This window comes from Mus caroli, unplaced genomic scaffold (genome assembly GCF_978045245.1).
Source record: "Mus caroli unplaced genomic scaffold, Mus_caroli_1 scaffold_15, whole genome shotgun sequence".
NCBI classification, from domain to species: domain Eukaryota; kingdom Metazoa; phylum Chordata; class Mammalia; order Rodentia; family Muridae; genus Mus; species Mus caroli.
Genome location: NW_028227270.1, coordinates 116,932,840 through 117,065,638, shown reverse-complemented (window position 1 = coordinate 117,065,638; position 132,799 = coordinate 116,932,840). Strand labels below are relative to the sequence as shown.

General features: G+C 41.3%; 2 protein-coding genes, 1 long non-coding RNA gene and 2 pseudogenes across 11 annotated transcripts in view; 4 read left to right on the top strand and 1 right to left on the bottom strand.

Moving 5' to 3' along the window:
• LOC147001084 (uncharacterized) overlaps nucleotides 1–3,372 on the top strand; it is a 12,493-nt gene extending 9,121 nt beyond the window's left edge. The window contains exon 2 of the long non-coding RNA XR_015045487.1: nucleotides 572–3,372. This is a non-coding gene — a long non-coding RNA (uncharacterized LOC147001084). The remainder of the gene's footprint in view (nucleotides 1–571) is intronic.
• Nucleotides 3,373–38,334: 34,962 nt separating this feature from the next.
• Nucleotides 38,335–61,664, top strand: Gdi2 (GDP dissociation inhibitor 2). Its single transcript, XM_021180244.3, has 11 exons — nucleotides 38,335–38,585; nucleotides 49,144–49,251; nucleotides 51,254–51,353; nucleotides 52,886–53,020; nucleotides 54,421–54,619; nucleotides 55,017–55,148; nucleotides 56,451–56,550; nucleotides 58,341–58,512; nucleotides 60,373–60,517; nucleotides 60,694–60,748; nucleotides 60,831–61,664. Exons 1-11 carry the CDS (start codon nucleotides 38,541–38,543, stop codon nucleotides 60,975–60,977), a joined length of 1,338 nt encoding a protein of 445 aa, XP_021035903.1. The 5' UTR covers nucleotides 38,335–38,540; the 3' UTR covers nucleotides 60,978–61,664.
• Nucleotides 61,264–105,156, bottom strand: Tasor2 (transcription activation suppressor family member 2). Of its 9 annotated transcripts, none has more exons than XM_021180237.2 (20): nucleotides 104,766–105,156; nucleotides 93,970–94,108; nucleotides 93,717–93,840; nucleotides 93,615–93,634; nucleotides 93,431–93,530; nucleotides 90,193–90,293; nucleotides 88,522–88,625; nucleotides 87,310–87,382; nucleotides 86,974–87,036; nucleotides 82,756–83,466; nucleotides 81,132–81,368; nucleotides 77,776–78,649; nucleotides 75,575–76,016; nucleotides 67,352–71,044; nucleotides 66,522–66,647; nucleotides 65,378–65,531; nucleotides 64,633–64,738; nucleotides 63,163–63,344; nucleotides 62,644–62,758; nucleotides 61,264–62,396 (listed from the first exon to the last, which is right to left on the bottom strand). In XM_021180237.2, exons 3-20 carry the CDS (start codon nucleotides 93,740–93,742, stop codon nucleotides 62,393–62,395), a joined length of 7,131 nt encoding a protein of 2,376 aa, XP_021035896.1. In that variant the 5' UTR covers nucleotides 93,743–93,840; nucleotides 93,970–94,108; nucleotides 104,766–105,156; the 3' UTR covers nucleotides 61,264–62,392. The 9 variants fall into 9 exon arrangements, with proteins under 9 accessions (XP_021035896.1, XP_021035902.1, XP_021035897.1 ...); XM_021180243.2 differs by having other exon boundaries at nucleotides 75,905–76,016; XM_021180238.3 differs by lacking the exon at nucleotides 104,766–105,156 and adding an exon at nucleotides 104,174–104,382.
• LOC147001083 (signal recognition particle RNA) lies at nucleotides 89,563–89,930 on the top strand (annotated as a pseudogene).
• A 1,511-nt stretch (nucleotides 105,157–106,667) lies between the features above and the next one.
• LOC110308606 (transcription initiation factor IIA subunit 2 pseudogene) lies at nucleotides 106,668–107,205 on the top strand (annotated as a pseudogene).
• The last annotated feature ends 25,594 nt before the right edge of the window (nucleotides 107,206–132,799 follow it).

Genomic DNA, 132,799 nt, shown 5'->3' with positions numbered 1-132,799 from the left:
TGGCTCTGTAATATTGTATAAAATACAACTGTGTTTAAAAACATGATTTTGTACCAATTTATACACTGCTGAATACATGAATGTTTGGATGTGGTGCGTGCGTGCGCGTGCACACGCACACACACACACACACACACAGGAGCTCGAGCGCTCATATGCACACCCCAGAGAAGGAAAGGGAAAGCTGAAATACAGGATGTGAGTAGTGGAGGAGCAAGGAAAGTGTTGCTTCCTGTGTTCTGTGTGTGCATATGCATGTCTGTGGGCACATGTACATGCATGAGCATACATTTAAATAGGGGCCAGAGGTCATCATTCTTAGGAGTCATCTTTCTTTATTTTTATATAGGGTCTCATGCTAAGACCTCAAGCTCACCAATGAGGCTAGAATAGCTGGCCAGAGAGTCCCACAGATCACTTGGTCCTGATATTTCAAGCATATGCCACTATACCTGGCATTTCATATAGGTTCTTGGGAATTGAAGTCAGGCCCTCTTGCATGTGTGGCTAGCACTTTACTGACTGAGCCATCTAACCAGCTCCTGTTTCACTTTTTTCTTCATTCTTCTAGAACAGCCCAGTGATGGCTATTCTTGGCCGTAAACTTCACTACATATGGAATTACTAAAACCCAATCCATTGGGGTTCTAGATTCCAAACCCATGAAGGGATCATTCTTGATTGGATCATTCAAGATGGAAAGACCCACCTTAAATCTGGATCATTTGACCTGGATCAGAAGATCCACTCTAAATATGGGCCACACCTTCTGGAGACAATGTATATAAAAGAACAGAGAAGAAGAAAGCCCTTGTTTTTGCCTGCTTGCCTTCACTCTCACTGACAAGTTCACCCATCCTGCTGCTGAGGCATTCCTTCACTGGTATTAGAAGCCACTTCTTCAGGATTCCAATGTAGACTGAAGACCAGCTGAGACATCCAGCCTCATGGATCAAATAACTATTGGATTCTTGGACTTTCTATTGTATCAGACTAGACAGACTATAGACTTTAAGCCTTTTTAATAAAGTGTACATACAGAGATAGATAGATAGATAGATAGATAGATAGATAGATAGATAGAGTGTGCATGTGCGTGTGCGTGCGTGTGCGTGTGTGTGTGTGTGTGTGTGTGTGTGTGTGTGTGTGTATGTTGTCATTGCTGTTATTACCCAGGACTTGATGGTAAAATGGTAAGACACTATTGCTGAAAACAGCACATACACAGACATGGAGAAACAAATTGGTTCTTGCCTAAAATTTTCATCCCTACTGGCTAGTTTTCATGGTGCTAAAGAATAATAGGAACCAGGCTTACCCAGTTGCATTAGCAACAGTCTAGCAATACATACCCACCAATGTAATGATGGCATTAATGTCATGGCAGTGACCAACAAGTTTCTGTTTAGACTTAAAGCCTGCTCCCCGCCAGAGCTTGTGTCTCTAGTTGCATACGTAGCAGAGGATGGCCTAGTAGGACATCAATGGGAGGAGAGGCCCTTGGTCTTGTGAAGATCATATGCCCCAGTACAGGAGAAGGCCAGGGCCAGGAAGCAGGAGTAGGTGGATTGGGGAGCACGGTGGGGGGACAGTATAGGGGACTTTCAGGATAGCATTTGAAATGTAAATGAAGAAAATATCTACTAAAAAAAGTACCTAGCAGAACCCCAGGACCACTCAATGAAGCTGAAAGAGTTTTTTGTTTTTTGTTTTTAGTTTTTTCCAACAGTTAAAAGTACTCTACATGCTTTCAAAGTAAGTCATTGTATTTTGCCATTTTTAAATGCCAGCTTTGCTACTAAGTTATGGACAAGGTTGTTGTTCTTATTCTTTTTTTTTCTTATCAGAAATCAATCTATATTTCTATTTCTCACAGAATCCCTAAGTACTGTAGAATACAGTTTGGAAACATGATCTTCCCCCCAGTGTTTCTAGACCTTGCTGTCTATGAAGCTCTCAAATCCCACCTTATAGTGTCTACTCGATAATGAAGGGCTTCATCATCATCATCGTTATTGTTGTTCCACCTCCAAGGCGAGAATTTTCTTCTACCACTGAAGGTCTCAATACCTGCTCCACACCCTCTTCTTATGACATAAAGCCTTCACTGTTACTACTATGTAGTTCAAGGCTTCATTCCTCCACTGAGCTAAAGTACAAATAAGCATGTTCCCCTTTAATTTCCTACATGGTAGAAATATTTGCCTGAGGGTGCTGAGTTAAGCTTGAGGCTGTCCTTTCAGAGTATACAAAGGTGGATCCCTAAACCACACCACAGCAATTCCGGTCCCTGCCCTCTCAAACCTTCTTCAAGACTACACTGACATTGTTCCTCTCCCTGTTTACCTCCCACTGGCACTTAACCATGTCCAAAATCACTCCTGTCTGAAATACCCCTTCCCTTCATCTGCCACGTCCCCCTCCATCTCCATTTGGAGACAACAAATGCTACATTGTGTTCTCATCTCCCTTTCACTTGTCAGTCTGCTCCAACTTGACCGCTGTCCCCTGTCCTTCACCTAAATGTTCAAGTGGATAGCCAGCCAGGCTGGCACTCCTCCTTTGGGTTTAGAAATAATTTATACTTTGTAAAAGTATCGAAGCTTTGAGAACTCTAAAAATGGTTCAGAGATAAAGCTCTTGCCATGCAAGTGTTAGAAGAGGGGTTCGGATTCCTGGAACCATGCCAACGTCAGACACATTAGCACACTTCGAAAATGACTCGTACCGTGTTAGCATCTGTTGGCAATACAGCCATTGTCTGATAAACAAGCCCTTACAATTCCCAAGGCATGATTCAAATCTAAATAAAGTCTCCAGCTCCCTGCGAGTGCTGTAGATTTACAGCAGGAGAAAGCCCCTAGACTTTAGGAGATAGCCCCTAAACTTGCAGCTTTTATATGGTTTGGTAGCACTTGGCAGCTCCTTGTAAAATTCTCACTCAAAGGATTAGATGTTCAAAATCCCACTGGGCTGTTTTTACTGTGGTGAATTTGGAAGGTTTGAGAGAGGATAGATCAGCCATGGGGTTTTCAGAATGCCAAGTTATTAAGGTCTGAACATGGGCTGTGGCAGTGCGAAAGAAATGATTTCCAAACCATCAACAGCCATGAGAAATGGCATCTGATGTGTTCGTCATTTCTTTGCCTTGGCTTCCCTGAGTCTCCTGAATCATCAGGAGAAAGTCTGCCATCAGAATAAAGTACGAGAAAGCCTCTTTCTCACTCTGGTGTTTTTGTTTGTTTGTTTGTTGTTGTTTTTTTCCCCTTTAAAAATATCTTTGCCATGAGAGTTTTTCACTCCTGAGAAGATCCAAATCGATCCCATAAAAAACGCTTAAGCTGAGAAAAAAAAAAAAAAAAAAAAGCTTAAGCTGGGCTTCTCCGAAGATGCTCCCTCATGCACACGACATTGGCCCCGGTTTTGTAACCATGTTTATGATTGATTTATGGAACTTCTACTTGGCAGGTCCCGCTGTTACTGTTAACTACTTACTATAGATCTTTCAACATATCACTCTGGCATGCTGCATTAAAAATAACTTTCCAAGACTGTACAGAACACATAGAGCAATGGGAGTACAGTCAGCCTCGGAGTCCAGGGTCTGCCCTGGAGCCTGTTGTTCACAGGGGCTAGGCAATGAGGAGGAAGAAAGTCGATGCCTTAGAAAACATCCAGATTTGGTGTGTATCTTCAAAGTTTTCTCAAAGAGGAAGTTTCCAGAGAGCAACGAATTTCTTAAAATAAAGAAAATTGAAGGGATGGAATGTGTGTGCGTGTTTGTGTGTGTGTGTGTATGTGTGTGTGTGTGCCCGCCCTCCCGCCCACATGTGTGTGCATATGTAATACTTTCTCCTTTTCTGATAGTGTCAATGCCTTTGGTCCAAGGCCACTAAGATTGGAGCTGCTTGTATTACTCACTGCAGTGCTAAATAGCATTCACTCTGGGGCAACTATGGGGTGCATCAATAGGAAGATGCTAGGAGAGGGCTGATAATGGGCTCAGATATTGGCTGTTTGATTTGAGAACACTCAAAGTCCATTGAGTAATGTCTAAAAGGATAAATCTATGATTAGGTTTCTTAATAAACCTAGTATATGGGAAGATCAGACTAGAGTGCGGATAACGCCCAAACTGTCAGGAAACCATAGTCCATTACAGTGGCAGCAAGTCACAGTGTGTCTGCTCATTCATGCTTACAGGGTCTTCCTCCAACATAGAGTAGGCTTGTCAAGGGGGGATGTTTTGTGAGATAGTTCATATCTCAAGCTGTGTGTGCCAGGCCAGATGGCAGCAAGGATGCCAAGCTGATTAAGAGGACATGAAGGAGATGCCAGGCTCTGCTGTTCTTCCCAACTGTCCCTAAAGTGATGCAGAAGTGGTAGGCCAAATGGAGACAGTTCAGCAACTCCCCTGATAAAACCTCTGGGATAGTAGTTCTCAAGGTTCCCCACCTGTGGGCTGTGACCCCAATCGGGGTCACAGATCAGATATTTACATCATCATTCACAACAGTAGCAAAATTATAGCTATGAAGTAACCATGAACTAATCTTATGGTTGGGGGTCAGCACAACATGAGGACGTGTATTAAACAGTTTCAGCATCAGGAAGATTGAGGACCAATGATGCAGGGACTTAGTAGAACAGCACAGAGTTTTAACAGACTCATCACAGTTCCCCATGGTCGAATACCGAGTTGAAGTCAACCCACAGGGTACTGTCCTCATTTCTATCTGGTCAGTTTGCTTACTATTGAAAGCATGAGACTTGTGAAGGGATATCAGTTATCATTTTCATGAGTAGCATAGACCCTGATAAGCAGTACATGCACAGTAAGTAATTTCCACTCCATGCTCATGCAAAAAAAAAATCCTTATTAAAGTCAATAGGAACCAGAGAGAGGCAGGGAGAGAGATAAAAACAGAGAGTTGGGATCAGAGAGAATAATGGGAGTAAAATGATCAAAACTCAGTATACGCAGGTATGAACTTGTCAAAGAATCAAGAATACTAAACAGATCATAAATACATTAGGTGGTGAATTCTGTCCTTTAAAACCTAAGGCATTAATGATGGCCTGATTCAAATGGGATGATTTTTAATAGAAACTAAAAGGAAGTCCTAAATCTGGACTTGAAAAACATAAGTCCACAAGGACAGGATGGGAAAAACCTGTTTGAAAAGCAACAGGAAGGATATACTTAGCCGGTGGTCTAATTACAGCTAGTAGTGACCATGGAAAAGTTGACGTTCATTTGGAGTATAATAATGGAAATAAGCACCGGGTGGTGGTGGCACATGCCTTTAATCCCAGCACTTGGGAGGCAGAGGCAGGCGGGTTTCTGAGTTCGAGGCCAGCCTGGTCTACAAAGTGAGTTCCAGTACAGCCAGAGCTATACAGAGAAACCCTGCCTCGAAAACTAAAAAAAAAAAAAAAAAAAATGGAAATAAGGAATTTTCAATAAGAAGATAAACATTCCTAATCTTTTTGCACTTGTCTAACAATACATGGCGCCCTGCATTCAGATCTAGATAACTAACAAGCACATTTTAAACATGTTCATTGGCATATAAACGTACATATCTTTGGGGTACAGGATGGTAATTCAATATGTGTAGGTAACGTACAATGATCAAAGCAAAACTGTCAGTCCCACGTCCTGAAGCGTGTAATGCTTCTTGTGTCGGGACGCTTCAGCTCCTCTCCTCTGGATCTTTATGACCACGCCAGGAAGCACTGGGTCTGCAGTCACTGCCAACCTGCAGGATAACACAGCTCGTTCCTCTGGGAACTGCCCTGCAGTGTCTGCATACAGCCACCCTCGACCTGTCTGCCTGGTCTTTGCAACCTCTAGTGACTGTTGTTCCACAATGTGTGGTGAAGGTAAGGTTTTGTGTCCTTGTATGAGTGAGAATATCGTGTCTGTCTTCTTGTGACTTATTCTTTGATCTGATGTGCCTTGATCAGAGAAAAAAGTGGCTGAGAGTCTCCTTCCTCCCTTTAGAAGCCTGAAATGGTTTGCACCAAAACACAAACACAAACCACTGGGAGAGTGATTAGTGGAGTGGTGGACATTTACATGGGCAAAGGTGAGTAAATATAAAATCTGCCTTCAAGTATTTTTGCATCAGCGAACCGAAGTATAACTTTAAGCCAGCTTTTGTGTGTGTGTGGTTAAAAGGTCAATGATGAAAATGGCACATAATGCTTTTATTTACTATTGATTTTTGTCTTCAGTTGTTGTTGTTGTTGTTGCTGTTGTTATTGTTGTGGGGGTGGGGGTGGTGTGGGGGGAGTGGTTTTTCCAAGACAGGGTTTCCCTGTGTAGCCCTGGTTGTCCTGGAACTCTTTTTAGACCAGGCTAGCCTGAACTCAGATATCTGCCTGCCTCTGTCTCCTGAGTACCAGGATTAAAGGCGGCGTGCACCAGCACTGGCCAGCTTACTTACTGATCCCAGACACAGAGAGATTCGTGTATCCCAGGCAGACCTCTTCTCACTTGCTATGTAGCAGTAAAAGGCCTTACATTTAGGTTCCTCCTGTCTCTCCCTCCCAAGTTCTGGGATGACAGGCATATATCACCTAACCCAGAATATGTGGTACTGAGGATGGAACCCAGGGTGTTGTGCATGCTAGACAAGTACTCTACCAACTGAAGTATGACCCCAACTCCAACTCCAGAGACTGCTTTTAACACACACACACACACACACACACACACACACACACGTCGGGCAGGGAAGGTGAGTCACACAGTTACACGGTCACACTCAATTTTCAAGTGAGAGAGCAAATACACCGGAGCTGAAATTCTTCAGGAAAAAGATTTTATCCACAGATAAAATCACTGCAGGCGAGATTCAGATAACGAGGCTGGATAAGTGACTCCTTCAGTGTGGCTTGCAGGTAGTAAAGGTCTATATCATGACATGCTTCTGATATTGTCCCAGATTCTGAATCTGCCCGATGTTTCCAGTTGAATGTTTCCTCTAGATTTTATAGAACAGCGTCAAGATCCATGAACCTTAACTTTGTTCTCAAACAATTCAATTATTTTAGACTTGGCGAATTGATTTAACTTTATGTCTACTACCTACTTATACCTACTTGTATCTTAAATTATTTGCTTGGACATACATATTAAATATTCAACATTATAAACTTGTTTCAATGTCTAGATGAGTTTGTGCCAACCTCTAATTTTGTGTCAAGATTAGATGTACCTTTACAATATACCTCTAGTTTGATAGAGTTACAAGTGTGTGTGTGTGTGTGTGTGTGTGTGTGTGAGAGAGAGAGAGAGAGAGAGAGAGAGAGAGAGAGAGAGAGAGAGAGAGAGAATGTGTGGTTTTGTGGTATATGTCTGTAATTTATGCACCTATGTGTGTGCAGGTGCATGCCCCTGTGTATGTGCATGGAGGCCAGAGGAGGGTATTAGACATCTTGCCTCATTGTCCTCTACCTCATTCATTTGATAAAGGTTGACTTATTGAACCAAGCCCCAATGATCCTCTTTTCTCTGCCCCCAAAGCTCCATAGCACTAGGGTTCGTGGCTATACCCAACTTCCTTATGTGCTCTGAGGGCTTACAGAGCAATCTCTTCTACCTGCTGAGCCCTCTTTCCAATGCCAGCTTCTGCATTCTTACTTTGCTCTCAAAGCCCCCGAAATTCTGCATCCTCCTCTAACTTGTCGATGGAAAGCTGGCCAAGCATCCTTTCTGACAGCGCATGATTATCTCCTCATTCTAAGCACTTTAACCTCTGTTCTTCCATTCCCCTAATGTAAATCTTGAAGGCAACTGGCATTCTTAAACCTCATGTAAACATGTATAACATTTAATAGAAAGCTTTCCTTTCCTCTGGGTTCCCTGAGAAGCAGACCCTGGAACATGGGTTAAGTGTGGATGTTTTTATTTGCAAACACAATCCTAGGTCAGCAAGAAAGAAGGAGGAAGAAAAAGAAATGGTAAAAATGGGATTCTTCCTAAGGTGGAATATTGCACACAGGCCATGGATGACAGAGCCTTGAGGAGGTATCAGGGGAAAGATGCAGGAGAAGGAGTGTGTCTGCTCAGCCCCATCCTCGGCCCACATTTCCATTAGTCAGGGCTTGGCAGCTGTGTTGTTTCCTCATCCTAGGTAGCTGCGCTCAGTCCCTTTGGCACCCATTGGGAAGGCTGAATTCCACACCACACTCTGCAGTATTTATTCAATCCCATTAGTGGTAGAAGAAGCTACATACCCACACCTTCCTGCTCTCTAAGGTAGCACCAAGACTGGCCCACTCTGACTGTCTCTGGAGCACTTGGAACACAGCACTGAAGCTGCCTTCACTGAAGAGTCACTGGAACCTCGCATGCTCTAGGCTGGCTGCTCTGACCATGTCTCTCCTAGGCTCCCAGGTGGGGCTCTGTGACTGGCTCTAGACAGTCTATGAAGTTATATATGTGCTTTTAGATTAAGCACTAAAGGAAGGGTGTGAGTTGTCACATTTTCCCCTTGTGGCAAACCCTAGACACCAGTCTGTAGGAGTAGACGCCCAAAATGAAGGCAGGTGAAGTTGCTGAGACAGGAGGAAAGAGGAGCTGTGTTTACATTTCCTCAGACTGGCTTCACAGCTGCAAAGCAGCAGAGAAAAGGTATCAAGTGGAGGCTGGAGAATCATCTCAAAAGAGGAAATGCAAGGGACTCAACAATAAGAAATGAGAGCCCAGAGTAAGTGCTAGGAACTATGTTCTGCTGGCTATACTGTCTAGGTCCATGTAAATCTTACTGCCATAAAGGAGTCTTAAACATGGCTTTGGGTTACTGTTGTCAGGATAACATTTCTCTCTCTGATGGCAGCCATGACCTCTGCCCACCTTGTTAATGCATTCTGTACCTAAAAGAAAGGCAAGAAAAAAGTGCCTCTCCACTCTACTGTGGTCTCATCAGAAGCATGTACTGGGGGACCTGTCCTCAAATACAACAGAGTCTGAATGCTAAACACAGAATAAAGCCAACTATCCCTGCAGCTGTAACCCAGCTCATACGAGAGCTTAGCCCTGCTCCATTTCTTTCCTATAGCTAGTCAGAGGACAAGTGTTCCTGACTGATGAAGACCTGAGTACTCCATGTCTCACTTTGCAGCGCATAAATGGGAATGACAGAAGTCTCAATGGGCTTTTCCTGACAAACACAAATCAGGATAGATAAAAGGGATGAAAATTAGAAGCAGGGAGCAGCCATTCTTTTTTTTTTTTTTTTTTTTTTTTTGGTTTTTCGAGACAGGGTTTCTCTGTATAGCCCTGGCTGTCCTGGAACTCACTTTGTAGACCAGGCTGGCCTCGAACTCAGAAATCCGCCTGCCTCTGCCTCCCGAGTGCTGGGATTAAAGGCGTGCGCCACCACGCCCGGCTGGCCAGCCATTCTTGCTCATAGGCTTCACCATCTGTTTTATTTGCAGGCAGGACCCTCCTTGCTTCCCTCTGAAGCTCCCTTTTCTAGAAAGGTCAGAGCCATTCCTTCCCATTCATGTGTGGAAATAAACACATGATTCAGTTATCATCCTTCCTCAAACCCCTCCAGCTTACATGCTTTGGGTAACTGATTTTGATCTCTGTGAAGAGTTTGAGATTAAACTGGGAGGAGAGGGCTATCATTTTGACACAGTGTATCATTATCTATTTCAAGAAACAAAGAAAGAAAAGAAACAAAGAAATGAAGAACTTCTAGGTGTGTAAGTGGAAGGTCATCAAGAGTTTGCTGGAGGGAAGGCTATTATTCTCTTTTTCAAATGTTCTTTACCATAGAAACAAAATACTCCTAAGGATGGACCCAAACTTTCATTACATTGGCACATCTATATTTTATGTTCTCAAAAGTTGGAATTCGGAATTTGAAGAGGATTGCCGAGGCCATTTATAAGGAAGGAGCTGAGGCAAAGTGATAAAGACCCACGTGCAGCGGTCTTTATCAGAAATCCCAGCTCCTGGGTTGAAGAAAGCGACAGTGTGCTCATATACATAAGCTAAATATTAAAAGAAATAAAGAAAACTACCATTGTAGGTTCTATACGTCAACCACAGGTATTTAACAGATACTGCCTAGTTAATGTGTCTGTAGAATCTTTACAGATGAGATGATAAAGCTCAGGGGTTGCTCTATAATTTTTCCAAGATCATACAGCGTAGAAATAAACTCAGCATGCCTGGTTTCAAAATGCATCCTCTACCTACTGAGGACAGTTTCTCTAAATAAATAGGCTGTTATCCATAATGCTAAGATCTGAAATCAACCTAGCATCCACCAATGGAAGAAGAGATACTGAAATATAAAACATGGTGTGTACATACAATGTAACTGATTTCATGTCATGTATAGACAGTGGAACACCCTCTGATCTTTGAAAGGAGGAAATTCTATTAATTGTAGCAATATGGAAGAACATGGAGGACAATACTGAGTGAAATACACCAGATGCAGAAAGACAAATGCCATTTTTACTTATGTATGAAATCTTAAAAGGACTCAGTTTTCTTTAAGAGGCTGGGCACTGTAGTATGACCATGTAACAGTGAGCAGGTGGGTGACATACACTGGACGTGGACTTAATTGGGGGTGGTATTTTCTTGTCTTCCTCTTCTCCTTCCTCCTCTTCCTCTTCTTCTTCCTCTTCCTCTTCTACCTCCTTTTCCTTCCTCCTCCATTTCTCCTTCCTCCTCTTCTTTTTTCTCTTCTGCTCCTTTCCCTTCCCCCCTTCCCCTCCCTCTCCTCCTTCTCCTTCTCCTTCTCCTTCTCCTTCTCCTTCTCCTTCTCCTTCTCCTTCTCCTTCTCCTTCTCCTTCTCCTTCTCCTTCTCCTTCTCCTTCTCCTTCTCCTTCTCCTTCTTAGGAGAAGGTCTCAAAATTAGGGGCTGGACCCAGAAGGACTGGGAAATGAATGTGAAGGAGAACATAATGTGAAATTCACAAATAATCAATACAAATATTGTGTTGAAAGAGCACAATGCACAGAAGTAGAAAATCGGGTGCTGGTTATCAAAGGCTGGAGAGAGAAGGGTATCGACAAGGGAAAGTCCATGATGTTGTCAAGAAAGAAGTATGTTCAAGACTTACTGCTCCATGAGCTGACTCAAGTGTGTTGGAGTGCAACATTAGGTTGTACATTTCAAAACTGCTGGGTTTTTAAGTACTCTTACCACAGAATCAATGAGTGTGAGCCAATGGGTATCCTAACTACCTTGATATAACCATTCAATGGGATACATTACTAAAAAGTATAATATTGTAAACTATAGATATGCAGAATTATTTGTCACTTAAAAATACAAACTTGGCTGAGCTCAAAGCACAGGTCTGTAAGCCTAGCTCTCAGGAGGCTTCGGTAGGAGCATCAAGAGTTCAAGGTCATACTCGGTCACATCATGATTTGAAGTCAGACTGGACTCCCTAAGATCCTGCTTCAGCAATCAACAAAAGGTAAAAATTAAAACTGAAGATTTAAGCTAAAAAATAAACATGCTGAGAGGTTATTTATCACGCCACTTTTAAAATACAACAAAACATCACGTGCACAGACTATTAGAATGATGTTTCCGCTGGTGGACAGCTAATGTACCAACAACAATGCAAAAAGTGTTGTCTTAGGGTTTCTGTTGCTACAGTGAAGCACCAGGACCAAAAGGCAAGTTGGAGAGGAAAAGGTTTATTCCATTTACACTTCCATATTGCTGTTATCACCAAAGGAAGTCAGGACAGGAACTCAAGCAGGGCAGGATCCTGGAGGCAGGAGTTGATGCAGAAGCCATGGAGGAATGCTGCTTGCTATCTTGCTCCTCATGGATTGCTCAGCCTGCTTTCTTATAGAACCCAGGACCACCAGCCAGGGATGGTACCACCCACCATGGGCTGGGCCCTCTCTCATTGATCACTAATTGAGAAAAATGCCTCTATGAGATCCAACTGTATGTCATTTTTCTGAACTGAGGCTCCTTCCTGTCTGATGACTCTAACTTGTGTCAAGTTGACACACAAAGCCAGACAGTACAAACATGTTCATGGTATTTTTATAAGACAAATACAAGGATGTTTTGTCAAGGGTACTAGGAAAGTCTGATTATAGTTCTGGGACAACCAGGATATCAATCCTAACCTCACGTTGGTTCCTCGTTCTTTAGCATTATCTTTACCACGTTGTTGCTCATCTACTCAGTGGCTCTGCCCCCTTGGACAAGGAAGCTAACTTATCTGAACCTGTTTCCATGTAGGACATGACGCTGCTGAAATCTGACTCTGGGAGTATAAGGAATGCAGCACAGACCCCCTCATTGTACTACTGCCTGGCAGGCGTGTGGTAACTTCCACACTTCAGTGACTGCTGAAGGGCTAATGCACCTACCTGCCTTTACTGTTTGTCTTAATCTCTTCTTCCTTTCAAGGGTGTTGCACCGAGGAAACAGCCCGTTTACTACAGAGGGTTTCCATCCATGTTCTGATAGTCGACAGCTTCCCTCCCTCCAGCCTCACCAGCCCCTCCCTCCCTGCCAGCTCTTCCCCAGCTAAGCTCCTTCCCACTCTGCTGATTGTCTTCATCAGAAGCTAAGCTCCCCAGGGCGGGAAACCTGTCCTTCTACATATTTGTCAAGTACTGGGTGCATTTAGAGAGCTAAATAAAAAGCAAACAACCACACAGTTGGAGTGAGCTTGTTCAATAAAATGCCTCAGATATTATCTGGAGGCCCCTAATTATTCCAGATCTACAGACAGGACAAACATAAACAGACGACTGCCTCCAAAATAATGGAATGACATCTCTGGCTTCTCTGTTTTGGAAACAGGCAGCCAAGGTGGATGGAGAGCAGAGATGTTTCCTGTCTTCAGCTTTTTGAGAGGTGAGTGGCTCATGCCACTGATCAGAGTTAAAGGGCCAGCTCTGTGCTGAGGACTAGTGTAACTTTGCCTTTCCCGAGAAATAACAACCACAGTCAACCCACTGAAGCCTCTCAGGAAATTCCTCTGGAATGTGCAGATGGAGTGTCACAACTCCTTATCCACGCTGTGTAGCTATGTGGGAGCCTAAACTCTAGGCTCTTAGAATGCACCAGGAGGAAGAGGAGGAAGAGCAGGAGGAGGAAGGATCTTGTTAGACCCAAGTGACCAAAAAGAATGAAAGAATTAGTGAGAGATTTTGAAACATCCAGGAGGTGGAACGTTTTTCTTCTCCTAGCTTTTCAGAAAAGTTGACATGATTGACAACTGACCTGCCATACACATTAGGATACGCAATGTGATGTTTTTAAATACATGTGCATTGTGAAGTGTCTGCCACAGTGAAGCTCACTGGAACTTACTGGCGCAGGGTTACCATTTCTGTGCAGGTTGAGTGGTAACACTTGAAATCATCTGACTTAGGGAATTTCAAGTGTACAGTGTGTCTTTAAATGTGTACTTCTATTTTTACGTGCCTGGGTGTTTTCTTCAATGTATGTCTGTGCAGAGTGCATGCTGTGCCCTCAGAGGCCAGAAGAGGGAGCCAGAGCCCAGAAACTGAAGTTACCCAATTGTTAACTGTCATGTGGGTGCTGGAATCAAAGCCGGGTCTTCTGGAAGAGCAGCCAGTGCTCTGTGTCATCTCTCCAGCCCTTCGATGTATTTTTAACAGTAGTGACCCTTAGAAGTTCAGGAGGTAATTGTCTTATACCTTATAACATCCCTCGATTTTGTCCAATTATGCCTTGAGAACTGGCTGGCTCTCTGCTTTCTCAAGTTCACCTTTGTTACATCCCATATGTAAGGTCATTTGATGCTTTTTCTTCTTCTTCTTCTGAACCTGTTCTAACTCACATAGCATAAGGTCTGCAAGGTCCATCCAAGCATTTGCAAATGTGATTTCCTCCTTTCCTTTCCTTTCCTTTCTTTTCCTTTCCTTTCTTTTGTTTCCTTCTCCTTTCTTTATTTTCTTAGTTTGCATATGTGAGGGGGTAGTGTGCAAGATTATTTGTTTGTGTGCATACATTTAGAAGCTACACATCAATATAAGGCATCTTTCTGATTCTCTAGCTCATTGATTGAGGCAGCATCTCTCACAGCCTAAAGCCTAGCAATTCAGCTTCTCTGGCTTGTCAGCAAGGCTCCAGGACTCTCCTTTCTCGATGTCCCTGGTGTTGGGAATACAGGCCTACGCAGCTATACTTGGCTTCTCAAATGGACACCAGAAAACCCAGACCTTGGTGTTTGTTCAGTAAGCATTCACTGACTTAATTGTCTCCCTGGTCCCAGACTCTCTCCTTTCTCAAGGCTGAATAGTATTCTACTGTGTACAGCTGTAGACTTTACCCTTTCTCAATCCTCTATTAGACAACAGACAACTGGTTTCTACTTCTGTATTACGTTTCTATTGCTGTGATAAAACACTGTGCAACTTATAGGGTTTGTTTGGGGCTTGTGTTGCCAAAAGGATAAGAGCCCATCACCATCAAGACAGTAAGATGGCAGCAGGCAGGCATAGTACTGGAGCAGGCACAGAGAGCTCACGACTTCATCTACAAAGAGAAGGAGGAGTTAACTGGAAAGGAAGCAAGGCTTTTGAAACCTCAAAGCCTGCTGCAGTGACATACTTCCTCCAGCAAGGCCACACCTCCTCACCCTCCCTAAACAGCTACAACTGGGAATCAAGTACCTGTGACCTACAGAGGACATCTCTTTGAAGCCACCCAGCATCCTTCTTGGCTATTGTGAATAATGTTACAATGAACACAGTTCAGCTGCCTATTCAATACATGGATTTAATTTCTTTGGGGTATATAGATGTAGCTTCATTTCTTTTGCATATAGGTACTCTATCCATACATTGTACTAATTCTGGATAATATGGTAGTTTCATTTTTTCACTCCTGTAGGACTCTCCATGGGCTTTCTATTATACATAGACCAATTTGCATTCCCATCCACAGTGAATAAAGATTCCTTTAATTTTACACCCTTTCCAATACTTGTTTTCTTTTAACTTGATGTTAGCTACTCGAAGAGTTGTGAGGTATATCTTGTCATGGTTTTAATTTACATTTCTATGAATATTAATAATACTGAGACTCTTTTCAAATACCTATTGAACAGTGAACTTTTTTGTTGGCGAATTGTAATTGATTCTCTCTGCAGCTGAGTTGTATGAGCTCAGTACGTATTTTGCATGTAACGCCCCCGCACCCCAGGAAAGGTCTGTAAATACTGCCTCCCGCCCTTGTCTCCTCATTCTGAAGATAGCTCTCTGTGCTGTGCAGAAGCCGGTTCAGCTTGCACATTCCTCGTGCCTCATTTTTATTTTACTCTGTCTTGATTTTGTATCCAAAAACGTACTTCCAAGATCAATGTGGAGAAGTTCTTCTCGTGTTTTCTTCTTTAGAGTTTTAGGGTGTACACTGGGATACTTAGGTGCTTTACATAGTCTGTGTTATTATGGAGATTTGAGGGATTCCACTGTTGTGCCTCCTCCTCTCTCTCACATTCTCAACACCATGAACTGTGTCCTTTCCGGTTGGCTATTGTCTTATTCTTTCTTTTTGCTGGTGTCAAAGATCTCTGGCGTATACGTGTAAGTTCATCTCTGGGCTCGCTGTTGTGCACTGCAAGTCTAACTGCTTGTTCTTATACCAGTTCCGTATTACCTTAATTGCTATGGTTTTGCAATGTAGGTTGAAATGAGAAAATATGACACCACCAGCTTCTATCTTTTGCTCAAGATTGTTATAATTATTCCAGTGTTCTTGTAATTCTGTACAGCTATTAGGATTTATTTTTCTATTTCTTTTTTTTTTTTCTTAATGTGCATTACGACAAATCCATGGGTCACAGGTTAACACTAACACTTCTGGGGACCTATGAACATGGTATATTTTTCAATTTGTGTTTCTTTGGTTTTCTGACCTCTCATCTGTATCTAAACTCTTCCAGTTTAAAGATCTTTAGTGTGAACCGGGCGTGGTGGCCACGCCTTTAATCCCAACACTTTGGAGGCAGAGGCAGGCTGATTTCTGAGTTCGAGGCCAGCCTGGTCTACAAAGTGAGTTCCAGGACAGACAGGGCTACACAGAGAAACCTTGTCTCCAAAAAACAAAACCCGAAAGAAAAAAAAAAGGAAAAGATCTTTATTGTGCTTAGTTAAACTTATTTTGAAGCACTTTCTTCCTTTTGATATTATTATCAACTGGGTCATTTGATTGTTTTTAAGTGGGGGTGGGATGCACACAAGCCATGTGTGTGGAGCTGACAGGAAACTTTCTGAAGTCTCCTTCCACACTGCTGATCAGGGTCTCTGCTGTTGTTTCTGTGGCTCTACATAACCTAGGACAGCTGGCCTCCAGACAATTCTATTTTTACATGAGTTTCAGGGACTGAAGCTAGATTGTTACAGTGAGTTGTAGCACTCACTGAGTCACCTCACTGGCCCAAAGGGGCATTTTAAATTTCTTCTTTGACTAGTTTGAGCCATTAGTGTATAAAAATGCGTTTGGTATGCTGATTTTCTGTGTGTGGCGTCGGAGGTATGGGTTCCTGTGGCTGTGCATGCTAGTGCAGGTGTAGGGGGTTTATATATGAGGTGTGTGTGTGTGTGTGTGTGTGTGTGTGTGTGTGTGTACATCACAGGTGTATTTCCCAGAAGCCAGTCACGTTGGCTTTTGATATAAAGTCCTGTCGTTAGGCTAGATCTCACCGAGTAGGCTAAGCTGGCTACCAAGAATCCCTAAGGATCCCCATGCCCACCTCTCCAGCAGCAGGGTTCCAAGTGCACACCACAGAACTCAGCTTTTCTTTGTTGATTTTACTATTCTTCAATTTACTGAATTTGTTTTCCAATTCTAACATGTTTTGGTAAAGTCTTTAAGGGAAGTGCATGTATATGTGTATGTATGTAAGCATATACGTGTGTGTGTGTGTGTGTGTATTTGTGTTAGCTTTCCGTTTTGTAACAAAATGCTGGGGGGGTGCGGCAGTTAAAAGAGATAAAGATTTACTTTGGCTCCCATTTTCAGGGCAATCCCACTTCAATCCCATGGGCCTTTGATGACATAGGATATCACAGCAAGGAGACAATGACAAGAAAAGCCATTCTACTCCTGGTATTTAGAAGGTAGAAGAAGCTCTTCTGGGGAAAGCTGTGGCCCCCAGGACACATTCCCTAGTACTCACTTCCTGCAGCTAGGGCCTCCTCACAAGCTCCTATCATCTCCTAGGGGGTCCATCAAGTTTACCTGATAAGGTCAGAAGCCTCACCCCGCTCCACTCCCCACCCTCCAAATCTGCACACTGCTCCAAGGAGGGATCAACACCTTCAGAACATGAGTCTTTGCAGACAATCCAGATCCGAACCATAAGAATATTGCTGTCATCGAGAGCAACATTTTTTATTAATTTATTTAATTATAACCCCGTGTGAGTACATCCCACAGGTATGGATGAGGAGGTTTGGAGCTTGAGGCAGCAGCATTGTGAGCTTCCTGATGTGGATAAGTGAGAATCAAACTCTGGTCTTCCAGAAGACAGTATGCACGCGTAACCACGGAGATATCTCTCCACAGAAGACAGTATGCACGCGTAACCACGGAGATATCTCTCCACAGAAGACAGTATGCACGCGTAACCACGGAGATATCTCTCCACAGAAGACAGTATGCACGCGTAACCACGGAGATATCCCTCCACAGAAGACAGTATGCACGCGTAACCACGGAGATATCTCTCCACAGAAGACAGTATGCACGCGTAACCACGGAGATATCTCTCCACAGAAGACAGTATGCACGCTTAACCACGGAGATATCTCTCCAGCTCCCTGGAAACAAAGCGTTTCTTTTTTCCTAATTGACATACCTTTTATTTCTTTTTCATGTGTGGTTATTTTGGCTAGAACTGACAGCCAACATCATACTAAATGTTAAAAAAAAAAAGAAACAAAAAAACAAAAGCCTCAAAACATAAGCATCACTTTGTGGCTATAAAACTTCAAGAATTTTTCTGAGTGGGAAACAAAACTCTTTACATTCAACCCAGCAGAGGCTCTGGATCTGCTTCTGCAGAACACAAGGACGCACACCATTATGAAGTGTTGTCAACAGAAGGGTGCATAAGAGGGGAGTCGGTGAGGGGAGAGTGCAACAGACAGCAAGGGCTTCTAGGGTTGTGTAAGGACAAACTCCCGTTCTTTTCAAAAGCGAGCATGGTAAGAGAGAAAGCAGCAATAAGTGGTGTTGTACAGTAAAGCAGAGATACAGAAATGCAGGCTCAGAAAAAGAAATTGGCATTTTTTCTAACCCCACAAACCAGTCGCTGATAGGTTAGACTCTGCATCTCTGTTGTTCATTTCTTCCAGTCATTTTCAGGAGCCATCACACACACACACACACACACACACACTCCACCTAAGCCCCACTTGACACACACTCCTTTTCCCACACCAGTACACCAGTAGGAACTTAATGGTGTGCAAGGTCTAGAAAGTCGGCTACCCTCATATAATAAACGTGAGAATCAGGGCTCTAAAAGACTCACTAACCAGCGCAAGTTCACAGTCTTGAAAATGGTACAGAGAAGACTGGAGCCCTGGTTTTCCCTGTTTTCAGATCCTGGGTTCAAAAGTGATAATTATCTTACAATGTTTCCGTCTTGGACTCATGAATAGGGTTTTTGTGTTTGTTTGTTTGTTTGTTTGTTTGTTTTTCGTTTGGTTTTGCCAGGATTCCGTTCATTTTTGGCTTTTTGGACTCCTCATTAGTTGGGCACTGGTTCATCTTCTGCCCTACCTCTTCCCACTACATCTCTCTCTCTCTCTCTCTCTCTCTCTCTCTCTCTCACACACACACACACACACACACACTACCACTTCTGTACATACAGAATCTGGAGGGCTGCCCATTTCATCCTCACCTCTGTGTCTTTATTCAGACCGTTGTCCTCCCTTAGAGAACCTCCCCTGTCACCACCCAGGTGTACAGTCTGTGACTGCTTTGAGGCAGACCCTGAATTGATATACTGAGTGCTTCATTATAAAAGAGTACTCTATTATGATTCTCTTCAGTTGCCCTCAGATCATTAACCCACACAACAAAATACAAAGTAAACCTCTGCTACAGTTGTTCGTTTTGTTTTCTTGCCAACTACTTCTTGATATAAAGAGAATTTCCTGGTATCCTTGGACGACATTAAGTGTACTGCAGGCCCTCCATGACATCTTGATTACCGACAAAATACCAAAGAACCAGAATATGAAGTACAAAATGTGAAGACTTGGAGGTTAAGATAAAATTAGTAGTCAAAATAAAAGTCTATCCGATGTGATAGAAATTTAAGCAGCAAAGCTGCCAGGCAAACTGGATTGAAAAGGCAGAAACAGACCAGAAGCAGATTAGCTCCCCAACTTGGAGTGCAGAGCTTCTACGGAGCCTCTGGCTCTCTACAAAATGGGTAAATTACTTCTTACAACTTCCACACAGGCTCCTCAAGAAATGCTTGGTAGTGTCTGCGAATGGAACCTTACTTGGAGTTTTTGTGGAAGAATATGGTTCAGGATTCTGTTCATATTCTGTTTTCTAGACTTAATGAGCATCTCGTCAGAACAGAAGGTTGTAGTAACTGTGGCTGGGAAATAACAGAGGTCGGGAGCTCTGCTCTTGGAGAGTTCAGGTGTGTGCAGCTGGGGGAAAGTGGTGTGCTTCCATGGGTCACTCCCAGAGCAAAAGGTAAAGACAGCAAGTTCATGCAGAGGTGATGCAGATCTCAGAGAATAAAAAGAATGAAGTAAAAGGTTTTCCGAACTGAGTTAGCAGAAGAGCTGAACTTAATGTCATGGGGAGAAAGGCACAAATGACTCAGTGTGTGCAAGATGGCAGGGACAAAAGAAAGAGCCGTCTCCCTACATAAGGAGGCTGTGTCACTATGACGAGTGGCCTGAACAGTCCTAGATGAATGACTGGACACAGAAAGTCATTGCCCCGAGCCCAAGAATGGGTTTGTGGTTGGACAAAAAGAACAATGTTTTGAGAATTGTTTATTCCATAAAACAAGAAAGCTTTCAGTGTGTCCAGTTGCTCTTGAACAATTAGTAGAAATAAAAAAAAAATACTCGTAAAAGGTATCACATTGTAAAAAACCAACAAAAACAAAACAAACAACAACAATAAACAAAACAAGGTAGCTTCTTACTCCCCTACTGAAGGACATCAGAGAAACCATTTTTCAAAAAGAAGGAAGGAAAATCCTAGGTGCTCATGAGGAAAACTGTAGGCTCTCAGATCGCAGCTCAGTTTCACATCACTACCTGAATTCAGAGATTAGGGGGTGTATTTCCTGTGTGCTACATTTTGGGGTACACAGAACTTGCCATTATGTATGGTCTACTTAAGAAGACCCTGAGGCTTTTCAGCGGTGAGCCCTGAGTCTAATCATACATATGCATTGTAGATGTAGATGTACAAGATGTTTGAATACATGAATTATACCTTATCCAGTGGAGTATCACCCCATACAGTATTGATTTCTACAACCTTCAGCTATTGAGATCAGCATCACTTACCCAAGACAAAACCAAAACAAAACCAAAACAAAACTCCTGGATTCATCAGAATACTTGTTCCCAAAACCTACAGAGCCATAAAACGAAAACACCCAGATCAGTGGAGTAAGTATTTTCTAATAGTATTTAATTTCCCTCAGACCGCTGCTAGGGGCCTAGCACGCTGCTCTATAGTATGGACCTTTGTTAGGGTTGTATTTCCCACCTGTGTGTGTGTGTGTGTGTTTTCTAGCAACAATCGGCCTCTGTGCCAATGAAAGATCCTGACAGAATGTAAAAGGTCACAGAAGCCCTGAAATTGGCAAGATAGATGTCACTGTTAGCAGAACTAGCTTCACTGATTTAGAAAAATAGAGGTGCACAATGCTCTGGCCACTCCTTGAACCCGTGTGTCTGCCAATGTTTTGGCTGTTCCTTGAACCCAGGTGTGTGCCCACTGCTGCACCTCACTGCCAGGTGTTTGTGATATTGGGTGCTGAGAAAGAATCGGAAAATCTCCCCAGCAACCACAGCCCGGCCAATCCTGAGTTGCTACACCTGCACCAGACTCTTTCCTTGTACCCCTCCCATACCCATTTCTTGAGAATAGACATTGTTTAGGTCTATTCTCCTTTCCCCCCTGAGGGCGTATAAAAACTGAGACCCCTGCGTGGGATATGAGTCGTCCCCAGAGCTCTGGCTTTCCCCGAATAAAGCCTCACACACTCGTTTCTGTACACTTGGGCTGTATCATACCTTTATGGGAAGTTGTAATTTAATGTCCATTTTCTCAAGTTTTTTCAGGTACTTTGCCCTTGGTGTGTTCTAGAATGCCTCTTTTTAAGTCATATACACAAAACACTTTTCCTCTTTAAAAAAAAATTTATCAAAGTTAAAAAAAAATACAGGTTGTAAGTAACATTTTTCCAATTGAACTTTTCCAAAGCAGTTTATAACCGCTAAGCCAGGTGCATCCAGAAACGCCGTTTTTAACGTTCCATAGACTGACACCCACACATTTCACTTGAGAACGGCACAGCGTTAAAATTAAGTGATTTATATTAACAATATGTATTCGTTTTGTCAGGATCAGTTTCTGAGTTTGCAGAATCAATTGGCTTAGGTAACTGACCGAGGCAATTAGACACATGTATTGCCATGTAGGCATACACTCGTGTGGCCTTTAAAAATAACATGTCACTCTTCACCGACTGAACAAATGAATGCATATCATGAGGGAGATAGCAGCCTTCGCTGCTGCTGCCTCTGTCTTGTCAAGATGCGCCCTCTATGGCTTCAGGAGCTCATCCCCCGCCCCTTAAGATTGCTTTACAATATCAAGTGCATAGTGGTGAGCCTTGTATGAGTTTATACATGTCACATACATGTATGCAGGAGTCCACTGGGCACCAGATCCTCTGGGAATGGAGTTATAGGCAGTTTTTGTTAGTATTCTAACTAAGCTCCACCCCACAGTTACCTGACAATAGCCAGGTAGGCCTGACCCACTATAAAAGGGGATGCTTCCCACCACCACCACCCCCCTTCTCTTCTTGCTCTTCTCTTGCTCCCTTGTTCTTCCCTTCCCTGCTCTATCCCCATTTCCTTCCCCTTCCCCCACATCCTCTCCTCTCTCTCTCTCTCTCTCTCTCTCTCTCTCTCTCTCTCTCTCTCTCTCTCTCTCCCTCCCTCCCTCCCTCTTTTTTTCTCTCCCTTAGTTCTAGGAATTAAAATCAGCACCAGGCAAATGTTTTACCACTGAGTTGCCCTAGCTTCTATTTTTTTTTTTTTTTAACTATAAAGCTATCTTAAATATATCTCTCTGGAAATTTCCTCTAAATTACTCAGGAGTCAGGGTACACATGTTGGCATTGAAAACCCAATATCTGTGATTAAGGAAATGTAACTGACACCTACTAGAATATTGGCCACTCCTCTCTTCTGGTAAATGGCTAGTCCTCCCACAGGTGTGGACTGCTGGCAGCCAGATCTCTACCATGGGATCCTATCCCCTTACAGTTAGCTGGTCAAAGTGGACAATCAAATTACTCTAGATAGCCTAGTTCTCATCCCAGGTTACTTTTGCCCCCTAGGAACACTGGCAGTATCTGGCAGATTCTTTGTTAAGTCAGTGGGGTCAGAGGAGTGACTAGTAGCAGTATCTGTAGATACTTGGTTAAAAGTCAGTGGGGTCAGAGGGGTGGCTGGAAGCAGTATCTGTAGATACTTGGTTAAAAGTCAGTGGGGTCAGAGGGGTGGCTGGTAGAGACATCCAGTGACTATAAGTCAAGGATGCTGCTAAATACTCTATAATGCACAGCATAGCCCCACAGCAAACAATGATCTGACCTAACACATCACAAAGTTTCAGTAATGCAAATCCAGTTGATGAGAATGTCTGGCCCTCATCACACATGCAGGAGAAACGGGCAAAGCCACCTACAGAGAAGATGTGGAGAGAGGAGCTGAAGTTAGAGACAGTTTTCTGATTCCTCCTCTCTTCCTCTACCCAGCCCTTAAGAAGTACAGAAGATTCAGTCTAGGGCCTCAAGCATATGAGAGCCACACTCTATCACTGAGCTGCTGCCCCAGGTTTCCTAAGTCCCAATTTCAGCTCTTTCGGCATGTTTGTTTTTCCTTCCTTTCAACAAAGAGTAATGCAGCATTCTGCTCTTTAAAGGTACACAACCTAGAAACAATTCAGAGCAGAAAACACCCAGTTAGAAGACAGGGTGGGGGCTGGTGAGATGGCTAAGCGGGTAAGAGCACACTGACTGCTCTTCCAGAGGTCCTGAGTTCAAATCCCAGCAACCACATGGTGGCTCACAACCATCCGTAGTGAGATATGACGCCCTCTTCTGGTGTCTAAAGACAACTCCAATGTACTTACATATAGTAAATAAAATCTTTAAAAAAAAAAAAGAAGAAGAAGACAGGGTGGACCAGTCCTAGCACTCAGAACGTAGAGGTAGGAGGATCAGGAGTTCAAGGCCAGTCTCAGCTACAGAGAAAGTTTGAGGGCAGTTTAGGATACATGAGAGATCCTGTGAGAGAAAAACAAAAAGGAAGAAAGGAAGGAAGGAAGGAAGGAAGGAAGAAAAGACAATAATAATCCAAACAAAGCCAGGCTGCTAAGTACTAAGAGACAGGTAATAACAGGGTGTTTTGAGACCCCAGAATATTAGAATTTCACTGAGCTAGGAGAGGTAAGGAGAGAGTCCTATAAGGTGTGACATCTACACCGAGAACTCAAGCAAACAGGGAGAAAGCATGGCTAAGTAGGAAGACAAATGTGTTGTTTTTTAAAAAGACCCCAACCATTCAATTTTACCAAAGGAAGACTCAAGAGTGAGACACTAGGGTAAAAGCCTGCTAGGTCAGAGAGGCGGCGAGAGCACCCAACCTCCAAGTGATGTCCCAGGAGGGAAAGGTCCTCCTCCTTCTCCACGGGGTCTTAAAAACTCTTCACCTCAAAGCCCCTCCTTTCTGTTTACTTATGCTCACCCCCTGTTAGCTGGTCATTTGCTCCACCTCTTGACTTATGGTTGACTTTATTTAGCTCTTGGATTAAAGGTGTGTGCTAGGGCTGAGCCACAGCACAAGTAGTTGTTTACAGTCAACAGGAAGCTCTTGGGTTAAAGTGAGTGTGAGTGTGTGTGTGTGTGTGTGTGTGTGTGTATGTATGTATGTGTCTGGATGTGTGTTTGTATGTGTGTCTGGGTGTGTATCTGTGTATGTGTGTGTGTATGTGTCTGGGTGTGCATCTGTGTGTGTGTGTGCCATGTTCCTCCACATTTCCACTAGTGGCAGCAGCGGCAGCCATTGAATGAGTCCTCCTGGGTTCACCAGCAGCCATGAGGCACGCTACATCAGCTTCATTGGCAGTGGTGGTGATAATAACAAAGGATACCTTTGCACTCCACTCAGCAGCACAGCACTCACAGTCAGAACTGTTTGCCAAGGCTGACAAGCATCATTTTTACACTTCTCCAGCCTAGCTGTATGCAGCTCTAAGTCTCTGGGGAAACATATTTTTAACACTCCCAGTTATCATATTGTCTGTGTTTTAAATATCTTCTGACTGGACCCTGAAATAGCAACTGAGTCAGAAAGTAAGATGGGGTAGAACAGGGTTATGGTAAGACATTTGGTTCAATAGGCAACTCGGCCGCAGACAGTGCAAGCTTGCATTAAGAAATGAAGAGCAGTGGAGTCCCCAGAAGACTTAAAGACATATGAAAGATTGAACACAGAGTCTTCCGCACACACGTGCTGGACCACCAAACTACATCCTCAGTGCAAGGGGTTTTTTTTTTTGTTTTGTTTTTTGGGGTTTTGTTTTGTTTTGTTTTTGTTGTTTTCAAGACAGGGTTTCTCTGTGTAGCCCTGGCTGTCCTGGAGCTCACTCTGTAGACCAGGCTGGCCTCGAACTCAGAAATCTGCCTGCCTCTGCCTCTCAAGAGCTGGGATTAAAGGCGTGCACCACCACCGCCCAGCCTCAGTGCAAGGTTTTAAGTAGATGTATACTTTATAAATCCCTATCTCCATGATCGTGTGAAATGGTAGTTTTAGAATCCTTGTTTAGAAAACAAAACAAAAAATAAAACCCCACTTTTCAAAACATCCAGAAGAGCTGGTACTAAATCCTTGTCTTTTCTTTTTGTTTCTAAGACAGAATCTCACTATAGATAGCCTTGGCTGACCTCCAACGGATAGAGATCCATTGTCCTTTGCCTCCTGAATGCTGGCATTAGAGGTGGTTACCACCATGCCTGGCCTCAGTGCAAGGTTTTAAGTAGATGTATACTTTATAAATCCCTATCTCCATGATCGTGTGAAATGGTAGTTTTAGAATCCTTGTTTAGAAAACAAAACAAAAAACAAAACCCCACTTTTCAAAACATCCCATGTACTCAGCACTTTTCAGTGTTGGAAGCCTAACTGTAGATCAGACTGATATCCCTGCCTTCGTGGACTCTAACATTCTAGTTGGCAGGCGGAGAACAAGTGAGAAAAAAATCATTTACTGTTTAATAAAGTAATGGAAAGCAAATGGGCAGAACACTGACAGAATGTTGCTTGAGGAGAAGTAGGAAGAGCTAGCTGTGTGAAAATGCTCAGGGAGGAAGTGGAAGTTGGTAGTTACAGAACCCAAAGGAGTAGAGATGTCTTAGGTGGTTAAAAGCAAGATTCTAGGGCCTGAAAAACTAATGTGTTTGGACTGTACTCATCAAGAAGCAGACAGTACAGCCGGGCGTGGTGGCGCACGCCTTTAATCCCAGCACTCGGGAGGCAGAGGCAGGCGGATTTCTGAGTTCGAGGCCAGCCTGGTCTACAGAGTGAGCTCCAGAACAGCCAGAGCTATAAAGAGAAACCCTGTCTCGAAAAAACCAAAAAAAAAAAAAAAGAAGCAGACAGTACAAGACAGGTTGGTGAGCCTGCGAGGTTAGCAGAAGCAACGCCCTGTGGATTATGGGCCTTGTCTTTCCCCCCCCAATACAAAATATATGCAGATGCATGGAAATGATCAGACTCGTTTTTGGGAAGACAATGGATTTAGAATATAGAGGGGAAGACTGTTGGGAAAGCGCAATAGAAACTTTTACAGTGGCCCAGGAGTGGGGACGCTGGCCTGGATTAGTGCTCACTCGTGTTCTTTCCTTAAATTCAGTTTCTTCCTTTGTAAGGTGAGAATGGCTAGTAAAAACAGATCAGCCAACAGTTCCTCCCAAGTGCTCAGCTATGAGGAAGACTCCGATATGCTGCCACCTGTCAAGACTCAAAACATGCGTAGGTTTGATGTATTTACCGCCTACCTACTTCCCCTTCGTCGGGTTTCACAGCAGCAGGAACTAAGAACATCTGTAGCCTTGCAAACCACTGAACCAATCAGTGGCTCTAGAGCTGCTTCGCCATGGATAGCTCTTGTTGCTTACCTAGTTGTTTATTGACGGGGTTAGGTAGGAATGTAAGAACCGAAAATGGGCGGAGTTGTTTGTGGTCAGGCTCAATCTGGAAAGGTTTGTTCAGTTTAGGTGTTTGATTTTGCTTCTTTTTGGTTGCGGGGCTACTGGGCCCGTACTGAGAACAATGTGAAACTTCCGTGCAAAGGACCCTTGCTGGCCTTAATGTTAGTGTTTGTGTCCCAGTGCCTTTATGTTTCTTGATGACTGTCTCTTTGATGAAATACTGTTCATTCAAAACAACATGGTATAATTCAGCTATACACATAATATTCAAAGGGTGGTGGCAAACTAATTACTACTGTTCACTTTAAAAATGGCCTTCTCATGTCTGTTCAAAAGTATGTGTCATGACTCTGATACCTTAAAACCTGGTAATTGGTAAATGTTTTTCTTTTTTCTTTCTTTTTCCTTTTCCTTTTCCTTTTCTTTTCTTTTCTTTCTTTTTTTTTTTTTCTTCTTTTCTTTTTTGAGATAGCATCTATTTAGCCCTGGCTATCCTGGAACTCACTCTGTTGATCAGGTAAGTTGGCCTCAAACTCCCAGAGATCCCCTGCCTCTGCCTCATGAATGCTGGGATTAAAGGTGTGTGCCACCACTGCTTGGCTTGATGGCACCTTTTTTGTTTTTTATTTTAATTAATTAATTAATTAATTAATTACTTTTCCACTCTACATCCTACTCATTCCACACCTCCCAGTCACCCCTCCCCTTCTCTCCTGAACACTCCCCCCGCCCCGCCCTCCCCCCCCCCCCCCAGTTATCTCCCCACTCTGGCACATCAAGTCTTTGTGAGACTAGGCTCATCATCTCCCACTGAGGTCAAGGCAGCCCAGCTAGGCTTTCAGAGACTGAACCACCGACCAAAGAGCATACACAGGCTGGACCTACCTCTCTGCACATATACAGCAGATGTGCCACCTAGTCTTCATGTAGGTCCTGTACAACTAGAGGGTGGCTATCCCAAAAGCTATTCAGTGGTACCTTCTTAAGACAACAGCTGTAGCCGGGCGTGGTGGTGCACGCCTTTAATCCCAGCACTCGGGAGGCAGAGGCAGGCGGATTTCTGAGTTCGAGGCCAGCCTGGTCTACAAAGTGAGTTCCAGGACAGCCAGGGCTATACAGAGAAACCCTGTCTCAAAAAACAAACAAAACCAAAAACAAACAAACAAACAAACAAAAAAAGACAACAGCTGTTTTGGGAAAAAAGTCAGTGATGCTCTCTATTAGATAATCAGGTTTAATAATTTTGCACTTAATTTTTTTCTTATAATAATTTATTTGGCCTTCAACATGCCTTATCAACTTAAGGTTATATGTAGCTTTATTTATTTATTTAAACATATTCATGTGTATATATGTGCATTCACCTTGTATGAGAAAGTGTCTCTCACCCACCTGGAGCTTACCAAGAATGCTAGACTGGCCAAACCTAGGGGTCCTGGAGTCCCACCTCCTTAGTGTTGGGATAACAAGCATGTGTCATCGTGCCTGTCCTCCTCACAGGGTTCCTAGGGATCAAACTTGGGTCCTTGTGATTGGTTGGTAAGTACTTGTCTTAGTCAGGGTTTCTATTCCTGCACAAACATGACCAAGAAGCAAGTTGGGGAGGAAAGGGTTTATTCGTCTTACACTTCCATATTGCTGTTCATCACCAAGAAAGTCAGGACTGACACTCAAGCAGGTCAGGAAGCAGGAGCTGATGCAGAGGCCATGGAAGGATATTCTTTTCTGGCTTGCTTCCCCTGGCTTGCTCAGCCTGCTCTCTTATAGTACCAAGACTACCAGCCCAGAGATGGTCCCACCCACAAGGGGCCTTTCCTCCTTGATCACTAATTGAGAAAATGCCTTACAGTTGTATCTCATGGAGGCATTTCCTCAACTGAAGCTCCTTTCTCTGTGATAACTTCAGCTGTGTCAAGTTGACACAAAACTAGCCAGTACAGTACTTTACCAACTGAACTATTTTATCAGTCCTACTGTTTCATATAGCTTTAAATAGCTATCTTCTTCCTCCTCAGAGAGGTCTGCTGTTCAATAACATACCTCCTTAAAATAAACCCTTTGTGGAGTGCAGAAATGTTAAAAAAAAAAAAAAAAGTCACAAGTGTCACAATTGCTGGACAGTTGCCCGTGCTTGTAATTCTAGCCCTTGGAAGGCTGAAGCAGGAAGGTAGAGAATTGGAGGCCAACCTTCATGGCCTGATCCTGACTCAGAAACAAAGGAAAAGAAAAATAAATCCCTAAAAACACACATCCTTTAATCTGAATTCTTCAATTATGAAAAAGCATTCTTCCAAGATTTGCTTTGAGGAGCAACTGTCCAGCTGTGCTTGAGAGTAAAGTTTGAGTGAAATCCTAAACCTTTATTAAATCAACTGTGTTTGCAGATCACATGCAAGAAACACCAGTTCTCCATCAGAGAGCCATGAGAAAATCGTTTATTTAGGCCACAGGGTCTTAAACCATGGGTTGAACTCTGTGTGGAACTGCCTAACCAAATGTAGAAGTTGTAGAAATTTTGACAAAAGTTAAAAAAAAAAGTCTGAATGTGCAAGTATCAAAAATCAATTTAAAATTAGACACAGTGTGACGAATAAAAGAGTCTCAGCCTGTGCTTGCCTGTGTTAAACCATACATATGCAATGTAGCCTGGTTGGTTGGTTGGTTGGTTTGGTTTGGTTGGTTTGAGACAGGGTCTGTCTGTGTAGTTTTGGCTATCTAGAACTTACTATGTGGATCAGGCTGGCCTCAAACTCACAGAGATCCTGCTGCCTCTGCCACCCGAGTGCTGGGATTGAAGCTTGTATCACTGTGCCCAGCCAGCCTTGTCTACGTGTGCACACTTCCTGGTATATGCCAAATGAGGGCTGCCCCAAACACCTCAGCTCAGAAGGGGGACCAGTGTATTTACAAAGTGCAGTGTCTTCAGTGTGCATACAGCGTTTTCTGCTGTTGTAGGAATCATGCTTTAATTGTGAAAACAGAATCTTTCAGCATTCTCTACCACCTTTCATCATCATTAAGTATCAAATTAATGTATCTTTGGGTCGTATTATTAGAATGCTTGATGATAAAACTTAGGAACTGAGTTTTAGATTTGAGTTCATACCAAAACATTGAGTGCATTTTAACATGGGATTAGGACAGAATTTTCAACACTTCTGAGATGGTTCCAGCTATACACCTGTCATGTAGTATTACATACTTATAAAAGGCAGTGCTCTCAGCAATGTTGATCATAAAATCAAAAACATCAGTCGACTCTGAAAAATGTTGAAGATACTCTTTGGGCTGTACTATCAATTTGAAGCACATTCATGTCATTAGTATGCAGGTTTGCTTTAATCTTTTAATAAATGGTAAATTTATATGTATACCAAAAATTGTCTTAAAATAAAATTCTTTATATTTTATCTGTAAATGATTTGCAAACTTGTTTTATGTACGAGTTCCATAAAAATTTGTCGGGTAAAAAAGGGCTACTAGTGGGAAAATTTTAAAAAGCTAGTTAGGTGAGGTGGTGGGTCTCTATACATTTGAGGCCAGCCTGATCTACAAACCAAGTTCCAGGCTAGCTAGGGCTACATAGTGAGACCTTGTCTCAAAACTGAGATAAAAACAAAACAGAACAGAATAAACAATAAATAAAAAACAAAAACAAAAACAGAAGCTGGGCTTCCTCAAGGCCCTTTTGGATAGGCATACTTACCCATCTTTTCAGGAACACTGGAGATTCTAGTAACAGCTGAAGAAAAGCAGACTTGGAGGGGAAGCGCCATGAGAAGTGTCCCCTCTGCTCAAGGCCTAATAACCCTTTCCCCCATTGGGCAGTTGTCATTTCCTGTACCTGATTGGCTAAATCCTTCAGTAGTTGAAGAACTGCTTCCAAACTGCCTCAGGTTTACTTGTGCTTCCACTAAAAGGTGATCCGCAGGCAGCGAGTCTAAGACCAGCATTACCACATTCATCCTCCACTCCCGGAAGCTGCAGGGTGTAGTCGGGGATCTCACTCCCCATTCAAGTTGTATCCTTCTCACGACTGAATGGGATACATTGTTTGGGGTTGCAGTTGACACATTTGCAACAATAAGCGACAGAAAACAAGTCCAGAAGACTTTAGATCTTATCTTAAGGACTCTGCCAGTTTGTTGGTGAGTCATTCATCCTTTTATCACTTGGCTCAGCCAACTGTCACATGTTAGACAACTTTATGGAATACAAGCTCCCAGTCTCCTCAGAAGGCTGATTGAGCAGATGCAGGCTGTCTGTAGCTATGCCAAAAGGAGGACATATGTAGCACTGTGGTTATTGTTTCAGACAATTCCTGGGTGATACAATTTCCCTTTACCCTGTTGCTGCTGCAGACCCTCTGGGTCCCTTTGTCTGCGAGAAACTGGGTCTCTAGTTGCAGGTGGGCAAGGAGTGGGCGAATGACAGACAGATGCACACAGGAAATTGTGTAGAATATGAATGTATTGTCACAAAATGAACACCAGTCTTATATAATACAGAAAATAAAGGGGGTAGGAAGTCACAGCAGGCAAAGTACATTGAAGTTGCCTGACACAAAACAAAGGAATGACTTCAAAAGGACTTACAGGAACCAGGTAAATGTTTACAGTAAAGATAAAGCAGTCCTGCATAAGGTCAGCTTAATGACAGTTAAGGATTTCAAACCCTAGTCACAATTAGTGCTACTCCTTTGACCCTTGTGAAAGCGAGCACCAGGGGGTTCTGCTCTAGCAGACCTTCTCATGAATAATGCAATACCACAACCCCCCTATTTCTTGGGCCCTGATAAATTCTTGTATGAGTGTAACTTTTAAGTATCTGGAGACTGTCCATTTGTCAGAAGAATTCACCAACTTGCTTCTAATATGCAATGCAGCCTGTACTGAAAGATTTCCATCTCAGTGGGATTCCCTAGCTCTTTCATGGTATTCCCTTGTTTGGGTGAGACTGGCTACTGTCCTTAGTAAACACTCTGCAGACCAGCCCTCAGCTGCTGGTTCCCTCTTTTGTAATGCTTAATTAGTTCCACCTTCTCTACCAAGCTCCTCGGCTTCAAGCATTTTCTAGGACATTGGAACACTGACAAAGGCTGTTATGTCAGAATTCAATCTTAAAAGGCACTTATAATAAGATAATACTAAAAGAGAGCACATGGATCCATACACCAGACTAACTCGGGGATAGGGTATGAATATACGGGTTATGAGAACGCCAAAGTTCCAGGAGGTGTGTTTCCGTGAAACTCTTTGCCTCTGAGTGCTCCCAGGCCTCTCGGCCTGCCAAGCAAACTTCACTGGAGTGTGTGTAGCATGTTGTCAGTGAAATTTCTGCCTTCCTGAAGGCTTTGAAAATGCCAGATTAGGTCACTGGAGTGGTGCAATCCAACATTCTGTAGTTCCAGAGTTATGCCTTTGAAGGCTAAAATTGTACAGGATATCCTCTGAGCCAAACAGCTGTACCCGCTAGCCAAAGATCAACCTGGGTTTGTCGACTCCTTACATCCCCTCATAGAGGGTCACCCAGACCCTCACCTGAGTATCTAGTAACTCCCAAGCACCTGTTGATTGAAACTCTGACTTAACTGCTTATGTCCTGGGGGGTAGAGGGAGGGCAGGGCTAGAGAATACAGATCAGAGAAGATTAGGGGAGGGCTCTCCATCTGTATAGCTATGGGAAAGCCATCATCTCTCCTAGGTAAAGACTTTCCTGATGTGGCCTTGTGTCACACTGGAACCTATTTAAGGTTACAACTGCGGGAGGAGCACCACACACTCCCATGGTAACCCCTACACCTATGCCCAGTAAACTCATTGGCTCCTCAGAGTGAATTTTGGTGAACTCATGCCCCAGTTGTTGTTGGAACCTTGGTGGGAGGGGTGGAGGTTGTTTATGCATCTTCCCTGGGAAGGAGGGACCACTGGCTCCCAGACCTCACTGCATTACACAACTGAAAGAAAAAACACCCTAGTCAGTCCGTGTAGGTACTTGGTCCACGAGGTTAACTGCAAAAGAAGCTTGTGAATAGTTTGCAAACCTCCACTCCCCATGAAAGGGAAGGCAATAAAATCTTTTGGTATACCTAATGAACCCTTTGAACACTTAGAGATGGACTGCAGTTGTAACCTTAAATAGGTTCCAGTGTGCACTTGTGTGTAGGTTTTCCTGATGGAGGATTTCTCAGGTAGGAAAGTGATGTTATGTTGTGAGCTAAAATTCCTAGAAAATGTTGCTGTCATTGTCGTCACTGCCGAGTTCCTCCTTCTCCTCCTCCTTCTATGAAACAATGACCAGTGACAAAGGAACCAATTTCAGTTAACAAATTAAAAGGCAATTTAGTCAGGTGCTGTGAGCACCGTTGAATTGCCATTTCCCCTGTCACCTAATTCTTCTGGACTACTCAAGAAGATGTATGAGTCTTAGAAATTGGAACTTGGGGGCTGGAGAGATGGCTCAGCGGTTAAGAACACTAACTGCTCTTGCAAAGGTCCTGAGTTCAAGTCCCAGTAACCACGTGGTGGCTCATTACCATACGTAATGAGATCTGATGCCCTCTTCTGGTGTGTCTGAAGACAGCTACAGTGTACTTACATATAACAATAAATAAATATGTTTTAAAAAATTGGAGCTTGGCATGTTAGTGCCCTTGAGGCTGAGACAGGAGGGTTGCAAATTTGAGACCAGCCTTGACACCATAATGGGTTTGAGGCCAAAGTCATTACATAGTAAAACCGTGTTTCCAAATAATAAAATTGAAATTGACAGTTATCTGAATGAATTTATGGTGTTGGTAATACTGTTGTTTCAAATAGCAAGCAGGTCAGCTCCCACTAAAGTTTGATTTATGATAGTCTGGGAATGTCCGTACCTTGAATAGTGTATTTTCCGCTCGCCCAAATTCTGATGTATAAGCATTATAAGGTTTTAGGTTTTGGTTTTGATTTGTTTTTTAAGACAGGTTTGTTTGTTTGTTTGTTTGTTTGTTTGTTGTGTAGCCTTGGCTGTCCTGGAACTCTGTAGACCAGGTTATCCAGGAACTCAGGGATCTACCTGCCCCTACCTCCCAAGTGCTTATAGGGAATTAAAGGCATGCCACCACCCGGCACATTACAAATGTTTTAGTACATTATGCCAGAGTCTATTTTCATCAAGTAGAATTTCAGAATCTATCAGGTCATTTCAGAAAATGACATCAGAGAAAGCCTGCCTTTCTATCTGATTGGGAAGGAACCTGCCAAGTTGTTTTTAAAAACAGGGTTTCATGTAACACATGCTTGCCTGAACCTAGCTTTGTAGCAGATGACCTTTAATTCCCTACTCTTGCCTCCACCCTCCAAGTGCTAGGATTATAGGTATGAACCACCACACAAAGCCTGACTTCAAGTTCTTATGCATGTACATGTACTTTTATGTGACTACATAAGCAGTATGTGCCTGCGGAAGCAGGAATTCAACCTCAAGTGCTGCTTCTCAGGAGCAACTGATCTTATTTTCCAAGACACAGTTTCACTGGGTCCTGGGGCTTATGGATTTGGGTACACAGGCAGGGCAGCAAGCCCCATATACCTGCCCATCTCTACCTCCCCAGCGCTGTGCAATCACAAGCCTGTGCCACCACCACAGGCTTCCTTATGTGTGTCCTGGGGGTTAACTCATATTACCGATTGCACCATCTCCTCGGTCGTCAACATCACCTTCTGACCATTTGCGACTTGTAGCCAAGTCTCAGATCCTTAAACTTCACCTTTATATCTCTCAAGTCAGAGGGATTGAGAAACTCAGAACTGAAATGTCTACCTGCTGAAGACTTTAAGTTAAAGCTAAACACATGTCTTCTAAAGCAGTCGGGAGCTACTGTTGTACAGGATCATTCTCCAAGCTAAACAGCCACCATTTTCAGGAGGTAAGCACTCCCTGGTTGCCAATGATCATCACTGATGGTTTGCATACTGCTGGCATTCCCTTTGGGGGAGCCAGTGGGAGGGCCATAGGACCATCATCTGAATGTCTAGCCACCCTTCCAACCAGTTATGTGCAATTCTGCCCCAACTGAATATGACCTTGGTGGTGGTGGTAAGGATGAGGGTATATATAGATGGGGGAGGGAAGAGATAGGTACTCTATCTACACAGTTAAGATTGTGTGTGTGTGTGTGTGTGGTTTTCATGAGTGCTGTGTGTAGACTTTCCAGGGTTCCCCAGCCTAATAAAGTCAATGGCTCTGCAGCGTGAACCATGGTGGAATTATAATTGCTTTGTCCTGAGGACTGTAGAAGAGGGTAGAGAGAGTTTACAAGTCCTCAGGGGAGGGAATTTTAGCAATGCTTAGTAACAAGTTGAAGGTTTTCTTTTAGATTTGGAAACTCCTGGGATGGCTGCAAGCTCTGCCTCAGAGCATGGAGAAAAGCATGTGCATAGGCCTCGTTGGTCAGAAGTTTTATCTCATAAGGCAATGTCTGCCTGTTTTGACTGTCTTCAAGTGGAAAAAATATATATAAGTGCTGGTCAAATCAGAACATTCCTATACAGAAGAAGGGAATGGTCAAGTGTAAAATACTGGGTTTGTTCCTCAGGCTTTTCATTGTTTCTCCAAAAAAATTTCAAGGAAGCATTGATTGATTTCCTTTTCCATTGTGTTCATTACTATTGTAAGCATGTTTTTGACCTTGCATGCATGACTGTGCACGGAGGCCAGACAACAACTGTGGGGTTGACTCTCTTCTTTCTACCTTGTGGGTTCTGTGGAGCTAGGTTGTCAGGCTATTGTCACAAGCACTTTGACCACAGAGCCACCTTATCTGCTCACAGCTTCTGATACCTTTAGATCTTTCTTCATCCTAATTAAAAACAAGACATATTTACACAGGGAATCTGAAAACAATTATTTGTTGTAGTGCTGGGGATGAAATGGATATTCCAGCCAACCAGGCCAGGGCCTTGTGCGTGCTAGGGAGTAATTGCTCTAGGAGCCACAGCCCTTCCATTTGTCAAGGTTGATGACTTTATTTCTTTTTTTTTATTCCAAGTATGCCTTGAAAAAAAAATCCTCTTTTCCATTGTGGCCACTGCTTTTCCAAGGTGTTTGTTTAACCTATGTCCTCAACAAATTATACATAGTTTGGGTTTATGATTTTAGCAAATGAACTTTAGCTGGTGTCCAAGGAAGTAAAGACCTGGGCTTCTTGAATTGGAAAGAACTTTTGTAAAAAATAATTATTGCTTCCCAAATTTAAAAAAAAAAAATCAAGAAAAAGTATCTGTCAAGGCTCTTACATGGATTCATTCCTCTTAACTGTACTTTCCAGTTTGACTCTTAAAATTGTTATGATTTTAACTCAGCTAGCAAATGAGACCACTTAACTAATCCAATTTAGTAAAAGTTGGGGGTAGCCGGGCGTGGTGGTTCACGCCTTTAACCCCAGCACTCGGGAGGCAGAGGCAGGCGGATTTCTGAGTTCAAGGCCAGCCTGGTCTACAAAGTGAGTGCCAGGACAGCCAGGGCTACACAGAGAAACCCTGTCTCCGGAAAAAAAAAAAAAAAAAAAAAAAAGTTGGGGGTAAAGACAATAAAAGCTGGCTGAGATTACATATGGTATGTATATAGTATGTTAATGTAACTTGGGTTTTTTTTTTTTTCTTCAAGACAGGGTTTCTCTGTGTAGCCCTGGCTGTCCTGGCACTCACTCTGTAGACCAGGCTGGCCTCAAACTCAGATATCTGCCTGCTTCTGCCTCCCAAGTGTTGGGATTAAAGGTGTGCGTCACCACGCCCAGCTTCTTAAAGTAACTTTTATTCTGCCGTGTAACTGTCATCTGGGAGACTTACTGCTCCTGTCTGCCAATGTAGGCCCAGTCGCAGAAGCTTCTAGCCTCCATACAATCTAATGTAGACCTAGAATGTTGTCAGCCTCTGAGACTTACTGCTGAATAAACTCACCCTTTCTAGTTCTTTCTGAACTCTGGCTGGTCAACTCAGCTGTTTTGGTTCAAAATTCTCTCCAAGCTGACTGATTCAATCTGGCTCCTCTCTGCTTCTTCCGAATTACTCTGCTTGACCTTTAACTCTAGCAATCTGTTTTGATATTTTGCCTCCTCTTTGACTCATTCTATCTTTACTTGTGTCTAATTTGTCCTCTCTGCAACCTGTCCCTTTATAACTGTCACAGTAAAACTGCTTCCTCTTCCTCTTCTGTACTGCCTCTTAAATAGCTTCCCTTTCCTCTCTCTTGTGAGAGTTGGGTATAACCTGGCAAACTTTTCTCTGATTCAGTCAACCCACTCAATTAGACATCACTGTTAAACATGGGTGCTTCTTTCTAATAAACTAGTTTTACCTTTGTTTGGAATCAAAGGTGTGCACTTAGGGTGTGCCTGTATTCCAGCCAAATTAAAGGTGTGTGCTAAGGGCTGAGGCACACCACAGTTAGTTCAAAGCCAGTGGAGCTTGATGTCCAAGGGGCCTGCAAATATTGCTTTAATGGTCCTGAGGGTTAATGGAAGGTCTACTTTGCACCCTGACAATTCTGTTGTCCAAACAAAACAAAACAATCCTGAAATTAATTAGATTCAACAAAGTTTTAACAAGGATCAGGATCCAGAACCAGGCAGCACACCAAAGATGGTTCAGAATGCCCCACCTCTAATGAGGTAATTGCATGTAGAGGCTGAAATACAGCAAACATACAAAATTACCTCAATGGTCCAATTCAGCATTTGCCTTTTGTGATGGTTTGTATATCCTTGGACCAGGGAGTGGCACCATCTGAAGGTGTGGCCTTGTTGGAATAGGTGTGACCTGGTTGGAATGGGTGTGTCACTGTGGATGTGGGTATAAGATCCACACCCTACTTGCCTGGAAGTCAGTCTTCCACTAGCAGCCTTTGGATGAAGACATAGAACTCTCAGCTCCTCCTGAGCCATGCCTGCCTGGATACTGCCATGCTCCCTCTTTGATGATAATGGATTGAACCTCTGAACCTGTAAGCCATCCCCAATTAAATGTTGTTTTCTTTTATAAGACTTGCCTTGGTCATGGTGTCTGTTCACAGCAGGAAAACCCTAAGACACCTTTAAAAGCACATTTTGGCAGCCTTCAGCCTGAGACTAGCTGAGGCCCAGTTGCTCGGGTATCTACTCTTAAATTTATAACCTGCTTTTTGCATCACAAGCTAGAATGAGGAGCATTATATAGGAAAGCCATTCTGTACCACATTTTACCTAAAGCATGGATACTTGTTTAGAACACGTTTATTTGTTCGAACAGAACCATACAATTTAAAGCAGGGCACACAGAATCCTGAGCTCTTCCCAGCCCCGCCGGCAGGGGTAGGGGCAGGAGCCAAGCTGCAGAGGCAATGAGGCTGCCAACCTTCCGAGAGGCTGGCGTCCTCACAACTTGGCCCCGCTCGCCCCGGGCAATGCACATACACCACTCAAAGTCCCAAGGGCGGAGCTCGGGCTCCGTGGCCTGAAGACTAAACCGAGCTCCATCTCACACCAAGGCGCGAGAGTCAGGCACGTGGTAGCCCAGCCGCAGTTTCCGCCCTGTTCCTCCTATTCAACTAGACTCTCAGCTTCGCGTGTCGCCGCCCAAACCACTGGAGCACAAGACGGGTGAAATTAAAAGGGAAAAAAAAAAAAAAAAAAAAAAAAAAAAAAAAAAGCGCAAAACCGGAAGCCAAGATGGCAGCAGTCCGCCCTTCTCTCGCGAGAGGGGAAACGGGGGGGGGGGAAGAGGTGGGGTTAAGCAGGAAATTCACCAATAAGAGAGCAGGTCTCCCTTGACTGACGGCGCCGGCGGCCTCTCGCACGCCCCGCCCCGGCGCCGGAGCTCGCTCTCCTCTCCCCGCCTCCCCTCCCTCCCCTCCCTGCTCTTCTCTTCCCGTTGAGGTGGCGGCCGGCCTCGCCTCCTCCTCAGCTCCGTTTTTCCTCTCCTCGCTTTTTCCCTTTTCCCCCCATCCCCGGGGCCCAGAGCGGCCGGACTTCTCTCTCCCTTCTCTACGGCGGCCTCCGAGCCCCCGCGTGCGCTCCTTTCCCCGCCATGAATGAGGAATACGACGTGATCGTGCTGGGCACCGGCCTGACGGTGAGCTGCTGCGGCGGACGGCGGGGAGAGCGTCCGGCCGGCCTCTGCCCGGCCCGGGGGCGAAGGCGGGTCCGATCGGTGTGCACGAGCCCCGCCCGCGCCCGAACTGCCGGTGTCTGCGCCCCCTTGGGGACCGTCCCCACTCGCCCGTGTTGAGTCTAGGGTAGGGAGGTCGTGGCTTGTTGGGATGCAGTGATTTGAAGGCGTCGGTAGTGTGTTAGGAAAAACCAGGATGTGGAAGCCGAGACGTGTCCGTGGGAAGCCTGCCCATTGGGAAGTTGAGGGCAGAACCGCCCAGCAGCCGGAGAGAGACAGCCTCGTCCTCCTGCAGGAAGGAAGAGGACCGGGAAAACAGCTTGTGCGCCTTGCACTTCCCCTTTGGGTGAATGACCTCTCCCGCTTGGAAGCAGGCAAGCCCTGGACCGAGCGGGAGGGAGTCGCTGCTGGCGCCTGCAGTTCCTATGTATGTGGCGAGTAGCAGCCGCAGCAGCTTACTCAGCTAGTCTCTGGGCGCAGAAAGCCAAACAGAAAAATGATCGCTGATCGATAATTTGTCGTAGAGTTTGGCCAACTTAAGTTTCTAGAGAAAATCATGAAACGAGTTTCTTTAAAAAAAAAAAAATCCCTTTTTCTAATTGCTTCACTGCCCTCTCATCCTCTCGCTTGGAATGGGAAATGAATTTCCCCAAAACTTGTCTGTTAAATACTTTTCACGTCCGGCCCTTGCCATGCTTCCCTCTGGTTTGGTTTATTGCGTGCCGCCACAGTTTCTTGAGGAGGGGGAGGCTAAGTTCTCTGTACTTCTTACACTTCAGGGAGGTTAGAAAATAAATGCGCAGTGTGAATGTACTGGTATGTAAATGTAAGGCGGTACCTAGTGCTCCAGTACGTTTTCGTTAGTATCTAACTGCTTAAATATGAAAAAAAATATAGACAGGTTTTTATACTTTGTGCTTTCCCCCCTCCCCCCCCACCCCCACCCCCCGCTGTGACAAAAGGGCTGATCATTTGCAAAAAGGAGTTGGGAAGAGAACCGACCATTTTGACTATCAGTTGCGGTGTGTGTGGGGTGGGGGATTGAATGTGAAATTATGGGTAAATTACTTCATCAGGAACATTGATGTATGGATCCCATATGTCTATCCATCAAATGTCCAAGTCATTTAATAAGAGCCCCACAGCTTTCGACTTTGTTGAAATGCATTGGCATTTCTTTTTCTTTTTTCTTTTTGGTTTTTCGAGACAGGGTTTCTCTATATAGCCCTGGCTGTCCTGGAACTCACTTTGTAAACCAGGCTGGCCTCGAACTCAGAAATCTGCCTGCCTCTGCCTCCGGAGTGCTGGGATTAAAGGCGTGCGCCACCACGCCCGGCTCTACTTTTTTTTCTTTAATACTTTTAGGAAAAGCTTATTTTTCTCTTTGCAGTGATGAATGATTGCTAGAAGAGATTATTGTATTCTGACAAGTTCTCACCATGTAGCTCTGATTGACCAGGAATGCAGAGCTCTGCCTATCCCTGCCTTCTGGGTGTTGGGATGAAAGGCAAGGCCAAGATGTTCTGCTCAAGGCTCAGTAAACATGTGACTGCCCAGAGAGTAGACTGGAGATAGACATCATTGCTCACCTACAAGGCCATCTACTTACTTTGAATGAATGATTGAATTTCTTCTTTTATTTTTTTGAGGCAAGATCTTTCTGTGTAGCCTAGCTATACTGGAACTCCCTATATATATCAGGCTGACCCTGAATTTAAAAGAGATATTTCTACCTTCTAGCCTTCCCAGTGGTCGGTCAGTGCTTGGATTAAAAGGCACATACTGTCACACCCAGCCATTGGAATCCCACCCCCCTCAGTTGGGGAGACTTAAATTGCTAAATTAATCACTACCCAGGGCTCTCTGCAGGTTGACCTTTTTTTACTGCCTAATTGGGGGTTCTGGGCATAGTAAGTAGTTTGTGGTGGTGGCCTGTTAGTGGGCCCTGAGGTTGCCAGCATATTGTGAGAGCCAATTATTTCTCTTTTGTATTGTCATTGCTAATACTTCACATTTGCCCATTAATGGGGTGGGTTGAGTGTAGCTAAGTGAGCGCAGAGGTTTCCTGCAGGCTTCCACAGGCCTAGTTTAGAAGCATCATTTTGTATCAAAGATAGCACAGTCTGTTTAACAAAGTAACACCCTTTATTTAAATTTTCACTTGAATTGTGAATTTCTTAATGGGTAGTGGATACATAAGTAACTAGAATTTAGAAGTTTCTGCTGTCTTACAGCTATGCTAACCTTGTTTCTCACTGAGCCTTCCTAGATCTATACTGGTAAATGTTTTAGAATTGTATCAGTGTAGCTTGTGATCATCATAGGACCATCATTAATAGACACAGTAATAGCAGAATGATGTTGACAATAAGAAATGACATTAGTAGAACTTGGGTGAAATCTTGAATTAGGTTAAATCTTGGAGAGACAAAGTTAACTTGAAGAGTCAAAGCTAAAAGCCACAAATTAGATGTAGCTTTGAATATCAGAATGTACATGGCATTAATGTTTGGCTTGTAGACATTTAGTGCTGGAGATTTCAGAACCTAGAAAAAGGGTATATACCAAATGTATATTATTGGTGTGTCAAGGACTTTGAGTGAAGGAAACTTGTTACTTTAGTGTTGCTTGGTGTTGGCATTCTTGTCTATCAGTTAAATTCACATTAATCCTCAGGCATTGAAAGTAACTTTAGTAAAGAAGACCTTTAATTTTCTATGAGAAATGGCAGATTCTGTGTAATTATCTAACATTGAGACTTAACACTTTAAAGGCTATGAGGTCATGGTGCACACATTTAATCCCAGCACTTGGGGAAGAGGGGTGGGCACAGACACAGATGGACCTCTGAGTTGGATGCCAGTCTGGTTGACAACTTCAGGACAGCCAGGGCTACACAAAGGAGCCCTGTCTGGACAAAGAAAGAAAAAGTAGTAGTGCTCCCCCCTTCAAACCTATAGTTTGTAGACAAGCCTTTCTACTGACACGAGAGCAAGGAGAGTGACTGTCTTGGTAACTAGTGTTTTGTGGTGACTAATTTTTGTGCTGTGACATACGAATGCATTAAGTCCCAGTGAGCTTTGTGGGGCCTTCAGCCCCTTTAACTAGGCTCAGGCTGCTTTGCCTTCTGAATTATTCAGTCTCATTTTTGCTTCCTATCCCTTCTTTGTTGGTTGGCTGGCAACTTCTGCATTTCTATGCTTTGAGCATGTGTAAGCAGACTTTTACCACATAATTGGCACACAACTCATATGGGCTTGGTAATAAATCGCTGAGTTGTGCTAGAATTACTTTATTTGAAAAGAGCTGGCTCTACAGCCGGTTGTGTTTCCCAAGGCTTTGTTCTTGTTTTTTTTTTTTTCTACACAGTAAGCCTACACATTTGAGCAGAAACATGCACTATGACATATAAAGAACTCATTCTCAGCATAATATGTTTAAAGATTATTTTACATCCCAGAATATGCTCCCTAGTATTTCTCTTTATTAAAACATACTTATCAAATACTAGATTTTTGTGCTTGATTTGAGAATCCTAAACTGTAATTTAAATTTGCTCACACTTAGATTTGGTCTTGAAAACCTCTGCCATAGCTTCAAGAGGTATAGACACAGGACTTTGTATTCCTTGTGGTAGTGGTCATAGGACCAAGGAATTCAAATTCTTTTCTTTTTTTTCTTTTTAAAGTTCAGTGTTCCTAGTGTAAAGATGTTTAATTTAGAGTGCTGCAGATGAATCTTTTTGAAGCTCCAGTATAGAACCACACATGGGAATCCCACCCTGGACATTGTGTTGCTGGGTGGTGGACAAGGTCCAGGCTCACTAAATGCTGTATTAAGGGAATTTCAGGCTAGCCTGAGGAAAATTTATGTTTAGGCTTGGATCTTATTCCCAAGTAACTTTGCAATGGTTTGGTGACACTTAATTTAATCCTAGCATGTGGGTGGCTCACGAGGTTGAATCAGACAGAATTTGAGACCAGCTTGGTCTGTCTACCTACAGAGTTCCAGGCCAACCAAGGCTACATAGTGTGACCTTGTCTAAAAAATTAAAAACAACAGCAGAAACCCCATATGTATCAAATTTTTCTAAAATGGAAAAAAAAACCCAGACATTTAAAACACCTGTTTCAGGCATTTTAGATCAGGGAAGCAGCTTGTGTCCGCCTTAGAAGATGTAAATGTTCCAAGGACTGGAGGTTCACATCTGCTTTTTAAGCGTACATACATACGGGTAAAGTTGGGTATTTGATTCAGCTGTGTTACTTTTTGTCTCATTTCAAGTGGCATCTGATTTGAAAGGCTACTCTGGATTAATGTGGGTTAATGTTTTCAAACATTCACCCACTCACGGGAGGAGCTGCTATTATCTCCTCCTTCTTCAGGAGAGTCTCCTGATTGAAGACTCAAATTGAAGTAATTATTTGTCCTATTTCAGTTATTTAAACTATCTGTGACTGTTGCAGCCTGTTATGGTAAATGAAAAGGTAAACTTAAAAGCTTCCTGTATTATACAGATGCGGTAAGTAATAGGAGTGTCTTGAAAACCTCTGCGATAGGTTGGAGAGGTGTGGACAAAGGACTTTGTATTCCTTGCAGTAGTGCTCACAGGACCAAGGCTTTCAAATTCGTTTTTTTAAAAAAAGAAAAAAAGTTGAGTATTCCTCTCCTAAAGATGTTTAATTTAGAATGCTGCAAATGAATCCAGACACCCAAGTTACTCTGTGGAAGAGTAATTAGAATAAGAGTAAATGTAGACACCGAGGGGTATATGCATATACTCTCAGTACCGAGGAGCCAGAGGCAGGAGGTTGGTGTTTGTAGCCAGCGTAGGCTGCATAGTGAGACTCTGTCTGAAAAAAGAAAAGGGAAGATGAGGAGTTCACATAGAATCCCCAGAAACTTCATAAAAGGGGGTTAACTGGCTTTAAAAAGTTTTGGTAAGCCTGTTGTGATGGTATACTCAGTCCCAGCACTCAGGAACTCTGAATTCAAGGCCAGCCTGGTCTACATATTGAGTTCCAAGATAGCCAAGGCTACATAGAGAAACCTCATCTCAAAACAAACTAATAAAACAAGTATTGGTAAACTTTGTGAGCAGGGGGAATGCTTTTCTAATCAAAGAGAACACTGTAAGATGGGATTTATAAAAAGGATGTAGGAGCTAGTAGAATAGATGGCTTAGTGGGGAAAGGTGCTTGGTTCCGAGCCGTACGACTTGAATTTGATCACTGGGATCCATGGGTTATGAGATCAGTTTTCTACTTTCAAGTTTTTCTCTGACTTACACATTTGCCCCGTGGCATCCATGTGTGCACATATCAAAGTGTCAATACAAAAAGTGCAGGACTAGGAAAATCCTATCAGTATGCTGCTTGTAGAGAGATGAGGACCTCCAGATCCCACATTAAAAAAAATGAAATCCTGTCTAAACCTGCAAACAGAGGATCTCAAGGTTTGGTTCCTGTTTTGTCATAATCTGCTGTCTTGTTAAGAAACGCACTCTAAGCAGGCTCTGGAACCCACAGCTCCCAAAGGTTTAATAAAACAACTGAGATCCAAGGCGGTATTTGTTCTAAATGATTCCTTTGAAGGCAGTTACTGTCAGCTGTTTGACGAGTCTTTAAATTATTAGGCCCCCTAATTTTGGTTTTTAACCTTCATGTTTTAGGGCTATGGTCATGCATATTTGTAAGAGTTAGGTGTAGATGATATTCAGCAAAGTTTGCTGTGATTTTTGTTTTAGAAATTGAGCCCTGAAGTCTTGCTTTTATTTTACGAGAATGTGACTTTTTGGTCATACTCTTTAAATGCAAGAGCCTGTTATTCCACTTTCATATATGCGTTGAGCAATATATTTTAATATGGCACTAAAAGAAGCCAGGGATCTGGGTGAAGTGGCCTACACATGTACTTCCAGTGCTGGGAGGCAGAGGGAGGCAGACCTCTGAGTTCGAGGCCAGCCTGGTCTACATGATGAGATCTAGGACAGCTAGGGCTACACAGTGGGATCCTGCCTTGAAAAAAGGAAAAGAGAAACAGAGACAAAGGAATTGTTCTTAAGTGATATTAGGGCTGATTATTGTATTTGTAAAATACTTTCAATTCTGTTTGTCAGTATGACATTAAGAGAGTGAATAGGTAGACACAGGATGGAAAATGTTTTGCAGTACATATAAAGGACTTTACATTCCTAAAATATATAAAGACCTTTTTTATAAGGTGGTACAGAAAAGACAAAATTCAATTTAAGAAAATGAGTAAGAGCTTGAGAGGTGGGTCAGCAGTTCTGAACGCTTGTTACTCCTGCTGAGGACCCAGGTTTTAGTCCCCGCACCCACATTGTGGCTCACAACCATCTGATATAACCCCAGGTCCAGGAATGCACATATGTACAGGCTGGCCAAACCCTCCTGCACATAAAGTTAAAAAAGGAAAACAAAAATAAATTTTAAAATGTGTTTAAAAAATAAGTCAGTGGAACCAGTAGCTCACCCAGAAGGCTTCCTAGTCTCCAGGTGGCTTACAGTGACCTGCCTCTTCAGCTACAGGGGTCTTCTGGGCACATGTACACAGACACGCATAATAGTATGTGTAATTATAGATGACATATTTAAAAAATTCAAATAAGGGGAGAAAGGCTAGAAGTGTGGTTAAATCCTAGCCGGTTCTGCCAATCATTACCCAGTCATAAAGTGTTCTCAACCTCATTTAATCAGGATTGGCGAGGAAACCACACCCTAGTCAGAGTGACTAATGGGCCTGAAATAGGGATTTATATACTGTCAAAGCTGTGAGTTTGCAGTTCTAGTGGAAAGCCAGTGGGCATAGTTGCTTTCTATGATGCCGACATAACAAACGGTGTGCTCAAAGTGGCCACAGAACAGTATTTTTAACTAGTAAAGCACTGGCAGTCAGTGCCCACCAGGAGGGGAGTGGCTACTTAAAATTTGTCATGTACCCATGGTGTATTCATTCAGTGGATTCCTCTGTTGCTTTGTTATCAGAAGTGCAGGTCCCTACACTAGCTGCTTCTGCAGCACCTGAGAACTTACCTGAAACACAAAAACTTTTTCCATCAGTCAGACACAGGAATCACAATGTACATTTTCACATGAGCCCCAGGTGACTGTCACTTGAGAAATGCTACTCTGATAGCTGCTCTTTGGAAATCAGTCCAGGACCAGCTTCTTCAACTATCCCCTAGGAACTTGTTAGAAATGCAGGTTTTCATCCCCTTCCCTTCCCAAGCAGCCCAAGAGATGGATCTCAGTTTTGTTTTATTAAACCTTTGGGAGCTGTGGGTTCAACTCGAGTTTCCAGAGCCTGCTTAGAGTGCGTTTCTTAACAAGACAGCAGATTATGACAAAACAGGAACCAAACCTTGAGATCCTCTGTTTGCAGGTTTAGATAGGATTTCAGATAAGACATAATATTTTAGGTTTTGAAGGTCATGTGGGCTCTGTCACAACTGTTGTGTCACTGGGAAAATAGCCACAGACAGTCTACAAACAAACAAACATTGTGATACCCCTGTAAAATTATTTGCAAAGCAAGTGTGCCTGCTAGATTGGCCATGTACCCAAGAGGCCCTGTTCTGTAACAAGAACAAATAAATGATTCCTTGTGTGACTTCAAACAAGTTGTATATACCTTTGACTCTAGCACTTATGAAGCAGATGGAGGCGGATCTCTGATCCAGTGCAGCCTGTTTTGATACTGAGTTCAGGACAGCTGGGGATACACAGTAAGACACTGGGTCAGAAGGCAGAGCAACAACAACAACAACAACAAAAAAGATCTTATTTTGGGGTATGTGAGAGGAAGACCTAGGACAAATACACTGTCAGCCCTTAAGCACTGTCCACCAGTTTTGAGGTAGGTTTCTCACTGGCCTCAAATTCACTGAGTAAATTAGTCTGGGTAACCATGGAGGCCCAGGGGTCTGCCTGATCTGACACGCCAGCACAGGGATTACAGGCCTGCCACCCTGCTTGACTTTTTCATGTGGGCCTGGGGCTCTATCACAGGTTCTTCTTGGAAGGAATGTGAACCAAGTTGTCTCACTTGTGTTAGACTTCAAAGCAGGTGACGGACAGCACAAGGGGTAATTTATTTTAGCTCTTACTTCCAGGGTTTTCAGCCATAATGGCTGGGAGGCTGTAATGAGGCAGAGCAGCCCACATACTGACCCAGAGAAAAGAATGAATACCTGTGCTGGAAGGCTATTTCTCCTTCCATCCTAAATGGCCCGCACCATCATTCCAAGCGACAAGACTGCCGCTTTCAGCTTAGGTCTACCCCTAGTTACACTTAGGAAGTCCTAGTTTACTCTAAATAATCCAGATCTCTGGATGTTGGTATGTTTCACTTAATGATATGAAAAGTCTAGTCTTGTAGTAAGGTGTGTTGGAACATGGCAACACTTCAGGTATGTGTGCCAGCCTGGCAGTAGGAAGACTCAGTCTTAACATAAATGTAACTTATACTCTACTGTAGTCATTGTCTTTGTCTTGAAGCCTTACTACTCCAGTCTGCTAACCTAGGCCTAGCCCTGGAAGCTTCTAGCCTCCATGCAATCTATTCTAGGCCTAGAATGTTTTCAGCCTCTGAGATTTAACTAGTGAGTAAGCTCACCTCTTCTTGTTCTTTCTAAACTCTCCCTGACTGGTTCAAAACAGGAACCCCCCTTCCGAGTTCTCTCCATCTGATTGATTCAAACAGGCTCTTTCTCAACTATTGCTCTTCTTGGCCTTAAACTAAGTCTAGCAATCTGTTCTAATCTTTTGACTGCTTCCATTCTCTAGCTTGCTCTGTCTTCACCTGTGTCTAGCTTGTTCTCACTCTGTAATCTGTCTCTGAACACCTGTCCTGGTAAAACTGCCTCTTTCTTTTTTCTCTCTTTTTCTGCACTGTTCTCTTAAGCAGGTTTCCTTTCCTCTCTCTTGTGAGAATTATTGTATTCTATTTGGTCAGATTTTTCTCTGATTTATCACTTTGTCTGCTACTCAGTTAGACCTCACTTTCAAACATTTCAAACTTCCTTCTACAAACTAACACTTACCTTCTTTGTTTGAGGTTAAAGGTGTGTACTAAGAGCGTGTCTATCCCAGCCAGAGGGATTAAAAGGTTTATTCTGAGACTGAGCCAGACCACAACAGGAAAACCTCTTTTTCAATAAATAACACAATCCTGGGGTTCATAGTGTGATCAAATATGCTGCAGCAGTCAGGCGGACTAATAACACTTTAAAAGTCCCTGTAGGTATTGGGTCCTAGATGGTAGATGAGCTTTCCAACATTGTTTTGCATTCATGAGTTGCATTTTATTAGTAATAAATGATGGGGTTTTATTATTATTGTTTTATGTTCATCATCTTTTCCCTCAGTGTATGTTGTGCACCCTGTACTGGCCTGGTGCCCATGGAGGCTAGAAAAAGGTAATCATAGCTCTTGGAACTAAAGTTACAGCCTGTTGGGAGCTGCCTTGTGGGTGTTGGGAAACAATCCAGGTTTTCTGGAAGGGCAGCTAGTGTTTTTAACCTGCCCATCTGTCCAGCACTCAACTGCTGCATCCTTGCTGGGTTCCAGGGGTAGATCTGAGTCAGGTAGTTGGTGAAGGAATGAAGAAAAGACAGTCACACAGATAGGGTGGCCGGGGCTTTCTGCTAGAGAGGCTTCAGCAACCTGGAGCTCAGTGTGTGTTTTGTATAGAGTTGAATAGAGATGGTCATTGCGTACATGTGAACAAGGGGACCTGGTTGTTATTCAGATAAACAAGGATGCAGCATTTACGGTTATTGCCAGACCAAGGAGACAGGGTTAGGAAAGCTCGGTAGGAGCAGCCTTTATGGGGAATAGTAGGTGGTGGTGCTGGAAGGTATGGTGGACATTATCTGCACAGTCAGCATTACACACTTAGACAAGGAGAGAAGGCTTTGCTATTTCCCTGAGTATCTGAGAGGGAAGTCCCATTAGCAGGGTCATGTCTGTCAACAATACACACCCACTCAGGACTCACTCTGGGTTTCCTCATTTCTCACACCTAACCTGTTCATTTTTAAGAGGTTCATTTCTTAAAGAATTTACCAAAGGCAAATAGTCTGTTTATCAGTTCTTTCAAATAAAGATGGTAAATCATGTAACAGTTTTTTTTGTTCAACACTAAAGATTTTCCTTGAGCTGGATTTTGTTAATGCAGTGTAAAAAAGGTGGGTATTACTAGTATGCCGTTAAGATAAATTTCAATGCCTCATAAAGGCCTTAGTGAATGCTTAGAAAAGAGAAGCAGGATGCAGGTGAAAGCCTCTGCCTTTGCTCTGCCTGCCCAGTAAATAAGCGGTTGTGGTGTTGGGAATCTCATTTTTCACCTTGGAGCTCCCTGGCGTCCAGGAGAAGCCTTTTGTCATGGTGAATGAGTGCTGTAGTTACTAAGAGAATGCTTAGTGAGATTACCTCTTTTATAAAGGAGACATTTAAACATGTATGTCTTTCCTTCTTTAACCATACATGTTTTCCTTTAGGAGTGTATCCTGTCGGGGATAATGTCAGTGAATGGAAAGAAGGTTCTTCATATGGACCAGAATCCATACTATGGAGGAGAAAGTGCATCGATAACACCGCTGGAAGATGTGAGTCTCTGATCCACACATGTTTACATGTTGGGTGATTTGTGAGTGTCCACTTTTGGACTTGGTCTTGGTTTTGGCTTCTTAGTACTATATTTTTTGTGGGGTAGGAGGAGGGTTTGAGACAGAATGTCTTTCTACCCAGTCCTGGCTATCCTGTACTCTATACAGACCAGACCATGCTGGCTTCAAGCTCACAGAGCTCCCCACCTGCCTTCACTTCTGTCATGGCTGGGATTAAAGGCGTGGAACACCTCCCCTGGCAGTTTTGGCTTATTCTGTTTAATAAGTTGACGGCTCTCCGATTTTTTTTTTAGGAGCTTCTAGTTTGGGGATTGTAAAGTGTTAAGTAAGGACAAGGAAGCAGGGGTGGGTTGTGCCCAGTGTGCCAGAACATGCCATTGCTGATACCTGGACTGATTATTGCCTTAGTCTCCTATTGTCCTGTATTCTTCATCACTGTTGTTAAGTCAGAGCTGGGATTCCAAGCTTAATCCTGTTTGCTCCGGTGTCTTTTTTCTTTTCCCTTTAATTTCCTCCCCCTTTTGGATAGAATATATGAGTCCTAAGTGAGTTTCTAAATTTATCTGGAGCTTGTAAACATTTTTATATATAGGGAGTGACACTTTTTTGTGAGAATAATGTACACTTTTCCTAGAAAAATCATTCCCTGATTAATTTAATACATACATCAAATAGTTTCTTCTTCCCTTTATGAATATAGAAGAGTTGAAAGTATTTTATTACCAGTGTAGCAAAACCTTCAGTCTGAATCTAGCAGTTGATTTGATTTGTGGGGTTTGTTGTTGTTAGTTACTTATTTCTGTATTTTTTTAACTTACAAGGTTTTGTTATGTAGCCCTAGCTGGCCTTGAACTCAAGATCTCCCTGTTTCCAGTGTGCTGGATTATGGGTCTGTGCCACGAGACATTACTTTATTGTGATTTTGAAAAGTTGAAAGTAATAAAGACATTGTGGCACTTGACCTAAATGTTTCAGTTTCCATCTGTTAAGGATGATGTTTTCTACATCATAATGAAACATTTATGAAAATTTATACTATTTATACTGTATTCTATCTCCAGCCATCCAGAGTGGTATTTCACTCTTCAGTAAACTTGTTTTTAAAACCAGGATTACGGAGGGGGAGTGTTTGGGGGGACTGGAGAGATGGCTCAGCGGTTAAGAGCACCAGCTGCTCTTCCAGAGGTCCTGAGTTCAATTCCCAGCAACCACATGGTGGCTCACAACCATCTGTAATGGGGTCTGGTGTGTTGATGTCAGCTACAGTGTATTCATATACATAAAGTAAATAAATCTTTAAAACAAAACAGGATTCCCTAAAGGTTTAAGCATTGTATGTGTGTTTCTTCTCTGTTCTCTGAAGCTACAAGTCTCACCACCTTTCCTTTTATCGTTTTTTTAATCTGGAGAAGTTCAGACTATGAATCTGAAAAAACTTGTTGATAACGTCATACACTATTATACTGGGAGGCATTCATTGGAGGTGAATGTGTGCATAGTGTTCTTTGGTGATGTAATCATTGGTGTGTGTTTATGTTCACACTCAACACAGTGTGCAGTTTTATACAGCAGTTGTGTTTCAGTAAAACCTCAGAACTACAAGTTAACAGGAATTAGTTCTAACTTATCTTTTCTAGTTTTAAAATGTGTAACATTTATTTTTCAACTTGTGTAGCTAGAGAAGCAAAATTAGAGGGAATTAGTTTAAATGAGTCTACAGTAAGTGGGAAACAGACTTCTGCAGTGCTTATTAATCTTAGCATTAGTTCATAAATTAAATACTGTGTTTAATTACATAATACGTTGAGACCTAAAAGACTTCTATGACTAAATAAACGTTTTATCTGACTCAAACTAAACTGCCTTGTGCTTTAACTCTTAGAGTTGTGTTATACCACAACCTCTGGATCTAAAAATCATTGATAACTTTTGATGAAAATTACATTTTGTTACATTATTGATATTTTTGTTCTGCTTTTAGTTATACAAAAGGTTTAAATTACCAGGACAACCGCCAGCATCAATGGGAAGAGGAAGAGACTGGAATGTTGACTTAATTCCCAAGTTCCTTATGGCCAATGGTAAAAATGCTAATGCAGTTTATGACAGTGTACTGAACCTGATTTGGAAGCAGAGACTATTACCCTGGGTCTGATGCCCGGGGCGTACTTATGTCAAAAGTAGTTTAGTAAGATGCTCCATTTAAGAATGGAGGGAAGCGGGGATTATTTATAGCTCTGGAAAGAAACAAAATCATGACGTGACACAGTGCCTACCAAAATTGAAGATTTTGTAATATATAGAAACTTAGCAGGAAATTATAGACATTTCACACTTGGTGCAAGTCTGGTATGGTGCAGTACAGACCAAAATTCTAATACAGTAACATTGTAAATATTTGTAAAAGATTTCCTTCTTAATGTTTACCTGATAATCTCGGTGAAACTGAGTCTTTCATGCCATTTAAATGTTTTCTAGTTTGTACGCTTTTGAGATTAACTTTTCGCATTAACATTCTCAGTATTTTAGGATAGTAAAATATCTTGTAAAAGTTCTGTGGTATCTTTGGTTTTTTTCCTAAGATGGTATTGAATAGTGAGCCACACTTAGCGGTGTATAGCTGTATAGTTGAGACAGGTTTTTCTGTTTTTTTCGAGACAGGATTTCTGTTTATAGCCCTGGCTGTCCTGGAACTCACTTTGTAGACCAGGCTGGCTTCGAACTCAGAAATCTACCTGCCTCTGCCTCCCGAGTGCTGGGATTAAAGGCATGCGCCACCACGCCAGGCTTCAAACTCTTATTTCTTAAAATTTTTTTTTTTTTTTTTTAGTTCTGGAGTTTGAATATGGTGTCTCATAAATGATAGCCTCTTCCATTGAGTCATGTCTCCAGCCCTATCTTAAAAAAAGATGTTGTAATTATCCTTTCAGATAAGCATTAAAGTGGTTTTGGTCTCAAAAGCTTTTGATAATTGGCATAGGAGCTTACAGATAGGTGATATTCCTAAATGTAGTTCATCTATCTTTTTTTTTTTTTCTTAAGATTTATTTATTAATTATATGTAAGTACACCGTAGCTGTCTTCAGACACACCAGAAGAGGGAGTCAGATCTTGTTACGGATGGTTGTGAGCCACCATGTGGTTGCTGGGATTTGAACTAAGGACCTTTGGAAGAGCAGTCGGGTGCTCTTACCTGCTGAGCCATCTCACCAGCCCCCGTTCTTCATCTATCTGATGTCAATATTTTCTAATAAATATAGGTTGATTTAAAAATTGAAACATTTGGAATTGCCTGTGTCTGATACAGGACAGAAGGGCAAAATTGCCTGAATTCACTTGTTAAAGCAGACCTCTTCTCACTGCTAGTTTACATTTCATGGTCTTTGCACAGCCAAGTCGATGAGATTCATTAGCCTACAAGTTGTAGCACTGAGCTTCAGCATGTATGTAAGGTGTGTATTTTAGCTGCACCACCTAAAATGAGGCTTTGCAAGTTTCTGGTAAGACCTGCTGTACCGTGTTAGGACAAAGTTGGGAGGCTTTCATGGCAAGCTTTGCTTCTTTTTAAAGGTAGTAAGGTTTGAGTGACGTTTGCATTATGTGGCTTTTCAAGGTCAGTTGGTGAAGATGCTGCTTTTCACAGAGGTCACTCGCTACATGGACTTCAAAGTGATTGAGGGAAGCTTTGTCTACAAGGGAGGGAAAATCTACAAGGTTCCTTCCACTGAAGCAGAAGCCCTGGCATCTAGTAAGTAATTCTCATTTTATTTAACACAATGATGAGATTTTTCTGGTGAAAAGGAATCACAGACATCCATTTATCTAGTCATAAATACTTACCAATTATGCACCAGTTAACTTTAATGTCTGTTCCGTTTAGAGGAGGATGGGAAAGGATATAAAACTAGGAGTTTTCTTATCTTTATCTTCCAGCTGTGTGTTATTAGGAACACTGACTCAGAGAGAAAGCTTAGGGTTTGCATATATTGCCCTGTCTCTCTCAGTCTCTGTGTACATCATACACATTATTTTTAGACAAGGTTTTAGGATATGGCTCTGGCTGCCCTAGATCTAGATCAGGTTGGCTGAAAACTCACAGAGATCCACCTGTCTTTACATTCAAGTGCTGAAATCAAAGATTTTTTTTAAAATTTTGCTTCATTATTTGCCTGTATATATGTGTGTGCACCACATTTGTGCCTAGTGCCCATGGAGGCCAGAAGGAGGCATTAGATCTCATCAGCCTGGGGTTACAAATGGTTGTGAGTGGCCGTGTGAGTGTTGTTAACTGAACCTGGATCTTGTGCAAGAGCAGCAAGTGCTCCTAACTGCTGAGCCATCTCTCCAGCCTATGTAGAGCAGTGTACTAGTTGTTTAAGATTTCATTAACAAGTGACATACAGTGCAGTCACTAAATAAGTTGTGGCTAATTCTTCCTTGGTGTCTTGGTCTTTTCCCATGAGGTCTAAGTGTGTTGTAGCATTCAGAAGAAAGAAAGCAACATTCATAATTTTGGGAACTGGCTAAGTTACAGATCAGCATCATAGAGGAAGAACATTGGTATAGATGCCTTTGGAGCAGTTTTTTCAGTGTTATTTTGTGCCTAATAAGATACAGAATTTGGGCTGGAGAGAGGATGGCTCAGCAGTTAAGAGCACTGACTGCTCTTCCAAAGGTCCTGAGTTCAAATCCCAGCAACCACATGGTGGCTCACAACCACCTGTGATGAGATCTTACGCCCTCTTCTGGTTTGTCTGAAGACAGCTACAATGTACTTATGTAAACCTTTGGGCCGAAGCGACAAGGGACTTGAGCAAGCGAAGTTGACTGGAGCGATTGGACTTGACCGGAGCAAGTAGAGAGAGGTCCTAAAAATTCAATTCCCAACAACCACATGAAGAAGGCTCACAGCCATAAATCTTTTTTTTTAAAAGTTTTTAAAAAAAGATACAGAATTCCACTCTGAAAAAATGTACCATTTACTGAGGTTCTGCTGTGCAATTGAGTACTATGAATGATCTGTTTAGAGAGTTGTACAACTAGAGTCCAGGTTCTGTCATGTTCATGACATTGGTTTTTAAAATGCCCCCACAGTCTTACTTTCTCAGTGTCTTATTCCATGTGCTTTTTGAAAAAAATATTTTTCAGGCTTAATGGGACTGTTTGAGAAACGCCGCTTCAGGAAGTTCCTGGTTTATGTTGCCAATTTTGATGAAAAAGATCCTAGAACTTTCGAGGGTGTTGATCCTAAGAAGACCTCCATGAGAGATGTGTATAAGAAGTTTGATTTGGGCCAAGATGTTATAGACTTTACTGGCCATTCTCTTGCACTGTACAGAACAGATGAGTAAGTAGGCTAATGGCTCTCATCTCCTAGCTGTGCAGAGGCTGTGAGCTATTGGCTAGCAGTGCTAGGAGGTGGCTTTAGGCAACTTTACAGTTCCAGTATTATATTAGGTATTTATTAGAGAGGATCGACAGCAGAAAAAAGTGCGAGGATTCCAGTCAGGAATGTTTGGTTTTCAGATCTATATTTTTCTTTAAACTTTGAACTGTGAGACTGTTAAGTGTGAAACTTAGGACTTGTACTTTATTGTCTGGCCCTTGGAAAGAGGGTCTAGTTGCAAATGAGTCTAAGACTGTTTTAATTAGGGGATAGTCCTTTGAGATTACTGCAGGAAAAGAGTTTAAAATCAATAAGAAAGAAGTAGTCTTTTCTAATGTTCATTTGCTTTTTTCCCCAGCTACTTAGATCAGCCGTGTTGTGAAACCATTAATAGAATTAAACTTTACAGTGAGTCTTTGGCAAGATACGGTAAAAGCCCGTACCTGTATCCGCTTTATGGTCTTGGGGAATTGCCGCAAGGATTTGCAAGGTGAGTACCTATTTTACCCATTAGCCCTGAAGACCTCAGATTTCATCCTGACTGGTGAAGGCAAAAAATGTCTCTCAATAATGAAATGCTATTTGCTTGTTTTCTATTTTTAAGATTTTTTATTCTTATTAAAATGAAATAAATTTATGCACAAAACTTCAGCTAAGTGAAATATAGTTTGAAAAGTATATAGACTTTATAGACATGTATCATCAAAAATGGTTTCCAGCTGGGCGCGCGCACATCTTTAATCCCAGCAATTGGGAGGCAGAGGCAGACAGATTTCTGAGTTCAAGGCCAGCCTGGTCTGCAGAGTGAGTTCCAGTACAGCCACAGCTACACAGAGAAACCCTGTCTCAAAAAAACAAAACAAACAAACAAAAACCATGGTTTCCTCCCCCACAAAGTTACCTTAGATCAATCATAATTAGTCCCCTCCACATAGAAAAATACATTGTATGCTCATTCACCTCCCGTGGCTTCCTTTTGCTTAACAGTGTTTATGAGGTGGCTTTAGGTTGGTGCATGGGCTGAGGACCCACCTATATTGAGAGTCACGATATTGTGTAGATTACATGGTTATACCACACTCCTTGCTTGGGATGTCTAGATTTCCAGTTTGGGGCTATTATGAATGAAGTTTTTATGAGAGTTCTGTGTACAGATAATATTGCTGACTAGGGTTTTCCTTGCCCCTTCAGTCCTCCTCTCCCACAGAGACCACATTCTACTTTGATATGGCACATATGTACGTGTGTATATCTATTAATATGTCACATTATGTATGAAATATATGTATGCACATCTAAGTCCTCTTTGAGAACTGTGATTTAAGTCTCTATTTTGTAAACATGATTTTTCAGATCTCTTCTTATACCGATATACTTACATTTTTATCTACAGTCTATCACCCATTTTTGCCTTTATTTACCTCCCAATATCTCCTTTCTTCCCACCTCTCAAACCCTTTCTTCCCAGCAATTCTGTCTCATACTTTCATATCCTGTTTGTTTATGGCCCACTACCTTTAATTAGTAGATACTATAATTCATCTAGATTTAGGAAGGGAGATTTTAGCTGGGCGGTGGTGGTGCACGCCTTTAATCCCAGCACTTGGGAGGCAGAGACAGGTGGATTTCTGAGTTCGAGGCCAGCCTGGTCTACAAAGTGAGTTCCAGGACAGCCAGGGGTATACAGAGAAACCCTGTCTCGAAAAAACGGAAAAAAAGGCGGGGGGGGGGGGGGGAGATTTTTAACAGTTCTTATAATTGTGAATATAATTGATGAAAAAAACTTTTTTAGGTTAAGTGCTATATATGGAGGTACCTACATGTTGAATAAACCAATTGAAGAAATCATTGTGCAAAATGGAAAAGTGGTTGGTGTAAAATCTGAAGGAGAGGTAAGTAACTATTGTGAAAAAATGTGTTGTCTGCTAAACAATGTGGTGTGGACATTGATATTACATGTTGGATATACACATGTGTGCTCTCTGGGTCTGTCTGATTGTTTAAAGTTCTTTTTTTTTTTAACTACAGTTTTTTGTTCTTCCTTTTATATCTTCTTCCCACAGGTGTCTTTAGGAAGCTTCAGGGTTTTGATACAAAACAGAAGTGGCTGTAATACATAAGTCTTAAAATGATGGTATCATCTGTTTACAGTGCTATACCATATACTTCCTGCTGGCACACATATGGCAGTCTAACAATAATCTCTTGAAGTCAGAGGAGAGCCAGGATTTGAATTACTTCTGTTACCTTGCAACTGCCCAGGGAAACTTATTATTGGCAAAGCTCGTTTAAATGCTTACCTGTAGTTCAATAATTATGAACTTATTAAGTTATGAAGAGATATAGTTGTTGGTTTGGAGATTGGTTTTGGTGGTGCTTGGGGTAAAATCTAGGACCTTATACTATGTAGGCTCAGTCCAGTATTCTGCTTTAAAAGAAAAAAATATAAACACTGATTAAATTATAAATTATTTAGCCAAATAGTTATTTTGAGTAACACTCCAGTGAGCACTGGTATACAAATAACTATTTTCAAAACTTGCTGTCAGTTCTTTTGGTTTATATTTCAAGAGGTTGAACTGCTGAATTAAATAGTAATTTTGTTTGTTTATTTATTTATTGAGAAATTGACATGCTGTGACATCAACCATATTATGTTCCATTCTCATGAGGAGTGTGCAAACCCTGCTATCACGTTCTGTTTTGGTAGTAGCCATCTTAATAGGGGCCTTATGTTTTTAATTTGCACATTACTTCTAGTGATGTGTTACTTAGCTATTCTTTACCCTGTTTTTGTTTGAGGCCAGGTTTCTCTGTATAGCTCCAACTGTCTTGGAACTTGCTTTGTAGATCAGGTTAGCTTCAAACTCTGAGATGTACCTGACTCTGTCTCCTGATTGCTGGGATTAAAGGCATTGCCATCACTGCCTCTCTCTGTCCATTGTTTTACTCGGGTCTTTTTTTAAAAAAAATTATGAATTTTAGCACTTCTTGATAATACGTTGACTATTACTCCCTATCATATATTATTTACAAATATTTTTTGTCATGTTTCCTTTTCTTTTAACTGAATTAAAAATTTAATACATACTGATTGATATACACAAATGTGTCTTTGATGTGCTAAAAATTCACAAATCATAATAAATGAAGCTTTTACCTTATATCTTCTCTCTTTAGAAATTTTGGAATTTTAGTTCTTTATGTTTTGGGGTAAGTTTTAGTTTTTTTCTTTAGGGTATTAATAATAGTTTTACAAGGGCAATGGTTTTGTTCTGTGTTTTTGGATCTCATGCAGGTAGCCCTTGCTGACCTAAAGTATAAACAGTTTGCCCTCTAAATTCTGATTCTACCTCTAAGTGCTGAGATTACAGGTGTGCACTACAAGTTTTTAAAATTTGCCATGTCCCAGAACTGGTTTGTCAAAAATCACTTGAAAGCATGCACATTTATTTCTAGCTCCTCTTCTGTGGTACCAGGTACCACACTGTATTGACTGCTGTAGGCTTTAAGGGAGTCCTCCATCTGTGTTCTTTTTTCAAGATTGTTTTATTGAGTTTAGTCTTTAGGGTTCTATATACATTTCAGGGTTGATTTAGAGAGCTTAACTTTCTCCATGAATTTAGGACATATTACCATGTTTCCACATCTTTACAATGACCCTTTAAATGTTTTGTCACAGATTGCTCGCTGTAAACAGCTCATCTGTGATCCCAGCTATGTAAAAGATCGGGTTGAAAAAGTGGGCCAGGTAATCAGAGTGATCTGTATCCTTAGCCACCCTATCAAGAACACCAACGATGCTAACTCCTGCCAGATCATCATTCCACAGAACCAAGTCAACCGCAAGTCAGGTGAGTTTTGAAGGACAGATGAGGGTAGAATTTTGTGAACTTTCTTAGTTCAGGGAAGATCTTATAAGACGGATGCATGCACAGGTAACCAGCTATGTGGCAGAGTTTAGGCTAGAATGGGATATCTTGTTATATCTAGTTAAGAGAAGAGCCTACCTGTATGGCCAAGGTATTTGTAAATTTATTTTGAGTCTGAGTCTTATAACTGGGAGCATGGGGCTGGAAGGAAGAACTGGACCAAACTTCTGTGGTGCTGTTATGAAATTAAGTGTCATAATCTGACCTTAAGAAAAATGTTAAAACTTCTCCTGTGTCTTTGTGGCCTATGTAAAATGCTTAAGTTTTTTTTTTTTTTAAATCTGGCATCAGATCTCATGATGGGTGGTTGTGAGCAACCATGTGATTGCTGTAATTTGAACTCAGGATCTTAGGAAGAGCAGTCTTGCCCCCTGAACCATTTCACCAGCCCCAATGCTTAAGTTTTTAATATAAAAATAAGCTTTAAATATAAGAAAGTGAGGTTTTATCCTCACTTTTAAACTATTTCTATCTTGTAATAACCTTGACTTTATTTAGTACAAAACTACCATCTAAAATCCTTTCTCATGGGAAAGCTTTTGAAAATTTAATCATTATCAGATATATACACTATATAACTTTTATATGCATTATCTTGATTAAAAATATGTAAAAAATAAATGAGCAAATCAATACTTAATAAGTCAGCTTAGTGCTGGATGGTGTTCCAGCACTTAGCAGAGGCAGGACATTTTTTTGAGCTGAAGGCCATCATGGTCTACAGAGTAAGTTCTAGTTCTCCCAGGACTACACAGAGAAATGCTGTCACGAAAAACAAAATAAATCCTCTTAGTTATTCAAAACCTTCCCAAATGCAGGCTCTACAGTGGTAGAGAAATCCCTTAAAAAATTTTTTTTTTTTTTGAAACCGGGTCCCACTGTCTGGCCTTGAGCCCCCTATGTAGACAACCTCACCCAGTTACTATGATTTTTTTTTATATTTGATGTGAGCCATACTTGGGGCAGAGTTTAGCAGTTCATAGTCACATACATCCTGAGTCTCTTAATGCTTTAGTTGAGCATTTCTATGGGAAAACCACCCCAAGGAGATTTTGGCTCGTGTTTTTGGTCTGTGGTCTGTTAATATGAATATGTGGCAACAACTGCTGCTTACCTCAAGGAAACTAGGAATGCAAAGACAAAGGGTCTTGGGCACAAGATTATACCCTTCAAAGATATGCCCACTAGATACTTACATTAGAATTCATAACAGTGGGCTAGTGAGATGGCTCAGTGGTTAAGAGTGCCAACTGCTCTTCCAAAGGTCCCGAGTTCAAATCCCAGCAACCACATGGTGGCTCACAACCATCCGTAACGAAGTCTGATGCCCTCTTCTGGAGTTTCTGAAGACAGCTACAGTGTACTTACATATAATAAATAAATAAATCTTTAATTCATAACAGTGGCAAAATTACCACTATGAAGTAGCAACAAAACATAATTTTATAGTTGGGGTTCCACAGCATTAGGAAGGTTGAGAGCCACTGTGCCAATGGGCCAGTGATAGTGACACTTTCATGATCCAGTCATCTTTCCAGAGTACCACTAATAGAGACCTGTTTTGAGTGACACTTTATATCCAAACCATACCCGTAGTCAAGAGAAATTTCATTAATATTTGTAATTTACCAAGATTTAGTTTATCTCCATACATAACACATTGAGATCTTATAACCTTAATTTCAAGTAATTTTAATTTACAAGCCAGAGAAAACATGTGATACCTAAGTGTCCTGATGTCCAAAGTTTACAAGTGTCAGGTATGTTGTTATTTGCTTCTAGATATCTATGTTTGCATGATCTCCTTTGCACATAATGTGGCAGCACAGGGCAAGTATATTGCCATTGTAAGTACAACTGTGGAGACCAAGGAACCAGAGAAAGAAATCAGACCGGCTTTGGAGCTCTTGGAACCAATTGAACAGAAGTGAGTATTGTGCTTATTCATGGCCACTAAAATCAAAACCGGGATATTGGTATCTGTTGCATGGTCACGTAATTCTGAGAACAAGATCGCCATTGGATGCTGTGGATCTTTATAGAGTGCTTCTGGTATGGATAATAATTCAAAGCTGTGATACTTATCTGTTTTTCCCCATATAGATTTGTCAGCATCAGTGACCTCTTTGTACCTAAAGATTTGGGAACAGATAGTCAGGTGAGTGTGATGATCTAATAAGGATGTTACAAGTCTTTACTGAGCAATGTCCATCCCTAAGTAGTCTAATTATTACTTCCAGATCTTCATTTCCCGCGCCTATGATGCTACCACGCACTTTGAGACAACCTGTGATGACATTAAAGATATCTACAAGAGGATGACAGGATCTGAGTTTGACTTTGAGGAAATGAAGCGCAAGAAGAATGACATTTATGGAGAAGACTAACAGCAGTACATATTATGTAATAATTAGGACAAACTTAAAATTTGGCAAATAATGTATATTGTATGAAATCAATATTGTAAGCCCTGCTTTTATGATCAAAATGGAGATTGAAGAGTGCTATACCAGTGAATGCTCCTTCACTTTCTAATATCATGTATTAACTTGTTTTCGTGGAATGGCTAGTCAGAATTGGTTGGTTCTGTTCAGTTTAACCAGACTGCATTTTGTTCTTAAAGAAAAAATATTGATAGAGAACTTGTATCATTTAATCAGTGTAGCCTTTGCGATTGTATGACCTTGCTGGATCCATACAATTTGTGCCATCCTGAAATTGGGACTCTAAATTGAGTATCCTTTGGTTTCTGAAGATGTTCAATGTTTTCTCTATTTTATGTCAAGTATCACAGCAGGGCCAATAGAAGAGAGCCACATGTTTTGTTTATGAGGGTATATAACCTTTTAGCCAAACTTGCAGACCTACAAACAATTGCTGAGAAAAGGAAAGGGGAACCTTAAGGTAAAGCAGGTAAAAATACAGAAGCACCTTTTATCCCAGGTATGGCTTCTCCAACGGACCAAGCTGCAATGCAGTATTGATTTGACAGAGCCTCAATTTCAATGATGTTTGTTCCAAAATGGCTCCAAATGATTTCTGTACTGCACAATAAAGCCAAACTCTGGAAACCACTCTTGGGTGTCTGTGTCCTGGACTAAGATTTTGGATGGGTGTCATTTCATTGGTGATCTTCGTCCCCAACCCCTTCTATCACCAAATATTGGACAAGAAGCTACCTGTGTTTGTTTCATGGTTTGAGTGTACAATTCTTTCTTAAAGGTATCCTGGTGATGGCCTAAACATTGCACACAGACTACAAATGACTGCATTTTCAGTGTCTTTATTTAAAAAAAAAAAAAAGACAACACAAAACAACAAAAAAAAACCCCAAACTAGGTATAAAAGCCTTTGTAAGTATACAAATGGTTTTTTCCTTGTTTGTATTTTAAAGATTTAAGAAATTTCTAATATCATAAATAAAGGATTTCTTTCTCAATTGACTTTTTTGTAGTGCAGCATTAAAAAAACCCAAGTGTAAAAGTGTAGAAATTTTGTCATTTACAAAATTTTTTTTATCTATGTAGTGTTTCAATGTGGTAAAACCTCTCAAACATGCAGTTCATAAGCCTCTGATCATTTGCAAAAACAGCTATTTCTCAAATAGACTTAGCTTTAGCCACATAAACGTGAGGGTCTCAAGTTTTAATATTTAGCTCAATTAATAGTTCTGAACACATTATGTTTACGTTGAAAATTTACAATGACAGTTGTTTGTATGTATGAATTTGGAGTTTTTTAGACACAGGGAAATACAAAGTTCTTGTTGATGTACTACTCCATGTATAGTCAACTCCCAAAATTACCTGTAGGAACACAAAAATGGTAAGAAAATGAGCAAGAAATACAACTGGGACAATTAGTGGGGAAAGGCCTATGTGTCATATATCATACTGTTTACCAGGTCAACCCAGACTGGCTACCAGTGACATCACTGGACTAAGTTAAAGCTGGCTGATTAATCTCATCAAAGAGCAGTTTTTGATCAGCATTTTCCCCCCCTCAGTGGCAGCTGTCTGCTGGCAATAACTCCATTTTACAAAAAGTTCTTACCAATAGCTACTCCTAAATGGAGCTGCTATCTTTTGTATATTTTCAGTGAAGTAGTTTACATCTGTAACAAGGATTCCATTATTTTCAAAGATTTCTGTGGAAACTGTGGGCTTGTCTGTAAAGGAAGAGAAAAAAAATCTATGACAAAAGGCCAGGATTTGTTCAAGGTAGCAGAATTCATTAAAGTAAGAAGAGAAATGAAGACTTCAGGGCAGCAGCACGGGTGGAGGGAAGGGACATAAGCTACAACTGTACCAGCTTCAGAAAGCCAGACAGTCCACCTAAGACTTAGAAGATGTGATATAATAAAACATGCATATGTGTTAACTAGACAAACACTCCTAGGCAAGCATCCTCTGGACTTACAAGCATTTGTCAAAACACATGCTGCCCTACTAGCTATGGGCACCATTCCCATGTATCTAAGGCATTCAATAACTAATTAGGAAGGATATTTCTACAGCTGTCCTGGGGTAGCATTGGCTGAGTAGTGAAGATTACAATTTAGCTTATATTTACCTGTTAGGAAGACAGCAAACCTGGCACTGATATGTTGAATTTGCAGGTTTAACAAGCATTTAAAAATTTCAGCTTTTGTTGATGATGGAGAATCACAGTTGTGATAATGAAGTAAGTCAATGATATTTACACTCTGATATGACTTTAGAATTAGATTCTTTTTATGTGCAATTGAATCTACCCTGTAATATACAAAGAAATGTTAGTACCTTTTCTTGCTTAAAATTCATTTTAAATTGTGTATTTGAGGTTGAAAAGGTATACACGTGAATGCAGGCACCCTAAGAGTCCAGAAGAGGGTGTTTGCTTTCCTGGACCTAGTTTTAGAAGCAGTTTAGGCCATGCAGGGAACTGAATTTGAGTCATCTCTCTTAACTATAGAACCATCTCTAAATGTCTTTCATTTTAAGTAGTTGTATTAAAACACTTGGTCAACAAGCCTGTGCTTTTTTCTTAATCTTGTATTCAATGACCTGATTAGCTTTGAAAATAGATTGTAACCTTGGGCCTCATTCCAAGGCCCAAGTCACAACCCATGTAGCTTCTGCCACTTCAACCATTTATGTTGGCAACTTCGAAGTTCTTAGGCAGTCACACAAATAGAACCACTTTCTCACTAGACTTAGTGGACATTTCCACTTATTATATTTAAACCTATAAGCAGTTGCAGAAAGGAATGTCTTGCTGCACAGTTCAGGTTGGCCTTCAGTTTGAGATTTCCCTCTGCTTTGCCCACAGTGCTGAGATCACATTGTGTGTTGCCATGCCTAATAGCAATAGTCAAAATTAATTTTCTTAAAACAAACAAAAAAGCCCAGAAAACCCCCACGGCCTTGATGCGATCAATGCTAGGGATATGTGGTCAGTTAGCAAAGAACCTGCTGGGTAAGCATAAGGATGTGACCACAGAAAATGCCAGGTGTCATAGCACACACCCAGGGTGACAGGCTCACTGGCTAGCCAACCAGCCTGCTGCAATAGATGAGTTCCATGGTTAATGTGACCTCTCAAAACATATGTTGGACAGTGACAGAAGACATCTGATATAGGCCAAGCTCCATGCACGACTCGGCAACCTACACAAACACGGGCATATACCACACACATGTAACAGATCATTGCTTTAGATTAAGGTGACTTGCCTCCTGTTAATCTGTTAAACCCTGACAACTCAATATAGGAATAAGTACCCACAAAAAGCACTAGCACTAAGCTTACTGCTCACCATATGTCTGCAGCTTATGGCAGCAGAACCTGACTTAACTGTGGGTGTTTTTTAATCCTGACTCAAAATGTTGCTATAAATACTTTGTACTGAATGCTCTACTATAAAAACCAAATCCCAAAGCTAACCAGCAGACATAAACCTTAGGAATGTGACTCCCATGCTAACACTACTTTCTGGCTGTGGTGCTTGAGTTACACATCAAACACTGGACCAGGGCTCCTGCACCCTTCACACACACTGACCTGACGTCTTCCTTGAGATTTTTACTTTCTCTGTAGTGAAGCAGCCACTTCCATTTGCCGTTTTCATTTAGTTTCTCTAGGATTTTGAGAATTTCCTTCAGTTGAACTGTAGAGTAAGTTAAGCAAGAGAAGATGTATCTCAGTTCTTGTTGCAAGGTCCATTGCACTTATGAACAACCAGACATTTGTCTCCACCTTATAAGGCTGGGCAACATCAGTGACTCCACAAACTATTCTATCTGGTCATGCTATAATGGCAAAGATCATTTTATAGCATGATCAGTGCACATTTGCCATTAGGGAATAGAGATTGCCACCACTTTTTCAGATTCATTGCAGCACAGAACAGCATTCATCAGGAAGACAAATGACCACAATATGAGCATGTAAGTGAGGAAAAGAACTTTCACTGTGGAAGGAACTGAAATCTGAACAATTTAATAATTGGTCTAAATTTCTCTGCAAACTCTAGAAATATAGTTCCCAAATGAACCAGTTATAATACACCAGGGTTATATATGCAAGGCCTTGGTATCCAGCTTGTGTTACATGTTTATTGGACTCTGTTCACAATAGCTATGAACATAAACGTCCATCAATTGAATTACTATAGTAAAAGCATGTAGTGCAGCAATTGTCACAAATTAAGCCCTCAATATATAGTAAGTGCTTTCTTTTTGATGAAACAGCATGTCACTGGAAGAAGAGAATCTGACCTAATTAGATTTCAAAATTAAAGACTAACCTAATGTTAAACTTTCTAGTATGACATCATCTGATACCACAAAGCCGCCTGATCGAAACAGCTCTTGATAGGTGTCATTTATAATGTCTTCAGGGCTGTCCACTCCAGCAAAGACGACACTGGGGAAATGCTTTAGCTTCAGTAGAGAAGGAATCTGTTATGACATAAAGGGACTTCCATAAGGAAAGGCACATGCAGGCAACAACATTCCCATGGACTTCAATGACCCTGAACAGCTGAAAATAAGGTATCTTTAGCCAAGATCACTAACCGACAACTTTGAAACGAAGAGTGGTTCTGACCTTCTCATGAGTGGCCATTTCTTCACCAAAATTAATTAAAAAGAGGACTTTAGAAATGGTTCATGAGAGAAGAACGTGACTGATGTTCAGGGGACCTATAAATAGCTAGGTGATTCAAACTCACTCTGCTTCCAGCTTACCCGTGGTGCCAAACCCACAAGGCTCTCCCCCACACGACCCCACACACACGGACGACCCCTGCAGGGCGACCACCCGGCCCTGGTTGACCGCCACCCCACCACAACCCCGCGGCCGTGGGATTCCGACCGCCACCTCGGTGCGCGCACAACTTCAATCACCACCTCGACCAGAATAGATCCGGACGCGCCCACCCCCAGGAGCCACAGGGGTGCGATGGGTTCCCACGGGGCACCGGACCAGGAAAGACTGAGGAAGAGGCGGTTAGGACCGGGGTTGGAGGGATGGGCAAGGGCGGGAGCGGCAGGGTGGGAAGAAACCGCGAGTGCGGGTGCACGGGGGAAGACCAGGCTCACGCAGCACACCTACTGACAATAGAAATATTTACCTATCCACTGTCCAAACTGCTTCTTGGGCAAACAACTATTTGTCAACTAGCAGGTAAATATTACAGAAGTCCTTTCAAAGCATGATTTTCTTACAGTCAGACATGAAGTACCTCTTTTCATAGTTCTCCCTCAGTTAACACACTATCAACCTGCCCTACAGAACCTTGGTGATTCTCTAGAGTTCCACCCTGTGCTCTCAGGGAGTATCTTCCCACTAAACGATCAATGAAGTCTGTCGGCTATACCTCTACACAGAATAGCAATGACGACTCATGATACTACAGAACAGTGTCAGTGCCTAGAACACAAACTTACTTGATGCAAATGTGAAATGATGTCTTCATTTTTAATGATAACTAATAGTGTCTCATTTTCTCTGTGAAAAGCTTGACAGAAATCCAGAAGTTCAATTTCTATATGGCCTCCTTTCTTTAGAATGCTCTGAAAGATTTACAGACAGCTGTTACTTAAAAGTACTTGTACAGAGACAAAAAGTCTCTCTCTATAACCTTGGCTGCCCTGGAATGCACTATGTAGACCAGGCTGGCCTCAAATTGAGAGATCCAGCTATCTATGCCTCCAAGTGCTGGGATTAAAGGTATGTGCCACCATGCCCAGGGACAACTATTTTTATATATTAAAATCAAGCAACCAGCTGGGAATGGTGATGTATATATTCTTGGCACTTGGGAGACTGAGGAAAAATTATGAGCTCTAGGCCAGCCTCAGCTACTTAGGAACACATCTCAATACAAACCAAACAAAAATATTTAACAATACGTTTAAAAAAAGGAAATCCTATTTCTAAGGCAGTGCAAATAGTGGAATATAATTTTTCTCTTAAAAGAAAATTGAATGGTAAGGTAAGAATGTGGTCACTGAAAACTAATGTAACCATGGTCAAAGTCTGACATTGGGGATGCCGTCATTTGTCTTGATTCACCATTAGCCTTTTCACTTTTGCCCCACTGGAATTTCTGTTCCATTTGAGTTATTGACAACACCTGCCATGTAGTACACAGGATTAAAAACTATATATCCCATCCCATCCCATCCCATTTCTTTATAAGCCCAAACTTCCAAGTTTCTTACTTCTAAAATAAACTGAGAAGATAATGTAGTATATAGAGTAAGCTAGTATTTACCTTTGTTCTCAAAAAGAATGACTTATCTTCTGTTTCAACGAGGTAGAACCAGAAAGGGCTCTTACAAGCCTCTCTTGCAACTCCTTTTAGTTTGACATGCAGAGTAGCACACAAGTCTGTGATCACATCTTCATAGGATACTGTCTGTCTTGGCTGGTATGCCTCCTGGAACACAGCTTCTGCAGAAGCTACATTTAATTCTTCATCTTGGGAAACAATTTGGTTGCTATTCATCATTATCTTATTAAATTCAGCATATTCATTTAGAATAAGTGAAATATCATTTCTAGATTCTTTTAAAGTACTGTTGTATTTCAGTTTATTGAGGTGGAATGGAACAGTCTGACTTCTTTCAGAATTTTTAAGATTTCTACTTTGACTACATTTTTTCTTCCAAAAAGAGGAAGAACTGTCGAGACTGCTGGGTGAGTAGCCTCTTCTGTGATGACTCTGCTGCCTGGTGTCTGCGCGTACAACTGTCACCAGAATGGGGCATCTGTTCTCGGGTGGAAGATGTAGACCTGAGGCCTCAGATGTTTGTGTGGAAGGGGATGTTCCAACTGAGGTTTGGACGAGCGATTCCTTAGGGAAGGAAGAGTGTTGAGAATCTCCCTTCTTTGTTTGTTTTAGCTTATGGTCAAAACGCAAGTACTCTAGGTCTAATGTATTCTGAGTAAGGTCATCTGTCACATGCCAGGTGCTAATCCAGGAGCTGAGAAGGTTGCAGTTTGCACTCAAATTCCGATGCCTCTTCAGGCTATGCAACCTTCTTGTGGTATCTTTGAATTCTTTTGTTATAGTAAAGTTAGCATAAGTCTTGGGGATACCATGAGAATCTGGGATCTGGATGTAGCGTGGTATACACTTATTTGGTGAGATAAGACGTGGCTCTGTTTCCTGATTTCTGGGTGGAATATGTGTCTCAAGCGTTGAAATTTTGCTAGAACAGGCCCAGGTGTCATCACTGTTGTTTAAGCTTGTGAAAGATTCACAGCTATCTTTTACAGCATCTTTTTGGCTTTTGCGATTACCTCTCAAATTCTCCACATCAAATTTGCAGCTTTTACAATCACGAGAATCCTGAACACAGGCTCCAGAACGTGGTCCACAGCACATGGACGCATTTATACTTATCTCTGTATTCCTGCTCAGTGTTTCAGCATCTGCCTTGGTTTCATGTACCATGTTAGGGCTTTCACTGAAAGTATGTTCTTTGTAGACACCACAAATAGCATCAACAAATTCTGGGACAAAGGAAGCAGAAGGCTCTTCACTGATACTTTTACTGAAGTCTACTGTATTTTGACATACATTTTGAGCATTTTGGGAGAAAACATCACCATTCAAGAACTCTTTTACTTCACATATTGTGTCCTGCACCACATGCATTGTTTTTTGTTCGTCTTTTGTAGACATGGAGTTAGACTGAAGTCCAGTAGCACTGAGATCCATCCTTTCTTCATGTAATTCAGCTCCAATATTCTTAAGTAAGCTGGCCATTCTGACTACTGGTATTTCCTGTGTTTGAAACCCTGGCTCTACACTTACTGGTTTTGTATGATAGGTGCACTGAGCACTGTCAGAGGAAGAAACAAACTTTGAGACTTCTGGATGAGAGTATGCCTGAACATCAGTTTTCTCAATCGAGGCAGAGTTCACTGCCTCAGCCTGCATATTACTATCAGCCTCTGTTTTTACATCACTGTCACAGACATTTTTCTTAATGTTTTTAGAACTAGTCTGTTTTAATGACATATTCACAATTTCACTTGTGGTTATAGAAACCAATGTGTCAGTCAAAGATTTATTTTCAACAACTTTTCTAGGACTACATAAGGGTACACTAGACTCCAAGGCAAGGTGTTTTATGTCCATGTTTCTGTTCTCCATACAACCTGGCTCCAATGAATTTCCTGATTTCTCAAGAGGCTTAAAATTACCTCCATATTTGGCAGGTAGGGAAAGCTTATTTAACTCTGCATTGCACTGTACCTTTTCTAAGAAAGATAAATTCTCACTATGCTCACTGGGGACACTGACTTTAGTTACTTTACCAGGCACATTAACTCTGCCTTCTACTTCTGCACTAGTTATCTGTAGCATTTCTGCTGAGATCTGTACTTGTACTTCAGCTAACTTATCCTGTCCCTTTGGACTCTCAGGACCAAGAAGAAGACTTTCTTTTTCTGGTATAGTTACTTCTCCTGACTTAATCTGGGAGAGCTTGTTAGTTTTTTCAGACTGTGAGCTATGGAGTTCTAAACAACATGGAGACGACTGTCTGTCTCCAGTCTGTACTATGGGATCAGGACTTGAGGCTGGTGACACTTCTATTAGAGGTCCAAAGGGAAAGTCCAAGGTGACATTAACTTTCTCTGTAACCTCGGGAGTACAATTTTTTAGTAGTTCTCTGGATTCCACAGGATACACTGACATACAGCTAGCTGAATGTATTTCTCTGTTTTTTATGAGTCTCTCCTCCTCTTCTGGTTCAACCATTTCAGATCTACTCTGTTGCCCTACATTTGATACTGGGGTCCTCTGGAATTGTTCAATTTCACCAGCTGCTATCCCCTCACCGGGGCTTATAGGTGGTGATATTGTTAGAGTTAGATTAATATCAGCACCTTCCCCGGACAACTCCATGCTAACCTCTTCCCTATTCAGTGAGAGATCAGTTTGTTTGGGAAATACTAAATTAAATGTTTGTAAAATCTTTTCTTGGTTTAGACTACTACTGCCACTATTCATTATTACTGTAGAGGTACCTGCTACATCACTCATCGCTGGAATACAGTTAGGGGACTGCTGTTCCCTTAAGGTAACAGAGGTTGATGAGACTACTTTAACTTTCGATGGTTCTAGAACCTCATCTAAAGACATGCTCAAGCCATTCTGAGTCTGTAGAGAGGTATCTTGTGGGCACTTTGTTTTATCACTGGCTAATGAATAACTAGAACTTTTAACTAAGGAGAGTGCCTCCATTATCAATCCTTCATCAGCTGATGATGTCAGAGAAGGAATCTCTTTCTGTAATAAACACAGGCTCTCAGGAAGCGTTTCCTTTTTTACTGAAGAGGCAGAAAGGCACTTACTATCTTTATACTCTGACATAGCAAGAGAAGGAACATCCCTAGAACTTTGTGTTTGTACCTCTTCCAGTGCGGACATAGGATACTGAACACTCGAGGCAGGGGATACTTGTTTAACCAATTCGATATTAAAGCCTGTAGGTTTGTCAGTTGTATGTACTTCTGTATGTATTGGTACACTGGCATTTTTTTCAAAAGCAAGGGTAACTGGATCAAGATTAACCATCATACATTCCACATTATCTTCCATCCTTTCCACAGAGGGCTGACATTCGTTATTTATGTGGCTGCTATGCTGGATAACATCCTGTACAGCATCTGTTTTTATCAGCGGTGATGGGTGAACACTATCAACTTTGTTCTCAAGGTCGTCGAACACAGACTTCTGACACATCAATTCACTGCTGGCCTCATCATAAGCTGTGGTCAAGGTGGCTTGTGTGACAGAGTCATTATAAGAAACCATCTTTGTGCTCTGACAGGTTTTATCTTCACTGGGAATACAAGTACCATTACTTTGGGCACTTACAACACCAGAAAGCACAGCATTAGAAGTCTCTAGTTTATCTGATAATTCTTGTTTGGTTTTACCTCCAGTTACCTGAAATGACAAAAATTATTCTTTAAAAAAAGAGTTCACAGATTAAGAAAAATTACCTATATGAAAATGACAGAGGGTAGAGCTACATAAACCCATCCCAGTAGGGATGTGTTGTTTCCTTTTTTTGTGGTGCAAAGTTTGAACTTAGATCCTTGTATATATTAAGTAAGCACTCTACCACTTAGCTATACTCCAGTGGGGGTAGTGGCATGTCACTGTAATTCCAGCGTTCAGAGGGTGGAATAAGTTCCAAGGTACCTGGCTATAAAGTAAAGTATGTTTCAAATAAAGAAACAAACAAGCATGAAAAAACAAACATTCAGTGACCAGAATTCTATATTTTATTAAACCAGTCAACTAGATCTTAAATGTGCCAGGTGTACTGAGTACCTTTAACACTTGAAAGGCAGAGACAGGCAGGTAGGCAGAGAAGATTTCTGTGAGTGGGAGGCCAGCCAGGTCTGCACAGAACTTTCTTAAACATGTACACACACATCCTACTCCCAAATTTAAATGTCCATCTGTCATTTAAGAAGTGGAGCATTAGAAAAGTAGTTTTTAAATTTGCTGTTAGTGAAAAGGTAACATTTAAAGCCAAAACTAATCTTTTCTTCAGTAATTTCCAACTGCACCATACAACCACTTGACATCTTGTACTTTCCCACAAGATAGTAAATAATTACTATCCCATGTACTCTGAATAACTGATAATAACTGATGCTGTAATTAATCAATTAATCAATTCTTAAGTATCTTTGCTTAAAGCTGGAAAAAATTATTTTTCACTTCACTGCCTCTTATTCTACAAAACAACAGAAAATTCATCAATATAACTTCATGTGATAAAAGGACTGAGTTAAACAGTATTAAATGGAACTTAGATTAATATTTGGAGTATTATGCACACAGACTGCCATGTCTAGAAGCATATGGTGGAAGTGAAGATTTCTGTTTTAAATATCATAAAAACACATTTCTGACACAACCAAAGAGATAACAACGAGTAATCAGGAACTATGATGTCAGTTTTAAAAGGAGAACGTGAGAGAAAAGTCTTGGTGACAAGAAACCGGAGAACTTTACTGCAATCCTCCCAATGACACCGTGCCTGCAACCAAAATTCTAAAACACACTCTGCCTCTTGGTGAAATGCTAGCTGCAACAGTCTTGATATATTTATTATGTTATCACATATATATCTAAATATACATTTAATAAACATATATTTGACTACAGGTACAATGGACTATTTTTAAAATAATACCTACTTAAAAACTGGCCAAGTAGCCGGGCGTGGTGGCGCACGCCTTTAATCCCAGCACTCGGGAGGCAGAGGCAGGTGGATTTCTGAGTTCGAGGCCAGCCTGGTCTACAAAGTGAGTGCCAGGACAGCCAGGGCTACACAGAGAAACCCTGTCTCGAAAAAACAAACAAACAAACAAAAAAAACTGGCCAAGTATACACCTAACCACAAACAACATGCTATTGGCTTCTAGTGCCTTTTATTTTAAAATATTCTTTACATCACAGTATGTCCATTTATGGAACAAGGGAAGGCTATAGATCAGTCACATGTTTTTCATATGTAGGCCTAATGCCCAAGAGCACTACCCCACCTCACTCTCAAGATTCTTAGAAGCATAAGCTCGAGCATCTGTCATCTGAAAATCTAGAACCCAGAATGCTATTATGAAAGCCTTCTAAGTGCTGACATGAGACTTAAGTTTCATATATTGAATTAACCCGTGTGGGGTTTTCAGTGATGGTCAATGAGTAAAGCCTGAGCAGTATTCTAAAATCTGAACATTTCTCAGTATTTAACCAGTATATACTAAAGATTATTAAAAACTACTCATTTTAATTATTTTTTTCTCACCAAATAGTAAATTTGTTAGTAAGCAGAATGTTCTACAGAAACATTGAGTATAATTTTACTTAACTCTTAAACTTTGAAAAATATATACCATTTTTATTCTTTAATTTCATATGCATTTTGGACATATTTAGCCCTTAGTTCTCCCCTCCCCTCTTTGAAGACAGGATCACATGGCTTTGAACTCCTGATCCTACTGTCTTTACATTTCAAGTGCTGGGATTACAGGCTTGTGCCATGCCTGGTTTACACTTCATTTTTATAATAATAATAAATTATTATTCCTTTTGTCATGGTTCATATATGGAAATAAGAGGATAACTTCTAACGAGTTGGTTTGTTTTCCACAGAGGGCTCTAGGATCAAAGTTAGGTTGTGGGACTTAAGATGACAAATATTTTTACCTGGTGAGCCATTGTAATTACCCTTCTTTATATTTTATTTTATTTTTTTTAAAGATTTATTTATTTATTATATGTAAGTACACTGTAGCTGTCTTCAGACACTCCAGAAGAGTATCTCGTTATGGATGGTTTTGAGCCACCATGTGGTTGCTGGGATTTGAACTCCAGACCTTTGGAAGAGCAGTCGGGTGCTCTTACCCACTGAGCCATCTCACCAGCCTTTTATATTTTATTTTATGTTTCGAAAAAAAAAAAAAAAATCACTCCTAAAATTAAGGCTGGTAATTGTCTCATTAAATTATTTCTGTCAAGCAAAGTCCTGGTGACACACGCTTTTATCCCAGCACTTAGATAACAGGGGCAGGGGCTGGTAAAACTCCGAATTTAGGGACAGCCTGTTCTACAGAGTGATTTCCTGGATAGCCAGGGCTACACAGAGTCTTGGAACCAAATCACGGAAAAACTGTGAAAACAACAAAAATGATTCTGCCTTAACAAAAAGGCACTTCATAAGAAACATAAACCTACATAGTGAAACCTGCCTAAGTATTTTGTTATTCTAACATATAGTTGCTTTTAATCCAATTTTATTTACATCCTTGAAAACAGGACAAAATTTTTTTAACCTATTTTTTAGAAAAAAAATTTACTTATATAGAAAATATTCATCAGATGTGCATATAATTATATCCAAAGATACTGAAACAGAAACAAATAGATCGTTTGGATCTAAATCTTGGTTTTGCAACTTATAATGAACGTTAGACAATTTCTTTAGCCTCAGTCTCTTGATCATAGTTTAATAAGTAAGCTAACACCTTTTATTTATTCATTCATTCATTCACTCACTCACTTATTTATCTATTTAATTTGTGTGTATCTGTGCATACACCAAGAGTTCAGTGGAAGAGCATCAGGTGTTCTTAACCACTGAACCATCTCTCCAGCCCAAGCTAACAGTTCTCACTTTACTTGCCTTGTTTCAAAATTAACGGAGTTTCTATGAGTAAAGAGCTTGGAACACTTCCCAATGTGAAAACAAGTTCTGTAGGTGCCATTCAAGCTATCATTCTAGACTACACCTGGGTCATGAGCTTTAGAAAATTTGTTACCACTTTCTTATTTATGATAGATTATCTGGCCTGGCTGAAAGTGAAGGAGTAAAACAAAGTATGCTTTCCATACTTAGAAAATAAGTATCCCTAGCTGGGCGTGGTGGCACATGCCTTTAATCCCAGCACTTGGGAGGCAGAGGCAGGCCAATTTCTGAGTCTGAGGCCAGCCTGGTCTACAAAGTGAGTTCCAGGACAGCCAGGACTACACAGAGAAACCCTGTCTCAAAAAAACAAAAAAACAAAACAAAACAAAACAAAAAATATCCACAAATGACTTTTCTTTAAAGGTGTGGTATGGTAGAACTCAATTATCTGCTTTCCAAACTAATTCAAACATAGTCTATTTTAGTCTGTTTTATCAAAGTCTACCAAAGCACTACTAATATTACTAATATTTGATCCGTGTTATCTGTGTGTGTTCCTGTGGTGCATGTGTGTAGGTCAGAGGTCAATTTTAGTTGCTGTTCTTCAGGTTTTATTTACCTTGTATTTTCTCTCCTGGCCCACTGAATATGCCAGGGTCAGTAAGCCCCAGGGATTAATCTGTCTGTACCCCTGCCTATTCACCTAGCGCTGTGGTTATAGATGCACAGTACCATGCCTGGGACATGGGTGATTTGAACTCAGACTTGAACTCAGGTCCATATATTTACAAAACAAGCAATTTATCCACTAAACTATCCCTATTTAGTCACTTCTCTTAAAACAAGTTCAGAGTAAGTACTTTGCCCCAAATAATACTGCTAATAAGTGACAAGCTGGGTTCCTACATATTGGATTCCTTTCTCTTACTCAATTAAGATGGTAGATAAAACCTAGCTGTGAGCCGGGCGTGGTGGCGCACGGCTTTAAACCCGGCACTCGGGAGGCAGAGGCAGGTGGATTTCTGAGTTCGAGGCTAGTCTGGTTTACATACAAAGTGAGTTCCAGGACAGCCAAGGCTATACAGAGAAACCCTGTCTTGAAAAAACAAACAAAAACAACAACAACAAAAACCTAGCTGTGGACAATGAGAGAACACTTTATAAAGATTAAGTTTGATGAATTAAAATACTTTACTTAGTTGGAAGACCCATTTTTTTCCCCTGAAATAAAATTCATCAAAAAAATAATACCAGCATTTAAAATAGCATCTCACCTCAGTATTACAAGAATAGATGAAATTCTGGTTTCCTGAAGTATCCAGGTGACACTCCCCTGTAAATACTTCTTTCTGGTCATTCTGTACACAGAGTTCCAAGTCTCTGGTAGTTGGTGGATTAATGAAAGGAAGTACGCGGTTAGGTCCAGGAAAGGTCATATTGGTGGCATGACCAATGTGTGTTTCCTTAGTCTCCAACAGAGGGTCTACAGACCCTTCAACAGAGGGTCTTTCCACATTGGAAAAGGCCTCAATTTCACTGTGATCCAAAGATTCTAAAGGCCTATTTATGCATACATATTTTGCTGGGTTTTTGTGTTCTACTACCTTTCGAGGTGACCCGATGACTTTGTTCTTTTTGCTGTAGAACAGAGCTACCCATATATGAAGTAAAAGTTTCACATCGTCCACATTTTCAGGCAAATCAGTGTTCCAGGGTCTAAGATGTTAAAGAAAATGCAAAAAATAATGCTACTTTTAGCTAACTACCATAAACAAGTTCCTTTATCAATAACTTTTGTGCTCATTTCAAAATTACAAATATAAAATATAAGAGTAAATTTAACAAATAATTATGAAGTATAACTCATTCACTTTAAAGAGAAGAAAACCAAGGATCAAGAACATTAAGTGACTTATTTCAAATCACAAAACTTATATGGAAGAACAGCTGGGTCTCTTGACTCTCAGTGTAGCATTTGTCTTTCATATCGCCCAAACACACTCTGGAGACAGTCTTCATTACGGCACTAACAGTTCTAGCAACTCTCCCGGTTCTTATCACTTTAGTCTGGCTGAGAATGGCTAGTTCACTTAGTTTTTGTGTCTCTTAAAATAGTTGGAAAAGTATAATGATTACAATATTCTCTGGGCAATGTAGTAATAAAAACTATATTATTTTCAGATTTTAGTTCTAAATAGTGTTGTGAAACTATAAGGAAAGATACAAAACATTTCTGGCCTTGGGCAAAAGACAGCAGAAGGCTGAATTAGGCTGAACTGGAGTTAAGAGAACTGCATAGTTACAGTTACGCTACAGTTATACAGGATTCAGTCTAATTAGGAAGTCAACTACCTGTGTGAAACCATGAAAAGAGAGAAATCTTGTAATGTGGAATGCCATTTAGTTAATATAAAATGATTCACAAATGCTGGATGACATTCCGTAGTGTTAATTCTTCTTGCTAATAATAGCTATAATTTATTATGGTGGACAAGTCATTGCAAAAGCCTAGTAATATATTAATAACCCTCAGGACATAGCTTCCATTAAACCCATACTCAAAAACCACAATCTAGGGGCTGGTGAGATGGCTCAGAGGTTAAGAGCACTGACTGCTCTTCCAAAGGTCCTGAGTTCAAATCTCAGCAACCACATGGTGGCTCACAACCATCTGTAATGAGATCTGACTACCTCTTCTGGTGCGTTTGAAGACAGCTACAGTGTACTTACAAATAAAATACAAAAAAACAAAAACAAATGAACAACAACAACAAAAAAAAAAAAAACAGAAAAACCCACTATCCAGTCTAACCTACCACTGACATCTTGAAACTTGTGATATAGACCCCAGAATGCACCAGAACCTGCAGCTCAATGAGATTTCTAAGTGAGCTGTATATACAATGAACTGAGAATCACTGCCTAGAAGCACATACTTATTCCAGGTCACAAAAGGAAGTAACTAAGAAAGCCATTTTAATTTAAGCTCCAGAAAACTGTAATGCTAATAAATCTATTATTGTTGCCATGACTCCATCCTCTTTTTTGTTTTGCTTTTTTTTTTTATGAATGACAGGGTTTCTCTTATTGCCCTGACTGTTCTTGAACTTCCTTTGTAGATGAAGGTGTTTTTAAACTTAAAAAGATCCACTGGCCTCTGCCCCCAAGGTGCTGGGATTACCGATGTGTGCTACCACCACATTCTTAGGGAAGACTTATAGAATCATTTATTTAAAAATAATTCACTCCTATTTGATTAACACACATTGTAAATGAAAATCCATTTACAAGATTAAATTTAAAGTTCTTCATGTGGTCATCAACAGTGGCAAAACCTGAAATTGTCAACTCTCAGTAAACAGACACTTGACATTATTATATTATGGCTTTATAATATTTTATCCTTCCCCAAAGTTAGCCATTAGTCTTAATATTTTTAAGGATGTCAACAAAAACCTGTATCCCACATACTTACCCATGTAATGCTCTCAGAACAGTTTTCTCCAATGGGTTGCTGGTGTATTTGCTATCTAAGCTGAATACATACTCTCCTTCACATTTGAAAGTAATTTTAAAGGAGCCATCACATTTAAGAACAGTATGAGAGCAAAAAAACTCTTTAAGGGTGGACGATACAAACAGACTTTTGTGCTTCATCAATGAATCTTCAGAATGCTTTTGTAGGGGGGAGGTGTTCTGTAGATGCCGAAATGGCATGACCTTTCCTACAGGTGTTCCAGGTTCAGGGCCCTTTATCCCATTCTTTACAAAAGCAGGACTTGGTAGCTTTCTCTGATGCAGATGTTTCTGTGACTGCTCAGCAAGGAGCAAGGCATAGGAATGTTCCACAACAACAGAGTTCTGACTTGCATCTGACAATTCCCGGGCTTCTGCATGGGGTGCTGGCTGGGCAGTAGCAAGAGGCTGAGCACAAGGTACCAAGTTTTCTTCTTGGCTACGCGTTATATCTGACTCTGAACTAATCTTCTCATCAGAGTATGGTTTAGGCAGTAGTACAGCTTTTTGACTTTTAACTCCCTTATGATATTCATGGTCAGAGGCACCAAGCAATGGATTTTCTTTAGTGAGTAAAACACTGTTTCCTGGCAAATCAGAGAAGCAGGGAAGGTTCCTGGGCTTACAAGATGGTATAGAAGAAGCAGCAGAACTTAATGCCAGATCAGCTAACATATTTAGGGCCTGGGAGTCACAGCTGATAACTGAGTTTTCAGGAGGACCTTTAGGAATCATTGCAATACTTTCTTGTTGAGATGTACTTAGGTAAAGTCCATCTTTTTGACCATCTGATGAAATTTCTGATTGAAGATGTAAAGCAATTTCTTTTTCAGCTTCAGAATAAAACATAAAAGAACAGATGTAATGTTTGTTCTTAGAATGACGTGCATATTCCTATATCTTAAGTGAAAATTAATAGTCAATTCAACAGATTTACGGAAAGATGGAAAAACCAAACACCAGAGTGTCTACAATGTGCTTACAAATAGTTAAAGTGTAATTTAGAAATTTGAAATATGTATTATATAATTTGCTAGCACAATTTCTCAGAAACCACTTGCCAAAAACCGAGTTGAAAATAGAGATGTTTAGCTTTATGAAAGGTATAAAACATTGCAAAAGCGGTGAGTAGTCATCATTCATTTTACATTTAAAACTTTACTACTAGCAATCAAGGCATTTTCTTTCTGGATGTAGAGAAAAGCCAAATGAAGTCTTTATCCTCAATCACAGGAGGTGTGAAATGAATCAACAACCTGCCTACAAAAGGGCAGTTTATACATTTAATTAAGTGTTGCATTTAAGGAGAGAAAAACCTCTGATCCACCATGTAGCATTTGGAATGAGAAGAGTGTTGGAGGAAAAATTTATCAAACACAGCTTAGCTGTTTAAAACTTAAAAAAAAAAAAAAAAAAGCCAGGTGGTGGTGGGGCACGCCTTTAATCCCAGCACTTCGGAGGCAGAGGCAGGCGGATTTCTGAGTTCCAGGCCAGCTTGGTCTACAAAGTGAGCTCCAGGACAGACAGGGCTACCCAGAGAAACCCTGTCTCGAAAAACAAAACAACAACAACAAAAAAACCCTAAGAGTGCTAGGGCAGAAAGGGGGCCAAAGCAGAGAATTTTCCTGATGGCTCTCTAGATACATTGGAAACATTGAATTTATTTTATGACCTAATGTACTTAACTGACACTGACTTTGGTCTACTTCTGTTAACATTATAGTTTCTATACACTCATCCATTTTTATATAGAGTATCACCTGTAAGTTATGGCCAGTATGATAATGACTACTGGTGTTAAGAATAGTATAAGAATGTATTATTTAAAACAATTATTGACTTGTTACATATTCTCAATCAATTAAAAATATAACAATGGCTGGGTGGTGGTGACGCACACCTTTATTCCTAGCGCTTGGGAGGCAGAGGCTGGCGGGTTTCTGAGTTCAAGGCCAGCCTGTTCTACAGAGTGAGTTCTCCAGGACAGCCAGGGCTACACAGAAAAACCCTGCCTCAAAAAAAAAAAAAAATAGATAGATATATACATATACATATATGTATAAAACAATGGGGGTGAGAAAAATGGTTCAAATGTTAAGAGCGTTGTCTACTCTTCCTAGAAAACGTGGGTTCAAATCTAAGCACCTACACAGCAGTTTACACCTGTATATAACGTCAGTACCAGGAGATCGATGTGATGCCCTTTTCTGTCTTCACTGAGTACCAGGCATGTATGTGAGACACAGATACATACGTTGGCAAAACACTTACACACATAAATTTAAAAGTGCAACAATGATAATCTGTATTAAGACAAAGATAATAATACTGCCAAGTAATAATTCAGGAAATAAAAAACTGTATCACAAACTTTTAAAAGGATAGAAAATGGATAGTTAAAGGAAAAACAAACAAACAAACAAACCTGACTTGAGCATTCATTTTATTCAGACAGGAAAAAGTTAAAATACTATAGATCAGCCCAGTCATGTTTCAGCTGGCTTTTATTTTTTGTAGCAAGAGGGCGAGAAGGGGGGGGGGGGGGGGGTAAGAGAGGGAGGAGGGGCCAAGAAGTCCCTTTTATAGTGGGCCAGGCCTATATTGCTGTTGCCAGGTAACTGTGGGGAGAACTAATTTCTAGCAGACAGAAATATAGGAATAATACACTCAGCTTTTAGCTTATGTACATAAGTTTATCAAAAGTAAAATACCTTAAAATTCCATCTTTTAAAGAAATAGTTTTGACTACTACTTATATTTATTTTCTGACACCCTTACAGCCTTTTGTAACTGATTATAAAACACTAACAGATACTTGCAAGCATATTTAGTCATAAATATGGATGTTTATACTTCAACTTATAAAATTCATGTTTAAAATTAAAGTAGAGGCTACTGTCTGAATCTTAGTTTTCTAAATTAAAGAGTATTTTGCTCAAACCTGTCAACAATCTAGTGGTGTAAAAAGCAGCAATTTAACTTTAAGTTATTTTTCTTTTAAGTAAATAGTACAACTAAGAAACAGAGATAGGGATAGCTTAGTGGTTCAAAGCATGTGGCAGAGAATCTGAGTTCAGTTTCTAGCACCCACATGATGGCTCACACATATGGCTAAATCTAGTTCTAGGGGACCAGACCCCTTCTTCTGGCCCTCACAAGCAATACACACACATGATGCATATACATACATGCAAATAAAACTTATATGCATAAATCTAAAACTTACAAGAAAAAAGAAACCAAATTATTTGCAATATGGACTAAAGTTATTGGGGTATTTCAACTGCTATTATATATTCCAAGAGGGTTTCTTACCAGGTTGGAGCTGCTTTCTGGTATTCCGACGGCCTCTTGCTACATTTACCTTCCGTTTTTGTGGAGACTTTTTCACGGGTGGCTTAGGCTGTGAGGCAATTCTACCTGGCGACTTCTCTTGCTTCTTTGCCCTTTTAGCATTTGCAGGCACTGGAGCATCTTTAGATACAGACACTTCTTGTTTTTTTCTCTCTAGTCTGGTTTTCTGTACAATTTGTGCAGCCAACACTTCTGCACCTTATGCAGAAAAAGACAGTTCTAAGTTTATGTGTGAAAGTGACCCAGAAACTTATCAGCATAACCCTTCCCTTTATTTTCTTTGAGGAAGGTCTTAATAATAGGAAATAAATTAGAGAGTTCTGGGATACCATTAAAAGATTTCAAAAGGAAAGTACAAGGCAGAGAAATGACTAGTGGTTAAATCACAGGGTCCAATTTAACACTCAGATCTTGGTCAGTAGTATATTCTACACGCTTTTTTTAGGCATTAACATTTCCTTATTAAAAACAGAAAACCGACTAAAGGTTGGCAAACATTTTCCATCAAGGACCAGAAAGTGTACTTCTGGCCATATAATCTCTGCCTTAAATTTTCCAAGTCTTAGAGCACCAGAGTCAGAGATGATAGATGTCTGTATGAATGGGAACCTTGGCTGACCCCTTTGCTTAGGAGCTCTCATAAAAAACACTATAGTTCCCTCGTTTTGGAGAAAATACAGTAAACATAACTTGAGATGATACCATATAAGTTATATGATTGGCTCTGCGGACTGAAGTGTATCTGTTACTAAGTTTTGAAGACGGAGAGTTGGCACACCAGTGTTGGATTCCCAGCATCTGGGTAACAGGTAGCTCTAAGTGTCCAGGGTCTGATGTCATCTTCTGGTTTCTGTGGGCACCACCCCCAATTAAATTTAAAACTTCAAAGTAACTTTGAAAAATGATTTTCAATTTTAAGGGGTACCAAAACCACACGTGAAGTTCTGTTTGTTTCTAGGCCACAACATTTTAGCAGTTTATAAAATGCGGGTGATCCTTTAAAAACCGTTAACACAAGCTGGGTGTGATGGCATACCCTTTTAATCCCAGCGTGCAGGACGCAGCCTGTGTTTGAGGCCAGCCTGGTCTACAAAGAGAGTTCCAAGACAGCCAAATCCTGTCTAAAAAGACAAAAAGCAACAAAAACCAAAACCAAGCCAAACAAAAACCCAGTAACACAAAAAACTAGAAACTGGGTTCTGGACCATTTCAAGGTGCTTAGGCTGCTGGTTGCATGTGAGCGCTGCCAGTGGCATGTCTGTTTTTTAGAAGATCCCCTTTCTCCTACCACCTGCCTGAACAAATCAGTCATCTTTCTAATATATGAGAATCATCTTTACTAGAGAAATGTTAACTTCCAATAGGCAAGCCTTTAAAATTTTTCTCTTTTTTTTTTTGGTTTCCAGCTTTTATATAGATCACACTGGTTTACTAGTTTTCATATACATACAAATTACTTGGGGTGGGGGGGGGATGGCATTTCTAACCAACTTCTAACCCACTGCTAAGTTCTAGTTCACGTGGATACAGTCAATAGGGTTTGTGGTAAAGTTGTAATGTTAATAATCACATACATTATTCTTACCTCTTTTCCTCTTCTGAGGAAACTGCCCTTTAACTAGCTTTAGAGTTGGGTTACACGACCTGCTGTCAGTTCTGGGTACAGTTCTTTTAGAAGTCGGGCGGCCCAGGCTCACCCGCTTACTTGGCAGTGTAACAGCTGTCGTGCTAGCCTTCCTCTTCGGCTGAACTCTCTGATTGGAAGAAGGAGTCACAGCTTTCTTCTTCACTTTCAACTTTCTCCCACACTTTTCTGCTGTTTCCGTTTCTTTTCTTATTTCCATCTCTGAATCAAGAAATTCAGGATCTGGTGTCATAACTAAAGAAAATCCAGCATCACAAACCCCATCTGAAATGCAAGGGAACTGTGGATGCTCTGCCAACAAGTCCAAAGCAGCAGACAGATCCAGAGTATAACCAGCAGGGTCTGAAAAATAACACTTCAGGTGAGTCAAGGACTCTGAAGGGCACGTTTCAAGCGGGGGAGGCAAGTCAAAAGCATGGGGCAGTTTCCCAGTAGATGCAGTATCTTTCACTCCATCCTGAGGAGGGGCCATCAAAGAAAGGCTTTTGTCCACTTTGTACAGCTCTTGGAAACTATGCTTTACTAAGATGTTTGGAGAGATTCCTTCTTCAGAAAGTGATTTCTTTGCTTCTAAAAGTGCATAACTAAGGGCAGGTAAAATAGGTATCACTTTCAAAGAGACGCCATCTTCAACTTTCAAGTCCTTTGCTCCTAAAATACATACACACATACATTAAAAATACAACAGTATTTCAAGACATATAAGGGAAAAAAAGCTATAGATTTCAAATTTATCACCAGGTTAAATATGCTACATTATTGAAAATGAAAACAAAGAGCAACTAGTAAGTTTTATGTATTTACTCAACGAGTATCTCCATGTATTTATATCACACAAACACACACACACATATCAAAAAATGATTTGACATGCAAATAACTGTTACAGTTATTAAAATACCTGTTATATTACAGTTATTACAGTGAGTAAAATAGCTCCCTCAGGCTCCATCTCATCCAACACAGTGTTCAGACAGAGCCCAGTGGCCATTCACGGTAACAGCAATGCCCTAAGGACAGGAAGGCTGTATCCTACTTCGCTTCTATTCTTTGAGACGCTACAATGAAAAATGAACTGAAAAGTGCAAATGGCCTTAAACCTCAAATGCCACTGAAACAACAGCTGTTATTTTAATTCCCTATAAAATAGTTTACACATATTTTAAAAATTAACTCTACTCTGTAATCTGTATTTTACCTCATTTCCCTTCTTATTCTTTGATTAATTTTCCTTTTTATTTAAATCAAACAATTAACCTTACAAATGACAGTTCTCTATGAGCTAGTTAACAAAATTCTAGAACATTTCAGTTACCAGTAATACAAACTTACAGAAACAACTCTAGTGCCTACTAAATGGAAATGGGAATTATGATATCCTTTTAAAAAGTAGCTCCAGAATTGTGAAATAACAAATTAGTCTTAGTTAAACATAATAACACTGCAGCAAATATTAGAAAGGGCAAAGGGGTTAATAATGAAAAGGCAAATGTAATTAAGTAGTAAAATAAAGTTTATTTCTTCAAAGCTCAGAGTATAAAAAGGAAAAGAAATATAGAAAAGGTCTGTATATATGAACCGAGCTGGTCCCCAGAAGGGTGCCTTACCTGAGCTGTGGGAAGTGCACCCAGAACAGTTAGGGCTAGGGCTAGGGCTAGGGCTAGGATTACTGCTTCCCCTGGGCAGTGTTGGTAGCACACATTTAATCCTAGCACTCAGGAAGCAGAGGCAGGAAGATCTCTGTGAGTTTCTGGTCTACACAGTGAGTTCCAGGAGAGCCAGGACTACACAGAGAAACTCTGTCTGGAGGTGGCATGGGTGGGAGGGTCGAGGGGTGGCAGAAACAAGAGAAACAAGCAAGCAAAAAACTGAAACTGTCTCAATGAGAAAGGTATGAAAAAGTAACCAAACACTGTTTTTATTCATACAGCATTCCTGTGTTTTTCCTGGGCACGAGTAATGGTTCTTATCTGACCCCAAGAGGAGAAATGAAACTGGGGAAATAAGTCACTAGGACAGGGCTTAAGAAGCAAGATGAGGCCCTGGATTCAATCTCCAGCAGAAAGGAAAGAAACCAGGGAGAGATGACAAAAGTGAAGGATATAACCATAAAGCTTTTAAGATTTTTGTAGTTTTTATTTGTGTGATTACACACATATGTACAAGTGCTGGTATTGAACGCCTCTGGAGATAAGAGTTATGGGCTGAGCCACCTAATGTGGGCTCTAGGAACCAAACTTGGATCTTCTAGAAGAACAGCAAGTACTTTTGCCCACTAAACTTTATTTCTGCAGCTCTAAAAAAATCTAACAAAAAAATAAAGTAGCATGGTATGGCAGTTGAGAGCCAGCCCTGGAATAAGGTCAATTTTGCACTCGTCTTTGAAATGGTTATAAACAAAATTTTAAGGACTGCTAATCAATTATCCACAGAAAAATACACAACACAATAAATGTGAATATCCTTTGTCACTGTTTGTATAATTTGTTGTTTTAGTTGTTCCAAAGTATCAAAAAGTACTGTTCTCTTCTTTGATCAACACAATATAGATATATTTTTAAAAGTCAACTTTAAGGTGCTGTAGAGATGGCTCATGAGTTAAAAGCAGCAGCTGCTATTCCAGAGGGTCTGAGTTCAGATCCCAGTACCCAAAGAATCTCAAAACTACCCAAAACTCCACTTTCTGGGGTCTCAATGCCTTCTTTTGGCCTTCAGAGTCACTTCACGCATGTGGTGCATACATACATACATGAAGGCAACATACTCATACATAAAGTAAAATAAATCTTTCAAAATATCAACTTTGAAACATTTCTGTACTGGCTATAAGTTTTAAGAAATACTAATTTTAGCATTATCCTTAAATACATACAGACTGATTTAAACGAAAATTGCTTTGTTACAAATTAATCTGTTCGCGCTTATTTTTTCCAGATGTCTGGAACACATATGTTCTGAGGATATATACAATGCAGCCAAGGTAGATGTGCTCCGAATGTAGCCCAGTGGTAAACTGCATACTCATAATCCCAGCATCACAAATCAAAAGCCAAACCAAGCACACTAATATATTTGTGTATCAAACACACCCAGATGTGGTGGCACAGAAAGACCAGGTAATGTAGTCCTCAGGATGAAATCCAGAGCTTTATGAGACTAGCACTCTACCGACTGAGGTATACCCACACGCATTCCACAAGTACTCTAACTGCAGCATCACACATGCTGTGACACTGTATGGCTGTTTAGGTACTATGTGACTTGACTTGTGGTAGTCTGAACGAGGATGTCCTTCATAGGCTTACATGTTTCAATGTTGGTCCCCAATTGATAGCAGTTGCTTGGGAGGTTTGAGGGTGTGGCCTTGCTGGATAAAGTATGTCACTGTGGGCAAACTTTGAGGTTTCAAAAACCCCAGCTGGGCAGTGGTGGTGCATGCTTTTAATACCAGCACTTGGAAGGCAGAGGCAGTCAGATTTCTGAGTTCGGTGACAGTCTGGTCTACAAAGTGAATTCCAGGACAGCCAGGGCTATACAGAGAAACCCTGTCTCGAAACAAACAAACAAACAAGAGTAAAAAAAAACCCTGTGCTAGTATGTTCTCATGGCTTGCAGTTCCAGGCCCCATGCCTGCTGCCTCTACTCCAGCACCATAGGTCCTAGAGCTCTCTGGAATTTTCTATGTTGTCTTAGTTACAGTGTTTTATCATAACAATAGAAAAATCACTAATATATGATTAATATTTTTTTGTCCTCAGGGTCAATACCATGTTGGGAATAGATGGTCCAAACACAAAGACTTGTAGTACATAGATAGCAAGAGTAGCCATGAAAATCCTGAGTCATAGCTTTTTGAGACACTGTGAGAAAAGTATGTCGTAGCTACTGTTGATTCAAATGGATTTAGTTTTAGATATGCTGCATTTTTGGAAGTTTATATCATGCTAATGATATGTCAGTATGTGGAGACACAGGTCTGAAGCTTAGAGTCCACTTGCAAAGGAGGTCAACTTGGAAGGTTAAAGAAAGACAGTTGCTTGAGGAAAAAAACACAGTTAACAAGTGCTCTGTGCTAGTTAAGCTGTTGGGAAGATAAGGACTAGACAGTACGCAAACCCCAGAGGATAAGGGAACTGGGTAGCATTGTAACCTCCTTACCTGCTGTTTGCGGTGCATGGAATAAATGTAAACCATGTAGGCCCATCTGCTCAGCTCCAAAACCTGTAAGAGTCAGGAGAAAAAAGGAATGTAGGTTCATGATCTTATGAAACAAAAATATATACTTTAAAACTTTTTCTCCCCAAAAAGCCTGTCCTTGCCGGGCGTGGTGGCGTATGCCTTTAATCCCAGCACTTGGGAGGCAGAGGCAGGCGGATTTCTGAGTTCGAGGCCAGCCTGGTCTACAAAGTGAGTGCCAGGACAGCCAGGGCTACACAGAGAAACCCTGTCTCGAAAAACCAAAAAAAAAAAAAAAAAAAAAAAGCCTGTCCTTACCTGGTTCTGGAGTTAAGGCTGATGATGTAAGTAAAATGAAAAAACTCTTATCTTCTAAGCATTTGATGAGTGCCTTAAACATAAAAAACAAACAGTTGTCATCGGTACCATTTCCAGCTACTGAGGGCTCCACATATTATGCAAACTGTTCTAAAGAAACTAGAGTGATGGCCAGGAGGGACTCTGTCTCTTCCCACTCAACTGGAAAGGAAGCATGTGATCCTGGCTGGAAGCCATAGGACAAACTATCACCCAGAAAAGGGCAAAGCTGGAAGAAAAGTGTCCTGAATAGCATTTAAATCCTGTCTTACTACCTAGACTGAGAAAGTAAGCTTATAAAACTCTCAATGATTAAAGCTAGCTTAAATTAATGTTATTTGCCACTTAAGAGTATTTTAATCAACACTACCATTAAGGCAGGTCACTGTCCCAAAACACACACATGCATGCCTGGTCTATTTTACTTATGTCTTATCTATTATAAGAAAAAACATGAGCTGGCTTGCTTCGTTACTGTCAACATTTGCATCATTTCCTTTGGAATATTCAGAGCTTATCTTAAAGGAGGCTCAAACTCTGGGTGAAGCATCTATCTTCACACAAAGAACCCTAGCTAACATGACAGCTTTTTTTTTTCCTTAAAAAAAAAAAAAAAGATTTATTTATTTATTCTATGTATATATGCACACTGTTGCTGTCTTCAAACATGCCATAAGAGGACACTGGATTCCATTACAGATAGTTATGAGCCACCTTGTGGTTGCTGGGAATTGAACTCAGGACCTCTGGAAGAGAGCAGTCAGTGCTCTTAAGCACTGAGCCATCTTTCCAGCCCCAACAGAATTCTTTAAAACAGTAGCTATTCCCGAGTCTCATTTCTTCTATTATGAAAAAGAAACCGCTTGTATAAACCCCTGGATAATGGTTAAAAGTGGCTTTCAAAGAAGCATCTCAGAAGTGGTATTGTGACCAATGCAAATGTACTAGATATTTAATCAATGTATCAAGAAAACAAAGACTTGTTCTTTTGGTTAGAAATATACAATGACTATAAGCTGAGATGTAAGGAAAATGAAAATGTCAGTTACAATAGTATGTACGTTAATATTAACAGTGAAAACTCTCCTGGTAAGCTAAATAATGCAGTCAACCCTTAGGTACCAACTTCCTATATAAAGGAAAAAAAATTACACTTGAAATTAGTGATCTTACCAATTCCTTATTTTTAACATATTCCATTAGCTTATCTATGTTTTCTCCTTGTTTGTTTGTCAATTCAACTTCATATAAGTCAAAGCATAAGTCTTGACAACAAACTGTAGAGGAAATTAGAAAGATAAGAACATTTTAAATTTTAATTAAAAACTCCAGTTATACCACATTTTGATCACATACACTCCCACTGCCCTTTCTTCAGGACATATACATATGTACATATGTATGTACACAGAGGGTTTCACTATGTATTCTTGGTTGGCCTACAACTTGCCATATAGACCAAGGTGACCTTGAACTCAGAGACCCGTCTGCCTGTCTCCTTACAGTTGGGATTAAAGACACATGCCACCACACCTTGCCTCAGAACTTTTATTTCAATTCTCTAAACAAACAATTTTCAAAATATGTATTGTTTAAACCCTTCTTAAAAATGTACTTTAATCCTAACACTTAAAAGACAGGCAGAAGCAAGAAGATCTCTGTGAGTTCAAGGCCAGCCTGGTCTACATAGTGAGTTCCAAGGCAGGCAGAATTATGCAATGATACCTTATCTCCAAACAAGATATTCTCTCTTACACTGTTACAAAATTAACAAAATAAATACTAGACAAAAATATCAGCGCTTCATGAATTACATAAAATTTTCTCATATTTTTTTTTTTTTTTAAATTTTTGTTATTTGTTTGGAGACAGGGTATCACAATGTTGCTCTGGTTGACCTAGAACTTTCAATGTAGCCCAGGCTGGTCTCAAACTAATAGAGATCCATCCGCCTGCTTCTGCCTCCCAAATGTTGGTCTCATATTTGTCGTGAGCTTAACAATACTTAAATTCAAAACAATAAAAACTGTTGTGCGTGAGAGGAATTGGTCTGAGTTTTCAGATAGGTTTTTGGTATATGTGTTCAATTCTCTAAGCACTCTGTATTAAAGATAAAGTTTTTTATCATCTTTGATGAATCTGCCAGTTTCTAACTGGCTTCCAGGGAGTGGATGACATGATAACTCTACAACTTCCTCAAAAGACCTTTGTAAGGCCGGGCGTGGTGGCGAACGCCTTTAATCCCAGCACTTGGGAGGCAGAGGCAGGCGGATTTCTGAGTTCGAGGCCAGCCTGTTCTACAGAGTGAGTTCCAGGACAGCCAGGACTACACAGAGAAACCCTGTCTTGAAAAAACCAAAAAAAAAAAAAAGACCTTTGTAAGAAGTATTTAAGGAGCCGGGCGTGGTGGCACACGCCTTTAATTCCAGCACTTGGGAGGCAGAGGAAGGCGGATTTCTTTCTTTTTTTTTTTTTTTTTTTTGTGGTTTTTTGAGACAGGGTTTCTCTGTGTAGCTCTGGCTGTCCTGGAACTCACTTTGTAGACCAAGCTGGCCTCGAACTCAGAAATCCGCCTGCCTCTGCCTCCCAAGTGCTGGGATTAAAGGCGTGCGCCACCACGCCCGGCTGGAAGGCGGATTTCTGAGTTCCAAGGCCAGCCTGGTCTGCAGAGTGAGTTCCAGGACAGCCAGGTCTACGTAGAGAAACCCTGTCTTGAAAAAAAAAGAAAAACAAAAAAAGTATTTAAGATGAAATTTAGACATGTAAGTGAATGTATGGGCCACAGAGTGGACAATAACTGAAGAAAGCCCATTATATGGAGGGTGCCATTACATTTCAACAGACCTTTCTGCTCCAAGTAATTCCGTCTTCTAAAGGCAGCTTCTGGTAGACTTTCTTTCAGAGAAGACACACTCATTACATACTTAAAATCTAGTTCCCGGGGCCTAAAAAACAAAAACTCATAAAGCAGTGTAATAAATACCGACATAAGCTTATCACGTTCTAATGCAAATGCAAACAAAAATATAATCATAAAAAAGTCCTTAAAAGGCTGGAGAAATAATTGTAAGAGTGTGTGTACTGCTCCTATCTTAACGAAAACATGAGCTTGGATCCCACACCTACACTGAGGAGCTTAGGACTCCCTCTTCTGGTCTCCTGGCATTGCACATACATGCACATACCCACAAAAGCATACATACACACACAATTATTTTTCAAGTCATTAATTTCTGGGTTAGATTATAATACATAACATGCATTTATATTTATAGACAATATAGATTCTCACACATATGACCCACAGATGATGTATACAAACATGTTCACACTTTCTGAATATATGCATTTTTAGAATAGCCAAAATGTGTTAAAGATGTGTTAAAGAATTACATATTCCAAACCTGAAATTTTTCAAAAATTATATATAATAAGTTAAGATTCTCTGCCATACTGGGTTATATCACAGAATGAGTCATCTGCAGATCTTCAGTCTATCATCTCCCAAGTACTTTTTCTTTGTAATTTATTTTCAAATAGTATCAGACTTATGTAAAAATAGCACAAAAATTTCCTATTCTTTATTATGCTGCTCTCTACGTGCTTTGGTCCTTCCCTCTTTTTTTCTTTCTTTTTTTTTTTTTTTAAGAGGAATATCTGATGCCTTTTAATCCAAATACTTGGAGTTTCCTCCCAAAAGATCAATTCCTTGCACAACAAATTACCAAAAATTAAGAAATTAAAGGCCGGGCATGGGGGCACGCGCCTTTAATCCCAGCACTTGGAAGGCAGAGGCAGGTGGATTTCTGAGTTTGAGGCCAGCCTGGTCTACAAAGTGAGTTCCAGGAGAGCCAGGGCCAAACAGAGAAACCCTGTCTCGAAAAACCAAAAAAAAGAAATTAGCAATTGTAGACAACTATTACTTATCTTATACCTTATCCAAAGTTTGCTAAGATTCTTCAAAAACCAAAACATGAAACTACCAACAAAAACAGATTGGGCATGCTGCATATATACTGCAGGATATCAGATCACACTATAAACCCCAAGATTGTGGTGTTTATTTACTGGAAAAAAGTTTTTATCTGTGGTGTGCTTCAGCCTAAGCCCATACTTTTAATAAAAGAACTTTCTGCTTGAATATCATAAACAAGATTAAATAAAGTCAACTGAAGGTCAAGAGACGGAGCAAGCAACCAGTTGACAGGAAGTCAACATAGGATTATAAAAAGACAGGGACACACAGGAAGGAGAAGGAGGGACAATGAGGTTTGTTTTTTTTTTTTTGGTTTTTCGAGACAGGGTTTCTCTGTATAGCTCTGGCTGTCCTGGAACTCACTTTGTAGACCAGGCTGGCCTCGAACTCAGAAACCCGCCTGCCTCTGCCTCCCGAGTGCTGGGATTAAAGGCGTGCGCCCGGCTACAATGAGTTCTACAGAGGGTTTGGAGATGATCTGAGAGAAGGCACTCCTGGGACGCTGCTGAGGAGCTTCATCAGCCTCTCTCAGCAAGCTCTTAGCATATGGCTTCTGAGTATTCATTAGTAAAAATAGAATGATTGGGGTTTTCTTAAAAACAACACATATGGGGCTGGTGAGATAGCTCAGCAGTTAAGAGCATTGACTGTTCCTCCCGAGGTCCTGAGTTCAAATCCCAGCAACCACATGGTGTTTCCCAACCACCTGTAATGAGATCTGAAGGCAGCTAAATTGTTCTTACATATAATAAATAAAATCTTTAAAAAACCACGTATATATTCATGCGTACATGTATGCACGTGTTATGCACATGCATAACAATAGGAATCCAGAAAAAGATGCTGATCTATTTAAGGAGGATGTGGAAGAACCTTGAGGGCATGGAGCTGGAAGGGGCTAGAGAAAAGTGAGTTCTATTTCAATTAAAAGCACAAGTAAAAGCTTTTAAAAAGTTGGGTGATGGTTATTTAGCCTTTAATCCCAAAACATCAGGAGGCAGAGGTCACCCTGGTCTGCAGAGCAAGTTCCAAGACAGCCAGGGCTACACAGAGAAACCCTGTCTCAAAAAAACGAGAGACCAAAACCAACCAAACAAAAAACTTAAAAAATAGATTTTCAGTTGTCTCTTCTGAAAAGTCTGCCTTTTTAAAATTTATGATTAATATGCAAGTTGTAGAAAAATACTGAAAAATAGGCAAGTTACGAAAATTTCACCTGTTTAATCATCTACTTGAATACTATATGCCATCATTTTTCGTGTATTTAACAACTATATTGTATGGCAAGAAAGAGCTATTCCTTCTTTTAAAATTATTTTTCACAAAGTTCTTACTTGACTAATTATGAGCTATACTAACCCTGCTCTCTGTTCTTATAGTCAAGGGAAAATGAACTCTGACAGAAATCCAATTATCATATGTCAAATAAACTGCATCTATGCTTTAGTGGTAGGGAATACAAAGTATGAATAGACCGAACAAAAAGATTCCTTAAAGACATCCTTCACAGTTCCTCAGGAGAAAACAAAACAAAATAAAACAAAACTTCATTATCATAATTTATCATACTACAAACAGATTTATAACAGCTTTTAGCATTTTTTTCAAATAAGGGGATCATGTGACTATTAGAACATCAGATACTATTAATCTTAATGAGTCAATAATAGAATTGAGGGGCTATAATTTGCTGTATTATTTGATCTCTGGACAAATCTGATTTGTTTTAGAAAAAAAGCAAACTTGTAATATACAAAAATAATCTGGTCAGGCATGGTAACAGATATAAGTAGCCGCACAGCTGAAGTCTTGAGCCCGTAAGCTCCAAACCAACCTGGACAATATAACAAGACCCCATCTCAGCTACAGCAGTAGAGAACAATATAACAAGACCCCATCTCAGCTACAGCAGTAGAGGTGTTTTCTCTTCAAGGATTAGAATTTAAGGGGTCTGTGTTCTTCATACTCTACACAATCAAAAGCATCCTAGTGTAAAACAAAGTAAAATCACTGTATTTCATACCAATCCATTACAACACTGAAATCAGTACCCAGCAATGGAAAAACAAAACATGTATAAAGGATGACAGCCGACACAATACTTACAGCTGTACTGGAATCACTGTGCCATGAGTAGACCAGAGAGTTATATCACACAGCAAACAACCCTGAATCATAAACTGCCCTTTCCATGGAGAGACGAGAGCTTTAAAAAATGAGGACAAAAAGAAGCTGATTACACTGTGAGACATTTACTAAAACGGCAAACCCCACAAGAACTAATTCTTACCATTTTTATTGAGCTCAAGTCTAGAAAGAAACAAAGAGTTTTTATTAGAGAAAGAGAAACAAATCAAATAAAGTATGCATTTTTTATTTCATTATTACTCACATGATTTTAGAAGTGGGTGCTGCCATCTTTTAGGTTCCTTGTGCTGAAAAGCTACAATTATATAAGGACAGGTCTGTCTGGGTCATTTAATAACAGTGTTGCCTGAAAGTTCATAGGGGTAATACTGAAAAAAGGAAAATAAGTATTATTAGCACTATGGAACTGCTATGAATTAAGTTTATCCCAACCTCAGCCAAATCTGAAACTTAGGACATTAGATTAAGAAATACTTTTTTAGGTATAATTTACTCACAGTGACTTAGTTTGAAGGCACAAAAATGACTTCTTTTGTAAGAAACGTTGTAGGTATCTGCATCCATGTGGCAGTCACAGCCGTAAGATGGCCTAGGGTAGTTACCTGTATAATTCTCAGACACAGACTTCAGCTTTCCCTAGAATCAAAACATAAGAGTCATCAAAGTCTTCAAAGAGCAATAGTCTTAACAGTAAGGTTTATTTTAAAAGGAGCCTAATAGGGATGTAGATGTGTTTTTCTCTTTTCACCAGTAACCTGTGCAGTAGTATTCTCCCATTTAAATGATATGGTCTCTGGTGTGTATGTGTGTGTGTGTGTGTGTGTGTGTGTGCACATGCGCGCATGCTCAGATATTCAGATTGTGAAAATTGTCACTACTCCAAGTCTAGTTGACTATTTCCCACTTTTTTCCATCTGTCTATTCAAGACATGTAAATAGGATGTACAGTATACAGGTTTGTCTTTATTTTGTGTATGAATGTTTTGCTTACACATATTATTTGTAAGGTGTCTGAGGAGGCCAGATCCTCTGGAACTAGAGTTACAGTCAGTTTCTAGCTATTATTTGGGTGCTGGAAATTAAACCCAGATCCTCTGGAAGAGTGGCCAGTGTTCTTCTTAATCATTGAGCCAGCATCTGGTCTTTTTTATTTAATACAATATTTTTATTAATTCTTTGAGAATTTCATGTAATGTATTTTGATATTTAAAGGAGTAAGTATTTATTTATACTTACTCCTTTAAATATCAAATTACATGAAATTCTCAAAAAGCTGACTGTAACTCTAGCTAAGAACCCCTCTTAAATTCCTGCTGCTCCGCTTCCCCATTATCTAATTCCTTTAATGTCCCAAAGATTTTGGCCATCTACTCTTTCTTTCTTTCTTTCTTTTTTTTTTTTTTTGTTTTTGGATTTTTCAAGACAGGGTTTCTCTGGGTAGCCCTGGCTGTCTTGGAACTCAGAAATCCACCTGCCTCTGCCTCCCAAGTCCTGGGATTACAGGCGTGCGCCACCACTGCCCGGCCCATCTAATCTTTCTATGCCATCCCATATGGTATCTTGATTTCATGTGATAGCCCCAACCCTGGTTTGGGTGGATCCCACCCTAAATTATTTTTATTGCCTGAAAGGCTTTGTTTCAGAAATGTAAATAAAAGGCTTAATGTTTCTGTAATTCAGTTAAGTAGTGCCAGTCCACTTCCTGAGAAATTACTAAGTGTGAGCTCCTTGGCTAAGGACTTAAATGTCATTTAAATCTCACAGTAATGCTACAAAGTTAACTATTTTCCAAAGGAGAAAACTGAAGCATAAAACTTTCCTGTTAATCCTGTTTAACCATTACCTATTTATATCCTTGAATTTATTGGCTTCCTTTCTCCGTATAGTACCAGTGCCATCTGGTGAAAGCCTTATATTCTTTTTCTTACCTAACATTCCACAGTTGTCAAGTATGTTCAGATCTACATGTTCTCTATTCTTATGTCATAATGATGGTAGAATGGCATAAAAGATCCTTATAAAAAGTAACAGTCTTTTGGCATTTAAAAATACCTTATTTTATATTCAAAACTCAATTACGTATAAACGTCTAACTGAAAATTATGACCTGCTCAACACTAATGAATCTGGCTTTTATTATAGTCATCTCAGGGAATTAACTAAACCTCATTTTATTTTGTAGAGAAGAAATTCACTTTCCTCAGACCTACATCTGGCTGGATTGCTCAAAGGGCTAACAGTCCAACAATAAAGCAATTTTGATTATAAATCTTAAAATGAAATATTTATTCTATGTTTATTATAAATCTTTAAATGAAAATTATAAATCTTAATAAAATTTCTATAATCTATAAAGCAATATACAATTTGGTCACTGTATTCACGGTTCAAAACAAGCTCATGTAGAGCAACTATGTTTTAACTGTTGATGGGGAAATTTTCATAAAGTTTCTTTTATCATTTCTATTAACAAAGATGTTACAAGCAAAGCCAAACTTTCTAAAAGAAAAATTTGTGTAAGTCCGCTGTACATTTTGTTCCTATTTAGATGATTAGTTTAAATAGTAACAGGCTTTTCTGTTGTTATTTTATAGTCCTTATATGTTAGCTCTATTTTTTAGGTAATTCTGTCTTTGTTCCTCATAACAATTCTCTTTTACGAAGGACCCAGACTCAATTCTCAGCACCTATTTGGTAGCTCACAACTGTCTGTAACTTTAGGGGACCTAAACATCTCTTCTGGCCTCTGTGGACACCAAGAACACATGTGGCACACACATACATATACAGGGAAAACACTAGAACATATTAACACACACACCCCAATCCAATTCAAAAACACAAATTCAAAGCTAGCCATGATACACTTGGCAGAGAAAGTAAGACCTTCAGTTTGATGTCAGACTCAAAAAACAATCAATCAAAATTTGAAATACAAATATAGTAATATATCTTTTATGATGTAATTTGAACACTACTTAAGACTAAAATTCAGTAAGTTGTAACTGTGGACAGTCCAATTTAAATTTTTTTGCTATATACATCTAAATTATAACTGAAATTTAATTATTCTACTTTAGACCTGGCATACTAATATTTTATCCTTGTATTATTCAAATACTCATTTCTCTGCCCCAATATCTGGTTACTATCATGTCATGGTACTGTAATGTGTACTCCAAGTATCTCCTGTCTCAGTATTGTAAAAACACTGCTCTTCATTCATTTTCTACTTTGGAGTGGGGGGACAGACAGTGAGGATGCTGAGCAACCAATGACTGAGCAGAGGTGAGAATAGGGCTGGACTTCCAATTCCAGTGAGAAGACGGATAGAGAAAGGAAATTTGGCCATAAGGTGAGGGACCAGTAGCTACTATGAGAAAATGAATGAACCATAGAGACAGATCAACACTAAAATGCAAGTACATCAGAGATGTTGGCTCAGAAGCAGATCTATTGTTTAGAGGATTAGAACAGAATAATACTTGCTCAGTTACTGTGTTATAAAATTTATTTAACAAAAATAGTCTCTGTCTCGATTATTTGGGAGGTAGTTGGGTTAGAGAAATGACTACCACTACTAAATTTCTTACAATATAGACTCAATCAGAGCTTATAACACTTAGTTTAACTGTTCTGATTTTAACCCCATCTCAGTCATCTCTATGGAAAGCTAGAAAGACGGTCATAATTTATTTATACCTTCAATTTTTGACATAGTCCTGTTCCTTGTTAATGTCAAAAATTCTAAAGTGAAAAGGGCAATGATAAAGTGAACAAATGTTTACCAAGCATCTAATTTGTATATGAATAAATCTGTAAAGTTTACATTTCTCCGAAGTCTTGGGTATGTCCCAGCTTTTGCCAATGCCCAGGAAGCTGACATCTATTCAGTTCATGCTAGGTGGTGGGAAGTGCCTTTCTTTAATTCCAGCACTTGGGAAGTAGAAGCAAGTGGATCTCTGCAAGTTCAAATTCAAACCAGCCTGGTCTACAGAGTGAGTTCCAGGACAGGCAGGGCCACACAGAGAAAATCCCTTCCTCAAAAAAACACAAACTCAAAGTTCATAGTTGGACAACTAAATTGAATTCCCTCCGTTGTACTACATTTATGGATTTTGTGTTTGCTGCACTCACAGTTAACTCTGGCATACTGAGCCCATGGGTCAGACAAGCTTGTTCCACAGCAAAATACTAATTTGTTCTAAAAGCAGTAACATACTGAAATGCTTTTATTCCAAGTCTTTAACAACTAATAACACAGAAATTATGCTTACAGGAATAATTTTCTCTGAAAAAAAATCTTTTGAAACAAAAGGCAGAAATCATGTAACTGCATATTTACTTCAATAGAATAAAAGTAAAATACAGTCCCTACCCTAAATTAGTAATTCATTCATTAAGCAAAATAGTCTCTATTGTAGAGAAATTAAAGAACTCAGATTATAAATCAAAGACACTTGGGAGGCAGAGGCAGGCGGATTTCTGAGTTCGAGGCCAGCCTGGTCTACAAAGTGAGTTCCAGGACAGCCAGGGCTACAGAGAAACCCTGTCTCGAAAAACCAAAAAAATAAATAAATAAATAAATCAAAGACACGAGAAAAAAAATATCAATACTATAAATGTGAAGGAATATGTAGACCAAGAAGCATATTATGTTGTATTTACTATACCGAAGATAATTTGAACTTGCTAGCAAATTATTTAAATTCATACAAAATTATGTAATTATGTGCTATTTCAAAATAGCAAATAGACTTAGATATTTCTATTTATCCAGTTGCAGTTGCCTTTTTAAAAGAGGAGGGAGGACTGGAAAGTATTTCCACTGAATTAAAAAATTATATCTACAAATTATGACTTATTCATCTGACTGCAAGTTGGTTAGATTAGGTTGAATATTCAACTTTAAAAATAAATAACTTTATATCTATTTTTCATATGTTTTTATGTGTTGTCTCAGGCATGCTGTGGTAATATGTTAGAGGGCAACCTGAAGGAGTTGGTTCTCTCCTACCACCATGCAGGTTCAAGGAATCAAACTCAGAAAGGTCCACCAGGTTTGGCAGTAAGTGAGCTATCCACTGAGCATTCTCACACCCTCTTCCTTGATACAGGGTTCCTCTTCTTCAACCCCACCTGGTCTTTGAACTTGCAGTGATCTGTCTTACCCTCTTAAGTGCAACATTTAACTTTTGAAGATTGTTTTAAATATTCCCCAAATTTGATCTTCTACAAAGTTTCTGATCAGCTGACATTTACAATTTTTAAAATAATTTTTTGTTTTGACATGATGCCCAAAAGGTAAATTGTTCAAGATCATATAGTTTTGACTAATATTATTTTAAAATGTATCTAGTGTGATACTAAGGATCCAACATGCTAGATAAATGCTGTTACTGAACCACAGCCCCTAGTCCTTTATTGTGACTTTTTAAAGACATCCATATAAACTCTGTGACCAATGTTCTAACTTATCAAATTGGGTTTATAAACTTTAATGCTTTAGCATTAAACTACTAATTTTTGGGTTTTTTTTTCTTCCCCGAGACAGGGTTTCTCTGTATAGCCCTGGCTGTCCTGGAACTCACTTTGTAGACCAGGCTGGCCTCGAACTCAGAAATCCACCTGCCTATGCCTCCCAAGTGCTGGGATTAAAGGCATGTGCTACCACCACCCGGCTAAACTACTAATTTTCAATTAAATGACTGTACCAAAATCACTGGCATGTTGAGTACCTCTCAAAAAGATATTAAGTGGTTTTTCTCAGAAAATATTTTTGGTTTTTTTGTTTGTTTTTTTCAGGAACAACTACTTTTTAAAGTCCATCTTTGATTCTTTCAGTAATTATATCTTACAAAGCAAGGGGCAGATTTAAATCATATTTAAACTGCTTTCATCACTATATATGTGTGTGTGTGGTACTAAGAATTGAATCCAAAGTTTAATACAGGCCAAGCTACCCCTGAGCCATATCCTCAGCCCTGTACTTTTATGTTTTAAATAAATGCCTCAAATGCCCTGAGTATAGAGGTGAAATAGGTTCTGTAACCAAATGAACTAGGCACCAAGAATTGGGGTCAAATAGCTCTTCTCCTAAGAGAAAGAAGCTAGACATTAAAGAGTGTATTTCATCAAGCAACAGTGTATTGACAATTAGCAAGAGATTTACTTCTCCAATTAAATGTCATTATATTTTACTAAATGAAAACAGAAAGTATGCCTTAGGCACATTTCTTATGACAACAGCAGTAATTAAATCAGAAACCAATTTTAAAAAGACAAAATGAAAAGCAAAAGACAAGAAGAGAATATTGTAAAGGAGCTTAGCACCAGGCTGGGTCAAGACTTGGTTTATTGAGTGCTTTCTATAGTAACATATGCCTATCTTGACTTTAAGTCACTCTGAGGCCAGAAGCTCAGAGCTTGGTCTACTGACACTTGTTGCTAACAACTGAGTGATTAGGTAAAGAATTTATTGCTATTGCTCCCTTCTCTGGCCAGGCATCCAGAATCCCTTTGTCCCTTTGTCCCTTTGTTGGCCGGGCTGGTTAACTCTTTGTGACCCAGACAGGAAGGAAAGGAAAAGAATTAAAATTCTTTATACAAATATGCACAGACGTGGTGCACACCTTGAGTCCCAGAACTTGGGAGGCTGAGGCAGGCAGATTTCTGAGTTCGAGGCAAGCCAGGACAGCCAGGGCTATACAAAGAAACCCTGTTTTGAAAAAACAACAAAACAAAACAAAACAAACATACATAGACACACATATATTCACAGGCACATTTACATTTTTATTCACATTTTCATTTACATTAACACAGTTACATTTTTATGGGCCCAACCACCTGTCTCACACACCCCACAAGTATTCATGCATATTTTCATACACACTAATACACATATATATACACATATACACATATAGACAAGACATACATTTTAAAGCTTCTTTTTTTTTTTTTTTATTCCAGCTAGTGGAGAGATGGTCAGTGGTTAAGAACACATACTGATTACTCTTGAAGAGCCCCAAGTTCAGTTCTTAGCACCCATGTTGGGTATAGCTCCAGATCCATCCTCTTCGGGCCTTCATAGATACCTGCTCTCAAGTGCACAAACCCTCACACAGATACATAGAACTTAAAATAAACATAAAATCTTAAAAAAAAAAAAATTCCAGCCAGGCATGGTGAAGCATACTTGTAATCCCAGAAACTCGTGAAACATGGCAGGGAAATCATAGGTACAAGGCAGGATGAGTGACATAATGTCTCAAAAAGAAGCTGTATTCTAACAGATGTTCTTTTGTACTTATTACTGGTGCGAGGAATTAATCCAAGGTGGCCCACATACTAGGCATATATTCTATTACTCAGCATTTACAGCCTTTAAAACATAAAAGTACAGGGCTGAGAATATGGCTCAGGGGTAGTTTGGCCTGTATTAAACTTTGGATTCAATTCTTAGAACCACAAAATAAACACACAAAATACACAAGTGTATATACCATCTAGTTATATCAAAATAGTTTAGTGAAAAATTAAAAACAAACATATTTTTCATTGGTAAGATTAATATAAATGATAAATTAGAGGTAAGATAAATCAAAACCAGTTGGGCAGTATTAAGAAATAGTCAATAAAAAATGTAAAATATTTAAATAGTAAGAGGGCACCTATAATAACTCTGACAAATACTAAGACAAAGTCCTAAAAAATCATATGGCAGAGTCCTAGAAAAATGTAATTTAATAAATGTGACACCCGAGCCGGGCGTGGTGGCGCACGCCTTTAATCCCAGCACTCGGGAGGCAGAGGCAGGCGGATTTCTGAGTTCGAGGCCAGCCTGGTCTACAAAGTGAGTTCCAGGACAGCCAGGGCTATACAGAGAAACCCTGTCTCGAAAAACCAAAAAAAAAAAAAAATGTGACACCCTGTATGTGTGTGTGTATATACATATATATATCACACACACACATATATATATGCATGTGTATATATATGTGTGTATATACATAAACTATGTATTATTATTAGTATTGATATGTTATATATAATAGTTACAATGTATGTTATGTATATATATATACTTACTATTTGGAAGATTATGCAATTTAGAGAAGTGGTATTTTCCAATGACTACTACACAAATGTAAACCCTCTGAAGAACAAGCAAATAAATGCAAACTATTATCAAAATTGATGAATAACAAAAACCCCACAACTATATAAGAAAATATTAATATGTCCTTCCTTTTCCAACCAGTGGGCTAGCCAATACCAGACAATTTTGCCATATATTTCAACTAAAACAATCTATACAACAAAGTACAGAACTTGAACAATTAAAGGTGACATGATGAATTTGCAAACACATTGTACAATGTTACTCTTATCACTAATATATTCTGGAAGATAAATAGCCATTTTTCACCAAAAGTGTTATTTAAGCCAAGATGTAATTGGTTTAGTTTTTAAACATACTAGCAATCAATTTAACATCTAATGTAGTAATTATCAATATATATAACTGGAGTATGCAGTATTTTTACACCTGTAGATATATTATAACTGAAGACTCAGTGTTTTTACACGTGGGGATCTAGACTAATGCTTGTCTACAATACACAAAGCCCTGTCTCAATCACCAGCACAGCATAAATCCAGCGTGGCAGTGTGTTTGTAATCCCAGCATTTTAGAGGACCTGGTAGGAAGATCAAGAGTCCAATTCCAGCCTTTGCTATATACCAAATTCAATGGTGGCCTGGGCTATAATTTAGAGGGGAAAAAAATGTGTAAAGGAGCATGGACACATGCTATAACATAAATTTTGGAACATAAAACAAAATATGATTATAAAGTATGACTCTAAGTTCAAAAACAGGTGAAGATATGTTAGTTAATGAAATAAAGACCATGTTCAAGGAATACTTTCCTTCTAGAAAAGACACACACAATCTTATTTCTAGGTACCTGTAATGTTCTATATAAAAAGATGCAGAAATGCCTGCTTGCTTTTGTAAACACATTTTCACACATAATAAAAATATATTCTTAGAAGGAAAAAATAAAAACAATGCCTTTTCTTAAATGAATCTATAAATGCAATGAATAAGCTATACAATGCAAAAACAAATATCCCAATGTAGTTTTCCTATAGAGATTGAGATGCTTCATCTGAAAGAAACAAAGAAGGATCCTGAGCTTTCCCTGGTCCTCCCCCAAAAGAAAGTACTATCATAAAGCTACCATAGCTAGCCGGGCAGTGGTGGAGCACACCTTTAATCCCAGCATTGGGGAGGCGGAGGCAGAGGCAAAGGCAGGCGGATTTCTGAGTTCGAGGCCAGCCTGGTCTACAAAGTAAGTTCCAGGACAGCCAGGGCTATAAACAGAAATCCTGTCTCGAAAAAAAACAGAAAAACAAAGTTACCATAGCTAAAACAGTATGGTAACTGTTAAAATAGGGCAAAGCAGAGAGTATTCAGACCCAATTTCATATACAAGGGATATCGGACTGCCCAAATGTTTGACTTTCTTATTCACTATTAAAGATTAAAAGTTAAAATGAGGGGCTGGAGATGGCTCAGCGGTTAAGAGCACCGACTGCTCTTGCGAAGGTCCTGAGTTCAAATCCCAGCAACCACGTGGTGGCTCACAACCGGCTGGATTGGAATCTGATGCCCTCTTCTGGTGTGTCTGAAGACAGCTATAGTGTACTCACATACATAAAATAAATAATTCAAAAAAAAAAAAAGTTAAAATGAGATTTTTTTCCCCCCCAATTATTGGATGGGTTAAGATGTTTAGAAAACAGTGCTACCATCCAGTAGCAGAGTAATAAAAACCATACCTAAGGGGAATGAACATTAAAAAAATAAAATCATCCCACAGCATTTAACAGACTGTCTAGTATTATCATAGGAATTTGATTCTACAAGCAGTTATCAGCACATAAAACCTGCTTACAATAGCTGCAGGGGAAAAAAAACCACAGCTCTGCAAAGAAGAAATATCTTAAAAATGTCCACTGACAAGACACAAATGATAAACATATCCAATAATATTTATGCTAATCAGATATGCTACAGGTAACAAGTAGTATCAGGCAAGTTTCCTGGCAGTTTTCAAATTTCAATTTACTTAGATGTTTGGACCAGAGAGATGCCATTTATCTTTCTTATTTAAAAAAAAAAAAGTAGGAAACAAATTGTCAACACACAAACATCATCTTCTTTAAAACTAATTATTGACAAATATTCTTTTTTTTTTTTCCTAACTTGGGCTCTCTATTGATATACACTGGTAACACTGGAGCTACCCTTTACCAAACGATTTCCCAATAAGGGAATATTCGCTTACACTATCAGGTATATGTGCGTTGTCTTAAACCTCTTCCGTAGGATTTCCAACAATCTCAGATTCTATACTATGACATATTCACCCCGCCTTCCTTTTGCTCTTCTGAGGGGAAACACTGTGAGCCCTCAGGCTGTTTATTATACAGATTTAGGAAAAACTTTCATTCGCTTCCCCGTTCTAAGTTTCCCTTCAGAAAGTTCTAAGTTTCCCTTCAGAAAGAATACAGGAGGGAGGAGCTTAACGAGAGGCGCGTCAAACTGGTACTGGTAAACGGAGATTGAGGGAGACTCCAGATCTTCCGAAATTGCTCCAGTTTTGAAAGTAAAGCCATGGTGTCCTACCAAGTGCCGGTTGGTGCTTCCCTCCAACCAACCTCGGGGCCAGCCTACTGCCAGATCCCTTCACCGCTGCTGCAGCCAGTCGGCTGCTGTCTTCCATATGGGCAGGCCCACTTTTACGTAATAAAGAAGTTAAACCATGCCGTGCGTTGCCATAGATTCTATAGAACCCCGAACGCCGACCTGAGGGTTTCCTCAAAACCCCTCAGGGGGGATGAGCTAGGCCAACCCCAGGCAAGGGAAAACTTCAGTGCTGAAGGATCCCATCCATCCCTTGAGGGGGGGGGGGGGGGGGATGGAGCTGCTCTGTGACGGGTGACACAAAACAAACCGCGCCGGGCCTCGGAGCGCAGACACCCATCCGGACGACCGCCACGGGCTCGGTGGGAACCCTGTCTAACCTTAGCTTCTGCAAGGCGGAGCTGAGCGGAGGAGCGTGGGGGTCCCGCATCCCGGGCGACCGAGGCGTCCGCCCAGTGGCCCCCCGCGCCGCCCTGCCCGCCCACCAGTACGCGCCCCGCGAGCCAGCCACGCTCTTGCTTCCCCACGGGGTCCTCGCCCCGGACGCCCCAACACCTGAGGGAAAGAGCGTTACCTGTCGCCGGCGCGGCCGCCTTCCCTGAAGAGATGAGCTCAGCACTCGGTGTCCTCCTCATGCTTTTCCAGCCTGTCCCTTTCTCCTCCTGACCCCTCGCTCCGCCGCGTCTCACGACCTCGCCTCACGAGCCCCGGTGTCCCGGCCGCGCGCTAGCCCCGGTCCCCTCACAGCCTCACAAGCGGGAAGCCGCTTCCAAAACAAGCCAGGCGCGGGGAAGGCGTCCGCTCTCCAGCCCCCAGGGAACCAGCGACCGGAAGTGAAACCTCGTGCACACGGAGAAAGGAAACACAGCTCCGAAGACAGAAAGTGAAAACTAAAGCGCCGTGCTCGCCTCGCCGCGGCCAATCACAAGGAGGACAGCAAGGCGCAGGCGCGACCGCCGCGGGCATCCACGTTGCTCCTGCTTTTCCAGTAGGCGAAGGCGCGGGAGGGGGGGGGGGAAGGGCAAAGCTAGCTCCGGATTGGACGACCCAGCCTTCCTTGGTTTCTCGCGAGATGTAGGCGGCAGGCTCTAGAAGGCGTGCACAGGAAGTGAGGCTCCTCAGTCGGAACCTCTTCTAGTGTATTGTGGGTTACTCATGGCCGCTTTCTGGCTTTTTCTGTACCAGGTGCTGTAATGGGACAGGGCAAAAAAGTACAGAGGCGCTTCCATCTTGTCTCCTTGCTGAGGGCATTTTAGGTTTAACTAAAAATGATTTTCTTGATGGAAAATTACCCAGCTATTCTTGACTGGAAGCGAAGATGTCACAGCTAACTTACTTTCTGTCAAACTGCTTGCTGGTCTACACCTCCTGCAGCTCCTGAGTGCGATCTAGGATGTAGTTTTGCCTTTAAAAGCCCCTTGGTGTAAGGAAGGTGTAAATGCTCAGGGCTACACTTCGTCCGAAACCCTAGCTGGCAGGAGTAAAGACAGTTAACTAGCTATAAACTGAAGGTCATCTTCAGTGACTCTGGTGATGCTGGTTGGTCTAACCCAAGTGCCACATCTCTCTGCTGTTTGATTTTGCTGAATGTTAAATCCATACAAAACTTAAGTTCATTGAGGGAGTTCTCCAGAAGAACTTGAAGTTTATTATTTATATGAGTGTTGAGGTGACCATAAGTAACAATTCAAGTCTATCCTTACTATAGATAAGAACCGCTGAGAGAAATTAAGCAGTACCAAGGACCTTGTGCCATGGTTGAAAATTTGTTACGATGAGATTTAGTCATTCAGTGGGCGAGTATACTTGTGGGTAGTTCCATATTAAAAACTGGGATTGGGCTGGAGAGATGGCTCAGCGGTTAAGAGCATTGACTGCTTTGCCAAAGATCCAGAGTTCAAATTCCAGCAACCACATGGTGGCTCACAACCATCCATAACGAGATCTGACACCCTCTTCCAGAGTGTCTGAAGACAGCTACAGTGTACTTAAAACTAATAATAATAATAAAAATAATAAGGGCTGGAGAGATGGCTCAGTGGTTAAGAGCACGACTGCTCTTCCGAAGGTCGTGAGTTCAAATCCCAGCAACCACATGATGGCTCACAACCACCTGTAATGAGATCTGATGCCCTCTTTTGGGGTGTCTGAAGACAGCTACAGTGTACTTACATATAATAAATAAATCTTTTTAAAATAATAATAATTAATTAAAAATTATGGTCACCAGCAAGGTAAAGACAGACGCTACTCATAACTGAGTTCATTGTAGAGGTGAATTAAATTATAAGCTACCACAGTTATTTCAGGTAATAACATGGTGCAAAAATGAATGAAATGCTAGTAAATGAAGTTGGAGGTGGAAGACAGGAGGAAAAACACAAAACAGAAGGAAAACACCAAAGATTTAACAAAAAAATGGGATGTTTAAAGTCAAAATCCAAAGATGAAAGTGAACCTTGGAGGTAGAGCTTTATGAGCAGAATGGAAAACAAGTGGAAAGCACCCCATCTGTGAAAATGTGTTCAAGATTTCAATAAGAACTGGCACAGGGCTGTGGTTTCCTCAGCCGAGGAGGTGGTCCCAGGGGGCTCCCTACCTGTCTCTGCTACCACGTGGCGAAAGCACTTTCCCTCAGGGTATCAATGAAAGCCTGAAGAAAAAGTAATTGCTTCCTTTAAAGCCATGGCATATCAGTTATACAGAAATACAACTTTGGGGAACAGTCTTCAAGGGAGCCTTGATGAGCTCATACAGTCTCAACAGATCACCCCCAGCTTGCTCTTCAAGTTCTACTTCAGTTTGATAAAGCTATAAATTCAGCATTGGCTCAGAGAGTCAGGAACTGAGTCAATTTCAGGGGCTCTCTAAATACATACAGATTCTGCCATAATATTTGGACCTTTGTATTGAATGATGTTGAATTCAGAGAGGTAACAGAACTTATTAAACTGGATAAAGTGAAAATTGTAGCCTCTGATGGTAAAAATACTGGCTCCAATACTACGGAATGAGTAGAGAAATGTGACTTTTTTATGCCACCTTCTGTTATTTTCATCGCTTTTTTAAGAGAAACAGAAGAGTCTTTGTTTTTAATTTATTCTCACGATGCAGAAATGACAACACTGTGCTATATATACTACCCAAGAGTCCCACAGAGAGAAGCATGTGACTCTGTTCTCTTAAATGACCTTTAGTACACAGCATAAAGAAATGTAACTTTTTTTTAATGACAAATCAAAAGTGGTTGCCTTCATAAGAGTATTCTTCAATAAACTCGTTTTAAAACTTTAAAAAAAAAAGATTTCAGTAAGTGTGCTCTGAAAGTGAAAAAAAGCAAAGAATATTCATAGTATCCAAGGGCTAAGAAGAGTCAGCGAAGTGCCTACCAGAGAAGCATAAGGACCTGTGTTCTATCCCCATAACTAATGTAAGGGGGAAGGTGGCCCAGTCTATAATGCCAGCACTGAGGAAGAGGAAGCAGACAATGCCTGTCTAGTCTACTTGTGAATCTAAGGCCAATGAGAGACCCTGTCTTAACAAATAATTTGGACAGGTCCTGAGAAATAACATCCAAGGTTGACCTCTGATTTCTACACACATCGTACATATGGACCCACAGACTTACAAACATACACATCAACACATACCTCTCACATACACACTTACACACGTTATAATACCCTTTCTTAGTCATTGTTCTATTGATGTGAAGAGACACCATATCTTAGAGTTTTACTGCTGTGAAAAGATATGACAAAGGCAACTTTTTTGTTTGTTTTTTCAAAACAGGGTTTCTCTGTGTAGCCCTGGCTGTCCTGGAACTCACTCTGTAGACCAGGCTGGCCTCGAACTCAGAAATCTGCCTGCCTCTGCCTCCCAAGGGCTGGGATTAAAGGCATGCACCTACCATTCCTCAGAGACAAAGGCAACTCTTTTTTTTTTTTTAAGAGAGCCTGACAGATGGCTCATTGGTGAAAAGTGCTTAACTGCTCGTGCTGAAGTTGGTTTTTTTTTTTTTAAGATTTTTGTTTATTTATTATTATAAGTAATTACACTGTAGCTCTCTTCAGACACACCAGAAGAGGGTGTCAGATTCCATTATGGGTGGTTGTGAGCCACAATGTGGTTGCTGGGATTTGAACTCAGGACCTCTGGAAGAGCAGTCAGTGCTCTTACCCGCTGAGCCATCTCACCTGCCCCAAAAGGCAACTCTTATAAGAATATTTAATTGGGGCTAGTTTACAGGTTCAGAGGTTCACTCCATTATCATCAAAGTGGGAACATGGTAGCATCCTGTCAGGCATGACACAGGAGGAGCTGAGAGTTCTACATCTTCATCTGAAGGCTGCTAGCAGAATACTGGTTTCCAAGCAGCTAGGATGAGGATCTTAAAGCCCAAATCCTAGTGTCACACCCACAGTGCCACGACTACTCCAAGGCCACCCCTACTTCAACAGGGCCACATCTTCTAATAGTGCCAATCCCTGAGCCAAGCATATACAAACCATCATGCACCAATACTGAGGAAGCATTTATATAATTGAGGTCTTGCTCGTAGTTCCCTTCTCATCAAGGCAGGGAGCATGGTGGTATGCAGGCAGATGCTGGAGACATAGCAGAGAGCTCAGTCATGATCTTAGGCAGGGAGAGAGAGGGGAGGGCTTGTTGAAACCTCAAAACCCACCCACAGTGAAATATGTTTCCACCCTTACCAAAGACATGCCAGATTCAGCACTGGTAGTAACCAGTATTTCTCTAATTGGATTTAAGGCTTTCTCAATAAGATTAGTGCTCATGACTGGTACTGGAAACCTAGACAATTACTAAGGGCTGGTGATGTCATGGATCTTGGAGAACTGAAAGACCTCCGAAGGGAGACCCTCACTCAAGTCTCAGGATAATAGCAGAGCCCCAAGAACTCACGAGTGACCAATCTTGATGCAAACCACATGAGGCTTTATTCAGGGAAAGCCAGAGGTCTGGGGATGACTCATATCCCACGCAGGGGTAGAGGAGTTGACCCCTAGGGGAAAGGGGTCCCAGTTTTTATAGGCCCTCAGGGGGGGGGGAAGGAGAAGGTGGGGTAGGGGATTTCCAGATCTAAACAATGTAAAGTGATTGATTTATCAAGAAATGGGTATGGGAGGGAAACAAGGAAAGAGTCTAATGCAGGTGCAGTAACTCTGGATTGGCCCCAGCTGTAGTTGCTGGGGAGATTTTCTGACTCTATCCCAGCAACCAATATCACAAACACCTGGCAGTGAGGTGCAGCAGTGGGCACACACCTGGGTTCAAGGAACGGTCAGAACATTGGCAGACACAGGGGTTCAAGGAGCGGCCAGAGCATTGTGCACCTCTATTTTTCTAAATCAGTGAAGCTACTTCTACTAACAATGAAATCTATTTTGCCAATTTCAGGGCTTCTGTGACCTTTTACATTCTGTCAGGATCTTTCAGAACCATAAGCACCTCATTACCAGCGCAATCCCTAACTACATTATAAATATTTATTCCTCTACCTCCAAGATAACTGTAGTCCTCATCCCATATCAGGGAAACCTTTCTGTGCAACTGATAGAGACCATTACAGAAGATCACAACCAATCAAAATGCAGAGTTTTGAAGTCCTGTCTTAATGTACAGTCTCTACAGTACAACTCTAGCACCTAAGACTCAGGGAGCATTGCAGAAGAGTGAATGGGAAGACTGTAGAGCTAACATGAAAGTAAGAAATCCCAGGAGGCCTCAACTGTACAGACAGGATTACAGGCAATGAAAGAAGACTGAAATTCAGAGATATTGTTTTCCCTGGAAAGAGCACACCAAATTGGTTATTCAATAGTATAAATGGTCATCTCTGAAAACATATAAGTAACATACAAAAAGGGAAGGTTGTACTTCTGTATTTAGGAGTGTGTGTGTGGTGTGTATGTGTATGTATGTAACAATAGTTAAAGAAAAGGCAATGAATTAGAAAAAGCAAAGAGAAGAATAGGGGAGTGGTTGGAAGGAGGAAAGGGAAGGGGGAATTATATAATGATATCAATCTCCAAAGAGTCAATGAAATAGTTTTTTTTAAAAAGAAAACCCTCAGCCAGGCAGTGGTGGCACATGCCTTTAATCCCAGCACTGGGGAGGCAGAGACAGGCAGATTTCTGAGTTTGAGGCCAGCCTGGTCTACAAAGTGAGCTCCAGGACAGCCAGGGCTATACAGAGAAACCCTGTCTCGAAAAACAAAACAAAACAAAACAAAACAAGAAAGAAGAAAAAGAAAGAAAGAAAGAAAGAAAGAAAGAAAGAAAGAAAGCCCTCAGCTGGATGTGTTGGTCCATGCCTTTAATCCCGGCACTTGTGGAGGCAGAGGCAGATGAATCTTTGTGAGTTTAAGGTCAGTCTGGTCAGTTCCAGGACAGCCAGGGCTACACACAGAGAAACACTGTCTCAAAACAAAAGAAAGAAAGAAAGAAAGAGAGAAAGAAAGAAAGAAAGGAAGGAAGGTAGAAAGAAACGAAGGAAGAAAGGAAGGAAGCAAGGAAGGAAGGAAACAAAACAAAAAAGAAAGCTTCCTGGGGGTCTGGAGGACCCAGGTTTTATTTCAAGCATCCATGTGGTGAGTTACTGAAAGACCCATAATGTGAGGATTCCCCCACATTCTGACTCAGGAGAGGCGACACCCCAAATCACTCACTAGAAATGGTCTTGATGCAAACTGCAAGAGGACTTTTATTTCAAGAGCGCTCTAGGGCCCATAGTCATACACCATGCAGGGGTAGAGGACCTTGGCCGCGCATGGGTAGCTGGGTAAGGGGGTATTTAAAGGAAGAAACTGGGGCTTGAGAGATGGCTCAGAGGTTTAGAGCACTGACTGCTCTTTTTTATTTATTTTATTTTATTTTTGGTTTGTCTAGACAGGGTTTCTCTGAATAGCCCTGGTTGTCCTGGAACTCACTCTGTAGACCAGGCTGGCCTCGAACTCAGAAATCAGCCTGCCTCTGCCTCCTGAGTGCTAGGATTAAAGGCGTGTGCCACCATGCCCCACCTGACTGCTCTTCTAGAGGTCCTGAGTTCAATTCACAGCGACCATATGGTGGCTCACAACCATCTGTAATGGGATCTGATGCCCTCTTCTGGTGTGTCTGAAGACAGCTATACTGTACTCATATACATAAAAAAAATAAATCTTGTTGGGCGTGGTGGTGCAGCCTTTAATCCCAGCACTCATACAGAGAAACCCTGCCTCGACCTCCCACCACCACCACCAAAAAGGAAGAAACTACAACTCAAGCGGGTGGGGAGGTTGTTGTTGGAAAATACCAAAAACACCAGTTAAGGGTCACAAGGAAGTGCAAAGTCACATGAGTCACAAGGAATACTGGTAATTGTGTGGGTTATTTCTCAAGACAGTTTCTATAAGCCCCTAACAATAGCACATTTGCATAGCAGGTTCCATGAATGGTCAGGGTGGTCCTTTTTGAACAAACACTCCCTCAACTCAGGAAGCGGATGGGTGGAGGATCCTGGCTGTCCTGGAGCTCACTCTGTAGACCAGGCTGACCTCGAACTCAGAATTCCGCTTGCCTCTGCCTTCCAAGTGCTGGGATTAAAGGCATGCACCATTTTGTTTTTATATTATACTTTCTCTTTTCTTTTTTTTTTTAAAGATTTATTTATTTATTATATGTAAGTACACTGTAGTTGTGTCTTCAGACACACCAGAAGAGGGCGTCAGATCTCATTACAGATGGTTGTGAGCCACCATGTGGTTGCTGGGATTTGAACTCGGCACCTTTGGAAGAGCAGTCAGTGCTCTTAACTGCTGAGCCATCTCACCAGCCCCCATAATACACTTTTTCACTGCAACCTTCTACAACTCCAGTTCCAAGGAATCGGATGCCTTCCTCTGACTTCCAAGGACACTAGGCACACAAGTGGTGCACAGCCATATGTGCAGGCAAAACAGATACATAATTTTTTTTTAAACTCAGGTCTCCTGGTGAGTCCAAGAAGTGACTACAACAAAATAAAGCAGTATATCAACAAAAAAATTTAGCTCAGTAGCAAAAATATGGCGGATTTGTAATTATCACATTACTGGAAAGTAACAGAAAGGTAAGGTAGACAGAGTCTTAAACTATAGTGTAAGAATCAGTCCTACCATGGAACAGATTGCTCATTTTTCCTATTAAGAACAGCCTAATCATGTTTAGTCAGCTTATGCAGATCTATAATGAAAAGGAGAAAGCCGAACAAAGTGAAAAAACAAAAGAGGTCCCAGGAGAAAGGGCCAAAGTCTGGTTGGAAACAATCCCCTAGATCATGGAGACAAAAGTTTAAAGAAAAGCCTCATTCTAAATAAAGGGAGTGGTGACTTCAGGGCAAAACTCCACCCAGCCAAGCTCCCAAACTCTGAAAGGATCAAAGCGAAGCTTAAGCTGTGATGGAAATCAACAGAACGCTCATTCAAATCAAACTGTGGGAGGGGTTCAAGCCCCATCAGGTAGCTTGGCAACTTCTGGGAGAGATGACCCAAGTTTTAGGAGATTCCGGGTTTATAGGCAAAAATACAAGAAAAGGGTTGTGGAATTTCCCTTTGCAGCTAAGGAGAGCTGCTGAGGTCAAGCCTGTGTCAGGAGTGTCCCTTCTTGGAGGTGCAGAGAGGCCACTCTGTAACCTGAGAAGCTGAATACCTAGTGTGTTAAAGATCCCAAGATGTTGGAGATGCCAGACCTAGGGGATACCCACCTGCTGAGTCCCAGGAGAGGGGTTGCAGTCAACAAAGCTGAAAAGAGTTGGAGAGCTGAAGAGCCCTTTAACATCAGACGTGAAGACTGTTGAGGTGACATCAGTGCTTTAGGCCCCTTTTTTCCTAAACAGATGAGGAAAATTTTTCAAAATTACATTATCATTAACACCTGATACCAAGGCAAGTGAGTCAATTAACACTTGGTATTGAAACGTGAGGACTCCCCCATGTTCCGACTCAGGAGAGGCAACACCCTGAATCACTCACGAGAAAAGGTCTTGCTGCAAACTGCATGAGGACTTTTTATTTCAAGAGTGCTCTTGGGCCCACGTCATACACCACGCAGGGGTAGAGGACCATGGCGCCCCGAGTAGCTGGATAAGGGGGTATTTAAAGGGAGAAACCACAACTCAAGGAAGTGGGGAGGGCATTGTTGGAAAATACTAAAGATACCAGTTAAGAGTCACAAGGAAGTGCAAAGTCACAAGAGTCACAAGGAGTACCTGGTAATTGTGTGGGTTATTTCTCAAGACAGTTTCTAAGAGCCCCTAACAATAGCACATTTGCATAGCGGGTTCCAGCAATGGTCAGGGTGGGTCAGGGTGACTTTCTTTGAATGAACACTCCTTGAACCAAGTAAGCAGGTGGGTGGAGGAATGTTGCTATCTGTTTTATGATTAGCATACCTTGGAGCATTGAGTCATAGAGGTCACATTCCCAAGCCTGGGCCTAAAGGCCTAGAATTTTGCTTTTACATTATACTTTTTCAGTATCAGGTGATACCAAGACAAGCAACTATAATAGGAAAATTACCGACTGAAAGAACTTAGTGGGGAAACCCCCACTCAATTCCCATTAGGCGCGCACCCAAGAATCACGAACAGACGGCCACCTTGATGTAAAAGCATGAGGTAGTTTAATGGTGGAGCTCCAGGCCGACACATCTCCCGCAGGAGACAGAAGTGTTGACCACATGGTGGAGCCATAATGGCAGAGCTCCGGGTTGAAACGTATCTCCTGCAGGAGACAGTGGTTTCGACCCTGAGGCTTGGAAGCTAGGGGCTTTTATAGAAAAGGGGTGGGGCAGGGGGAGGAATTGGCGCGGTTTCACATGATTGGTCCATTTAAACATCAACAGACTGTCAGAAGGGCGGGAGATAGGGAGGCACCAGGCCAGTCAGGACATGTAATGACGGGCCTGCCCAGGCACGTCCTGGCCCGTTCTGCTATGTTCTCAGGCCCAGGTTTCAAAGATCACAAACAACTCTTTGGGCTATTTGACATAAATTACATGAATCATATGTCTCAAGTTTTATTTCCTTTCACCGACCACATTTCTTATAAGGAAAGATTAAAAAACTCACAAAACAAAACAAAACAAAACACCATGGCAACTTGTAGCCAGTGTCACATGAAAACTTAAAAAAACCAAACAGTATAATAGAATAAATCAATCTTATTGCAAGGGCATTTTAGTACCAATGCCAATCAACAAGATACCAAAGTACAAAGTATGGTTATTACAACTGAAAGTATAGCAAAGTAAAAACAAAATTCTAGGCCTTTAGGTCGAGGCTTGGGAATGTGACCTTTCTGACTCATTGCTCCAAGGTATGCTAATCATACCTTGATAGGGACATTCCTTCCTCCACCCACCTGCTTCCTGGGTTCAAAGACTGTTCATTCAAAGAAAGTCACCCTGACCAACACCGGAACCCACTATGCAAATGTGCTTTTGTTAGGGGCTCTTAGAAACTGTGTTGAGAGTTAACCGGAACAATTACCATGTAGTCCTTGTAACACTTGTGACTTTGCACTTCCTTGTGACTCTTAACTGGTACCTTTGGTATTTTTCAACAACGCCCTCCCCACTTCCTTGAGTTGTGGTTTCTTCCTTTAAATACCCCCTTACTCAGCTACTCGGGGCGCCATGGTCCTCTACCCCTGTGTGGTGTATGACCATGGGCCCGAGAGCGCTCTTGAATAAAAATCCTCTTGCAAGTTGCAGCAAGACCGTTTCTTGTGGGTGATTTTGGGGTGTCGCCTCTCCCTGAGTCAGAACGTGGGGGAGTCCTCAGGTTGTGGGTCTTTCACAACCAATTCAAAATGATGTACTTGGCAAAATACATCCTTTCGTGATTAAAAAGCCTAAACAAACTAGGAATACTAAGAAGCTTTTTTAAGTAATAGAGATATGTCCAAAGTACTCCTTCTAACAGGCTTTCTGGTGAACCACTGAATGTCTTCCCATTCTGGTCAAGAACAATCTGTCTGTTCCCAAGAATTCTCTTCAACATTGTATTATAACTTAAAGCAAAGACAATTTGGCAAGAGAATATAAAGAAATGCATTTATATGAGAAAATAAGATACCTTTATTTGCCCTATTTGTATATGCCCCAAATCCTACAGAATGCATATGTGTACAACCACAATTAGAACTAGTAAGTGAATTCAGTGAGGTTGTAGAATACCAACATTTTTTAAAATTTTAAAATGATATATTATCTTATGTACATTATAGCTATCTTCAGACACATCAGAAGAGGGCATCAGATCCCAATACAAAAGGTTGTAAGCCACCATGTGGCTGCTGGGAATTGAACTCAGGACCTTTGGAAAGTAGTCAGTGCTCTTAACCTCTGAGCCATCTCTCCAGCCCTTCCCCTCCTCTTTTTATTTTCGAGACAGGGTTTCTCTGTGTAGCCCTGGCTGTCCTGGAACTCACTCTGTAGACCAGACTGGCCTTGAACTCAGAAATTTGCCTGCCTGTGCCACCCAAGGGCTGGGATTAAAAACATGCACCAACACTGCCCCCCCCCGCCCCCGTTTAAATTGTTTATTTGTATGAGTAAGTATACTGTAGCTGTCTTCAGACACACTGGAAGAGGGGATCAGATTCCACTATGGATGGTTATGAGCTGCCATGTGGTTGCTGGGAATTGAACTCAGAACCTCTGGAAGAGCAGTCAGTGCTCTTAACTGCTGAGCCATATCTCCAGCCCACAATATTTATTTAAAAATCCACTACTGCCGGGCATGGTGGCTCATGCCTTTAATCCCAGCACTTGGGAGGCAGAGGCAGGCAGATTTCTGAGTTTGAGGCCAGCCTGGTCTACAGAGTGAGTTCAAGGACAGCCAGGGCTATACAGAGAAACCCTGTCTCGAAAAAAAAAAAAAAATCCATTACCAATCATGGTTTCTACATTTCATACTGAAGAACATTAAATTTAAGAAAGCCATTTCCAACAGTCTAAAAAACTAAGGTATTTAGAAATAGGTTTCATAAAAGAATTGGAATACCAAAAGCTACAAAGCAATTTTGAAAAAAAGTAAGACAGAAATAATTGAGCAGTCAAAGGCTGACTTTTACACCAAAGAATTACACCTTTTAATCCAAGAAGGCAGAGAGGTGTGGAGTTGGTGACGGGGGTCAGAATGGCACTGACAGGAGTCAGAATTAGAAGGACTTATGGAGAGCATTTCAAATAGCAATCAACAGAGGGCTGCTGCCTATGGAAGCCAGTGATTAGAGAAAAGAAAGACATTAGAGAAAAATCACACACACACACACACACACACACACACACGGTGATCAGATGAAGCAAAGCAATCTCCAATAACTTCACACATACATACATACAGACATATAGATAGACTGATGGACAGACAGTGAACGGATGGAGCAAAGCTTCAACAAGCAGGCTCCAACCATTTTACACATTCACATATATACATCATATATACATGTATACACACTTGATGAATGGAACAAAGCTTCAACAAGCTCCAACCACTTTACACACACACACACACACATACACACATTTGGTGGATGGACGGAACAAAGCTCCAACAACTATTTTTAATCCCACAATTTATGTATCCCTGCGGAATCTTTTAAGTAGTAGAGCATTCTGTTTTTCCTCTAGTGAATGACTATGAAAGGACATTATGTTTCCCAATACCTATACATGAAAAAAAATTACATAATAATGGTAAAAAAAAAAAACCCAAATCATTCCCAAGAACCTAGGAACATTCATAACCAAGCAGCTTGCTACAGATTAACAGAGTGTGAGCAATGAAGGTAATTTTCTCAACCAGTTTTTCTTACTGGCAGGCAGCAATTTGTCTCAGACATCCCAGATGTTGCTGTACATCGAGGAAGAGCTGAGAACAAAGTGGGAACCCTAGGGCTATTGCCCGCCGCTTTTGTGTCCCCCTGGTAAGAACACGCTCAGGGCAACCGGAATCTTCTGCAGCACAAACTTTATTGCTTACCCCATCAGGAGCCAGTGGAGAAGAGAGCCAGAGAGAGAGCCAGAGAGAGAGATAGATGGCGGAGCCCCCTCCCTTTTATGGAGGACTGTCCTCCGCCTCGGACGTGTCACTCCCTGATTGGCTGCAGCCCATCAGCCAGAGTTGTCGTCACGGGAAAGGCAGAGCACATGGCGTGGAAAGCTACCCCGGCACATGCGCAGCTTGCTTGTTTACTACTTAGAACACGGGTGTCAGTGCCATCAGCGCCATCTTGTAATGGCGAATGTGAAGGCAGCTCCTTACATCTCCCCCTTTTCTTTTATTTAAGAGCAATAGGCCACCCATAATAATGAGAGTGGAGATAGAGGTCAAATCCCCAGTGTGTAAAATAGGGGCTTTACACAAAACCTCCTCCCAGGCTCATCACCCAAAGGGGTCTTGGTCCGCTCCCGTGTCGTTTTTCCTGGGGGAAGGACACTTGGACACTCAACCTTCTTGAAAGATGACATGTCTCCCTAGAATAGGCTCATATATGCCACAGAGCCCTTCTACTGCAGTGCTTAGCCATGCAACTCTCTCGGGCTGCTGAAGCACACTCACTCTATCCCGTGCAATGAGACTAGCCTCGTGGGGTGCAAGAGCTGAGTGGCCAGCGACCTATTGCTTAAGCATAGATAACCATATATCAGGGGAAGCACCATGTTCTAGTGCTGCAAGCGCCTGGGAAGTAATCACCATGTCTCTCCTAGTTTGGGCCTTAAGCTTACAGACCAATCAAAGAAGCAACACTAATCCACAGCAAAGAACAGCTCCAAATAATTCCACCCCCACCCATTCTTTAAAGAAGGAAAATGTTGAAAAGAGAGTCCTTAGGTCAGGGACAGGTCCAAGTGCATGGGGCAAGTCTCAATTTTTGAAGGGTCTGTTCAAATTTAGCCGTCCAATTCTGTATCTCCCAATGCTGCTCTCCCTTTGTTGTTATTGCACTGGACATCACCAAGACGAGGGACATCAGTATTCCCTTGGTCAGTCTGGATTTTTCGGGTGAGTCTTTCTGGTATCCAAAATGGGTTGTCTTCATTCTGTGGAAAAACACAAACAGCTCCCCTGGATCTTATCAAAATAGGATCCGTGCCTTTCCATTTGTTATTTAAAACATCTTTCCATTTAACCATCTCTTTGGGCCTATCTGGCTCTGAACAATGGCGTTCAGCCGCGGTATGGCCATGAGAATCAAGATTTAAAAAATTGAGTGTAAAAAGTGCTGTAGACACAGACACTCTTGGTACTCGGGGTAGAGCCTCCTCGACTCCCCCTTTCTGTTTTATTAGATGGAAGTCCAGTCAGGTGGGTCACATCCATCTGACGGCAGAACTGTTGGAATTTTTGAGATGTATAAGCTGGTCCATTATCAGTCTTAAGGAGTTTGGGTTTTCCCCAAGCACTCCATGCCTCAAGACAATGTTGAATCACATGTGAGACCTTTTCTCCAGTTAAAGGAGAGGCAAACAAAACTAATTGTATCTACTGAAAAATATTGGCAACTTTACTGGAAGGCTTAATCACTCCAGCCACTTCTAAAAAATTGAGGGGTTCTAAAAAGGTTTTTAAAACTTCTAAAACCACTAAACACTCTACCACTTGAGGTGAATTTTCATTATATTGTTTGGATACTACTTCACCATTAGCCACATAGACACCTATGCCAGTTTTTGATCCATCAGTATATACCACAATCCCATTTTTAAGTGGGTTTCTGACTGTTATTTGTGGAAACACAACAGATTGATTTTGGGCAAACTGTAAAATTGGATGTTTTGGAAAATGGTTATCTATTTGTCCTGAAAAGGAGGTAACTAAAACTGCCCAATCATTGGATGTGGCTGCCAAGGTTTGAACCTGTCAAAAGTCCAATCTCTCTGCTCTGGAGTCAAAGCAGCAGCGTTTGCTCGGGCCTGCGTTTGTGCAGCCTCTTGCCATAGAGCTCTCCATTCCATATATTTGCCCATACTGGGGAGAGCGGCTTTTGCAATCATTTGCCAGTCGGCAGGAGTTAGTGCCATGCCGGCAAGCCTGTCTAACTGCACCAAAGTAAAATTAGCATTGGCTCCATATTTACGGACCAATTCAGCAAGCTCTTTCATCTGTATATACTCTACTGGAGCGTGGACACGCCCACCCTCGGCTCCTTCAAAGACCGGTAATGCCTGTTGCATCTTCCTTTGTTCCTCTCTTGGAATGAACGAGTCTGCGCACTGTTTCTCTGCGCAGGGCTGATGTACTACGCAGGGCGGGGGCTCCACATAGGGCGGAGGTGCACTATGACCTTGAAGCCAACTGCCCTGAGGCCAAGCAGCAAGCTGGCCTTTGCCAGCCGCTTTTGGCTTTTTTCTTGACTTAAAAGCTCGAATTTCTCTCTCATAATGAGCTGCTCCCTCCTCCAAGTCTGTTTTCTCAGAAGGGCTAATTTTTTCATCTGATTCACAGCTACTAAGAACTGGCTCTTTAAACTCATCTCTTTTCTCCTCTTTTCTTCCAATCTCTCCCCAGGTATTTTTCCCTGACATTAACTTTTCTTTTTTCCTTTGTTTTTTCTCCTCTTTCCTTCTAATCTCTCCCCAGGTATTCTTCCCTGACATTAACTTTTCCTCAGGTTCAAGACCCGTGGAAAGGCCTGTATACTTATTTCGCGCGCCATGCTTTCTCTTTTTTCCTGCTCTCTCTCCCCGCTTTACTTCTGATAGACTGTCTTGAATTTTGTCCAGAATTCTCCACCCTGTCTTAACTGCTTGTTGACATGTGAAAAGAAATAAAAGGGCTTTTAACACTAGAGAAAGTTCAAGACCAGACATACCTTGTAAAGCTGTAACGAACGCGCATCCGTTCCCCAGCTGAAGAGTTCTGAATCTACGCCGGATCCTTCTCAACAGTCTGTTTCCGGGAACACTTCATTAACCACAGTTCCCCAGCTGATGAGTTCTGAACCCACACTGGATCCTTCTCAACAGTCTGTTTCCGGGAACACTTCATTAACCTCTCCTTCTCCGTGATGCAGTAGCTCGCGGGTTCCTGCACCATTTATTGCCCGCCGCTTTTGTGTCCCCCTGGTAAGAACACGCTCAGGGCAACCGGAATCTTCTGCAGCACAAACTTTATTGCTTACCCCATCAGGAGCCAGTGGAGAAGAGAGCCAGAGAGAGAGCCAGAGAGAGATGGCGGAGCCCCCTCCCTTTTATGGAGGACTGTCTCCGCCTCGGACGTGTCACTCCCTGATTGGCTGCAGCCCATCAGCCAGAGTTGTCGTCACGGGAAAGGCAGAGCACATGGCGTGGAAAGCTACCCCGGCACATGCGCAGCTTGCTTGTTTACTACTTAGAACACGGGTGTCAGTGTCATCAGCGCCATCTTGTAATGGCGAATGTGAAGGCGGCTCCTTACATAGGGCCAGCTCGGTCAGCCCCCGGGCCAAACGGAGAAGAGGGTGGGGGCGGGGGCGGGGCTGTGATTCCCACTCAAGCAAAAGTCCTTGGTCTGGTTGGTGGCTGGAACACAGGAAGGCCTTCTGGAGGTAGATGAGACACGGTTTTTCAGAGGAAAGCCTGCTCTGTTGCCCCAACATAAGGAGTCTCAGTGAACAGAGACAGTTCATGGTTTTAAAGTGTTATTGTAGAAAGGCAGAGAGAAAGAGAGAAGGTAGGAAGAGAGAGGCCAGCCATGACCACATGGAGTGAGGGGATAAGGATGGGGAAGAAGGAGAGCTAGAGATGAGAATAATAGAGGTGAGAGTTTAAGAGAGAGGAGGAGCCAAGCAGCCCCTCTTATAGTGGGCTGGACTATCTTGCAGTTGCCAGGTAACTATAGGGAGGCTCATACCTGGCTATTGTCAGGTAACTGTAAGGGTGGAGTTTAGCCTGAATGCCAGGAGCTTGGGACATTGTGACTTATAGTCACAGGATTATGGAGTTGGGGGCTCCATGGTGTCAGGCTTGGAGCATGTCTGTCTGGGAGCATGGCTCACTGTTCTGTCCCTTGTAGAGTTTCTACTGGGTCTCCAGAGTAAGTCTCTTTCGACCAGAAAACAGACTGCCTTTCACAGTCCCACAACTAAGAAAGGATTAATTATTTTATTTTTTTCTCTTAAAAATTAATCTTATAAAAAATTAATCTTATAAATATCTTAAAAGAATCTCAAATCTGAACTTTTATATATAAAAAAACCAATCAATCATTGCTACTTTAAACCTTCAGAATGCACATTGATTCCTTAGCAATTCTTTTTTTTTTTTTTTTTTTTTTGGTTTTATTTATTTATTTATTTATTTTTTATTTTTTTATTTTTTTTTTAAATTTTTTTTAAGACTTATTTATTTAGTATATGCAAGTACACTGTAGCTGTCTTCAGACACTCCAGAAGAGGGCGCCAGATCTCGCTGCGGATGGTTGTGAGCCACCATGTGGTTGCTGGGATTTGAACTCTGGACCTTTGGAAGAGCAGTCGGGTGCTCTTACCCACTGAGCCATCTCACCAGCCCCCTCCTTAGCAATTCTTATTCAATCCTATTAGGAAGCTGAGAGCAAAAATGGGTAGAAGGACTCAATGATCACCAGTCCAGCCTCCGTGAGAGTCATGGCAGCCAACGGCAGTAGCTAGACTGCTACTGTCCTTGTTTCCTAACCTCACAAATTCCCTAGCTCAAGTAATGAGAGGATTTTTTTCTGAACTTTAAATTGCTCTCTAAGATTTTCTACATTAGAGCCAGTAACAAAAATATCTTAACCTAGCTTCACTAACAATTTTACTTTTCCAAATGCTTTTGAAAGACCAACAACGTGAGGACTCCCCCACGTTCTGACTCAGGAGAGGCGATACCCCAAAATCACCCACAAGAAACAGTCTTGCTGCAAATTGCAAGAGGATTTTTATTCAAGAGCACTCTTGGGCCCATGGTCATACACCAGGCAAGGGTAGAGGACCATGGCGCCCCAAGTAGCTGAGTAAGGGGGTATTTAAAGGAAGAAACCACAACTCAAGGAGGTTGGGAGGGCGTTGTTGGAAAATACCAAAAATACCAGTTAAGAGTCACAAGGAAGGGCTGGTGAGATGGCTCAGTGGGTAAGAGCACCCGACTGCTCTTCCGAAGGTCAAGAGTTCAAATCCCAGCAACCACATGGTGGCTCACAACCATCTGTAACGAGACCTGGCGCCCTCTTCTGGAGTGTCTGAAGACAGCTACAGTGTACTTACATATAATAAAAAAAAAAAAAAAAAAAGAGTCACAAGGAAGTGTAAAGTCACAAATGTCACAAGGAATACCTGGTTTCAGGTTCCAGCAATGGTCAGGGTGGGTCAGGGTGACTTTCTTTGAATGAATACTTTTTGAACCCAGGAAGCGGGTGGGTGGGGGAAGGAATGTCGCTATCTGTTTTATGACCAGCACCTGGAGCACTAAGCCACAAAGACCACACTCCCAAGCCTGGGCCTAAAGGCCTCGAATTTTGCTATACTTCTTCATTCCCCCCTTCTACTTGTTAATAATTCTAATCTTAGAACTAGACACCATCTTCTCCCTGACATACTTGATCCTTTAGGGCATGGTACTGTTGTCTCAAAACTAAAAGCCACTCTGCACTAATTCTTGTTCTAATAAAGGTGACTTGCCTATTTAACACACATGGACCTATAATTAAAAGCAAAATCAAAATCAAAAGGGATCCCATAAAGGTAGAAAGTAGGGTGGTCAAGAGTACAAGAAAGGGCCTTTCCACCGGAGTCTCAGGTTTTCTGCACAGAGATGTCTAATGTAGCAGGTCTTCTTCTCTTGAGTAGGCCTTCTGGAGCTGCTTTTTCGCTCGCTGTCTCACTCACTGGAGCACCTTGAGCCTAGAGAACAAAGGCTGGGAAAGCAGCATGTCAGCACTATGTACAAAGGCTATTTTTACCAGTGGAGGGGGGCCCCCTGTAGAGTAATTTATAGGGGGGTCAGTCTAGACTGTCCAGGGGTGTTTTTATCCCTGAAGAGCACAAAGGGTAGGAGAGCTATCCAATCATTAGCGCCAGTCTCCGCTGTCAATTTGGTAAGGGTCTCTTAATGGTTCTATTTATTCTCTGTACCTGTCCTGAGCTTTGGGGCCTGCATGCACAATGTAACTTCTAACCTATCTCTAATATCTTGGCCAGTCCCTGATTTACCTGGGCAACAAAGGCAGGTTCATTACTTTGGGAAGATTTCTTTTAGAAATTCTACCTCATCATAGCACAGGCCTTGCAGCTTTTGACTATTTCTTCTGCCAAATCAGAGAGTCCTGTAACATAGTAGTCAAAGGACCTAACCACACCTTTGAATTTCTTGGCCCCCAGGCCAAGTCAAATACTGTCCATAACTTGATAGTGCTCAGGGGTGTATCTAAAGCTGGTCTCTCTGATGTCATAATAATCTTTAGGCTCTTTGACTGCCAGGATCATTGCTCCTTGAGCCACCTGTTTGGCAGTTAGATCTGCCATCTGATTTTCTTTAGCCACAGCATCTTAGGTCTTTCTCTGCAGATGTCAACAGCCCTCTCTGTCTGTATATTGCTCCGTACAGTGGCAAAAGCATACCTGCTGTCAGTGTAGACTTTTCTTTTGCCATTCATAGAGCTTGTCTCAAAGTCACAAGTTCAGCTTTCTGGGCCGACGTCCCTTCAGGGAGGCTGCTGGCCTAGATCACTTGCTTTCTGTTCACCACCATACTGCTGTCCCCGCCTTCTGCTTACCTTTAACCTCGAGGCTACTGTCTTCAGTGTACCATCTCGAACCCTCAGGCCAAGGCTGATCTGATCCTTCAGATCATTTCAAGTACCAGTTTCTCAGCGCAGTGATGAGTAGGTGCAGTCTCACGCAGTGGGACAGCAGGTGGAACGAAGCAAAGGTCACTCGTTCAGTCAACAAAAAGCTCTGATGTGTCACAGGAGCGTTGGTCGTCATCCATCAGTCAGGGGGCTTTCAGATAATGCTTTCAAGAGCATGGGATGCCATTATAGTTATTTGCTGTCCCAGAGTGAGCTTATCAGCATCCTTGACAAGCAGATTATGGCAGCAATAGCTTACAGGCAAGAAAACCACCCGCTGGCAACAGGGTGTAACTTCTTGGACAGGTAAGCCACTGGCCTTTTTCAAAGTCCCAAAGTCTGAATAAGGACTCCTCTGGCGACCCCTGATCTCTAGGGCCTTTTTTATTTCTCTAAAGACTTTCTGGTGATCTGGGGTCCACACAAACACTTTTCCTTTCTTGGTTAGGGGGCACAACGGGCAGCTAAGGTCACCAACCCAGGTGTCTAGAGTCTGTAGAAGCCAGCAGTACCCAAGAATTTTCTTACTTGCCTTGGCGTAGTTAGCCACTACTTCCCGTCTTGAAGGGTGTATCTCAAATAAGTAACTTCAGTCTGACACAGCTGAGTCTTTTTAGCTGAGGCTCGGACTTCAGTTGCCCAGGTTTCCTGTCTAGATCCTGTCTTTTTCTCTCCTATCACTGCGGCCAAGATTCTAGTCAAATTTCTCTCTTGTCTAAGATCCCTCCTGTTTTCTCTTTCTTCTGCCTCCCGCCTCTCTCTCTCTCACACACACACTTTCTCTGCCTCTTTCACTAGATCACATAACTGTCTCTCTCTTATAATACACCTTCTAATCTCTGAAGTTTCTTTCTGATATCGGGGGCCAAATGCCTTATGAAGGCAGGCCAGGCCACTGAGGCCTTCTGGGCTTCCGAGGTAAGATTAAAGGGAGTGAACCGCCTGAAGGCTTCCATAAGCCTTTCAAGGAACATTGAGGGAGGTTCGATCGGCCCCTGCATTACCTCTTACCTTAGCCAAATTAGTGGGCCCGTCTCGAGGCACCTTGGAGACCAGAGCCTGGCGTTAGATTTTCAAGCTCTCCTTACCTTCAGTCATGTCGTACTCGAAACTGGGGCGAGTCAAAAGGAATCCCATGTCGATCTCATTTTGTAGCTGTGAAGACCGCCCGTTGGCTCCCGGGCTATTTTTCTAGCCTCTAACAGAATTCTCTCTCGCTCTTCGGTTGTTAAGAGCATCTGCAACAGCTGTTGACAATCATCTCAAGTAGGCTGAGGAACATAAGGAACTCCACCAACCCTGTGAGGCGTTGGGGATCCTGAGAAAGGGGGTGGTTAGTTTTCCAGTTATAAATACCAGCAGAGGAAAATGACCAGTACTGAAAGGTTAAAGTTTGGGCGGGTCCACCAGAGTCCACCCAGACTCTGTGCTCTGCAGCTCCATATACCTGCAGCGGTCTGCCTCTCGACACCCCGAGGGGTTTGGGGTTCCCTCGGTGGCTGGGGTTGAGGCTGTGGATAAGGGGAATGTTGTGGACTAGGCCGCTCAGGAGGCTTCATACAACCACAATTTTGAGAAGCAAAACCCAATTTTAACAGTGAAAACAATCTATTTTCTTTAAAATGAACTCCAAAAACAATTCAGGCGTATCTTTAGAGACCTTTTCCCATGGGTTGGCTCATGCCACATGTTCTGAATTACTCTAACCCAGAGTTACCAGTTTTAAGCCAACTTTTTGTTACCAATGTTACAAATTTTTAATCATAACCAATAACTTATGAGTCACTAATCTATAGCCAAGACATATAAAACATATTTATACTTTTGAAACTATTTAGAAACAAAAATGAAATGGCCGCATACATTTGCTCATTTAAACCAAACAAAATTCTTAATTTTTCTAGCTGTAATTTCAAGAGAGGAGCACCTATGAGAATTACCTTTGCTTTTCTAGATTTTTCACATAGCTCTAAACACATACACAAAAACACACAAAACAGAAACCAACAGATACAGACACACTTGACACTTTCTTGTCCTCTACAAGCAGGCAAAAGAATTAGACGATTTTGGAGGGGGAAGCTTCCGCTTCAACAGAACTCGGTCCCTCTGACCGATCTGGAGACAGCCAGGCGTCCATGGCTCTCCTTACCTCCCAGGGCGTCCCCCAGGGCCACAGCCTGTGGTCCTCCTAGCACGTCTGCCGACCACAGTCCTCCAGTCCTTACGGCCCAAAAGGACAGCTGCAAATACCGACCGCGTGCATTTCAGACCCCATCACCCCATCGTCTACAAACACCATCATCCACTTCTACCTAGACGACCAAAACCAGAGAAGCACACTTGTTCCTCACTCTGCCAGGTGTAAAACCAAGGCACGAGGTGGGACTCGAACCCACGATCTTGCAACCCGAAAACCAAGACACAAATTCAATAAACTCAGATGGATCCAAACTCAGACTTCGCTGTGCTTCAGAAACATAGGACAAGACACAAACAACCCAACACAACAAGCACATGTTCCAATGTTCGTTTCAGAAAACAGACACTCAAAACAGAGACACCGGCCGGCACACACACAAGAGGGGATCCCCATACCTCCAAGTCGGTTCTTGGGTGTGAGGGGTGGTTGTGTTTCCTGGCCAATGCACCAAATGAAAGGCCCACAACGTGAGGACTCCCCCACGTTCTGACTCAGGAGAGGCGACACCCCAAATCACACAAGAAACGGTCTTGTTGCAATTGCAAGAGGATTTTTATTCAAGAGCGCTTTCGGGCCCATGGTCATACACCACGCAGGGGTAGAGGACCGTGGTGCCCCGAGTAGCTGAGTAAGGGGGTATTTAAAGGAAGAAACCACAACTCAAGGAAGTGGGGAGGGCGTTGTTGGAAAATACCAAAAATACCAGTTAAGAGTCACAAGGAAGTGTAAAGTCACATATGTCACAAGGAATACCTGGTAATTGTGAGGGTTATTTTTCAAGACAGTTTCTAAGAGCCCCTAACGATAGCACATTTGCATTGCAGGTTCCAGCAATGGTCAGGGTGGGTCAGGGTGACTTTCTTTGAATGAACACTCTTTGAACCCAGGAAGCGGGTGGGTGGAGGAAGGAATGTCGCTATCTGTTTTATGACCAGCACCTGGAGCACTAAGCCACAAAGACCACACTCCCAAGCCTGGGCCTAAAAGCCTCGAATTTTGCTATACTTCTTCACTTTCTAAGGGTGGTGGTCATAGCTGACCATCTACGTCTCTGTGTTCTTTCCTAGGGTGGTGACTGAATCATGACTCTGCTCCAGCAGCAATGCCTGAAAGAGATCAACCATTATTATTGTGAATTCCAGAGATACTGCCCAGTGAGGGGCTGGAAGCCCCTTAGAGTTTTCATACAGTACTTAGATTAAGAGGGATGTGAAGGCAAAAACACAGGAAAAACCCACAACAGTTTTCAAGAAGTCTTCAGGACATGTAGTCTCCCACCCACACCCCTCCCCCCACCCCTCAGTGTCTGTCTAAGGCACACCCATAGTGATTGAGCTGGGCTGCATTCCATGAGTTGTTCCTCCAGCATGGCCCTTGACACTCCTACTTTGGCGCAAAACATTGAATACTCTTAAGAAGACAGTGCCTCCCCACCGACCTATAGGTTAAATGCACTCTTGAACAAAATCCCAACTGATTTTTCTGATGGTTGAAATAAGCAATCTGATCTTATAATTCAAGTGAATGCTACAGTTCTAATATAGCTATAAAAACGTCATGAAAGAATGAAGTTGACTCGCATTTCTTGATTTCTGAATTTATTGCAAAGTTATGGTAGAGAAGGAAGTAAGAAAGAAAAGAAGGAGGAGGGATGGAGGAAAGGAGGTAGGGAAGGGAAGGAAGGAGGATTGGAAGAATGGAAGGATGGAGGGAGAGATAGAGGGAAGGAGGAAGGGAAGGAGGGAAGGAAGGAAGGAGAAAGGGAGAGAAGGTGGTAGGGAAGGAGGGAGGGAAGAAGGGAAGGTGATAGGGAAGGAGGAAGGGAGAGAAAAAGGGAAGGAAGGAGGGAGGGAGGGAGGGAAGGAGAGAGGTAGGAAGGAGGAGGTGAAGGAGAGAGGGAGGGAGGAGGGAGGAAGGACGGAGGGATGGAGGGAGGGAAGGTAGAAGATGAGGGAGACAGGGAACTGGTTCAAGGATTATTACATCATTAAAGTCTACAAGTAAAACCATGGAATTTCATAAAAGATTTCTGCTACTTTCATAAATGCATGACTAATGGAGAGAAAGCTAAGATTCTAAATTAGTTTTAAAAGGTTTGAGGGGAGGTGTTTCAGGCTTATACAACGTTTTTAGCATCAATTTTGTTGAATGCAAAAGAAGCCCCTGAATTTTGGACATTTACATATTTCAGAAATCTTACATTTAATGCCTGAGTGATGAGTATTTTTCCGTTTTACAGAAGAAAAGCTCGGTAAGATTTGATCATTAGAAACATACAGTGTGGTCTCTTTTGCCTAAAGCCTGCTAATACCTTCCATGGCAGTTGGAATGAAACACAACTTCTTTTTTAAAATCACATTTCTTACGTTTACCTCTGAGGAGTGGCCCTTGTCTATAGTGACCTGCAGGGATTTATCAGTACATTAGACTTGAGAACTGCCCCATTCTGAGTAGCCTTTCTGAAATCACTCGTTGAATAAATTACCAGTTAGATGCTAGCTTCTTGTCCCCTTTCCCCTTTCTGACAGCAAGAAGTCAGCCACGATGTGATAAATGCAGGACTTAAAGCTTTGGAGTGGGAGAGAAACTGGCTCCTGGAAGCTCGCCCAGAATGTCGTCCTGGAGGCCACTCTGGGGACTGACTGATGCGACTCAGCTTCGTCAAAGTGGTTATGCTCATTCATCCTTCAGCCAGATATACATAACAATTAATTTCTCATGTCCTTGCTATGCCCTGTTATTGCCAAACTTTAATGTTGGTGCCAAGTAGACAGGCATGAAATGGCGTCTCATTGTCCAACTGAACATCATTTCTTTATCTGAGAATTCCCATTTCTATGCGTTGATTAACAGTGCACAACCCTCCACCCCCACCCACTGCTGTTTTGTCTTTTTTCCTCATTGTGATGGTTTGTATATCCTTGGACTGGGGAGTGGAACCATCTGGAGGTGTGGTGTTGTTGGAATAGGTGTGACCTGGTTGAGATGGGTGTGTCACTGTGGGTGTGGACATAAGATCCTCACCCTAGTTGCCTGGAAGTCAGTCTTCCACTAGCAGCCTTTGGATGAAGACATAGAACTCTCAGCTCTGCCTGTGCCATGCCTGCCTAGATACTGCCATGCTCCCACCTTGATGATAATGGACTGAACCTCTGAACCTGTAAGCCAGCCTCAAGTAAATGTTGTTTTTTATAAGACTTGCCTTGGTCATGGTGTCTGTTCACAGCAGTAAAACCCTAACTAAGACACTCACTGTTCTGGAGACCTTAGCTTAAAGCAGGGCTCAGCCTGATGCTTACCTCATGCCCCCAGGTGCCTTCTTTCTTTTCTTCTAATGATTTATTTATTTTATGTATATGAGTACACTGTAGCTGTCTGCAGATACACCAGAAAAGGGCATCAGATCCTGTTACAGATGGTTGTGAGCCACCATGTGGTTGCTGTGGATTGAACTCAGGACCTCTGGAAGAGCAGTCAGTGTTCCTAACCGCTGAGCCATCTCTCTAGCCCTATGCATGCGTTCTATTTTTTTACTTGTGTCTTTTGTCCTTCAAAACCTTCTGATGGTAGTGTAGCTAAAATAACTAATAATTCCCTCTCTGCCTTTGTATTTGTGTGTCTTATATAAGAAATTTTTATTATGGTGACAACAATCTTCTATCATTCCATTTTCCTGGAATTTCAGGTTTTTCACACCTGGTTTAACCCACCTGTAACTAATTTTGTGATATAAAATTTTTATCTTTTTTAGTATAGAATGGCATTGAGTTCATACAGAAGTTGTTGACTGAGTCCTTTTTCTTTACTTGTTAAATGTTTTCTGTTAAATGACAGTTCTTCCATGTGAGTTGACCTATTTCTAGGACCCTCTCTCCAGCATTCCATACTATCGTACTGTTTCTGTTTCTGTGCTTCAGGGTAAGTTTTGAATTCCAATAAGCAACCTAGCCCTTCAAGATATCTCAGTTCTGGGCATGCTAGTGCATGCCTGTAATCTTTTAAACTTGTGAGGCAAGGAAGGTGTGTGTGTTTGAGATTATCCTGGCACAACACAGTGATATAGTGCCTCACTGCAGAAAAACAAAATGCCAACTATTCCTCCAAACACCAAACCTTAGTTCCCGATGTGTGGGAGTCTCTCCAATTAGCTGCTATCATCTTTTCAAAGTCTTGCCACAGAGGTATGATTTTGAAAAACGCATCGAAAAATAACTTGGGTGTGCTGTGTTGTTTTAGCTTTCTATATCTGGGACAATACTTGAGAGGACAACTTAAATGGAGAAATTGTTTTGGCTCATGTTTCAGAGGTTTCAATCCATGGCTTGTTGGCTCCATTCCTCTGAGCACAAGGCAAGGCATTCAGTCCATGAGGACACAATGTAGAAGAGGAAGCTATTCACTTCATAGTGGACAGGAAGCACAGGGACAGAAAGTGGCAAGGTCCAGGGCAAGATGGATTCCAAGGACAGTTCCAAATGACTTATGTCTCGAGGTAAGCTCAAGTCCTTGTAGGCAAGTCCAGCCCACGGCCCTGGGCTGCATGGGACCAAAATATAAATGTGACCCAACACAAAATAATAAACTTAGATACACCATTATGAATGTTTTGAGACTTGATTTCACAGTTCTGGGGCATAAACTCTATATGACCTTGCTATATTTCAGTGTGAAAAGGCTGGACATTTCTTTGGCTTTCTAGCGCTTCTCCAAATAATACCATCAGCTTGGGACCAGGGTTTTAGCACATGAGTATGTGGAATATATTTTATATTCAAATCCTAACAAGTAGTTAATTTAAAAATTCACTAACTTATTCAATAAATGACTGTGCTAAATGAATACTAGATTTTTATTAATATTGTACAGATTCTTTAATAGGTTAAAAAGATGAGTTTAACATGCAATTAAAGGAGATTAATTAATACAAACATGGATAAATGGGTTACTATTTAGTAAATATTTTGGGAATAATTTCTTTTCAGTTTAGAGAACTCTTAACTTAAATCTTATATTTCCTTTCTCTACAGTATAACAAATTTCAATTCAGTCATTCTGTCAAAGGATATAATGAAAAAAACAGAACAGCATAAAATCCATATTTTGGTCCTTGGTGAATATATTTTGGCTGTTGAAGAAAAAGGACTGTGGTAGTTTGAATATACCTAACCCAGGGAGTGGCGCTATTTGGAGGTGTGGACTTGTTGGAGTAGGTGTGGCCTTGGAGTAGGTGTGTCACTGTGGGCTTGGGCTTTAGAACCCTCATCCTAGCTGCCTAGAAGCCAGTCTTCTACTGTTTGCCCTCAAAACAAAATGTTGAACTCTCAGTTCCTCTTGCACCATGCCCGCCTGGATACTGCCATGCTCCCACCTTGATGATAATGGACTGAACCTTTGAACCTGTAAGCCAGCCCCAATTAAATGTTGTCTTTAAGTTGCCTTGGTCATAGTGTCTGTTCTTAGCAGTAAAACCCTAAGTAAGACAAGGACCTATTTTAGAGAATGTACTTTTGAATATGTAAACACTTTAAAAAAGGGGGTTTCTGCAATAAATACTAAAGTCACACATCAGAATAGAGGAAAAACACTACAAGAAAGTAATAAGAAAATGATTGCTGCCTGGCGTGGTGGCTCATGCCTTTGATCCCAGCACTCGGGAGGCAGAGGCAGGCAGATTTCTGAGTTTGAGGCCAGCCTGGTCTACAAAGTGAGTTCCAGGACAGCCAGGGCTATACAGAGAAACTCTGTCTCGAAAAAAACAAAAAAGCCGGGCGTGGTGGCGCACGCCTTTAATCCCAGCACTCGGGAGGCAGAGGCAGGTGGATTTCTGAGTTCGACACCAGCCTGGTCTACAAAGTGAGTTCCAGGACAGCCAGGGATACACAGAGAAACCCTGTCTCAAAAAACCAAAAAAAAAAAAAAAAAAAATGATTGTTTAGGAAACCTATAGCAAACATTTATATAACACATGTACAATATACATGTATATATTCATATGTGTTTGATGTAGCCTATATTCACATTTGCAGAATAAGTGTCAGGAAAGAAATGCTGAAGAAAATACAAACATGCAGACCTACCACATAGACAAGAAGGAATACAGAATCTCACTGCAAATATGTGAAAATTAAGCCTATTTTATCTGCCTAAAAACGTAGAAAACTTGCAAAGAAGCATGTGCAAGATCTGGGAGATGGCTCGGTGGGTCGTGGACTTGCCGAGCCATCTAACAGGACCAGAGCTTGGATTCTCAGAGCTCAAGAAAAACTGGGCAATGTAAGCTGTCATTCATAATCCCAGCAGTCCTGCACCTTGATGGGAGGCGGAAGTGGACGGCTCTCTGATAGCCCACAGGCCTGCCAGTTGCAGCGGTGAATAATCGGAAGGTCCTCAAGGACTAACAAGGACTGTATCCTCTGACCTGCAAACACACATGTAGTCACATACACTCACATATACATCACACAAAGCAAAACCAAAACAAATGCCCCTGCAAAACAAAACAAACAAAAACAAAAACACAAGAGCCAAATTTGATAAACAAATGGCCAAAAAGATACAGATCCTTTTAC

What these genes read in the sequence shown, in the direction of transcription:
- Gdi2 (XM_021180244.3), top strand. Translation starts at nt 38,541, where the DNA reads ATGAATGAGGAATACGACGTGATCGTGCTGGGCACCGGCCTGACG. An exon ending in CCAAGTCAACCGCAAGTCAG is followed by an intron (nt 58,513 to 60,372) that starts GTGAGTTTTGAA and finishes ATTTGCTTCTAG; the next exon opens with ATATCTATGTTTGCATGATC. An exon ending in ATTTGGGAACAGATAGTCAG is followed by an intron (nt 60,749 to 60,830) that starts GTGAGTGTGATG and finishes TATTACTTCCAG; the next exon opens with ATCTTCATTTCCCGCGCCTA.
- Tasor2 (XM_021180236.3), bottom strand. Translation starts at nt 93,742, where the DNA reads ATGGCAGCACCCACTTCTAAAATCAT. An exon ending in CCATGCACCGCAAACAGCAG is followed by an intron (nt 83,467 to 86,973) that starts GTAAGGAGGTTA and finishes TATGTATTTTAG; the next exon opens with GAGCAAAGGACTTGAAAGTT. An exon ending in GTTCTGAGAGCATTACATGG is followed by an intron (nt 76,017 to 77,775) that starts GTAAGTATGTGG and finishes TTAACATCTTAG; the next exon opens with ACCCTGGAACACTGATTTGC.